Here is a 141,546-nt window from a genome sequence, read left to right on the forward strand (position 1 = left end):
CTGCCTCCGGAAGAGTCTATCTCCTTCTTCTTTCTCTCTGTCTCTATCCAGTAATAGAGAAAGAAAGATTTAAAAGATTAAAAAAAATCTTGAAAAAAGTCTAAAAGAGAGAATTTGCCTTTAAAAAAAAAAACACTTTTGGGAGTCCAGCAGTAGCGCAGCGGTTTAAGTGCATGTGGCACAAAGTGCAAGAACCATTGGAAGGATCCTGGTTCAAGCCCCCCGGCTCCCCTCCTGCAGTGGAATCGCTTCACAGGCAGTGAAGTTGGTCTGCAGGTGTCTATCTTTCTCTCCCCTTCTCTGTCTTCGCCTCCTCTTTCCATTTCTCTCTGTCCTATCCAACAACAACAACAATAATAAGTACAACAATAAAACAAGGGCAACAAAAGGGAATAAATAGCAAAAAAACAAAAACAAAAACAACTTTTATCCAGAAATGGAACTGCCATCCTCAGAACCTGCTGCAATCTCTATAACCTAAGGGGCAGTTATTCGTGTTTGTGGATTTTCCCAGCAAGAAGGACACACAAAGCCATAACTTCGGCAGTCAGCTTTCAAACGCTTTCCCAGGAGCAGCAGTCAGATTTGGCACGGGAATATCTTGTGATTCTTAGGCACCATAGCCTCTGAAAGGTCAGGGGGTATGTATTAGGGATCAGCTATAAAGATCTCAAAAAAAAAAAATCCCCTGTGAAGGGGCCAGGTGGTTGAACACCTGGTTAAGCACACATGTTATCATGTGCAAGGATCCAGGTTCAAGCCCCCACTCCCCACCTACAGGGAAAAAGCTGCAGCACTACAGGTCTCTCTCTCTTTCTCTCTGCCTCCAGGGTTAGTGATTGGGCTCAGTACCGGCATTATAAATCCACAGCTCCTGAAAGGCAATTTTTTCCATTTTATTGGATGAGACAGAGAGAAATTGAGAGAAGAGGAGGATATAGAGAGAAAGAGAGAAAAAGAGACACCTGCATACCTGCTTCACTGTTTGGGAAGCTTCCCCCTGTAGGTGGGGAACCGGGGAATCAAACCCAGATCCTTGCACTTGCTTCGTACTATGTGTGCTTAACTGGATGCACCACCACCCGGCCCCCTCTGTCTCTTTCCCTCTCTATCTCCTCCTCCCTCTCTCAATTTCTCTCTATCCTTTCAAATAAAGGGGAAAAATGGCGACCAGGCGCAGTGGATTTGTTGCGCAGATCCCACACCCCAGCAATAACTTTGGTGGCAATAAAAAAAAAAAGTCTCCTGTGAACAATACTTTCAGGTATGTGCTTTGACTCAATCTCAAACAGGTTTCCTCTCCAGGGTCAACCAGGGTCTGCCTGACTTCTTTCTGCTTCTATAAATCTTTGGAAAATGAAAACTAAACAACATGAGTCCTACCTCTCCTCTGTGTTCCCTCCAACGTGTCTTCTGAGCTTCAAACTGGCCCTTGGCCAGATCTCAGGCTCTCAATATGCCGCCACGTCATTGCTGGGTGGACTTACTAGTTTAGGTGATATTGACTGAGCTGGGTCTTGGTCTGAATTTCTCCAGAAGTAAATCCAGGCATAAAAACACTAAGTGCAAATCAGTTTTGTGCTCTTGGCAGGAGGCAATTCTAGGAAGTGGGACTTGAGAGACTGGAGAGGCAGAGAGCAGAGCAGAGTGGGTGGGCTCACAGGACTTCCTTGGGCCATGGGGTTCACTTTCTGGGACCTCCCAGGCTTCTGGAGAAAGAACTCACAGGGACCCCAGCTGAGGGGCAAAGGAACAAGGGGTTTACTTACCACTTTTTGCCCATTATGTCCTGAAGGGAATACCAGGAGCCCAGAAGCCATTGTGGAAAGTGTCTTTGGCCCTAAGTGTGTGTGTGGGTGTGGGAGGATGCTGGGGTGCAGGGACAGGAACTTAATTAGCACATGACAAGGGACTTAAGCAAACTCACAAAGAATTGTGGGTGTGTCTGAAGTTATTTGAATGAGTGTCTGCTCTCTGTTCCAGCTCTCTGTTCCCGCTGCACTTGCCTGCTCTTCTCCCTGGGGCCCTCTAATGCCCCTTCCCCGGGGACCCCAACACATGTAGCTGGGAGCTGGTAACTGGCTTATGGACTCACGGCTTCCACCATCATGACTAGCTGGTATTTTCCCCTTGGCCTATTTTGCTGTCCCTAAATAACCAAGATGTAATAAACCACCTGTTTGTTTAAACCCCAGACGAAGCCACATCAAGTGAATTAATCCACTGCTCCTGGAGGTCACTTTCTGTTGTTTTTGACGGGTTATATTGTTTTCACCAGGCTGGCTTCACGGGCGGGTAACAGATGACCAGGGACTCATGGTTGAGCTGTAGGCAGTATCTCTTTATTCATGCAGGACGCAGCACAATCTAAGCCGAGCTGAGCTAAACTAAAGGTACTCTAAAACTCACAATGCTGTCTTTATATATACTTGCCAAGTAGGGTGGAAACAGGATGTGACATAGAGAGGGTGGAGAGAAAAGTGACTGGTGAAAATCAGAGTGTGACAAGGAGGGGGTGGAGCAGGCGAGAATCCTATCACTGAACCACAAATGCCCTGGAGGGAGGGTGGTACTTGTTAACAGTGGTTATGTAAATAGAATGAAGTGGTTATGTAAATAGAATAGTGTTAAGCAGGGGGGATTTAAACCAAATGAAACAGAAGGGGTCTCACGCATACCAACAACTTTCTCCATTTTGTTGCCCTTGTTATTGTTGTTGTTGCTGCTGTTGTTGGATAGGACAGAGAGAAATGAAGAGAGGAGGGGAAGACAGAGAGGGGGAGAGAGAGACAGACACCTATAGACATGCTTCACCACCTGTGAAGTGATGCCGCCCCCTCCCCCCCGCAGGTGGGGAGCTGGAGGCTCAAACCCTTATTTCTGTCTTTGCGCTTTGTACCTTGTGTGCCTAACCCACTTTGCTACCATCAAGCCCCAAGTTTTTATTTTTTAAATTACTGTTCTGGGGAGCTTGGAGTGGGAGGGCCCAGAGCATCCACTTCCAGAGCATGGCAGGTGCTAGCATCTTGGGATTCAAAATGCACCACCCCTCAGGTCTCCAGCAGCAGTCTGGTGACAGATGGGGAAACTGAGGCTTGATGGTGTGAAAGGGTGAGCTCAAGGATACACACCTGGGAGGCAAGGAGAAGGGGCTTTGGACTCCCCAGTGCAGCCCCTCCCGCTCACACCCTCCTGCTACCTCCAGGGTCCTTCGTCTGTACTTGCCTGTATCACCCAGCTCCTGGGTTCATCGCAGGTTCCTGAACTGCCAGTCACCCCAGGGGGACGGCAGCCTCTGGGATGGGGGCAGTTCTGCTGCAGACACTTGTGGAGAGCAGGTATGCTCAGGGGCTTGCTGACCCCACAAGCTGCATTCTGAAATCAAACACGGCTGCTTGTGGGGTATGTGGTAACGTCCTTCTTTCTTCTTCTGTTTTGCTTTTCTGGAAAACAGCTGCTTCTAGTGCTTTGAATATAAGCACCCACTGGGCTTCAGTTTCGGTTAAACACAGGGTAAGACAAGTATTTTCCTTCTTGGTTGCCCTCACCTCCCATCCTCTCTAGTGTAGCAGAAACCATGATCTTACTAGCAGGAATAGTGGCATTTTTTTGTTTGTTTGTTTGTTTTAGTGATTTAATAATGATTAATAAGATTGTAAGATAACAGAGGTACAATTCCACACAGTTCCCACCACCAGAGTTCCCTGTCCCATCCCCTCCATCAGAAGCTTCCCTATTCTTTATCCCTCTGGGAGCATGGACCCAAATTCTTTATGGGGAGCAGAAGGTGGGAGTTCTGGCTTCTGTATTTGCTTCTCCACTGGACATGCGTGTTGGCAGGTGGATCTACACCCCCAGCCTGTTTCTGACTTTCCCTAATGGGGCAGGGCTCTGGGGAGGGGAGGTTCCAGGACACATTGGAGACGTCATCTGCCTAGGGAAGTCTGGTACCATGGTGTCATGGTAGCATCTGCAACTTGGTGACTGGAAGGCAGTAAGGAATAAAGTAGGGCAAATTGTTTAATAAACAGGAGCCCAGAGGCACGAATAGAGCAGATGAAACTAGGGGTCTTCATGTGGGAAGAAGCTAGGAAGTCTGTTTTAGGTCTGTTCCTAGGGGCTCGTGACTTTAGCAATTTTTGCCTGAGCTCTACAGCTAACTGCAGCAGGAGTAGTGGCTTTGACAGAGGACTTTCTGTATATGTAAGTGATACACACATAGATTAACCTGTATTTACACCATGCAAGTGCCTCTTCATCTGTTTATACTAAAGAGCTACAAACCCAGATGCAAATCTGTAAATAGTATAATGTTGAATCTCTATTACCTTGGGACATAAGTGCACCCCATTTTGCAAAGGCTGCCATTGTGGCTCAGAGGTTAAGAAGGTTGTCCTAGTTCCTGCCAGGAGTGGGTGGGGCTGAGACAGACTGTTGTCTACCCAGCACTGAAACCCTCACCTTGGACCCCAGCCTCCTGGCCTCTCTTTTTCCTGTTCCCCAGCAGCCATTTCCTCCTGAATGTGCTCTCTCTCCCTCTCTCTCCTTTTCTCTTCCTCTCTCCTCTTTCTATTTCTCTTTCCTCTTTCTATTTCTCTCTCTCCTTTTGTCTCTCTCCCTCTCTACCCTTCTCTCTCTCCTCTTTTTCTCTCCCCTTCTGACTCTCTCCATGTCTCTCTCTCTCTCTGTTTCTCTCTCTCTCTCCTCAGCTGCTCTGGCCCATTTTGCAGAGGGGCCCCAGTAGCAGTCACCTTGTGGATTCAGTGCAGGCCTAGTGGACCGGGGGCCCTTGGGGTGTGGTGACTGGAATTTGGTCCCTTGCTCTGTGTCCTTGGAATCACCACCTGCGGCTTCTACCCAGGCCCTCTCGCCACGAATAATATGTCATAGCACGACCTGTGGCAGATGTTTGGGTGTGGGTGATCATTATGTCTTTCAGCTTCTGTCTCGATTTCCGTTACTCCTGTTGGAGCACTGGTGAAGTGAAGAACCAGTCTCCTCTGGGCCCAGCCTCTCTCCGGCTGCTTCCCTCCCGCCCTTTCTTCTCCTGTAACTTGCGGACCTGACTGAGCCTGTACCCTCAACAATGATTCTCCTGGAGCAACCCCCTCCCCCGGGAGAGACTGCGTCTGGGGACTTACTGTCTTTTCTCTGTATGCTGATAACCTTCCAGGAAAACCCAAAGGGGCATCTAGTTCTGGAAAGAAAGTCTAGACACCCCACAGGACACACAGTGGAGGACGGGGGCACCCAGAGTCTGCTAGTGCTTGTGCCCTTCTGTGAGCTGGCAGCACGACATTCATGGTGAGGGAAGGAGGGACCAAGTCAGCCGGTCAGTCGAAGACTCATGGAGAAGCCGCCATGTTCAGGATGTGATTCTTGGCACTGGAATGATAGCAGGCAGAGGTTCCTGCCTCTGGGGGGCTTGGATTCCAGCACAAGGTCAGGTAAATAAAAGGGGATAAATTCTGGTGTGTGAGACCCTGGCAAGGCCAAGTGGAAGGTGGACTTTGTGCCGGGGGTGGAGTGGTGGTCCCATTTCACACAGAGTGCTGAGTGAAAGCTTCTCCAAGGAGATGGCCTGACTGCCAGTCAAGACGGGAAGTGGGGATGAGTGGGAGCCATGCTGGTCTCTGGAGGGAGAGAATTTCAGACAAAGACACTAAAGGGAGAGCATCAGGGGTCCTGGAGAACCGGGGCAGAGCAAAGGGGGTGAGAGCAGACCAGGAGAGCCAGTGTCTGGGTGGCAGGGCAGGCAGGACCTGACAGTCACTATAAGGTCTTTTAAAAAATTCCTTTTTATGTTGGCCCATGTCTCTAACCTTAGGGGTACTGTGGTGGATTGCGGTGGGGAGACTGAAGATTCAGAACTCTAGTGGTGGGAATGGTGTAGGTTTAAACTCCTGTAGACATGTAACTTTGTAAAATAAAATAAAATAAAACAATAAAATAAACAAAATAAAGATTCCTGGGAGTTGGGTGGTAGTGCAGCGGGTTAAGCACACGTGGTGCAAACACAAGGACTGGCGTAAGGATCCCGGTTCAAGCCCTCGGCTCCCCACCTGCAGGGGAGTCGCTTCACAAGCGGTGAAGCAGGTCTGCAGGTGTCTATCTTTCTCTCCCCTTCTCTTTCTTCCCCTCCTCTCTCCATTTCTCTTTGTCCTATCCAACAACAACAACAACTACTACAATAATAAAACAATAAGGGCAACAAAAGGGAATAAATAAATATATTTTTAAAAAAGATTCCTTTTTATTATCTTTATTTACTTGATAGAATCAGCCAGAAATTGAGAGGGTAGGGGAGACAGAGGAAGAGAGACACTTGCAACACAGCTTCACCACTCACAAAGCTTTCCCCCTGTGGGTGGGGGCTGGGGGATTGAACCCAGGGCCTTGAGCATTGTAACATTTTTTTTTTTCTACTAGAGCACTACTCAGCTCTGGCTTATGGTGGGGTGGGGGATTGAACCTGGGACTTTGAAGCCTCAGACATGAGAGTCTCTTCGCATTATGCTATCTACCTCTTCCAGAGCATTGTAACATTTGTGTTCAACCAGGCATGCCACCATCCAGTCCCCCAGAAGGTCTTTTTTCTTTCTTTTTTTTTTCCAAATTTTAAAATATTTATTTATTTTCCCTTTTGTTGCCCCTGTTGTTTTATTGTTGTAGTTATTGTTGTTGTTGTTGGATAGGACAGAGAGAAATGGAAAATGAAGGGGAATACAGAGAGGGGGAGAGAAAGATAGACACCTGTAGACCTGCTTCACCACCTGTGAAGCAACTCCCCTGCAGGTGGGGAGCCGGGGGCTTGAACCAGGATCCTTACACTGGTCCTTGTGCTTCATGCCACCTACGCTTAACCCGCTGAGCTACCACCTGACTCCCAAGATCTTTTTTTCGATCTCTCTATCCTTTTTATTGTTGAGTCCTCATGTGCATGATTCCAGTGATTCTGGTGAACATTTTTTTTTTTTTTACTTTTATTTATTTGTCGGCTTTCTGGCAGGGTGATCTCCAGGAGAAAGGTAACGGGCCGATTCTTTCTCACTCACGCAAGGGACGACACGAAGTAAAGACACTGGGGAGACTGCAGCATGCTCAGATCTCATTTATTAGCAGGTGATCAAGAGTTTAAATAGAAAACCAAAGAACATATTTCAAACATGTTAGGAATTACAGGTTTCTTAAAGGTCAGCTTGCCCTTATGGTAGGGGGCTGGGATGCATTGGATTGACCTTCTTGTGGTGCATCCCGTGAGTACCCATTCATTGGGGAAACTGACGATCCTTCCTAGCTGACTGAATCCACATGGATCCCAGTTACTTTCAAAGCCAGCAACAAGCAGCTCCTGACAGCTTTCAACCTGACGCTGTTGACTGGCTACGGAAGAAGGGCAAACGCTAGAAGAAGAAGAAGAAGAAGAAGAAGAAGAAGAAGAAGAAGAAGAAGAAGGAGAAGGAGAAGGAGAAGGAGAAGGAGAAGGAGAAGGAGAAGGAGAAGGAGAAGGAGAAGGAGAAGGAGAAGGAGAAGAAGAAGAAGAAGAAGTAGGGGGCTGGTATGACAGGAATTGATGTGGTACATAAAGGTCAAGACAATTACTCTCCATGATGCAAGCAACTTAATTATCCAAAGGTATTTGAGAGAAACATAGGGGTTAAGTCAGCAGGGTGAGATAGGGTAAAGATAAACAGAGCATGGTAGGTATCAAAGCTGTAAGGAAATGAAGTTTGGTGCTTCACTGACTATTGTCAGAGAGGTGTGTGATGGAGTATGCTTTCTCTAGTGATCAGAAGTGGGGTAGTTGTGTGAACTCTGGGTGACTATGTGAACTTTGAATGAACTGTAAAGCAGGCAGCCATGTGGCCTGCAGTTAATGGAGAAGGGTATTGAAGTTTCTGTGTGCTTGAGAGTCAAGAAAGGAAGAACTCAGTCTGAGAGACGGTTTCTCCCCTTTGCTCACCTTGGTTGAGAGAGACTAACAGGAGTGTATCTTCTCAGACCTCCATCCAAGGATGGGAGGGAGTTCTCCCTAAGCTCTATTGAGCCTACACATAGCCCCAACATTTATTTATATTTATTTATTTTTATTTGTGATTACAAAATTATAAGGAGTATAATTCCACACCATTCCCGACACCAGATCTCTGTGTCCCTATTTCCTCCACTGGAAACTACAGTGGTTCTCCCAAGGTCACATATGAGTGGATATATATCACATTTTTCTATGGTCCTGCCTTCCCTTCCTTTCTAGTCACACCTACACCTGTTACTAATTCTGAGTGTCCTTTTTTTTTTCTTTTCTTTTCTCTATCCAGGTCCTGATGGAGTTGGAGTCCAGAGTCCTCTGGTCATCTTTCCCCATCACTTCTTACCCTCTGGGAGTGTGGACCAGAATTCTTTATGGGGAGCAGAAGGTGGGAGGTCTGACTTCTATAATTGCTTCTCTACCATAAATCCATTTTCCTGTCATCACCTTCCAGGATGTGGATCCTGGGGGAAGCATGGGTGGGCGGGGAGAATGGGAGACAGGAGCCAGGAGCCAAGAGCCAGAAGCAAGAAGGGTTCTTCCGCCAGAACCTTTATTCTCTGCAGTCTGCCAGAGGTTGCACTGTCTGCTGATGATGTCTGCTAATCATGCCCACACTTTCAGCCTTCCTCCTTGTTTGCAGACATAAAGCACAAGGTTTTCCAAACAAAGCCTCACAGAGGCGATGTGGGCCCATAGGAAGGAAGTTGGCAAGGGGGGTGAAGTCGGCACCCCGTGGTTTCCTCCGCCCACCACCTGCAGATTTGGGGCTCCGTCCTTCCAGCGTTGTTTCTCCCTCATACAACTTTGTGTTCACAGGGTTAAAGCTGCTCATACAAGTGTTTGTCTTAACCCCAATTGCACAGCACTAAGTACTTGTCTGACTTAGCTAGCAGAGTGCACACTTTACAGTGCAGGACCTGGGTTTGAGCCCCTGGCACATGTTCACATGGGAACACTGCATAGGGAAAGCTTCAAGAAGGTGCTGCAGTATTCTTCCTTCTCTCTGTCTCTCTCTTTTTCTTCCTCCCTTTCTATCTTTTTATGCCTTCAGAATTCTCTCTGAGGCTCAGTGCCTGCACTAGGGGTCCACGGCTCCTGGCAGCCATTTTTCCCCCATTTTATTGGATAGGACAGAGAAAAATTGTGAGGAGAGGGGGAGATAGAAAAGGAGAGAGACAGAGAGAGAGAGAGAGACCTGCAGGCCTGCTTCACCACTTGTGAAGTGTCCCCTCTGCAGGGGGGAAGCTGGGGACTCAAACCCAAATCCTTGGGCGGGTCCTTTATGTGCACTTAACTGGATGTGCCACTGCCTGGCCCTTCTTTCTCTCTCTCTCTCTCTTCCTCTGTTTCTCACCTTCTGTAAAATGAAAAAAGAGAGAGAGAGTTCACTAAGAGTTGTAGAATTGTGCTGCAGAGCCCCAGTGATAACCCTGGGGGGGGGGGTCAGTATTTTTCCATGTGATGATCACGTCCTTGGAAACATTCTTCTTTAACAGCCGGTTAGTGGTCCATGGAGGGGTCACAGTCATTTCCACCTCACCCCCCACCCCTTGCAGACATCTGGGGTGTCTCTGGGATATAAGTAGCCTGACAGACTGCAGCCTGGGGGTGGGGGCGGGAGCTCCGAGCAGTCAGCGTGAGGAGTCTCTAGACCAGTTGGGCACAGGCAGGGCTGGTGTGTCCAAAGGCCAGTTGGGCCTTTTCCACTGGCCAGTGGAGAGACGGGGATGGAAGGAAGGCCAACCCCAGACCTCCCCATTGCCCAATTGGCAGCTGTCTTCCTTTCTGATGAATCAGCAGCGGCCCAGGCCCTGACACTTCCTCTTTATGTCTCTGGCTTGCGGATCCTCTCTGTCAAGTAGCTAATGAACTACAAACAGACACTCCAGAACTCCAGGAGAGCCCTCCACGGGCTCTCAGAGGCCATGTCTGTGCAGACTAGATGCTGCTGGGAGGCAGAGGACCTGTCTTGTCGGGAAATTGTGAGATTGTGGTTGAGCTTGGCAGGGCTTGACCTGAGAAGTGCATCTATCCTGTCAGTCTCTCTCTCTATCGAGAGGTTGACCAAGGAGGGACAGGAGTAACCCCAAAGGTTTGCCCTGTCTTATCAGACTCCCTGCCTCACAAAGCACCCTGCATTCCTGATACTATGGCCTGCTTCCTTATTATCTACATAATCATTGTTTTGCCAGAAAGACCTCACCCATTCCATTCCTTCGATCTATCTTCTTTCTACTTTCAACACCCTCCCTGCCTGCAAGGTATAATTATTTATCCTACCAGTTAAAACCTTTGCAACAGTTGCTAAGGAAGTTACCTTTCCCCAGCCCCCTTTTGCCTTTCTCCGCCCCTTTCCAAACCATGTCAAGCCATTTCCATTTCCAACTTGCCACTTTTGGGTCCGACTTTTAAAAGCCTGGGTTCCCTGATCAATACAGAATTGAATTGCCTCGCAGCCATGAGCTCTGTTCGTAAGTCATCTCCCTCACGTAGCTGAATGAGTAGCGCAGCCCAGGCTGGCTCCAGTGGCGTTCTTTCCAATCCAGAGAGTACGCACCTGGGAAAGAGTCACCCCCATGCTAGACTGGCACTGTCCTGCAGAGAATGGCCCTGCCACACCTCCCGGGTGGGTGCCCTGTCCTCATTCCATCACTCCTTGCTCTGCAATCCTCATGGACCAGGCCCCTCCTCCAGCATTCCCCTGCCTCTGGTTCAGCTGCCTCCAAACCGGCTCCACATCAACACCCAGCTGGACAGTATTGCCCAGACCCCCATTCTAAAGCTCGGGCTCAGCAGTCAGATGCCCCATGTGGTGGCATCGGCCAGCTCACTGTGGTACCTACCAGCTTAGGCTGGGGATGCCCCCAAAGTTCTGCTCAGAAACCCCCTCCTCATTCTGAACTTTATGCTACTGGAAAGCTTCCTCACCCCACTTCTTCACTCTGGGGGTGTGTCCTTTATACTGTCTCTTGAAAGTGATTGATATGGGTGCACCCAGTAGAGAGGACACATCACCACATTCAAGGATCCAGGTTCAAGGCCCTGGTCCCCATGTGCAGAGGGAAACTCCATGAATGGTAGAGGAGGGCTGCAGGTGTCTCTTTCTCTCTCCCTCCCCTCCCCCTCTCAATTTCTCTCTGTCCTATCAAAAGAAAGAAAAAATAAAGGAAGAAAAAAATAAATAAAAGGAGAATAATGGCCACTGGGATCAGCAGAATCATCATCAGGCACTGCATTCCAGCAATAAATCTGGTGGTAAAACACATTTAAAAATAATAAAATCTGGTGTATTGCACCAAAGTAAAAGACTCTGGGGTGGAGGGGAGGGTACATGGAACCTGATGGCAAAGGAGGACCTAGTGGGGGTTGAATTGTTTTTGTGGAAAATTGGTAAATGTTACACATGTACAAACTATTGTATTTTACTGTCAACTGTAAACCATTAATCCTTCAATAAAGAATTTTAAAATAAATATAATAAAATAAGGGACTGGATGGTGGTGCACCTGGTTGAGCGTACATGTTAGAATGTGCAAGGACCTGAGTTCAAACCCCAGGTCCCCACCTGCAGGGGGAAAGCTTCACAAGAGTGAAGCAGGGCTGCAGGGTTCTCTCTCCCTCTCTATCTTGCCTTTCCTCTCAACTTATAGATACCTCTATCCAATAAATAAGTAAAGATAATTTAAAAAATCAAAAAAATAGTAAAAAGAGGATGAAATCCAGCTATGTGACCCAATGCCTGCATTTGACAACAGAATGAGCTTCGTCCAGGGAGAGAAGGACCCTCCTAAGGTCCCAAAGCCAGCAGAACTATGTACAGAACATAGCTCCCTGTCCCCTAGCTGAGCCCTGTGTCCCGGGAGGGTCATGGCCCTACTTCAGCTCCCCGCTCTGAAGCCTGGTTGGGGGGTGAGGGTGGGGATAGGGTGAGCGCCTTCCCCCCACCTGCCTCCCCAGCTCACCCAGACCTTATGTTTCTATCAGTGGCCAACCTGAAAACTCAGCCTTCAGTCCTGTCAAGCCCTCCAGCTGTGTCAGTCTCTAGCCGGTTCTGCAAGGAGGGAGAAGAAAGGCTAGTGCCCATCACTCTGCCAGCAGAGAGAGAAAATGAATCACAGCTGCCCTTATCTCTGAGGCCTCTCTCATGCTTGCGAAGCCTGGATCTTGTCTCTGATTCTCCTCAGGGACTCCGTTGGCCCCCCTCTCCCCTCTCTCCTCTTCTGTGCTGACTTGCTGATGCTATCAGGCATGAGGCTAACACAAAGCCTAGGTCCCCCTGGGGTGAGGGGGGCAAGAAGGGACCGGGTGACCTCCTGGTGTGGGGCTATGTAGCTGATTTCCTAGTTCATGGGGAGGGAGGGAAGGTGGAGGCTGGGCTTAGGATGGAGCCTGAACTCTTAACAGAGAGAGAGAGAGAGAGAGAGAGAGAGAGAAAGAGAGATATGGAAACAGACACACACACACACACTGGGCAAAGGGGCTGCCTGTACTTTGGGGGCTGGGAACTTCTCTGAGCAGGGAGACATCTGGCAGGAAGGGGGCTGAGTGCTTACAGTGAAACCTGGGTGAGACTTTTTCCATCCAGGAAATTGGTGGCAAGGGCTGTGGGTGGTGTAGGCTGGAGACCTTGGGGTTCATCTGACTCCATAACAGCCGTTTGCTGGGACTCCTCACCCCTCCCCTCTGACCTCTAGTGCTGTGAGGCCCCTGGGGACTGGCAAGAATTGGGGCTCAGACAGAGGGCTCCTTTCATCCCTGCCCACCTCCCAGCTCCTGGTGAATTATCTGGTGTGCAGGTCACCTGGAATTTGGATGCTTGAATAATCCTGTACCCAGTCCCTCTAGAAAACTGCTCTCGGCCAGGCACCAGAGGGCCACCTGATCCAGCCCATGCTCCTGTCTCAGTGGGAGCTCATTCCCTCACCCAACACAGCTGCACCAGACACCTACCACGTCCAGACAAGATTCCTGTGGACATGAGGCAGAGAGCCACTGCCCTCAGGAGTGCTACACAGGCATGTCCAGCCGGCCTGCCTTCATTCCTTCCTTCCTTCCTTCCTTCCTTCCTTCCTTCCTTCCTTCCTTCCTTCCTCTCTTCTTCCTTCCTGCTTGCCTGCCTTCCTTCTCTCCTTCCTTCCTCCCTTCCTGCCTCCCTTCCTTCCATTCTTTCTCTTCTTACATTATTTCTCTTTCTTTTCTCTCTCCCTTCCACCCCTCACTTCCTTCTTCCTTCCCACCCTTCTCCCCTCCCTCCCTCCCTCCTTCCTCTTTCTTTCTTTCTTTCTTTCTTTCTTTCTTTCTTTCTTTCTTTCTTTCTTTCTTTCTTCCTTTCTTTCTCCCTTTCATTTGTAGGATTCACCACTCTGGGATGACCTTGTTTTACAGACAAAAGAGACACAGAGGAAAAGAAACCAAAACACCATCCTTCCTGCAGTGCAGTGGTGGCTGGGTTCAAACTCTGATGTGCACATGGCAAAGGCAGAGCACTACCCAGGTGAGTTATTTGGCTGGACTTTTATTTCCAAGACGTTACTTTATTAACAGTTTTTATTTCACTGGCATTTTATTGGGGGAGAGAGATGGAGAGAGAGAGCAGCAGGCATTACTCTACTGAGGACCACACTCAGAAGGCAAGTACTCCATCTCCCACAGCGCCTCCCTGGTTGCATCAGACAAATTCTTTTCTTTATTTTATTTTTTATTATCTTTATTTATTTATTGCATAGATATAGCCAGAAATTGAGAGGGTAGGGGGTAATAGAGTGGGAGAGAGGCAGAGAGACACCTGCAGCTCTGCTTTACCACTTACAAAGTTTTCCCCCTGCAGGTGGGGGGGAGGGGGTTTGAAACTGGGTCCTTGTGCCCTGTAACACATGTACTCAACCAGGTGCACCACTACCAGGCAACTTTAAAAAAATTTTTTTATTATTAATGATTTAATAATGATCTACTGCTCAACAATTTGTTTGGCTTCGTATGTTAACTCTCTTTTCAATCACCAGTTTCCAGATGCCACCAGGATGCTGGCCAGGCTTCCCTGGATTGAAGACCCCACCAATGTGTCCTGGAGCTCAGCTTCCCCAGAGACCCACCCTACTAGGGAAAGAGAGAGGCAGACTGGGAGTATGGATCCACCTGTCAATGCCCATGTTCAGCGGGGAAGCAATTACAGAAGCCAGACCTTCTACCTTCTGCAACCCTCAATGACCCTGGGTCCATGCACCCAGAGAGATAGAGAATGGGAAAGCTATCAGGGAAGGGGGTGGGTTATGGAGATTGGGTGGTGGGAATTGTGTGGAGTTGTACCCCTCCTACCCTATGGTTTTGTTAATTAATCCTTTCTTAAATAAAAAAAATAATAATGATCTACAAGATTGTGGGATAAGAGGGGGTGCAATTACACGCATTTCCCACCACCAGAGTTCCATGTCCCATCCCTCCATTGGAAGCTTCCCTGTTCTTTATCCCTCTGGGAGGATGGACCCAAATTCTTTATGGGGAGCAGAAGGTGGGAGTTCTGGCTTCTGTATTTGCTTCTCCGCTGGACATGGGTGTTGACAGGTGGATCCACACTCCCAGACTGTCTCTCTCTTTCCCTAATGGGGCAGGGCTCTGAGGAGGTGGGGTTTCAGGACACATTGGTGAGGTCGTCTGCCTGGGAATGTCAGGTTAGAATCATAGTAGCATCTGCAAGTTGGTGGCTGAAAGGTGGTAAGATATAAAGCAGGATAAATTGTTTAATAAATAGAACCCAAAGGTAGGAATAGAGCAGATGAAAGTAAGGGTCTTCATGTGGGAAGAAGTGAGGAAGTCTTTTTAGGTCTGTTCCATGTGGTTCATGACTTAATAATTTTTGCCTGAGCTTGATAGCTATCATGCAGGTGGGCTAACAGTATTGTCTGTGAAGATGGTGTCAGAGTTGAGAACAGGACTAGAAAGCTGCATCAGGACAGAGAGTAGCTCCCAATTAGTTCTCTGGTCCTCCCACACCCACAGGGTTTCACTGGGCTTACTATGCCCATGTGATTCCATCACTTCTAGGACTCTTATTTCCCCCTCATTTCTTCCTGATGACAAGAGGTAGGGAGAGATGTGGAGAGGACCTACACCACAGTACTCTCTCTCCATTGTTCCGTTCTCTTCATGGTGCTCCTGTGTGTGTGACAACTAGGGACTCGAACCCAAGTCCCTGAGCACAGTGAACTGAATGAACCATCTCCTGGCTACTTCTCAGCACCATGAGCAGCCTGCCCTGGGGGAAGCAGAGCTTTCTTCCTCCTGCATGCCTCCCCTCATCCTGTGATTTGCTGCAGTTCTGGGAGAGCTGGTCTTGGGCTGATGAATAGTGATGTCAACTCCGAGGTGCCGCTTCTGCCGGGGAGAAGAGAGACACCAGCCTCCAAGAGAGTCCTCATCACACCAGGGGGGGCGGGGTGTGACACGGCAGATAGGATGAACCTAGCAGTGTCCCCTGTCTCTTCCTACCTCCGGTTGTCAAAAGCAGACACGGCATTATCTGCTGGGCTACCCCTCTTAACTAGTCACCCCTCACCCTCGAGAGGGCCCGTAGCTCACTCTCGCTCTTTAGAGTTGGGAACAGAGTCTGGGAGAATGGAAGGACAGGTCTGCTGAAAAGCCTGCTGTTCAGAGTGGGGTGTGGAAATGCTTTAGGAGAAGTGCTGCCTCCAGAGAGGCTGTAGGTGGGAGGGATGGAAAGGGAACTTCTCCTGTCCTTACCTCAGGAGGCTGGAGCTCTGTGGTGAGGAGTTCTTAAATCACTGAAAACAGCTCTTCTGGTTTCTGGGTTGTGCCTTCCATCTGACAGAGCCGCTTGTCATAAGAGCAAAGACAAGGGGACTGGGTGGCAGCACACTCGGTCAAGTGATAGTACTAAGCACAAGGATCTGGGTTCGAGCCCCCACTTCCCACCTACAGGGGGGATACTTCACAAATGGTGAAGCAGGTCTGCAGATGTCTATCTTTCTCTCCCTCTCCCCTCTCAGTTTCTCTCTGTTCTATCCAATAAAATGACAAAATGGCTGCCAGGAGCAGTGGATTCACCAAGCGCCAGCAATAACCCTGGAGGCAAACAAACAAAAAACATCCCTCAAAGCAAAACAAAGAAGTACCTACCACGGCTTGAATATCCTGTGCTGCCTGTGAATCAAAATTCCTCACAGCTCCTGTTCCATTCAGTAACATCATCCTGCTTTTTCCTCTTTTATATTTTAAGTTTTGACGCCTCAAGCCTGCTCTCTCCCCCTTCCATGCTGACTAACAGAATTCCAGTATTGGATCGTGGGGCTGTAGGTCCTTATAACCATTGGTGAAAGAAGATGCTGCAAGATAAGATGTTAGAAGAAAAAAATGTTTTCTGTCTCCCTGCAGCGCTAAAGAAGCAGCTCAGGCTGACATCAAAAATCCATCCTTGCAAATGTTCCTCCTAACAAGAATTTCAGAAGACACTCTGACTCCAGAGATCACCATACTCCACGGTGAAGCTTTCACTCTTAAGGAAAACAAACAAACTTTGTCATTTGGGTTCTTCGTCTTACTCAATAATTTATTAAGTAGTTCTTCTATGACTTTGCCTTTTTTCTGAAAGGTATGGATTTAGGAGCTGCCTTGTAAAAACAGGGCCAGGGGGAGATAGCATAATGGTTATGCCAAGAGACTGTCATGCCTGAGGCTTCGAAGTCCCAGGTTCAATCCCTTGCACCACCGTCAGCCAAAGCTGAAAAGGATTCTGGTAGATAAATAAATAAAACCAGATGGGGTGGAGGGGGGCACTGCCTCTTCCCCACATGGCAGAGAAGCAAAACTTAGAACTAACTGTAGGATCTGGTATTTAAACAGAGGATCGGAGGGCCCTTGTCACAGTCAGCAGGGGTGAAGGTGCAGTCCCCCACCTGGGCAATTAGCTTCACCCTCTGAGCAAACGCTGCCAGATAGGCACCACTGTCATCTCCCCCTGAAAGGCAGGACAGCAAGACAGCATGGGGCTGGCTAAGGTGCCCAGGAGCCCCAGCCGGCAGGTGGCTGAGGCAGGAGTGTGAGCCAGGTGGCTGATGTGAAACAGATGCTGTCCTCCTCAGAGACTGTGTCATTGTGTCCTGTAGGTTGGTGGCTCTGGGGAGGATAGAGCAATGGAACCAGAGCCTTCAAGAACTGAAGCATCCAAAAAAGAGGAGAGAAAGGACTGGGCAGTGACCCCCCTGGTTGAGCACACATGTTACTGTGTGCGAGGCCCCGTGTTCAAGCCCCCAGTTTCCACCTGCAGGGGAAAAAACTTCATTAAGTGGTGAAGCAATGCTGCAGGTGTCTCCCTATTGTTTGCCCTATCTCCTCCTTCCCTCTCAAATTCTTTGTCTCTAATAAATTTTTAAAAATAAGTATTTTAGGGGAAGCAATTACAGAAGCCAGACCTTCTACCTTCTGCAACCCTCAACGACCCTGGGTCCATGCTCCCAGAGGGATAGAGAATGGGAAAGCTATCATGGGAGGGGATGGGTTATGGAGATTGGGTGGTGGGAATTGTGTGGAGTTGTACCCCTCCTACCTTATGTTTTTGTTCATTAATCCTTTCTTAAATAAAAAAAATAAGTATTTTAGAAAGGAAAGAAGAGAGAAAGGTCTCCAGGGGGAAAGGTGGTATTGCAGCATGGAGGCCAGGGATTAGCACAGGGACAGAGAGGATTGGCACTGAAGGCAGCTCACATGTCAGGACCCAGGAGGTTGTGGAGGGGACAGGAGTCCGAGACATCTCCAGGGAGGGACACAGGGGGGTCTGGGAATGGCCGAGCTGGTCTAGTGGGTGAAGGGAACAGAGTCAAAATAAGTGTCTCTGACAGGCACATCTGAGCAGCACCATTCACTACAGAGACCAGGAGGGTGTTGAACCTGGACTTGAGCAGCTGGGAGAGGCCCCCTGGCCATACCTTGCTACAGGAGCAGTCAGCTCACTAGATACACTAAGAATCTCTACTGGGGGTCGGGTGGTGGCACACCGGTTAAGTGCACATGGCACTAAGCACAAGGACCCATGTAAAGACCCGGTTCAAGCCCCTGACTCCCCATCTGCAGAGGGGAAGCTTCTTAAGCAGCTAACCAGGTCTGCAGATGTCTCTCTGTCTCCCTATCTCCCCCTCCTCTCTCAATTTTTCTCTGTCCTAACCAGTAAAATGGGAAAAAATGGCTACCGGAAGCAGTGGATTCATAGTGATCCAGTGATAACCTGGAGCAGGGGGGAAGAGTCTCCAGCAGGGGCTTTTAATATGCTGCTAACCTAATTGTACAGTGTGAGACTCCATATATGGACTGGATCAACTGTGCATTGTACCTACAGGAAAAAAAAAAGTCACATAGACAGTTCTTAAAGTGTAAGAAAAATGTCCAGGGAATCAGGCAGGAGTGCTCCTGGTTAAGCAGACAAGAAGACATACATACACACAAGGATTTGAGCTCCCAAACACCCCTGCGGGGTAAGGGGCAGCTTAACAAGTGGTGAAGCAGGTCTGCAGGTGCCTTTCTCTTTCTCCCTCTTTCCCTCCCCTTAAAAACTTGTAATCATGAGAATTAAATGAGAGGGTCTATGAGAAGTTCCACATGCCAGGAGGGGCACACAGCAAATCCTTGCTGTCCAGAAACCGTTTCATGGATGCTTTGGCTGGTGAAGATTCCTGTGTCATCAGCACTAAGATGGAGGTCTCAGCATCTTCCAAAGAGCTTCTTGGGTTCTCCGTCTTCTCTGGGTGCAGCCTGGAATGACAAGGCTTTCTTGCAGATTTGTATGTGGGGCGAGAGAGCCTTCCCTAACAAGCACAGGTGCACACAGGCGGGAGACAGATTCCAGAAGCCCAGGAGCTGTAAAGGCAGCACCCTCTAAACCAGGACCAAGATAAAAGTAGGAGTGTCCTCCCTCCCCTCCCTACTCTGAGGAACTGACAGGTCTCAGTGTCGAGCCCCTTGGGAGGGGGAGGCCACAATGCGACCATCCAGTGGTCTTGAAATGGAAGTAGCAGTGTACACAACAGGGGCTTCCTGATGAGAACCATAGAGGGAACAGGACAGAGGGGTTCTCAGTGGAGACCTGGAGAGGCTCCACTGAGGGGTGGGAGGGGTGGGGTGCCCAGAGAGCAAGGCAAATGAGGCCTTGCAGCTAGAGCTGCCAGCTCCCCTACAAGAGTTGGGGTTCACCTGGGCGAGTCCTTACTGGATCTAGGCCTCCTTCTGCTCCGTTTATCAGTGCATGTGAGCTTCAGGACTCAGTTTCTCATCTTGAAAAATGGGTACAAGGATCCATGCCTTTTTTAAACTACCTTTTTAAAAAAAATCACTTTTTTAACTGTCTACGTTCAAACAGAAATGTGTTTCATTATTCAGACATCCAGGCCAAATTGATTTATTAATGTTGACAGGAAGAAGCATAAAAATGCAAAACATAGTTGACTTAAGCTGAACATATCTGCATTACCTGCTGCTGACCAGTGTATGGACTTAATCCTTGGCACCAAAATGGAGCACTTAAGAAATACTGCTAAAATGCAAATGTCTACACACTGGTCTTTGTAGAAAACAGGGGTGTTTATACTTTTAAAATATAGGAGCCACACCTTTTGCATACTCACGGGGCTCTGAGCAGGTCCAGAGGAAATGCAAAAGGGTGCAGGAGAGCCAAGACTCCCATGTTGTTCGGGTTAGAGAGTCATGAGATGCTAAGGGTTCCCACCAGTTTATATTTGAGAAGAACAAGATGGATTGCAGAGTGGGTTTGCCTGACAGCTAGGAGTGAGTGAGTGAGTAAGTGGCCCTGACGCTAAATCAGTTGATGTCTGTTTCATCTTTATTGTTCACTGTTCCCTTCCTGGATTTGCTGGGTCCAGATCCCCATGGTTCCCCTGGTGCACCAGTAGCACGGAGCATGGACTCACTCACAGCATTTGTGCTTCTCTGAGTCTTCTCCCTGGCCTTGGAATGAGTTCTCATTGGAATGAGTTGTGCTCATGGTTTGATCATTGTGCATGTAGATGTTCTGTTGGCAGAGTAGCACTGATGCTGTGTCGAACCTCTCCATCTACTGGCATAAATCTCACCGTGTTCACTGCTGATGTGAGGTTTCTTTGATGATGGAGCTTGAGAATCACATTAAGTGTTGTGTGTGGGCCCTTCTTCCTCAAGTGGCTTTCTTTGAATTGAAAGGATTCAAGGAGAGATGGCAGGCTGGCAAGATAGCTCACCTGAAGGGTGTTGTCTTGCCATACCTGTGACCCAGGCTTGTGTCTGTTCAGTGCTGCACTAGAGGGAAATTTGCTGTTATGATGTCTTCCCTCTCTCATTCTTTCTCTCTGACTTTTTTCTGTGTGAAAAATTGGCCTGATTTACCAAAAGGACACACAAACACTAGTTTTGAAGGAACATACACACCCCTGTGTTCATAGCTGCATTATTCATAACAGCCAAAGAGTGAATGTACATCAACAGGTGATTGGCTAAAGAAGTTATGGGGTGAGGCTGGGGAGGGGTGCATTGAGTTAAGCATATCACCATGTGCAGGGATCCAGGTTTGAGTCTCTGCTCCCCACCTGCAGCAGGTGTAGGGGAATGCTTTATGAGTGGTGAAGCAGGTCGGCAGGTGTCTGTTTTTTCTCTCCCTCTCTATCTCTCCTCCCCTCTCAATTTCTCTCAGTCTAGTAAAACAAAAAAAAATAGGAAGAAAAAGAAAAGAAAAAATGGCCACAGGTGACACTGAAGTCAGCATTCATTCATTCTTCCATGGAAAAGTAAACTGTAATATCTATGCAGTGCACTTTCTTCAGTGATCTCACAAATGTGTGACACTGGTTACAAGAGAGAAGAGAGAGGCCAGGGGAGACAGCAGAATGGTTCTGCAAAGAAGCTCTCAGGCCTGAGACTCTGAAGCCTCAAGTTCAATCCTCTGCACCACCATAAGTCAAGGCTGAGCAGTGCTCTAGTAAAGAGAGGAGAAAGAAATTGGTGTGATTGACTCTTTATTTTATTTTATTTTTTTAAATATTTTTAATTTTATTTATTTAATCCCTTTTCTTGCCCTTGTTGTTTTTTATTATTGTAGTTATTATTGTTGTTGTCGTCGTTGTTGGATAGGACAGAGAGAAACGGAGAGAGGAGGGGAAGACGGAGAGGGGGAGAGAAAGATAGACACCTGCAGACCTGCTTCACCACCTGTGAAGCGACTCCCCTGCAGGTGGGGAGCCGGGGTTCGAACCGGGATCCTTATGCCGGTCCTTGTGCTTCGCGCCATGATTGACTCTTTAATTTTGGATCTAAAACACATGTTGTTGGAGGTGAGAAGTCATCATCACCACCATCTCTCTGGAGACCTTTAAACGTTTGACTGGGCCCCCTTGTCTCCCGCTCTCAGCCCCCCAGTTAATTCTCTATCAAGCAATTTAAAGAATAGGCTGTTTTAAACACAAACAAACCAGGGCATCCCAATGCCATGTGCAAGGTTCAGCCTCTCGGTGTGACTTTCAGGACCATGTGTTTCTTACTTCCCCAAACTTATTTCCCTCCCTCCCTCCCTCCCTCCCTCTACACTCTCCATTTCACACTGGTCCGTTCCATCCTTTGAGTGTAGTATCCTTGTTTTCACCTCAACACCATCGCTTTTACGAACACCTCAGCCTTTATTTTTTTAGCAGTTTCATTCTCTTCCTGCAATGTCCCTTCACAAAGATGGTTTGTTCTTCTAGTTCAAGACTCTACTAAAATAACATCACTTTAGGGGCTGTGTGGTGCACCTGGTTGAGTGCACATGCTACAATGTGTAAGGACACAGGGGGAAAGCTCTGCAAGTGGTGAAGCAGGGCTGCAGGTGTCTCTCTGTCTTTCTTCCTCTCCATCACCCCCTTCCCTCTCAATTTCTGACAGTCACTATCAAATTAATAAAGATAATTTTAAAAATGAAGATTCACTAATTAAAAATAAAATAACTTTGTTTTAGACAGATCCTCCATAACCATGCTAGCTAGAGATGTTCTAACCCAATTGCTGTACAGTTTTGCTTACTTTCCTTAAAGAATTTACAATGTCAAGCCCCCAGCTCCCCACCTGCAGGGGAGTCGCTTCACAGGCAGTGAAGCAGGTCTGCAGGTGTCTATCTTTCTCCCTCTCTCTGTCTTTCCTCCTCTCTCTACTTCGCTGTCCTGTTCAACAATGAACAACATCAACAACACCAATAATAACCACAACAGGCCTACAACAACAAAGGCAACAAAAGGAGGGGAAATGGCCTTCAGGAGCAGTGGATTCATGGTGCAGGCACTGAGCCCCAGCAATAACCCTGGAGGCAAAAAAAAAAAGAATTTACAATGAATGGAAACTATCTTAATTATGAATGTGTTTATGTCTTTCTCTCCCACGTGTAAATGTCACAAGAACAGTGCATTAATTCAATCCATCACTATATATGCCCAGTTCTTACAGCAAGGCCTGGCACACAGCAGACTTTCAATAAATATTAGTTCAATGAATGGATGAGCCCATAGCTCATGTATTTCAAAGGGAAGATTTTTAAGTAGCCTCCCCTTTCAGTCTCTCGGATAGGGAGATACTTTTGTATTGAGTTTCAGAGGGAAAGTAAGAAGAGTCCCAGGGGCTCTGTACTGACCATGGACACCACTGACAATTCCAAATGTGAGAAATCCCATTTACCTGGGCATCTCACTCCCTGGAGTCCAGGTCCCTGGAGAAACACCTACACTGGAAGATTTCCAAACCAATCTTCTCATCATACATACATTTTTAATGCTGCCAGAATCTAATTTATTACACAGAGCTGGAAGCAGCCGTGTTGTGTGTAAATAGAAAACCATGGCTTGCCCACATTCCCTCTGATATGGTTTGCCAAGCTAGTCAATTTACAGACCATTTAATACACAAACTGCTGTCCCTGGTGCTGAAACCATAGGCTCCGTCAGTCGCCCATGCTTCCTCCAGGACACCTCTGTCCGAGGTGCTGAGACAGCCTGTCAGCGGTCATCTGGCAAGTGGTCACTGTGTCCGTCATAGCTTGGTCATGCTGCACTAACAGTTGCTAAGAGCCACAAGGCGAGGCTACAATTCAATTCCCATTTAGCATCTCTTGTTCATTCTAGAGTGGCTGCTGCTATCGTTTTCCCATACTGCTCAGGGGAGAGTGGTCAGGGTATAGAGTGATGGGTCATTTTGCAGCTCTGGGGGGCATTCTTGGTCTCAGGTGTTGTGAACTACATCAATAATGGCATGAGAAATAGCACATGTGCCACGATGTAGCTCAAACTCTTCCCTCACTGTGATATCTGCCAGTCTGGCCTCAGACTGTGTGGTCTGTAGCCTGAAGAACCCATTCCTGGGCATCTCATTTGCACTACGGGAAGCTATGTCTCCATGTGCCTCAAGATGGGAAATAAAGCACAAACTGTGAATCTCCTGCTCTTAGAAGGGAACGACACATAACGGATTACACTCTGAGATTGTGTGATCACTTAAAACCACCTGTCATAAAGATCTTTAGTCCATCCTCTCAGAGGGGCAAAGAACAGGGAAGCTTCCAGTGGATGGGATGGGACACAGAACTCTGGTGGTGGAAGTTGTGTAAAATTGTACCCCTATTATCTTACAATCTTGTTAGTCATTTTTAAATCACTAATAAGAAAACTCCACTTGTTAGATAATTTGAGGGAAACATATATGAAGTACATATAGCCTTTAAGAGGTGTGTGTGTGTGTGTGTGTGTGTGTGTGTGTGTCTGTTTGAAATCATTAGTCATAGAATATACATGTGTCCAAAGTGGTTGTTTCAATTTGTGGCCATTTTTGAAAAATAATGACTTCCTCTTTCCCGATCTTGCCTTTTACGCATTGATCAACAGAGAAGAGGCTCTTGAGAAGGCTGTATTCAAAACATGGTTTAGATTTCTCTGGGACAGAGACATTGACTAGATGAGTATTCTCCACGAATCTCCTCCTAGAAGCCAAAGTGCTTTTTTCCTCAGATCTCTCTCCTCGTTGGTTATCATACCCACTGATTCCTACAGTGGTACCTGAGTGGAATGGTGTAGAATTTAAAGTCAATAAGCTCCCCTTTTCCTCCATACCCCATGCGGATGAGAAGAGACTCTGGACAAGGGGAGCAAGGAGCCTGTTACTAACCCCGGTGCCATGGTGGAGTCTGGGAGCATCACTCTCAAAGACCAATTAAAATCTTCCAGGAGACAGATCCATGTCCCAGGAGTGGGAGGAGCATTCATCTTATCTCCTCCATTTATATCTGGGAGCATTGTTTCTGCTGTTAATCTGAAATGATTAGATGATCTGGGGGCTCAGATCAGGACTGATTATAGACCATTCAACATTCTGAAGGGCACACAGGAGCACTTTACAGACTGTTCTGAACAGCAATCGATTCATTCAGAGCCTACTGTCTGCCTCATGCTCCAGACTGTTCTCTCTGACACTGGGGCCATGTGACTCACCACTACACCCTCTCCTATAAAATCAATTTCTCTCTCTGTCTTCTCCCCCTCCCTGTTCTGTTTCTAAGCCCTGGTTCTTTGTCATTTTCCTCATATTTTCCTCTGGATCCCTCCCCCACCCCTTTTCTTTCCTCCTCCCTCTTCTCTCCCCTCTTCCTCTAATTCTTCCATTTCTCTTGTCTGGCATGTTCTTTGTGGAAAAGACCTCTAGATTCAGAACAGTGACAATGACTGGTAAGGAATAAAATGAGCTTCTGATGTTTTCTTACAGTAGAATCCAGGTTTCTGACAGACCCTTCCAATACAGCAAGAGAAATATGCCATAGCTTATGTTTCATGAAGACAATCAGAACCATGAGAACAGGAACCTGTCCTCCAGCCTGATATCTGAGTTGGGGTTGGGGAAGCTTTTGACTGGTCTCAGGATTAAGGATTAAAATTTAGGGCCAGGAGGGACAGTAGAATGCACTTGTGATGTCCCTTGACTTGGCATCCTATATCTTGGAGAGGGATTGGGGCTCAGGTAGCCAAGATTGGATGGTACAATGCTTACTCTGGGACACAGGAGCCCTGGATGAGTGTCACATTGATGCTAGACATCCTGTCAGGGAGCTCCTGCAGGACTTAGAGAGTTCTGCCCATCTCAAGGTTATTTAACCTTCCCACCAGCCATCAAGTCCACCTGCAGGTTATGTAGGATGTGATTTCCAAATCCGCCACAGCTGCAGGATTCTCCTCTGGCCCGCCCCCTCCTCTGGCCTGAAGATGGTCTCTGTCAGCACTTTTCGCTCCTATGTAAATCAATAGGGCCCTTGTCTATGACCTCAAGTTCAATTATGGCTTCAATTATGGAATAAAGAGGCCATTACCACACACCTACCTCTTAGTAAAAACACCGCAAAGGGGGAGGGGCTGTTCTAGCTGCTGCTGGACCTGGGAGAAATCATCAGCCCACTAATTTGAAATCAATTTAAAGTCATTTGCTTAATGGCATGGGCATTGTGCATTATCTATAAACTGCTCTTTTAGTGGCTGTCACACCAGATTCTCACTTTATAAATTGCAGTTTGGCTTTGGAAAATATGAACTAATATAAGTGTCCATATCCTCTCTCTGCCCTCCACTCTTCTTGCTATCTATCTATCTATCTATCTATCTATATTTATTTTCTAAATTGAGGCTTGATAAACCTGTCTCCTAGCCTGAGCATGAAATCCTCAGTTTCTCAAGAGTCCTTGGTGTTGGGAACAATGAGGGCAGAGCAGGGTTTTGCTGCAAGGAGCTTTTGCAGATGTAGAACTAGCCCTAGCATCAGTGTCTGTGGGGGAGGAGGCTGGAGCAGAGCCTCGGACCTGGAAGAGCTGCCCACTGCCTGCGTCCGAGTGGGAGGTGGCCGTGCCGTCTTCCCAGTGAGTCACTGCCATTGTCTGCGCCAGGAGACAGGAGCATGTGCCCAAGAAGCAGCCTGCCAGAAGGAAAGAGCTCGGCCTTTGGGTGGCCTTTATATTCTCCATGGCAACAGCCAGGGGAACAAGGCTGTTGGCTCAAGTAGCTGGACGCTTGCAGATACCAAGTGCCATTAGGTGAGCCAGCCTGTGCACAGGGACTTTCTAAAACCAACCAGTTGGAATTAGTCACATGCTTTTGCAAAACTTCTATTCTCTGCCAAGTGCCAGGTTAAATAGGTGAATGTTGAGTGCTGGTCTAAATGTGAGTAAGAACCCCACTCTCTAAAACACCAATTTGAGAGACCATCACGTGCCATTCTAAACCCTCCCTTTGTCTTCCACTCTGAACTGACAGCTTCGCCAGCCTTGCTTCATGGAATATTTGTGATATCACTTAGTTAGATAGGGTCTATCACTGACCCCATGCGAGTGACTGAACATTTGTGAATGTAGCCACTCTGCCTCCCCATCCCTCTGCATCCATCCCCATCCCTTTCCCACCTGACCTCTCAGCTCCAACCATTAAGAGACAGAATCCCTTAAAGAACCATTTGAGGGTGCTGGGCAGTGGACACCCAGTTAATCACACACTGTATGAAGTGCAAGGACCCACACAAGGATCTGAGTTTGAGCCCCCATATCTCCCCACCTGCAGGGGAAAAAATTCATGAGTGGTGAAGCAGGTCTTCAGGTTTCTCTCTATCTCCCCATCTCTCTCAATTTCTCTCTGTCCTACCCCCCAAAATGAAAAAAAAATGGCCACCAGGAGCAGTAGATTCATAGTGCTGGCATCAAGTCCCAGTGACAACCCTGGAGGCACAAGAAGAGGAGCTATCTGAAACGGGTGGCTTACTTTCAGAGCAGAATGCAGTAGACGTCACAGCTCCCTACTTCCTGCCCTCTGCTTGGTGAGGTGGAATTGTTCTGGGGAGGACTGAGTGCTTAGAGAGCATGAAATGACTGCCTCACAGACCTGGAGAGCATCAGGCCACAGGGTAGTGCTCCCTCTCAGACCTGCAGAGAGGCCCACTTTGCCTCTTCCTAAGTCAGATGTTTGCTGACAGTCTGAGTTTCCTTGGAGGAAGGACACTCCCTGCATCCTTTTGTCTTTGTGGGCTTCTCTTTTCCTGTGTGTCTTCATGCTGTGGTCCCTCTGTCTGTGTTTAAATCACTCTTTTAAAAACAAGTCTTTCCTTGTGGTCCGGGAGGTGGTGCAGTGGATAAAACATCGGACTCTCAATCATGAGGTCCTGAGTTTGATCTCCGGCAGCACATGTACCAGAGTGATGCCTGGTTTTTCTTTCCTCCTATCTTTCTCATGAATAAATAAATAAATAATTTTTAAAATTAAATATAACCAGGCCTTTCCTCAGGCAAAAAGTACGCAAGTCATGGGCTCCTTGGAACATTCCTAAAATAGACTTCCTGGCTTCTTCCCCCACGAAGACCCTGAGTTCCCTCTGCTCTATTCTTACCTATAGGTTCCTAATTACTAAACCCTTTTTCCCATTTTACATCTTACTCTTTCAGCCACTTAGTTGCAGACGCTATCACGACACCATCCTGACTTCCCTGGGCAGACACCCTCACCCAGTGTGTCCTGGAACCTCCCCTCCCCAGAGCCCTGTCCCACTAGAGAAAGAGAGAGGCAGACTGGGGGTGTGGATCCACCTGCCAACACCTATGTTCAGCGGAGAAGCAATTACAGAAGCCAGACCTCCTACCTTCGGCACCCCATAAAGAATTTGGGTCCATTCTCACAGAGGGATAAAGAACAGGGAAGCTTCCAATGGAGGGGATGGGACAGGGAACTCTGGTGGTGGGAACTGTGTGGAATTGTACCCCTGTGATCTTAAATCTTATTAATCATTAATAAAAAATTAAAAACACAAGCCTTTTAACATAAAACTTGGGTGTGGCAATGGTGCATCTAACCAACCACACACATCACAAATTCGAAAGGACACCCCTTCAAGCCTCCTCACCACTCCTCTTCTTGTAAGCAGGAAGCTTCATGAGCAGAGAAGCAGGGCTGCAGGTGTCTATCTCCCTCTGTCTCCCCCTTCCCTCTCAATTTCTCTCTGTCCAATTAGATAGATGAATAAAATAAAATAATTTAAAAGTATCTTGGAAAGGTTTATTTACCACCATGAGAGAGAACCAGAGCACTGCTGACACCCACAGTATGGGGGTGGATCTTGGGGCCTTCACACTTAGCTCCAATGCTTTAACCACTGCACTACCTCCTGGGTAGCAATCTGATTTTTTTTTTTTATAAAGTGGAAATATTGACAAAACAGGCTACCAGCAAAACTGGATTAAAACCCATATCCACAGTTTCATTTTAGTTTAGTCACCATTCTCAAGGGACTATTTTCAAATCAGTTCACATTCTGAGGTTCTGGGCATTCTCTGTTTTAAATATTTTTTAAATTTTTTATATTTATTTATTTATTTTCCCTTTTGTTGCCCTTGTTGCTTTTTATTGTTGTAGTTATTATTGCTGTCATTGTTGTCATCATTGCTGGATAGGATAGAGAAAAATAGAGAGAGGAGGGGAAGACAGAGAGGGGAAGAGAAAGATAGACACCTGCAGACCTGCTTCACTGCCTGTGAAGTGACTCCCCTGCAGGTGGGGAGCCGGGGGCTCAAACCCAGATCCTTACGCCCGTCCTTGCGCTTTGTGCCACGTGCGCTTAACCCACTGCGTTACTGCCCAGCTCCTGGTTCTGGGCATTCTTAGAATGTCAGCACCCAGATTTCAGGAAGACATAAGTCACCCTGTTATAGGAGGCCTTGTGTAGGTAGCCCCACTCAGTCTGGGGGGAACAAGCCTGCAGAACATGCTGGGTAATGAATGTGAAAGGCCTTGCAGCCACTGCTCCCCAAAACTGACATCTAAAGTGGAACCAGCTTGCAGCTGCCTGCACACACAGGAGGGAGCCCGTTAGGATGCAAAAGACCACCCAGATGAGCTCGGTTTACTCTAATTAGCTTACAAAATCATGACCTATATAAATGCTCGTTGTGTTAAGCCGCTAGGCCCTGATGGCGTCTGTTAGTAACTAGCAGGTGCGATCTGAGGCGAGGCGTATGGAGATGGTGTGGCTTACAAAGTTGCTCACTGCAGGTGGGAGCCGGGCTGGTTTCCACACATAGTGATGGTGTGTCCCAAGGTGTAGGGTTGCCAGAGGTCAGAGTGTGATGCAGAGGACAAGATGGGGCAGGGGGTTGCCACTCACTTTCTGAGATGCCAGGAGACATCACTGTATTGCGAGAGGAGCAGGTCTCCACTTAGGGAAGTCTAGGTGGGCTACTGGGCACGAAGCAACAGGCTCCCAGGTCTGGTGGAGTGTGACGGCTTCCCGGTGCTTGGTTCTTGTGATGGTTGCTGCAGAAGCCTCAGCTGAATCCTATTAGCCAAGTAGGATAACTGTCATTTGTAGAGGAGAAAGCAGGACAGACAGCTGGGTATGCAGGAGACCACAGGACTCCAGCTCCCCAGCTTCTGGGACCAAACCCTAGACAGGCTCTTGGCTGACCCAAGTGGGAGCAGCCCCCTCTGCTATTGGTTCTCTCGGCTGATCAGTGATTGGTCAGTCCAAGATGCTCATTCCCATAGGCTCTTATCACAGTCCCTAAAACAATACTTGCTTTTCTCTTGAACAGGCTGTCTCCATTCTGTCCGAGACCATTCCCTCAGAGCCAGCAAAGTTTCTGTGCCTCTCTGCTCACCTGCCCTGCTCCGTCTCATTCCCCCTTTCCTTTGATGACCGTCATGGTTTTCAGAGTCTAAGTGACAATGTGGTTACTGTGTTAGGTCTTTTGCGAGTTCGTTTGCTTTAGTGATGTATATTCCACATGAGTGAGATAACTCAGCCTGCCTCCCTTTTTTCATTATTTTTATTAGTGATTTCATACTGACTTACAACATTGTGAGACAACAGGGATATAATTCCACACCATTCCCACCACCAGAGTTCTGGGTCCCATTGAAAGCTACAGTAGTTTCCCCAAAGTCATAGATATGGGTCGACTATTATTTCTATAACTATCTCTCCCTCTCTCTCCATATATATATATATGTGTGTGTGTGTGTGTGTGTGTGTGTGTGTGTGTGTCACACCTACACCTATTACAAATTCTGAATGTCCCACCTTTCCCCCTTTTCTCTCTCCAGGTCCTGGAGTTGGGGTTCAGAGCCCTCTGATCATCTTCCCCCTGTCATTTCTCCTTTCTGGGAGTATGGGCCAGAGATCTTTATGGGGAGCAGAAGGTGGGAGTTCTGCCTTCTGTAATTGCTTCTCCACCGGACATGGGTGTTGGCAAGTGGATCCACACCTCCAGCCTGTTTCTGTCTTTCCCTAGTGGGGCAGGGTTCTGGGTAGGTGGGGGTCCAGGACACATTTATGAGGTCATCTGCCCAGGGAAGTCAGGATAGAATCATAGTAGCATCTGCAACTTGGTGGCTGAAAAATAGGAAGATACAAAGTAAGACAAAACAATATAATAGAATAAAATAAACAGGAAACACAAAGTAGGAATAGAAGAGACTAGAGATCTTGAGTTGGAGAGAAGCTGGGAAGTCTATTTTAGGTAAATTCCAAGGGGCCCATGACTTTAGTAAGTTTTGCCTGAGCCTGACAGCTAACATGCACGTGGGCTACAAGTATTGTCTGGGAAGATGGTGTCAGAGTTGAGAATAGGCCTATAAAGCTGGATTAGGGCAAAGAGTAGGTCCCAAGCTTGAAGAAAGTATATAAATACTGTTGACTGTTAATCTCATGAATCTGACCCAAGGCCCATATCTTTATATTTAGCACAGGAGCCTGTGTGACCTCTGAGTGAGCTTGAATTCCATGGTCACAGCTAGGAACATTCTAGGCTGTACTCATTTCAGGACCCAACTTCCTTGAGATGCAGTGTAAGATGATCCAGCCTCCCTTTGGAGAATCCCACTTTTTTTTTTTTCCACACTGAGGTTTCATGCTTGAGTGATTCCTCTGTTCCTGGTGGACTCTTTTTGTTGGTCTGCTTCTAAATTCTGCTTCTAAGACCCCTTCTGTTGCATTGCTTGACTGATGCTGTGGTCTATTTACATAATCATTGTTTTCATTGGTTTAATCCCCACTGGTTCAAGCGCTTTTTCCTTCTTTCCACCCCCTATCCTATGTACTTCCTCTTCCTGACACTTCCACCTCAGGAGATATATAAGGACAGGATTGTGATTAGAGATAGATTGAACTGCATCCCCGCTCATCAATAAAGATTGAACTACATTCCCAGCTTAGCCATGAGTCCCTGGTCGTCTCTCTCCCACCCACGAAGCTAGCCCTGCATCTTTTTCTTTCAAAATATAGGATAGTGGAAGATAGAGAGGCAGAGACAGAGGGAGGAGAGACAACACCGCAGCTGTACATGATGCCTTCACCTGGCCGTGGGGGCTCAGATCTGAGTCCTGCTGCAAGGTGAAGTGTGAGCACTAACAGCTGTGCTAGGTCCTACCCCAGCCCCCTTTCTTTCTAGTCAGACATGGTCAGAGCCTTGTCAGTTACTCTGCTCCATGAACTGTCTACAGGCCAGTCTGGAAGACAGCTGACTTGAAGAAACCCAACTGTGGTGGTGCACCTGGTTGAGCACACACATCACAGTGCACAAGGGTCTGGGCTCAAACTCCTGGTCCCCACCTGCAGGGGAAGCTTCATGAGTGGTAGTCAGTGCTGTGAATGCCTGTCTCCTCCTCGACTCTCAATTTCCCTCTGTCCTCGAAAATCAAATCACAAGAAAATGACCCTAGGACTGGTGGGCCTCTTGTGCAGGCCCTGAGTCTCAGCAGGGACTCTGTTAAAAAAAAAGGGGTGGCGCTCTGATTGTGCACTATGCTATAGGCTTGGAACCCCTGAAGCCGAGCGCTAGTCTTGCCTTTGTTCTCCCCAGGAGGGTGGATATGAGAGGCTGCTGTCCCTCTGGTATTTGCTTGGTCAACTCTGACTACTGTGTTTCACTACTGTGTTTGACTACATGCTGGACACACAAGCCTACGCTAGACGACACCCAGGCTCTCCAGAGCTGTGCTCCCTGTGGGGCAGCTGGGTGGAGAGGAGACTGGCCCTGGAGTCGGTCAGCCTAGCTTTGAGCGACACCCAGGCTCTCCAGAGCTGTGCTCCCTGTGGGGCAGCTGGGTGGAGAGGAGACTGGCCCTGGAGTTGGTCAGCCTAGCTTTGAGCCTCTCCACTGGGTGGAGGTGGGTGAGTCACTTTCTCCTTTGAAAAATGGGGATATACCTTCCAATTAGAGTGGGTGGCCACCTGCTTTTGCCTGTTCTCTCCTGGCAAGGCTGATCAGTCCTGAAGGCACTGTGTGGAGGGGCAGCATGGAGTGGGCATCCTTGTCAGACGCCCTTCTCTCTGTCACAGGGCAAGTGCAAGCAGCGCTGGCAGTGGAGAACAAAGGCTTCACTGATTTGCTGACAACATGTGTCTCCCACCTGGGGTTCCTTCCAGAAGCAGAGGTGAGAGCAAGGAGGGGAGGTGGAGGAACCTGAGCGCCAAAGGCTTGGACTAAAACAAGGCAAGGGCATCACCCTCCCAGTGCAGCTGAGTCCTTCTCATTCATGGTAACATTGACGGCGGGTGGGGGTAGATTTAATTGGTTATAAAATGTTCACCATGAAACTGTGGCTACCCAGCCTTTGTGGGACGTGCTGTGCTGTAGCAGGCAGAGAGACAAGCAAAGTGCCAGGCACGGGAGATACCGGGAGCAGGCAGTCATGAACGTTGAGTCTGGGTTAGTTGTCCTGGAAACCAGTGAAGGCTTTCTAGGGGGAGTTGAATCCTGAAGGATAAAGAAGGGCCCCACTAGGAAAAGATGGTGACAGGATGGGGGTGTGGATCCACCTGCTAACACTCATGTCCAGCACAGAAGAAATTACAGAAGCCAGAACTCCCACCTTCTGCTCCCCATAGATCTTTGGTCCATGCTCCCAGAGGGATAAAGAATAGGGAAGCTTCCAATGGAGAGGAGAGGACAGGGAACTCTGGTGGTAGGAATTATATGGAATTGTACCCCTGTGACCTTTCAATCTTGCTAATCATTATTAAATCACTAATAAAATTAAGAATAAAAAAAGAGCTCAGGCAGTGTAGTAGTGAGAGGAACATTGCCTGTGGGGAGGTCAAGGGACTACACCTTGCACAAGTCAAGGACTGGAAGGAGTGATTTCAGCTAAGCCCAGAAGTGTGAAGCCAAGGCAGAGGCGGGTCTGTCGGTGAGTCCTAAAGGGCTTGAAGACAGGGTCTGAGGAACCTTCAGCCTTCCTCTGCAGGTCACAGGTAGCTCTTCAGCCAGCTGCCTCAGCAGCCCTCTCCAAACACAGTGGCTTAAAGCAGCCTCCAGCAGGCCTCTGCTGGAAGCTAGCCGGCTGTGCTTGGAAAGGTTGGGCCTGGCTCCAGGTCAAGCCCAACCTTAGTGAACTCCCTGGGGTACTCTCCATGGGAAGGCGGAAGCTCAGGCCCCTTGGACAGGCAAATGCCAAGCTCTTTCCTTCCTTTCTTCTATCCTAACCTTTCTCTCTTATTTATTTATTCATTTATTACCATTATTATTTTTACCAGAGCACTGCTCAGCTCTGGTTTATGGTGGTGCAGGGGACTGAACCTGGGACCTCAGAGCCTCAGGCATGAGAATCTCTTTGCATAACCATTATGCTATCTACCCCTGCCCGAAGCCATTTTCTCTCTTGTTGCCTTTGTTATTTTTATTATTGCAGTTATCACTGTTGTTGTTATTGCTATCACTGTTGTTGGATAGGACAGAGAAATGGAGAGAGGAGGGAAAGACAGAGAGGGGGAAAGATAGACACCTGTAGATCTGCTTTACTGCTTCTGAAGTGACATCTCCCCACTCCCCCACCTCGCCAACCTTTCTCCTTCTTCTTTACATTTTCTCTTTCCTTCCTTCTTTCTTCCATGAGGATTACCACCGGAGTAGGGCAGGCAGTGGAAGGGACCAGGTGATGGTGCACCTGGGTAAGTGCTCATATTACAGCGCTCAAGGACCCGGGTTCAAGCCCCCACCTGCAGGGGGAAAGCTTCACCAGTGTTGAAGCAGGGTTGCAGGTGTCTGTCTCCCTCTCTATCTCCCCCGCCCTTTTCAATTTCTCTTTGTCTCTATCCAATAAGAAAATTTAAGAAAAGCAATTCCCATTGGGGTGTAAGGGCTGCATTTCCCCACTGTTCCTAGCAATCACTTTTGTCACCTAGATAGGGCCTGAGAGAGGGAAAGAGAGAAACAGAATGAGAGAGATACAGAGGGGGATATGTCAAGACACAGCAGCACTGCTCCACCATCCTTGAAGCATCCCCCCCCAACTAAGGTGCTTCTAGGTGCTGACCTGTGGCCAGAACCTGGGTCCTCACGCATGGGGCGTGTGCACTCTACCAGATGAGCTGCCTGCTCATCTGTGTTTCAAGGTCTTTGCTTGCTGCATTGGCTGTGGGCCACGTGACTAGACCCAGAGGGACAAGAAAACACCCGAGCCCCAGCTGGGAGAACCAAGGCAAGGAGCTGCCAAGTGAGTCTCGCCTGTTCTCAGCACTGCCTGGCAACGCCGTGAGTTGGGGGAAATCTGCTTCTTAATAGCGTTGGCAGTGATGGCTTAGCAGGAAGCAGGACGCAGAGCTGTGCACAGTGTCAGTACTTATTCTGCTGATGGGGGCACAGGGTCCATCCAGTAGGTCACAGGACGGTTCACACCATCAGTGGAGATGTCACGTGGGTGCAGTCAGCACCTAGCCCAGCCCCAGCACCCTCTAGCACCATGCTTGCCCCTTCCAGCATCCTCTGGCAGCCCAGTGTACTTGCAGGAGCAGGAGGGGCGCCAAGCAGCCACAGCAGGGACTGGTACTGACCTTGTGTCCCCAGAGCGGGTGGCGCCCCCTGTGTCTGCCCAGAACCGGGTTGCTGCCCTATGTTTCTGCCCACCTTTGATGAGGCCCGATGGGCGCAGGGCCCCCTTTTCCATCCCCCTGTTCTCCTCCTGAGAGAAGCAGGAGTCTCCCTTTCTCTCTCTCTGTCTCCTCCTCACCTCTCAATTTCTGTCTGTCCTGTCAAATAGGAAAAAAAAAAAAAAAGGCCACCAGGAGCAGTGGATTCATAGTGCAAGCACCAAGTCCAGCAATAATCCTGGAGGCAAAAATATAAAAATAAATAAATAAAAATAGACAAAATAAAAAGACCTGTAGGAGCAGTGGGTTTATCGTGCTGGCCTCAAGGTCCAGCAGTAACCCTGGTTGTAAAAACAAAGAAGCGGGGAATTGGGTGGTAGCACAGTGGGTTAAGCGCACGAGGCACAAAGCACAAGGACCAGCCTAAGAATCCCTGGTTTGAGCCCCCGGCTCTCCACCTGAGGGGAGTTGCTTCACAAGCGGTGAAGCAGGTCTGCAGTTGTCTGTCTTTCTCTCCCCCTCTCTGTCTTTCCCTCTTTTCTCCATTTCTCTCTGTCCTATCCAACAATGATGACAGCTATGACAACAATAACAACTACACTAAGCACAAAAAGGCAACAAAATGGGAAAAATAGCCTCCAGGAGCAGTGGATTCATGGTGCAGGCACCAAGTCCCAGCAATAACCCTGGAGGCAAAAAAAAAAAAGCAGCAGCCAAGGTGTGGTGGCCAGGACAATGGGCATGTGAGGGGCAGCTCAAAGGTGGGCAAGCCAGTGATCTAGAGGCTCAGGAGAAAACCCAGTCTGGGCTCCTGCTGTAAATTCTAGCATGGGGCAGAGCCCCAGGTCTGGGAGGAGCATGTGGACGGCTTCAGCTTGGGCCCGTCTCAGAGCAGCATCTAGCATTGACCCCAAAGTACACTGCCACAGAGCTACACAATGAGATTGTCCCTATACCTGCCCGAGACCCCCAGGCACGGGGACCCGTGGGCCCCGGCTTCTGGGCTCATGCTCTGAGTCTGCTGAGCAGGCTGGCTGTGAATGCCCGCCACAAAGGTGCTCAGTCGGCTGGGGCAAGTGTGAGCACGCCAAATCCCCTGGAGGCTCAGGGAGGACAGGAGCCTCAGCTCACCCCGACAGCTGTCTCCGCAGCGGCAGGCTGATTCGAGACCCCACGTAGGAGCCTGTTCCACACACGTGGCTCAACTTTCTGTGTTGTATGTGACTCTGGGTCCTGGAGGCAGAAGTGCCGGGATCCTGAAATGACCTCATCTTCTCTCCTGGCCCCATGGGCTGCCCCTTCCTCTGTCTGCAGCTACTAGAAAGAGAATACAGTGTCCTAGGGCTGGGTGGTGGCATACCTGGCTGAGCACTCATGTCACAGTGCACAAGGACCCGGGTTCAAGCCCTGGTCCCCACCTGCAAGGGGAAAGCTTTGCAAGTGGTGAAACAGTGCTGCAGGTGTCTCTCTGTTTCTCTCTCCCTCTCTAGCTCTCCCTTCCCTCTCAATTTCTGGCTGTCTCTATCAAATAAATAAATACTTTAAGTTAATTTAAAAAAAAAGGAGACTACAGAGTCCCTCCTTTTCTGCCTTAGTGCTTCCTGTGGCCAGCTGCACTTTCGCCCAAGCAGAAGCAGCCTCCCAGGGACAGGGGCTGCCGCCCCCTCCTCACTGCAGTCTCAGCCCCAGAGCTGCTTCCCCAGGAATCTCTCTGCGAACCGAGTGGATTTTCATGCCTTGTCTTGCTCTTCCAGCCTCTGGTCTGCGGTTACACACTAGAGCTTTCTTCATCAGAGTGGGTTTCCCACCTTAACTGTGAGACCCGAGAGGTTGGGTTCCAGGTCCATTTGTGTTCCCTGTGTCCTGGAGACCCAGGCAGTGCCTGGGAAGCAGCAGGTGCTCAGCAGGGGGGCAGTGGAAGGGGCCAGGTGGTGGCGCACCTGGTTGAGCGCATATGGCACATCTGGTTACAGTGCACAAGGACATGGTTTCAGGCCCCTGGTCCCCACCTGCAGGGGGAGGAAACTTTGTGAGTGGTGAAGCAGGGCTATATGTGTCTCTCTGTATCTCCCCCTCTCCTCTCTATTTCTCTGTCTCTACCCAATAAGTAAAGGTTAATAAAAAAGAAAAAGAAAACATACATTTTAAAAAAGAGGGAGGCAGTAATGGACAGAAAACAGCATCGTCTTCTGTTCAGTGAAACCAAAACTCGCAGGAGAAGGGCCGATGAAGTGGGGTCTGAGGGGTTTGCTTTTACAAGACTCAGAGCCTGGCAAGTCTCAGGGAAGGATTCAGAGCCCTGGGTGACATTCCGTCCCCTGCCCCACTTCCCAGTGCCTCACCCAGGCAGAACTGGAGCTAAAACGGAGAAATGTTATGCATGTACAAACTATTGCATTTTACTGTTGATTGTAAAACATTAACTGTCGGAGGCACCAGGTCCTTGAGAGGCAAAGCTCCCTGGGCCTGTGAGCAAAAGGCTGACAAAGTAGGCCTTCTTTGAGCCCCAGACCTTTCTCCTAGGATGATTAGAGAAAGCTGAGAAAATGATAAAGACTTTGCAGACTCTCTGGGAAAATGATTGTCTAACTACATGAACTTTTGCCTCAACCATATCTTGCTCATGCTTTGAGAAACTGTACTTTGCTTATGCACCTGGATTATGTTTTGAGAAACCTTATGCAGAGCCAGTATAATTAAACGTCTTGCTGTGTGTTTTATAAAAGACTGTAAGAAAAATAAATCTGGGCGCTCAGTCATTGGGTTGGGGCCCTCCCGATCCCATTGTACTGTCTTCTTTCTTCTCTCAGTCCTAGCGCCCTCTCCAGGTACTACTGTTCCTGGTCAGCAGGCTCCGACCAGAATTAACCCCCCAATAAAGAAATAAAAAACAACAACCTGGAGCCAGTGTCCTGAGCAGGAGTCCCAGCTCCATCACTCCGGGGAGATGTGGCCTTGGGCCACTCACTTCATGCCGATGGGCTTTGGTTTCCTTAGCAGTGGAATAAGGTGGCACTCCCTTTCTGCGAAGTGCAGTGAGGAGACCCAGGAACACCACACTGAGCAGGACCGGGGGCACTAGAGATGCCCCCAAAGCTTCCTCTCATCTAGCCCCCCCTGACCCAGCCCCCTGAGGAAAGAGAGGTGGGGACCCAGGGAAGACTCGCAGGCAGAGCCCTCATTGTGACCTCACTGTGCCCTCTGCCCCTGAATGCCTGTACGTGCTGGCAGCCCTGGCTGTTAACCGCTGTGCCCAGCTGCTGCAGGACCCCCATTAGCGCACAGCAGATACTCACTGAGGCCATGAGCTGGGTGCCCGGAGAGGAAGGTGGAGGTCCTCTTTGGAGAGCTGGTGCCTCGGGGCCTGGCACTGCTGCTCACTGTCAGCTGAGAGGCGCCAGGTTCGTGGCCTGCCCTTGCCTGGCACTGCCCCCGCCCCCAGGGTCAGTATTTGCTGAGAAAACTAAGGTCTGCGTCTCAGATGCCACCTGCAGCCAGGTGAGGGGAGCCAAGGGCAGCAGGGCTCTGGGCTGGGAGTGTGTCTGGATCTCACCTGCAGGAGGTGAGGAGGGCCATACAGGAGTTGTATCTTGTGGTCTGGGAGGTGGACTAGTGGTTAAAGGACCGGGTTCTCAAGCATGAGGTCCTGAGTTCAATCCCTGGCAGCACATATACCAGAGTGATGTCTGGTTCTTTCTCTCTCTTCTCCTTTCTCATTAATAAATAAATAAAATCTTAAAAAAAAAAAAAGAGTTGTATCTTTTCAGGGAAGCCCTCGCCACCTGAGGCTGGTGACAGTGGCACCTCCACCCTTGATCTGCAGGCCCAGAGTCTCAATATTCTGACTCCTTTCTTCCTTCCTTTCATTTTTCTTTCTTACTTTCTTTCAACCAGAACCCTGCTCAACTATGGCTTATGGTGGTACAGGGGAGTGAACCCCACGACTTTGGAGCTTCAGGCAGGAAAGTCTCTTTGCAGAACCATTATGCTGTCTCCCTCACCCCGCATCTCAATATATATAATTTTTCTGCCTCCAGGGTTATTGCTGTTACTCAATGCCTACACTCCAAATCCACTGCTCCTGGCAGCCTTTTTTTTTCTTTTTCCATTTTATTGAATAGGACAGAGAGTAATTGAGGAGAAGAAATAGAGACAGAGACAGACACCTGCAGTCCTGCTTCACCACTCAAGAAGTATCCCCCCTGCAGGTGGGGAGCCAAGGGCTTGAACCCAGGTCCCTGCACTTAGTACTGTGTATGTGTAACCGGCATCTCCATATTCTGAGAAGAAAGAGGCCTGGGGAAGGAGTTATCTCTCAAGAGCTGGTAAACAGGAGACAGGGGCTTCTTTCTCCAAGGACCTCCTGGGGACTGTGTGAAAATGTTCCTGTCTCGCTTTAAAACTAGGTGATTGCAGGGGCTGGGCAGTAGCACAGTGGGTTAAGCGCACATGGTTGAAAGTGCAAGGACCGGCATAAGGATCCTGGTTTGAGCCCCCCCCCCCCCCGGTTCCCCACCTGCAGAGGGTTTGAAGCAGGTCTGCAGGTGTCTTATCTTTCTCTCCCCGTCTTCCCCTCCTCCATTTCTCTCTGTCCTACATAACAATGACGACATCAATAACAACAATAATAAGAAAATCAAGGGCAACAAAAGGGAAAATAAATATTTAAAAAATTTTAAAATATATATATATATATATATATTACTAGTCCTGTTTATTATTGGTATAGAAATTTCTAAACAGGGGAGTCAGGTGGCAGCGCAGCGGGTTAAGCACACATGGCACAAAGCACAAGGACCGGCGTGAGGATCCCTGTTTGAGCCCTCAGCTCCCCACCTGCAGGAGGGTCACTTCACAGGCGGTGAAGCAGGTCTGCAGGTGTCTCTCTTTCTCTTTCTCTCCCTGTCTCTGTCTTCCCCTCCTCTCTCCATTTCTCTCTGTCCTATCCAACAATGACAGCAATAACAACAATAATAACAATAAACAACAAGGGCAACAAAAGAGAAAAAGAAAATAGCCTCCAGGAGCAGTGGATTCATAATGCTGGCACCAATCCCCAGCAATAACCCTGGAAGTAATAAATAAATAAACAACTAGGTGACTGGGAAGGTCCTGGACAGACTGGGCTTGGCAATTCTTCCTGAGCACCTTCTGGGTGCCTGTCAGCTTGCAGCCCCCCCCCAACCTTCTAGTTTCCTGCCTTCCTCCCTGAGGTCATCTGTCCCCCACCAGCAGTGACCACTCAGATCTCAGAAGAGATCTGAGCCTGGAATCCCGCCCTCCCCACAAGGGGCCCTGGGTCGAATCAGTCTAGTCCCTTCCCTGTGCCTCCATGGTTACAGTCCTCCGAAGGACTTGTCGTCCAGCTTGTCCAGCACAGGCCTCCTGCTCTGTCAGCCTCCAGTGCCCTGCTAAGTGCCATGACCCTCTGCTGGGAGTCTCTGAGAACACCAGTGCTGAGGACACGTGCCGGAAACAGGTTGACTCACGGCTTGGCTGAGGCACCCCCCCTGAGCTGGGGCCTCCCCTGTGCAGATGGATGGAGCTTGCTGCATGAGCTCAACACGTGAGCGAAGTCGATGCCACAGCTCAGCCGGGAGGCCCCGTGTGACCCGTAGGTTCAAGTCCATGGTACACCACCTGCATGCTGGGGCAGAGCTCCACATTGTCTTTCTCTTTCTCAAAACAAAACAAAAACCCAAGACAGCACAGAGCAGTGATGTCCAGGTTGCTACAGACAAGACGAGCGTGGCAGGGCTGGGTGGTGGCTCACCTGGCCAAGGGCACATACAGCCATGCACAAGGACCTGGGTTTGAGCCCTTGCTCCCCACCGGCCCAAGGGACACTTAAGCAGTAAAGCAGGGCTGCAGGTGTGTCTCTCTCCCTATCTCCCTTTCTCTTTCAATTTCTCTGTCCTAATAAAAAGGAGAAAAATAGCCGCCAGGAGTAGTTGATTCATAGCATTGGCACTGAGCTTCAGTGATAACACTGGTGGCAATTTAAAAAAAATGAAGTGCAGGGACTGGTGTAAGGATCCCAGTTCGAGCCCCCAGCTCCCCACCTGCAGGGGAGTCACTACACAGGAAGTGAAGCAGGTCTGCAGCTGTCTATCTTTCTCTCCCCGTCTTCTCCTCCTCTCCATTTCCCTCTATCCTATTCAACAACGAACGACATCAACAATAACCACAACAAGGCTACAACAAAAATGGCAACAAAAGGGAGGAAAAATGGCCTCCAGGAGCAGTGGATTCATGGTGCAGGCACTGAGCCCCAGCAATAACCCTGGTGGCAATTTAAAAAATAATGGGGGGAGGGTTTGCGGGGTAGATAGCATAATGGTTCTGCAAAGAGACTCCCATGCCTGAGACACCAAAGTCCCAGGTTTAATCCCCCTACCACCATAAGCTAGAGGAGTGTTCTGGTTAAAAAAAAATGGGGGGGGGTGGCATACCTGGTTAAGCACACACAGTACAAAGCACAAGGACCCGAACAAGGGTCCGGGTGCAAGCCCCCACTCTCCACCTGCAGTAAGGACATTTCACAAGCTGTGAAGCAGGTCCACAGGTGTCTCTGTCCCTTTTCCTATCTCTCCCTCCTCTCTGTTTCTCTGTCCTGTCTAATAACATGAAAAAAATGGCCACCAGGAGCAGTGGATTCGTAGAGTCTGCACCGAGCCCCAGTGATAACCCTGGAGGCAAAGGGGGGTGGGAGGGAGAGAACAAGCATTAATCTGATGGGTATTGAACTAACTGGCAGGCTGATCCTCTCTGCCACACGCCCCCCCCCCCCCATTGGCACGCAGCCTTGGAGCCCAGGGAGGAGGATGTGCTTGGAACACAGGGTCTCTGCAGATGCCCAGGATGGAAGGGACTGTACTGTGTGCTGATCCATTACAATGGAGTTCTGGTGGAGGCGTCACAGGGACTCACAATGGGCATATGAGGACTAGGGTAGGGGGTGCTGGACTGCACGCTGGGCCTGGCAGACGCCGGGGAGGGGCAGAGGTTCTCCTGTCAACCACCATCCCACCGATACTCTGACCTGGAGTCTGGCCTCCACAGCTGAGCGAGAGTACACCCCTCACCCCGAGTATCCCCACCCCAACCCCACTAAGCGAGAATACATCCCCCACCCCACCTCCAAGATGGGGAATGTGACACAGTGGCCCCAGCAGATGAAGTGAGGGATCGAGGGTCCCAAGACGGGCTGTCTCCATGAGGACTGAGCGTAGCGTCGGCTGGGTGCTGGGCCTGTGTCTTATCCCCTCTCCTTAGTCTTGGCATCCACCAGGTGAGCTGGCCTGGAGGCAGCCCTTCCGACTTCCTACTCAGCTGTCTATGGTGTTCAAGCCCTCACACCCGGGGCCAGTGGGCCTAGGAAGTGCCTGGGATCACAACAGGCACACAGGTGCCACACCAGATGTGCCCCCATGACGTGCCAGAGGGTTCGGGACCCCCTGCCAACTCCCCCAGGTCTAACCCCAGCCCTCACTCTGGGGCTCAGCCAGACTCTAGGGATTCCGGTGTTAAGAATGTGACAGAGACAGCAGTGTTTAAAATTCTCATGTTAATGGCAGTTGTCTGCGGTTTGAGTTTATTTAACTGGAACCATATGCTCTGAGCAGGCGGCAGGGCTGCTCCTCAAAGTGGGGTGGGGGGACAGGGGTTTGGAGCTGTACGGAAGATTGTGCCGAGGCCTGCATGGGCCCAGGAGGGGCCTCTGAGACTGGGGGCTTGGGTAGGACATGCAGAAGCCCGGGCAGGACCCCTCTGTCCTTTCTGGCCAGGATGAGGACACCTGAGGAGGACCATGCCCCTACCCAGCAACAGCCATGATGGAACTGAAGGGGAGAGGGGCAGGGGCAGTCCTGCACTTGGACACGCAGTGCTCTTCCTGTAGTCCCCGTGGGAGACCTGAGGCTCTGAGTACGGCTCTGGCTCAGCTATTGGTCGGTGCCGCTGCCTTGAGGCCTCGGCTTCCACACCTGTGGCCCAGAGTCTCTGTAGCATCCCATCGAGACCTTTGAGTGGAGACCCTCCCCAGAAAGTCATGGTCTGTGGGGAGTTGGTGTGGGAGCAGGGCCTGGCTTACCTGTAAGGGGGTGGGGGACTGTGCAGTTCCTGGTGACCTGACAGAGTGGGTGGCAGCCAGCTTCACCTGTGAGTGCTGGCCAGGTTCTAGGATGGGGGAACTAGGGACCACACGGGGGCCGCAGGTCACCTACCCACCCTGGGGACATCGCTGACTGGAGTTGATCTGTGAGACAAAGTGCCTCTGGGGTCAAAACAAGCATCTGCCCCTCACCCGCCTGCCCAAAGTGTGCGAGAGAGCAGCAGGCAGGGCAGCCGGGACCCCGGCTATAGGGAGGCCCCGCTGGGCAGCGGGAGCTTGTAGCCGCTTCGGAGAAGCAGGAAGCAGGTGCCCAGCCCCAGGGCCCCGGCCAGGAGCACGGCGCCCAGGGCCTTGAAGAAGGAAGTCCTGGTCCGTGTGAAGGAGCCCGGCGCCATGATGCCCAGCAGGGCGGTGCTGACTGTGAGTGTGTAGATGATGGACACGCCTGTGTTGAGTGCCACGATCTTGCCGAACTTGGCAAAGGGTGCGATGATGCAGAAGAACAGGGGCACGGTGGCCACCACCGTGGTGAGGGCGCTGGACACAATGGCCACACCCACATGCCGCACGGCCTCCAGCGTCCGCCACTGGCGCTGAGAGTGGGTACCCTGCATGGGGGTGACAGGGAGGGATGAGAGGGGCGCCTCAACACTTGGAGGACACATGAGCCCTGCCCCGGAGACCCCAGAGACCCTGGAGCCCCTGTGTGAATGAGCCCAGAGCAGACCCTGCAGAGACCGCTGCAGCTTCCGGGGAGCTGGGGACACAAATGCTGGGGGTGGGCACAGTGAGGAGCTGTACCCTTGTTAGCTTATGCTTTAGGTCAATATTAAATCACTAATAAAATAAAAAAACAAAAATGGGCCCCAAGCACCAAGCTTACAGGGGCCCCAGCACTTGGTTGCACAGTCACAGGGGCACGCTAAGTACTGCTCTGGGGGCCGGGAGGCAGAGTGCCTGCCCAGAACATTCGCCCAAGTGGGGGCTCGGCTTGCAATTCCTTTCCCGCTTTTGATCAAAAGCTGCCAAATGCATATCTGACTTGGCTGGCGTGTTTACAAGCGTGTTCACACCAACACAACAGCAAAAGAGAAAAAAATAAAAGGAACTTCCTGAGGACCGGAGCAGTTCTCCGAAGACACAGGCATGTCCTCACTGAGCTACAAGCAGCTGCGAGAGGCTGGTGGCCTCGGCATCAGGGCCAAAAGGGGCAGCCCTGCCCCTGGGGCAGGATCAGACTCGGATTCGACTGGCAGATGGCAGGAGGGGTCCATGGCCACTTCTATGAAGACCCCTCCTGCCACTTAGGGAGGGAGGTGCAGGGCCCCAACACCCAATGCTCCACTTGGAGGAACTGGTTTTAGTGCCTGAAGCCCTGGGCATGGAAGGGCCAGCACAGGTCCCGGGACAAACTCTGGTGTCCAGCTGTCCTTGGAGTCCATGGCTACACGGGGGGGGGGGAGGGGGGATTCACTGCGAGGGAAGACAGGCATGGTGCTCACCTCGGTCTGGTGGTAGGGCAGGTTCTCTCCAGCCAGCAGGTAGCCCTCGACCAGATGGACGCAGTAATCTACAGAGGAGCCGACGAGGATGGACAGAGAGACGGCTTCCACAGCGCCCATCTCCCAGCCGCTCCAGTACATGATGGTCACCACAAGGCAGACGATACCTGTGTGTGTGTGTGTGGGGGGGGGACGGGAAGCAGCTCAGCCCCAGCCCCAGAGTTCTGGAGGGGCAGTGAGTGAATCCAGAGGACCCTGGGGGGGAGGGGGTGGGGGAGGGCCCACCACTAGGGGCAAGAGGGACAGGCCAGAGGTGAGGGAAGACACCGAGGGAGGGGACAAGCCAGCAAGGCTGACGGGGTTGAGTGCTACCCACGGGTGCATCAGGCTTGGGGGGGGGGGGGCAGGGAAGCCCAGGACGCATGGGGGCAGCCCTGCTGCAACTCTAAATGGAGAGTTTATTTGCCGAGGGTGGAGCTGGGGATCTGGGAGATCTGAGGGGCATCCCTGACCTAAGGCCAGGCCCACGTACCCAAGATGCTGAGGACCACAGGCAGCAGGAGCAGCACGTGGGTGGTGAACACAGCCACGGCCGCCACACAGATGAGCAGGGACAGGGCCAGGCCGTACAGGGCGCTCTGCACCCCTGCAAGGAGAAGAAGGCCCTTGCAGGGCTGTGAGGACACGTGCCCACCCCTCCCTTCCCCGTGGCCACCCAGACGGGCTGTCATGGCCAGCTGTGTCACCTGGCAGAGCCCGTCCTCCCTGAGCCTCCGTGTCTGCACGTGCTAAGCGGGGTAGCAGCAGCCCTCAGGCCTGGCTGGTGGCCGGGAGAGACCACAGGCCGGGCTCTAGGTGCCGGTGCCATGCCCAGAGGGGCTCCCGCTGATAGACAGCCGTCACGACGGCCGTGCTCTTGCAGGCGGACCACCTCACAGTGAGACAACAGCCAAAGGCTCTCTCAGGCTCTGGCTTCTGGGTCATCGTGCCACCCGACGTCCCCAGGTCACGTCCGCCCGGCCCTGCCGGGGCTTGGAACGTGGCCGGGCGGCTGCTCACCGATGATCTCCATGAAGATCTGTTTCCAGTGCTCACATGTCTGGAAGCCTCGGCGCAGGACCGAGCCCTCTGGGAAGGCCTGCAGCTGGTGCTGCAGGAAGGTCTCCCAGCGCAGGTAGTCTGAGTAAGTCTGGAAGGAGGACTTGCCCTTGTACGTGGTCTGTGGGGACACGCCGTGAGCATCGTCGTTACTGCTGTCGGTAGTACTTGCCGCCAGCTACTGCCGGGGCTCAGGCACGAAAGGATTTCTGCGTGACCATTATGCTGTCTCCCCAGCCCTTTTCTTTATTATTATGATAGAGACAGAGAGAAATAGAGACAGCTGAGGGGCTAGGCGGTGACGCACCTGGTTGAGCTCACACGTTACCGTGCACAAGGACCCAGCTTCAAGCCCTGGTCCCCACCTGCAGTGGGGGAAGCTTCACGAGGGGTGAAACAGGACTGCAGGTGTCTGTCTTTCTCCCTCTTTGTCACTCCCTCCCTTCTCAGTTTCTCTGTCTCATATTGTGTGCGCTACTGCTCGGCCCTCTAGTTTCTCTGTCTCAATCCAACAAACAAACAGTTATTTAAGAAAAGTAAGGAGACCCCTGGAGTACTGTTCATGAAGCTTCCCCTTTGCATGCAGGCTCTGGGGGCCTGAACCCAGGTCCTCACACATGGTAACACATGCTTTACTTGGACCACCACCCAGACCCAGTGTCATTTCTATTAAAAAAAAAGTCACAGAGGTGGGGGGAGCTGCACAGCAGCTCGGATGGACTTTACTACACCAAGCTGAGCGCTGAAAACTGGTGAAGGAACTGAGACAGACAGTCACAGTCAGCAGGACTTCACAGCTCCTGGGTAAGTGTTTTCAGAGAGACAGTGACAGAGACACACACTATGGCACTGAAGCTTCTCCCAATGCGGTGGTGGATGGGAGCAAAGCTGGGTCACACATAAACACCCTGTGCATTTTACACCTTGCACATGTGCCCAGGGCCCAGAAGTGCTGTCTGCACAGGCCAGGGCTCCTGGTGGCTGGAGGCTCTCTGGGTGGCAGGTGTGGTGGTTTGGTTGCTTATGGTCGAGTGGCACTGACTGAAAGGAATGAAGTCTGAGAACAGGTGCTTGGAACCCAGTGACTTTATCATATTGTGGGTCTGTTTTTTGCCTCCAGGGTTCTCTCTGGGGCTCAGTGCAGGGACTATGAATCCACTGCGCCTGGAGGCCAGCTACTCCTTTTTTTTTTTTTTTGTCTTTCTGTCTTTATTGGATAGAATAGGGAGAAATTGAGAGGGGAAGAGGAGATAGAGGGAGAGAGGAAGAGAGACACCTGCAGCCCTGCTTCACTGTTTCTGAAGCCTCAGAGCTGCAGGTGGGGCGTGGGGGGTCGAGCCTTGCACATGGTGGGCAGTACGTGGGCCCACTTGTCTGCTTGCTAACACAGGAGTCTTGCACGTGCAATCTCACTGCTCTGGAGACTTCATTCACATCGAGACACCACAGCACCGAGGCTCGGTGCTGTAGTGCCTCCCCTGGGGTGCTGGGGCTCAAATCTGGGCCATGCCCACAGCAAGGCAGGTGTCCTCCCTTAGTCTGCCTCTTCTATCTTGTTACCCTTATTCCCCAGTGCCAGCCTTCCCCGGACTGCACCATCCCTGCTCTGGGCCTGCCAGCGGGAGGGCAGGGACCTGTAATCCTTTCCTTTCCAGAGGAAGCCTGAAGCCAGAGCTAGGCCTGGATCCCCAGTCCCAGCGGAGGCAGCAGGAGCAAGCCTGACAAGCCATCCAGCCACGGGCCAGGGATGCAAGAGGGGGTCGTGAGGGTGGATGGCGTGTGTCTCTTTCCTTGTTGGAAGCCCAGGGAGGGTTTGGGGTGAAGGCAGAGAAGGCAAGTGTGGTGGGGCCAGGTGGTGATGCCCTGGATGGACCACATACATTAACACGTTCACAAACCCAGGTTCAAGCCCCCAGTCCCCACCCACAGGGGGAAAGCTCACAAGTGGTGAGGCAGGGCTACACGTCTCGCTCCTTCTCTTTCCCTCTCTTATCTCTGCCCCTCTCTACTGTCTCTATCAAATAAATTATATGTATATATATATATATGGAGGGGGGCTGGCCCCAGTTGTTGAGCATTCCTAAGCAGGGCTAGAACTAGGGGGCATTTGGCAACCCTCACCACCTACCCCCCGGCCCCAGGGCTGTAGCATGCAGGCACCAGGCTGGCTGCGAGGGAGGGGGGCAGCCTGTGGGGCTAGGAAGGGCAGGGCTGTGTGACTGCCTGCTCAGCACTAGGGCTCACACACTGCCCTGTGACCTAAGACAAGGAGATCCCTCTCTCCAAGCCCCGGTACCCCCCTCCAAAGAGTCATGCTCTGATCTGGGCTGGGCCATTGGGGACCAGGGGTGACCGGGGTGACCCAAGGAAGGAGTCTTCTGCGCCATGTGGCGCTCACCCACCGACTCAAAGGCCATGGAGATCCACTGCACACGGCCCTCCTTGACGCCCACCGCCCCGTGTGACAGCTGCCCGGGGAGCAGGTTGGGCTCGGGCAGCTCCTTGCACTCGGGGTGTAGCATCTGCAGGAAGGAGGAGATGCTGTAGCCTGTAGGGAGAGGGGACGGGGGCTGGGTGTTGGCCCAGGAAGACCACCAACCCTGGCCCCGCCCACCTGTGCACCCGTCCCTGCCAGCGTGGGACCCTGGTGATGTCATGGGCAGATGCGACCTCCACTTGCCATCTGGGTGGAAAATGACCACTCAGGTGACCTCTCTGAAGAGCCCTGGAATGGTGTCGTGATCCCGTCCCTACTCAGAAAAGGCCCCTCCTGCAGACACACTTGTCCACACCATGTGTCTGGACCCTTCTGGGCTGACGTACACTCACACACCAGCCTGGTGTGGACACAGTCCAGCACAGATGCATGTGTGTGCCCCAGGTGCCTGTCCTCAGCCCATGGCCTCCCCACCTCAGCTGGTCCCCTGCACCAACCTGAGGGCAGGCACTGGGCGCCGCCCGGCTTCACCAGCTCAGAGTTCCCCGCGATGGCCTTGCACAGCCTGCACAGGTGCCCGAGTTCTTTGAAGAGGTCAAAGCTGCTGTCATAGACGACGCTGCCCTTTCCCAGAGACACGAGGGGGTGTGGCCACTCAGCGAGTTGGGAACTCAGTCCTGGGCCTTAGCCCCTAGGGATGACTTCCGGCAGCTCCTGTGCTGACTAAGCTGCCCGAGGGCTCCATGAGAGTTGGCCCCGGCCTGCTCCCACCCCAAATCCCTGGGATTTGGGGGCCCCTCTAAGCTTCCTGCTTTTCTCCACTCCCTCTCAACTACCAACTGCTACTGTTTTATGACCACCCTCCCCACTCTCCCCTCCACACCTGCAGATTCGCAGGCCAGACTGAGCGGACATAGCTCCCCTGCCCCCACCTGTTCCCACCACCTCCTGGCTCAGTTTCTCCAGGCGGTGGGAGCATACACAGCCACTGTCCTTGCCCACTGCCCAGCCTGACCCAACAGCACTCTGCCAGCCTCTCGTCCTTCCACTGCCTGTGTCTGGACAGAATACCAGTATGTCGAGCAGGAGGGGACACACCGTGGAGGGACTGCCACCAAGAGGGGCGCGGGGTGCTAGGCACAGGGCGGGTATCCTGCAGGAAGAAGGGGCAGGGAGGGCTTTCGTTTTGGGATTGCCAGGGACGGAAACTAGGTCTCAGCACGGGAGATACATGCTCTCCCGGTGAACTAGATCTTCAGCCAGGACTGGTATCTTCCTTTCTCTCTCTCTCTCTTTCTTTTGCAAAGAGTGCAAGAGATCACAGCACCAACGCTTCCTCCAATGTGTTAGATGGCAGGCCTGAAGCCGGGCTGCATACGTGGCAAGGCAGCACACCGTTCAAATGAGCTGCTGCCGGCCGGCCCAGGAGTGACTGCCCTGCAGCCCTCCAAATGGCAGAGGGACACTGGTCCCAGCCCAGATTTCTGGGCAGTTCCAAAAGCTCCATCCTGCTCAGTCCTCAGGAGAGGTGGTGCCTCCAGGGGCCTGGGGACAGGGGGTCCTGTCAGGGGATCAAGTGGTGGGCCTCCAGCCACCAACGCCGCCCTGCGTACCGGGTCCCCGATGACGTGGTTGTCCACCTGCTGTGTGCGGTTGATGCCGACAATGCCAAAGACCACGAAGACCATGGCTCCCGTGTCCACCAGCGGCCGCACAGCTGGCTTCCCGCAGCCCGTGTTCATGCAGGGGTTGAAGCCGAAGGTGGCCGAGAGGCGGGTCTTGGGCACTGTGGAGGTCGCCAGAGCTGTTCAGGGGTGTGGAGGTGGGTGGGCAGCCCTCCCAGGACCCCGTGGAGCCTGCACATTACCTTTCTCACTGGGCACGTAAAAGGAGCCTTTGGTTGGTCCGTCAGGGCTGGAGCTCAGCTGGCAGCCGGGGGGGCCTACACAAATGCGCCCCTGGAAGGGAGGCTTGTGGGATTGTGCAAAGTACAACTTCCTGTGGAGGCAGGGAGGCCAGGGCTGAGGCCACTAACCAGGACTGAGGCCACTAACCAGGGCTGAGGCCACTAACTAGGGCTGAGGCCACTAACCAGGACTGAGGCCACTAACCAGGGTTGAGGCCACTAACCAGGACTGAGGCCACTAACCAGGGTTGAGGCCACTAACCAGGGCTGAGGCCATAGGACTAACAGGGCTGAGGCCACTAACTAGGGCTGAGGCCACTAACCAGGACTGAGGCCACTAACCAGGGCTGAGGCCATAGGACTAACAGGGCTGAGGCCACAAACCAGGGCAGGCCACACGCAGAGGCAGAAAGGGTGTGGGCATGGCTGAGTTTCTTCAGCACTGAGTTTGGCCTCAGTTCAGGTTGTGGGTTCCAGTCCTATAGCTGCTGGGGCCCTGCACCTGGTCAAGGCTTTCCCTTCTGTGTGTCTGTTCTGGGTCTTGCAGGAGGGGTGGAAGAGAGCAGTTTTCTTTCTCTTTGCTTTTTTTCATTATTTGACAGGACAGACAGAAACTGAGAGGGGTCAGGGTGGTAGGGAGGGAGAGAGCACTGCTTCACTGCTTAAAGTCCCCCCTTGCAGGTGGGGCGTAGGGGTTCAGGGCAGCATGTGCTGAATCAGATGTGGACTGTCCATCACTCAAGAGCAGACTTCCCTTTCTCTTATCATCACTGGGGCTTCACCAAGCCAGGCTGGCTTTTCCAGATAGAGACAGACAGACAGACAGACAGACAGACAGACACTAGGACATGGAAGTTCCTTCCAGAGTCAGTGTTCTCATGTGATGTGCCAGGAGGCTCAAACTGGGTCATGCACATGGCAAAGCAGGTGCCCCAAGAGATCAGCTTTTTTCTTTTCTCCCCTTCCTTCCTTCCTTCCTTCCTTCCTTCCTTCCTTCCTTCCTTCCTTCCTTCCTTCCTTCTTTGCCTCCAGGGTTCTCTCTGGGGCTAGGTGTCAGCACTACAAATCCACTGCTCCTGCGGCCATTTCTTCCTTTTTATTGGACAGGACAGAGAGAAATTGAGAGGAGGGGGAGATAGAGAGAGAGAGAAAGAGAGAGACACCTGCAGACCTGCTTCACCACTTGTGAAATATCCCCCCTGCAGGTGGGGATCTGGGGCATCGAACCCTAGTCCTTGCGGAGGTCCTTGTGCTTAGTACTATGTGCACCACTGCCTGGTCCCCGAGACCAGCAGTTTTCAAACTGTCACCCAGTGGGGTGCCAGGGTTCACAAAGGGGTGAACTCCACGACCCCCTCAGAGCCTCAGGAGTCTGACTATCTGAAGAAGGGGTTGCTCAAGCAGCTTTGCTCACCAACAGACTTGTAGATTAAGGTCCTTCCTAGACTCTGGGGTCACCTTTCACACAGTTATGTGCATATCCTTCTGACAGTCTGCAGCAGGAGACCGGGTCCTGGTCACACAGGCGCCACTGCTGTGCGTGAGCAGAGGACGCCAGGGAGGCTCCAGGCCGGCAGGCAGATGACCCCTCCACTGCTGCCAGTGTGTGCCAGGTGCAGGGCCCAGGGGTCCCTTCTGGCATCTCTGGGTGTCTACGCTGCACCCCTCCCTGCCCCACTCGGGCACTGCACGCCAAAAGCGTGGTCCTGTGTCACTGCCTACTGCCCCACACTGCTCCGGAGCTGGCCCTTCTTTCCTCTTAGAGCATTCCTGAGAGTCATAAAGACACTGTAGCTGACTGGTTAGCTCCTGGTCTCTGCGAGGTGGCTGCTGGAGCCACATCTGCCTTGAGGAGCTCTCTGTCCCCAGCAAAGCACAGTGCCAGCTTGAGGCAGTGCTCATCTCTGCTAAGTGGACAAGCAGGTCAGAGCAGACCTTTGACTGACTCAAGGCACCAATGAAGGCTCCCGCCAGAACACAGCTCCCTCTCGCACAGGCTGAGAGCCCCAGGCCAAGTTGTTCACTGAACTGAGGGGTGGCTACTTCAGGCCAGGCAGGAAGCCTGCTAGTAGGGAAGCAGGTGGTAATGGGAGGGGGGCCCAGGAGTGGGAGTGAAGGTGGGCATGAAAGCAGAGCATGAGGCGCCAGTACTAAGTACAAGGACCTGGGTTCGAGCCCCAGCTCCCCACCTGCAGTGGGGAAACTTCACGAGTGATCTCTCACCCTCCCTATCTGTCCATCTCCCACTCCCCTCTTTCTCAGTCTCTCCCTGTCCTGTCAAATAAAATGGGGGGAAAGGTGGGGGACACAGTGTTGGTGGTAGGTGTGGTGTGGACCCATGCACTGTAACCTTACAATCTTGAAACAAACTATTAATGAAAAGTCAAAACTTTTTTTTTGAAAAAAGGTAAAGATGGTCACAGCAGTGACAGATTTCTGGTTCCCTCAGCAAGCCCCGGCAAAAGCCCTGGAGGCAAAATAAGGAAAAAAATAACATGGGGGCGGTAAGATGGGAGGGAATGCAGCCCCGAGGATGCCCCACAGCAGGGCCAGCAGCGCTGCGGTCTCTCCCTGTCTGCATCTCTCACTCTACCCCAAAGCTGAAAGAAATTGGGGGGGGGTTCCAAAAACAACGGAGCCATCAGTGCATGAGGCACGGGGCCTCCAGGAAACCAGTTAAATGAAGTGGAAGGTGGACACGTGTCAGCAGGGACGGGGTGCAGGGGTGTAAGGGAGGGCGACCACCGGGTTGTGGCTACTGCAGATGGTTGGGGTGGGGGACAAGGCCAGGGACACCCTTCCTTCTTAGCAAGTGAGGTCTGCGCAGAGCCCTAGCTTCTTAAAAGAAAAAATGTCACAGGAGATAGTGTCACACGAGCAATTTGGCTGAATGCCACTTGGGCATACACGGCACCAGGAATTGGACCTGGAGCCGTGGGCTACACAGGAGCTGGGAAAGAATATTCTAGGTGGTGGTGGGGGGCGGGATGAAGTACAGACGCTGAGGTGGGAACTGCCTGCCAGAGTGACGGGGGCCCATCCAGGTCTGTCCCCCTCCAGCAGCCCCCATGGCCCAGGCTTACAGAGAACTCTGCCCCCAACCCTGTGTGTGTGTGTGTGTGTGTGTGTGTATACACGTGTGTGTGTGTGTGTGTGTGTGTCTGCGGGCGTGTTGGGCTAGGCTGGTGGAAGCTGGCTCATGGGCCTGAGAGGCTGTTACCGGCTGTGCTGCTGCTCCTTGGTGGCCACGTAGAAGCTGAAGTCAAGCTTCCAGCCCCGCTTGGCATCACAGGCCAAGGTCGTCAGCATCCACCTGCGGGCGGGGCTCGCCGCCTGGAGCAGCCCTACTGTAGACATACAAGCGGTCAGCTTCCTGGTGAAGTTACCAAAAGGCGCTCTATACACCTAAGCAGTGGATCGACAGAGACAAGACATGTGACTCGGGGAGGCTGCCGGGGCCTGGGCCGCGCTGCCCCACCCTGTCCCCTGTTCCCTGGACCCTGGAGTGGCAGGGGGAGAGAGAGTGATCGAGCTCTGGGTGGAGGCTCGGGAGGCCTGGGTTTGAGGTGGAGATGAGGTGGACACTCTTCCTTGTCTGACTTTCAGTCCCTCCTAGCTGAGCAGCTGCGCTGTGCCCGGGCTGGGATGCAGGGATAGGCGTGGGTTGGCATGAGGCCACCCCCAGGGGCTGCAGATTCAACGGCTTCAGACCCCATGGGCCATGAACCAAGCAGCCTGGTGGTGGAGCCTGTGGGAAACACCTGAGATGGCCCCTCAGGGGGAAATGTCCACAGAAACCCAGAGTGAACTGAGCCAACACGTGACTGTGCCCTAAAGGTGTGGCAGGTCACACACACGACTCCTGATGGGGCTTCAGAGGCCAGGCTGACCATGGCAGGGCCTTTGGGGGTGGGGGATGGGGGGCTGGGAGGGACTGCCAGCAGATGAATCCATCATCTTATCTCATGTACTGTCGGGGGAGTTGCCCAAAGACGTGCCGTCACCATGAGTTATCCTGCTGAACCGTGGTTTCCCGGGCCTCTGAGGGCATCGATGGCAGCCACTTGCTGAGCTCTTAGTACCCCGATTCCACAGCCCAGGCCCCACCCTGCGTGCTCGGGTCTCACAGAAGAGACAGAACCTCTGAGGGGGTGGAACCGCAGACTACAGGCGGCTGAGCCAGAGCTCGAACCCAGGTCTGGCTGGCCCTGGATCAGCGGGAGGGGTCTTCCTCTGCCAGCAGTGGCTGCATCGAGGTCCCTGCTCCCACTCCTACGAGGTGGCGTGGCGATGGGGCCCCACCCGGTATGGAAGCTCATTCCCCGGCGGCCCAGGCTCACCTGGAAGGAGGGCACGTCCCCATCCCCTGGGGACACGGTCTGCCAAGGCACGGGCAGGCTGGTGTTGAGTGCAAACCTGTAGACAGCTGCGTGGCCCCGGGCCTTCACCTGGGAGATGTACACGGTCCCCGGGGTGTCTGTGCAACACAGGATGGCCACCTCAGAGACCTCTGCTCTGCAGACTGGGGCTGAGCCCTGAGCGTCTGGGAGGTGGGACAGGCGGTGAGGGACACCAGGGGGCGTGGGAAAGGCCATGGCAGGACGGCAGAAGCATGCAGGTGACAGGGAGTGTGGTGTGGATGGTGAGGGTGGTGCCGGTCATGATGATAGTGGAGAGGTGACAAGGACCACAGGAAGTGCCCGCAGCAGGAGAGGTGGGCTCTCAATATTCATGTCCCACTGCCAAACCTGGCGGAGGCCTGGCCCAGCAAGCTGGGATACGTCTGCCCCACTCAGACTAGGCACAGGGTGCCACAGGCCAGAGGGGGTTGACAGACAGGAGTGCCACCACCCCTTCTTAAGAACCCAGGGGACCCTGAGTTCACCCCTGTAGCAGGGCTCCCCAAGAACACAGCCTCTGCTTCTCCCTGGAAAGTCAGCTGGACCTGGCCCCACCACCCCAGCGCACAATCACCAGGAAGCACCACCCAACTCCCCAGCCCGGCCAGCACTGACCCCGCAGGGTGGGCTCTGGCCGGCTGGTCCAGGACACTCCTGGGCTGTGTCTCCGCCTCTCCAGGGATGTGTGGATGTTGTTCTGGACGCTGTGTGGCTTCTCCTGGAAGAGACCTGTCCCCACCTCACTGTCAGCGGGGCAACTCTAGGGCTGGTCTCGGGCAAGGGGCAGTGCTGGGGTCTTTTAGCCCCAGGGACATAGGCTCTGTACCCTTCACTTTCTGGGTTGTGTGTGTGTGTGTATGTGGGGTCAGGGGTGTGAAAGAAACTAGATGAAACTGAAAAATAAAAAGCACCAAATGTTGACTTTACATAGATCTTAAGCCAAAGCCCTGGCCTGAAAAGATACTAAAAACTCCCCCTACCCATCCTCAGTAGACTTGGCCTATCTCTCTGAACCATGTGGAACCTGAGGCATGAAGGGGTGTCCAGGCCTTAGAGACCACCAGGTTCTAGGCCTCAGCAGCTGCCTCCTTGGCATGGGGCGGGGGAAGTGAGGGGAAGATGATGTGGGAGACTCAGTTAGCAGTGTGTCTGGTTCAGCACAAATGCTCAATCAATGGTCACTAAAATGACACATGGGCCAGTGAGACAGCATGCCGGGGTGGCACACCTGTTCTGCCATGTGTGTGACCCAGGGCCGGGCCGGTCTCCACCACACTGCAGGACGTCCCCACACTGGGTATCATCTCTTCTCTCCCTCTGCCTCTCTTGTCTTTCCATCTGAAAAGTTGGTCCCGAGTGATGAAGCCCCAGAGATGACAAAATAAGACAAACAGGAGGGGGCAGGCAGTGGCACACCTAGTTAAGCGCACACATTACAGTGTGCAAGGACCCAGGTTCAAGTCCCTGACCCCCACCTGCAGGGTTAGGGTTAGGGTTTGTGGGGGCCCCAGGCCTGAAGCCCTGGAGGCTGAAAGGGAACTGTCCTGTTTGTGTGTGTGTGTGGGGGGCTCCACTTCCCGTCCCCAAGCCCCTGACTGTTCCTGCCACATCTGCTTTTGTCCAATCCATTTGCGCTGTGATCCTGATGGCCATGCCCCCTCTGCAGAGCCAACAAACAGCCAATGGCTGGCAGTCTGCTCACTCAGGTGCCAAGCCTCCGGCTTAATAAAGTGAACTCCTTGCCCTCCCCTTGGCTGTCTTCATCGGAGCTGTGACAATGAAAATACCTCTGGGGGCCATTAGGATCACTAACACCACAGAGAAGAAAACAAGGTGGTGGGGTTCCTGCAGCAGTACAGAGACCTCTCAGGAAGCAGATCAGTGATGAGAGACGCCAGACTCTGACTGGGGTCCTGAGAAGTCTCCCTCCAAGATAGTGCCGGGGACCTGGGGCCTGGGGCCCGTCCCTGAGTGTGTCCTAAGGGAACAGGACTTCTGCGCACAGGCCACTGGGGAGGGGGGCTTTCTGCACCTGAGCAGGGGTGCAGCGACCGTGGCCCTCATGGAGCTGCAGTGATCACCACACACTTGGCCGTGACCAATACCAAGGGGAAGGTGGGTTAATCTGCGCGGCCCTCATTAAACGGAGGCAATTAGTGCATCTGTGGCTCTGCTCCTCGGAGCTGGAGGAGCTCGGCCCAGCTGCTTCTCACTCACTGGGTTTCCTACTTTAGGCCTGCCCTGACCCCCAGCAATCTTCACCTCCTGAAATGAGGGCCCGGACCAGGTGATCTCTACGGCAGGGGACAGCTTGCTCACGCCTCCTTGCTCAGGGACCCTTACTCAAGCCCTCCGCTTCCCACCTCCTGAGATCCTCGGGCTACTCCAGGCCACCAGCAGTGCCACGGCAGGCCGTACTGCCCCAGGCCCCACACTCATCTTCCACTCGACCTTTCAGCCCACATCCCCGGGGACTAGCCACAGCCATACTCTGCTTCCAGCGACCCAGCAACACCTGGGAGAAACCCAGATGCCTCACCAGCCCCCAGCAGCAGGGGCGGGGGCAGCCCTTCCAGGCAACTCAGCTCCTGCAACTGCTGCTCTCAACCCCAATCGGGGTCTGGCCCCTCTGTTTGTTTTATCTTCACTTGTTTATTGGGTAGAGACAGCCACAAATTGAGAGGAAGGGGAGATAAAGAGGGAGGGAGACAAGGAGACAACTGCAGCCCTGTTTCACTACTCGTGAAGCTTCTTTCCTGCAGGTGGGGACCAGGGGCTTGAATTCAGGTCCTTGCATGATGTAACATGTGCGCTCAACCAGCTGCGCCACCACCTGAACCCGTGGCTCACCTGTCACTCCCCTCTAAGAGACTCTTCTGTCCCCTCCAAGAAGTTCACTTCTATCTTTACATGCCATACATCAGACAAGAGTTTAATAACCAACATATATAAAGAGCTTGCCAAACTCAACAACAAGACAACAAATAACCCCATCCAAAAATGGAGGGAGGACATGGACAGAATATTCACCACAGAAGAGATCCAAATGGCCGAGAAACACATGAAAAAATGCTCCAAGTCTCTGATTGTCAGAGAAATACAAATAAAGACAACAATGAGATACCACTTCACTCCTGTGAGAATGTCATACATCAGAAAAGGTAATAGCAGCAAATGCTGGAGAGGGTGTGGGGTCAAAGGAACCCTCTTACACTGCTGGTGGGAATGTCAATTGGTCCAACCTCTGTGTAGAAGTCTGGAGAACTCTCAGAAGGCTAGAAATGGACCTACCCTATGATGCTGCAATTCCTCTCCTGGGGATATATCCTAAGGAACACAACACATCCATCCAAAAAGATATGTGTACACATATGTTCTTGGCAGCACAATTTGTAATAGCCCAAACCTGGAAGCAACCCAGGTGTCCAACAACAGATGAGTGGCTGAGCAAGCTGTGGTATATATACACAATGGAATACTACTCAGCTATAAAAAATGGTGACTTCACCGTTTTCAGCCAATCTTGGATGGACCTTGGAAAAATCATGTTGAGTGAATAAGTCAGAAACAGAAGGATGAATATCGGATGATCTCACTCTCAGGACGAAGTTGAAAAACAAAATCAGAAAAGAAAGCACAAGTAGAACCTGAACTGGAATTGGCGTATCCCACCAAAGTAAAAGACTCTGGGGTGGGTGGGTGGGTGGGGAGAATACAGGTCCAAGAAGGATTCAGAGGACCTAGTGGGGGTTGTCTTGTTAAATGGGAAACTGGGGAATGTTAATGCATGTACAAACTATTGTACTTACTGTTGAATGTAAAACATTAATTCCCCAATAAAAAAACAAATCAGAAAAGAAAAAAAAAACAAGTTCACTTCTTCCCTTCTGTCCTCTCCCAGTCTGGTGAACTCAATTATATTCTCTGAGTTTCAACCTAGGCACTCCACCTCCAGGCAGTCTTCCAGGATGCTGAGTTCAGCAGCTGCCCTGCTCTTCCTCCATTCTACTCAGACCCATTCCGGTGTCCCTGGCCCCAGGAAGCGCGTCCTTGCTGTCCGCTGGGGCCACCCCACACAGGCATAGCCGCTGCCCAGCAAACACCTGGTGAACTGAGCGCACTGAGGCCCCGACGTGGCTGCAGAGGCCGAGAGCGGGAGTCGGGGCCTTTCCTCTCAGGCCGGCAGTCTGGGAGAGCTGGGCGACTGGGAGTGGGCTAGGGGGTGGCAGCTGGAGACCTGGGTGCCCAGTGAGCTGAGGGGACGGCGTGGCTGGGAAGCCTCACCTGAACAGGTGATACAGGAGATGCCCTCGGCGCTCAGGTTGTACTTGAGGTCTAGCAGCACCTGGATGTTGGTGTCGGGCCGGAAGAGCAGAGGTGCCCTACTGGCGGGCCGGAGGCGGCTGGCAAACACCAGCGACAGGACGAGGGTGGTGACAAAGAGCCCTGGGAGGGAAAGACACGAAGTGGGCAGGGCGGGGGTGGGGCCAGGGCACAGTCCCAGCTGAGGCCCCAGAACCTGAGGGGACCCAGAAGTCAGTGGGCCGAGCCTGCAAGGAGCCGTCCTCCAGGGTAGGAAGTGGCTGTTACCCATGGGGGGGGCCTCACATTCCGGCACAGGAAGCAGCCCCACTTGGCATTTGTAGAGAACCACACAGCCCCCTTTACCACACAGCTTAGGGGCACTGCTGGACCCTGACTGTTCTGATCCTTAGTGGTGTGAGAAGCTGAGGCTCAGGCAGCCACCATGACAAAGCAGCCCAGTAGCCCAGTGGGGCAAACCCACTGGTGACCAGCACTCGGTCAGTGACAGCTACCACAGGGAGGAGGCTGGGGGCCATTCTTCTTCTTTTTTAACCAGAGCACTGCTCAGCTCTGGCTTGCAGTGGTGCAGGGGACATGCCATTACATTCTCTGAGTTTCAACCTAGGCACTCCCACCTCCAGGCAGTCTTCCAAGATGCTGAGTTCAGCAGCTGCCCTGCTCTTCCTCCATTCTACTCAGACACACTCCAGTGTCCCTGCCCACAGGAGGCACGTCCTTGCTGTCCGCTGGGGCCACCCCACACAGGCATAGCCGCTGCCCAGCAAACACCGGATGAACTGAGTGCACTGAGGCCCTGACGTGGCTGCAGAGGCCGAGAGCAGGAGTCTGGGTCTTTTCTCTCAGGCCAGCTCATGTGCGCAAGCTGGTGGTTTACCGATGCCAAGCTGCTCTTTGGGGGTTCGATCCCCTGCACTCAGCTATGGGGGAGGTGGGGTGGGGAGCCACTCACCCACAATCACCCAGCGGCTCTTGACGACCGACCATAGGACCCAGTGGTGCAGCAGCTCCTGCAGCTGAGCTATGAGCTGCCCCCTGCTGCCCCCGTCGGGGCCTGGCATCAGGTGCTCCGGGGGCACAGAGGCCAGGGACACATCTCCCATCTCCAGGGACACTGCCAGCACAGAGAGAGGCCCATCAGAGACCTGGTCTGGATCTGGGCCCGGGCTCAGCCTGCTCCCCAACTTCCCCAGCAAGATCCAAGCACTGGGTGGGGCCCCACCACAAGTCTGGTCTGCCCCCCACATCTCCTCAGGGGCCCTGGGTCCCACCTGGCTCCTCTTCCACATTCAGTAGAGGGATGTCATCGTCCAGGTAGGGCAGGGGGCCCTGGGGGGGGCTGTCCCCTGCCCGCTCAGGACCGGCAAACACATCCCCTGGGAAGTGCAGGGAGCTCTTGTGCCCACACTTCTGGTGGCAGCTGTTGAGAGAGTGGGGCAGGGTGGGGGGAGAGTGAATGCCCGGGTGCCGGACGGCCAGGGAAGGTGGGCCGAGGCCATCACGTGGACCTGGGTGCCACACTGCTGCCCATACCCTTCCCTGGGCCACTGGCACACCCGTCAGGGTTGAGGATTCTGTATGAGTGCCCGCAGGTGTCACTCTCCTCTGTGGTGACAAATGGTGGCAGCAGGCATTACTCAGAGAAAAGAAATGACGCCGCTTGGCCACCATGCACCCAGGGACCAAAGCTATGGAGGTGTGTCTCCCCAGGTTCTGATGCCAGGAGGGAGGAGGTGGGCAGGACAGGGCAGGGCAGGGTGCAGAGCTGGAGTCCTGGGGGAGATGAGGTGAGAGCAGCCCAGGCAGAAAGCACCCACCTGCTGCAGTCTTGTTGATCATCATTAAATCACTAACAACAAAAGTGAGATGTTCTCACTGACACACTTTACTTGTGTGTCACAGCACAGGCGCCCTGAAGCAGTCAAATGTGTGTCCACAGTGTGTGCAGCGACGGGACCTGCACCCCTTCCTACCCTGCACCGCCCCTGACAGGAGCCCAGAAGAGGAAGTGGCAGCATCCACCCCAGGCCAGAATCTGAGCTCTTTGCTGGGTTCTCGGGTCTATCCCGCTCCTCCTCCACTCATTGAGGCTGGTCGGGCTGGGGGCCATCACCACAGGCCCCACAACCATGTCTTTGTGGGGTCCACCTCAAGTCCAGGCCCTCCCCCGCCCCCAACAATTCCTCCGTCTCCCCAACCCCAGCGGCTCCCCACCCCCAGGCGAGGTTCCCTTGATTCACTCCCGGCTGTCTCCAGGGCACCCTCTCTCCCCTAGCCCCCGACTTCCAGCAGCAGCCCCTACACGTGGCCAAGGCATTTCTATGGAGCTTCTCTGCCAAGAGGGCACATAGCATGGTCTCTAGGGGCCAAGGAGCTAGAATCTGATGCTATCAGTTTTCCACCCTCACTCTACTGCCTACGACAGGGAACTAGAGAAGGGGGCTCAACTTCCACAGGCCTCAGTTTCCCCTGTAAAACAGACAAAATACAAGCAGCCAGTTACCAGAAGCTTGGGGGGCAGGGAGGGGCAGGGGGCAGCAAGGAAGGCCACTCCTTGTGTGGAAACACTGTCCCCACCTCTAGCATGCAGAGACAGGGAGATGGGGCGGCAGACGGGGGCAGCAGTGTCCAGCCTGCCGGCTCTCTGCAGCCTGGAAATCACTTGGTCTGGTTCTGCCAAGGCAGCTGCAGGCGGGGCCAGAAATTCAATAAATCCCAGGGCCTTTTCCAGAGCAACAGTAATTGCTCATATTTAAGTTGATAATTGTGTACAGCGTGAATGAAGCTATAAATATCCGCATGGCCCTTGGCAGGAGAAAGGCTCCCCACCCCAGTCTCCTCCTTCCTTTCCTCCCAGTCATAGCCGGCTTAGCACTGGATGTACAGAGGGGCTTGGCTAAGAGTTATGGGGTGGGGGGGGGTGATGGCTAGGGAGGCAACATCATGGTTCTGCAAAGTCTTTCCTGCCTGAAGCTCTGAGGTACCAGATTTAATCCCCAGCACCACCATCAGTCAAAGTTGAGCAGGGCTCTGGTCTTTCTCTGTATCTTTCCCTCTGTATTTCTCTCACTAAAATAAAATAAATAAAATATTTTAAAAAAAAGAATAATGTGAGGGGTTGGGTGGGGGCACACCTGGCTAAGTGCACGTTACAGTGTGCAAGGACCGGGGTTCGAGCCCCCAGCCCTTACCTTAGGGGAAAAGCTTTGTGAGTGGTTAAGCAGGGTTGCTGGTGTCTCTATTTCTCTCCCTCTATCACCCCTACCCCCATGATTTCTGGCTGTCTCTTTCCAATAAAAAAAGGTAATGCAAAAAAAAACCAACAACTTAAAAACATAAAGAATTATGAGGTGAGCAGGGAGACAGCATAGTGGTGATGCAAAAAGACTCTCCTGCCCGAGGCTCCATAGTTCCAGGTTCAACACCCCCACACCACCATAAGCCAGAGCTGAGCAGTGACCTTGTAGGAAAACAAAGAAACAAACACCTGGAAGTCTGGAAGACGGGGTGGGGTGGGGTGCTGAGTGCCCTCCTGGGTGTGGGGGCCCTGCCCCGTCCGCCTGGCCCACCTGCTCTGGCAGGCGCCCTCCAGAGGTGCCATGTAGAGGCTCCAGATGCCCAGGGCAGCTGGCATGGTGAACAGCACGGCAAGCCAGCAGCAGGACACGATGAGTGACATGAAGAGTCCGAAGTCGTGGACCGCTGGGATCTGGGGGGAGGGGGAGACAGGAGGGAAGCTGGTCAGGTCTGCAGGCTGGCAGGACGCTGTAGCCAGGCACTCAGGACCCCAGGCCACTCCTGGCCTGGGGCAGGGGGAGGCCATCAGAAGGCAAGACTCCTGTCTCTACTGGCACTGTGGCCGGGGCAGAGCAAGTGTCCCAACTGCCACCGGAGGTGACATAGGGCAGAGCAAGACATCACATCCTCTTAGGCCAGACCACGTGCCTGTGAGGGCCAGAGAGCGAACGCGACTTCTGATGGGAACGGGCACAGTAGGCGTCCCCAGAAGTGGGGGATCACAGAGGGACACTGACAACATCATCACAATCCTCCCTTGTCCCAGGTGGTGGCGCACCTGGTGAAGCACACACACTACAGGGAGCAAGGCCCCGGGGTTCGAGCCCCCGGTCCCCACCTGCAGGGGAGAACTTCACAGCGGTCTGTCACCCTCTCCACCTCCCCTCTCCTCAGTCTGTGTCTCTGTGCACTACGTGAATAAAGCAGGCAGGAGAAGTGAGGCTCTGGGGGTGAGGCCGAGCAGCACCTGTCTGCAGTGGGGAACGGCACACCGGGCACCTGGACCTAGTTCTGCCTGCTCTCTAGATGTGGCTTCCTCCTCCCTCTTTCTTTTCTTTCCGCCACCAGGGTTGCTGTGGATGGGACTGTGAGGCTTCACAATGCTGCCACAGCTCCCGACAGCCACTTCTCCCCTTTTCTTTGGTGGGGAGGGGGCACAAAAGAGGAGTGATCAGGAGGGGAGGCAGGGAGGGACAGAGGGACAGACAGACCTGCAACACTGTCCCACTACCTCAGAAGCTTTCCCCCACAGGTGGATCCCGGGGGCTTGAACTTAGGTCCCTGTGCATGGCGACGTGCTCCACAGGGCATGCCGCTGTCTTGCCCCTGGACAGAGGCCTCCAGGGGGTTGGGGTGGCTGCAGGGCACACGGTGGCTCGTCTCACAGACCTGGGGTGGCGGCAGAGCTCATCTGGACAGTTGCCGCCTTGCCCCGGGCAAGGCCCAGGCTGAGCACAGCACCCACCACAAGGAAGGTGGCTTTGGCCTTGTGGTCTCTCTCTCTCTTCCTCTCTGCCATCTCCATTTCTACCAAAGCAAACCAGGTGTCATCAGACCCTAGCCGTCAGGCTGTCAGCAGCAGGGACCAGCCCCAGCACAGGTGGCCCTGTGGAGCACAGAGCTGTGAGGGGAAGGCAGGAGGACACTGCCTTGAAGCTGGCGGGAGGAGCCTGGACCAGGGCCCCGTCTCCCAGGAAATCACTGCACCTATCTGAGCACCTCTCTGCAGGAGGACATTTGGGACACTGATTGTCTTTCTGTGACTAATGGGTCTTCAGGTAGAAAAATAAAGAGTCCTAGTGGGAGGGCCACTATTACTCCATATTGTCCTTAAACTCCCCTCCATATTAAAACTTAGTAGTCGCAGATGCAGTACAGCTGCACTTTACCCTTGAAAAACTAGTCTCAACGTTTCTACTTATCAGCAGTAGTTCTGTAAACGGAGGTCATGATAGCTCTGAAACGCAAAATTTGCTTAACTGACAAAAACTGCCAGGGACTGTGGTCAAATTCCCTGACAAACAGGTCTGAACTTTAAATGACCCCCCAAGTTCCTCCTCCTGATGTGGATAAACAGACTGTCTGTGTCTCTTCGGGGCTATTGGGAAGTGCATGTAGCCCAGGCTTAAGCTTGCTTCAATAAAGGCTCTTTGTTTCTTACATCATCCCAGTTTCTTGGTGCTTCCATAAATTTGCAAACCTAACACTAGAAACAGCCCAGGATCCCTCAGGGCAGAGGCCAGACTCCTACTCACGAGTGACCATGAGAATGCTGCCCGGTTAAGTCCCCGCCGGCTTGCTCATCTTCATTTACGTCATGGAGGAGAGCGGTGGGAGCCTCTGGGGCCTGGCTGCCTGAGATGGCTCAGTGGGCAGAGCCCAGGCTGGCATGTGTGAGTGTGGGCACCATCCATACTTGAGAAGAGATGGGAGTCATCTCTCACTTTTGAAACAGTAACAACAATCTTGGACTACGTATTGAAACGAAGAAAAAGGAGCAGGAGGAGGGGGAAGAGGACCTGGGGTGTCAGGTGGACAAGTCCCGAGCTTTGTCCACTAAGCCTCTGCCTACCATTCACTGCCAAGGCCTCGTTTCACTTAGAATCCCAGGGGGCTGGGGGGGGGAGGCTCGGCGATGGAGCCCGGACCCTGCAGGCTCACGGGGTTGATCCTTGACACTGCATGCCAGCCCCACAGCACAAGACAGACAGACAGAGTCAAACAGTATGTCACTGAGGTGGGGCATGCCCTAGTCTTTCCCACAGGAGCAATAATAGGAAGAGCTAGCGGGCCAATGGGACAGCTCACTGGGACAGTGCGCTGCTTTGCCAGGTCTGTGACGCAGGTCCACACCAGGTCCCACCACACTGGATGGCACTTCTGTCTCTCACTTTGCTGCCCCTCTGTCACTGTCTCAGTATCTGGAAAAGTCGTCCTGGAGTGGGGGAAGCCTTGGCGATGAGCAGAGGAGGGGGAGGGAGGAGGAGGGAGGAGGAGAGGGAGGAGGAGGGGGAGAGGGAGGAACACAAGAGAGAGGAGTCACAGGCCCTTGACTAGACGCTAGGGACTCAGTGACCACAGGGCAGGGGCAGGTGGGGACCGGAGGCCAGGGGCCGGCTGTCGAGGACGAGGCTCCCACCTGCGAGAAGACGTTGGCCGCGTAGGCGGCCGCCGTCGTCAGGGAGGTGAAGAAGGTGGCCTTGCCGGCCGTCTGGATGGTGTGGATCATGCGGAGCTGGGGGTCCTCCAGGTGGGCGGCCTGGCGGTATGTGTTGACGAACACAAAGACGTCGTCCACGCCTGCGGCAGAGTCCAGGTGGGCGGGCAGGCGGTCGGGCGGCTGGGGGTCAGCACTCTGCGGCTGCAGACCCGCCCCAGCCTCCTGGGAGTTCAGGTCCCCTGTGGCCCAGTCTGACTGGCTCCTCAGCCCAGGACCCAGCCCCGCCTCCTCCACTCCCAGACCCACCTGGCCCTCCTCAGACCTTGGCCATTTCCTGCCACCTTCCTCCTCCTGTCTGCTCTGCCCTCCATGCTGCAGCCCTCTGGGGGCCCACCCACCACGACTTCCTGCCCCCCCCATATGGGGGGTGCTAAGAGGGGATCTAGGGAAACTAGATTTTCCCACCCAGGAGAAGATCCTTTGGGGGTGAGGTCCCAAGTGGGAAGCTCGCTGCCATGGCAACAGGGGTCACTCACCGATGCCCACAATAACGAAGGCGGCCACCCCATTGAGGATGCCCAGGTACTGCACCCCGAAGACGACATGGTACAGGAAGAGGGCCACCAGGCAGCTGAGGCCGATGCTGGCAATCCCAAAGAATGACAGGAACACTGGGCAGCATGAGAGCACAGGCAGAGAGGGAGGGGGAGAGGGAGGGGAGAGAGGGGGAGGGGGAGGGAGAGGGAGGGAAAGGAAGGGGAGGGGGGAAGAGAGAGAGAGAGAGAGAGAGGGAAAGGCAGAGGGTGAGGAAGAGGGAGAAGGGGAGAGAGGGACAGAGAGAGGGGAAGAGGGGGAGAAAAAGAGAGAGGGAGAGAAAGAAAGGAGAGGGGAGAGAGAGGGAGAGGGAGAGAGTCAAAGAGGAAGAGGGAGAGAGGGAAGGAGAGGGGGAGAGAGAGGGAGAGAAAGAAAGAGTGAGAGAGGGAGAGAGACAAAGAGGGGGAGAGGGAGGGAGAGGGGCAGAGAAGGAGGGAGAGGGAGAGAGAGAGGGAGAGAAAGAGAGGGAGAGAGGAGAGAGATAAAAAGAGGAAGAGGGAGGGGAGAGAGATAGAGAGGGAGAGAGAGGGAGAGAGTGAAAGAGAGGGAGAGAGAAGGAGAGAGAAGGAGATAGAGGGGGAAGAGAGATAAAGGAAAGAGGGGGGAGGGAGAAAGAGGGAGAGATTGAAAGAGAAGGAGAGAGAGAAGGAGAGAGAAGGAGATAGGGGGAGAGAGAGGAAAGGGGAGAGGGAGGGAGAGACGGAGAGAAAGAGAGAGGGAGGGGGGAGAGAAAGACAGAGAGGGGGAGAGAGGAGAAAAAGGGAGAGAGAGTGTGTGTGACTGTAGGGGCACCTGGTGGGACAGACTCCCTTTAATAGCTCTAGCCAGCTCCTCCCCAGACACTGACAGATGGACAGACAGAGACACACAAACACAGATACACACAGAGAGATGCACACAGAGAGATACACAGAGACAGACACCCACACACACACACCCCAGGAGTGTTTCTCCACCCCACCCGTCTGTCTGTCTCTCTCAGGCTCAGTTCCCCAGCCCAGTCCAGGCTGGAGGTTCATACAACACAGCAGGTGGGGTCCTCACCCCTGCAGCATCTCCCTGGGTACCTGCCTGCAGGGGACTGTGATCACAGGGACACCAGCCACTGTCACCTGGTGGACAGAGGCTCCTTGGAGGGAGAGGAGCGTCTGGGAAGTTCAGCACTGGACCCCTGGCAGCTTGAGCACCTGGCAGGTGCTCTGTGCTGGCAACACTGTGGCGTGGTGCCTGCAGGTCTGCCCCCCTTTGCAAGGAGCTTTCCTGTCTCACTTGCTTCTTCCTCACTAACTTCAGCAAGAACAAAAACCTGTGTGGCGCTAAAAGGATCCCGGGAGCCCCAGAATATTTGGTGATGGAAAAATGAGCTGGGGGAACAGGGGGCAGCGGGCCTGGGGCTGCAGGGGAGACAGGAAGCAGCTGGGCTGGGGCTGCAGGGGGGCCAGGGGGCAGCTGACCTGGGGCTGCAGGGGGGCCAGGGGGGCAGCTGGGCTGGGGCTGCAGGGGAGACAGGAAGCAGCTGGGCTGGGGCTGCAGGGGGGCCAGGGGGCAGCTGGGCTGGGGCTGCAGGGGGGCCAGGGGGCAGCTGGGCTGGGGCTGCAGGGGAGACAGGAAGCAGCTGGGCTGGGGCTGCAGGGGGGCCGGGGGCAGCAGGCCTGGGGCTGCAGGGGAGACAGGAAGCAGCTGGGCTGGGGCTGTAGGGGAGCCAGGGGGCAGCTGGCCTGGGGCTGCAGGGGGGCCAGGGGGCAGCTGAGCTGGGGCTGCGGGGGGGGGGGGGGGGGCAGAGGCCAGCTGGGCTGCGGCTGCCAGGGGGCCAGGAGGCAGCTGGCCTGGGGCTGCCGGGGAGGCCAGGGGGCAGCTGGGCTGGGGCTGCCGGGGGGGGGGGGGGGTGTGGGTTGGTGGGGGGGATAGGGGGCAGCTGGCCTGGGGCTCTGAGCGGTTTACAAGGCAATCCCTGAGGAAGACCCAGTATTCTGAACTCTCACAAAGACAGAGGGTCCAAAGGCAGAAGGCCAAGCTGTACGGGGTCTGGGAGGTGGGGTTTTCTCCCGCCTCTGGACTCAGTCTGTCACCAGGGGTGCTAGGATGAGCTCTGAGCACCCCCGCTACACTCCTACTGCCTGGACAGATGGACTGGGCTTATTTCTGGACCCTGAAGGCAGGCTTTGGATGGCACAGTGCCCTGAGAGGATGAAGGGGCTGTCAGGGACACCCTACCTGAGCGGGAGGGGAGAACACCTGAGTGGGAGGGGAGGACACCTGAGAGGGAGGGGAGGACACCTGAGCGGGAGGGGAGGACACCTGAGCGGGAGGGGAGGACACCTGAGTGCGAGGGGAGGATACCTGAGCGCGAGGGGAGGACACCTGAATGCGAGGGGAGGACACCTGAGCGGGAGGGGAGGACACCTGAGCGGGAGGGGAGGACACCTGAGCGGGAGGGGAGGACACCTGAGCGGGAGGGGAGGACACCTGAGCGGGAGGGGAGGACACCTGAGCGGGAGGGTAGGACACCTGAGCGGGAGGGGAGGACACCTGAGCAGGAGGGGAGGACACCTGAAAGGGAGGGGAGGACACCTGAGTGGGAGGGGAGGGCATCTTAGCTGAGGGCGAGCGGCTACCTGAGCAGGAGGTGAGGATGTAGACCAGGGCGGCTATGCAGCTACTGCTGACGAAGGCCAGGAGCATGTCGTTGTTGAAGGTGCTACGCACCTCGTAGTCGAACAGGTCGGTCCCCCCGTACAACACCTGGACTTTGCTGGAGGGACAGATCGACAGAGGGAGGGGGCAGAGGGAACAGAAGGGGTCGGAGAGCAGTGTGAATATTTGACCACAGACTAGGAAGTCATCTTCTAACTTTTTTTATTATCTTCATGTGTTGGATTAAGACAGCTGGAAATCAAGAGATGAGAGAGAGCCAGAGAGGGAGAGCCAGAGAGACAGCTGCAGCCCTCATGTAGCTTCCCCCCTGCAGGTGGTAACAGGGGGGCTTGAACCTGGGTCCTTTTCCACAGAACCTGTGAGCTCGATCAGACGTGCTACTGCCCAGCCTATGGACTGACTGATGAGAGAGGAAGAGGAAGTAGAGGAAGCAGCAGACCCTCGCTCTGGCACGTGCACGGTGCTCTTACCTGCCTTGGCACCTCCTTGGCCAGGGGACAGCAAGGGGACAGGAAGGGGGATAGGAGAGGACAGGGGGGGCAGAAGAGGACAGGAGGGGGACAGGACAGGAGGGGGACAGGAGGGGGGACAGCAGGGGAGAGGGTGGGGGGACAATAGGGGGACAGGAAGGTGACATCAGGGGAACAGGAAGGGGGGATGGAGGGAGGACAGCAGGGAGACAGGAAGGGGGACAGGAGGAAACAGGAGGGGGACAGGAGGGAGGATAGGAGGGAGGACTGCAGGGGAACAGGAGGGGACAGGGGGACAGAATGGGGGGTGGCAGGAAACAGCTGGGGGGATAGGAAGGGGACAGCAGGGGAAAGGAGGGGGACAGGATGGGGACAGCAGGGGGATTGCAGGGGGACAGGAAGGGGACATCAAGGGGACAGGAGGGGGACAGGATGGGGACAGGAGGGAGACAGCAGGGGGAAAGGAGGGGGACAGGAGGGGGACAGGATGGGGACAGGAGGGGGACAGCAGGGGGACAGCAGGGGGATGGCAGGGGGACAGGAAGGGGACAGCAGGGGGAAAGGAGGGGGACAGGATGGGGACAGCAGGGGATGGCAGGGGGACAGGAAGGGGACAGCAGGGGGAAAGGAGGGGGGCAGGGTGGGGACAGCAGGGGATGGCATGGGGACAAGAAGGAGACAGCAGGGGGAAAGGAGGGGGACAGGAGGGGGACAGGATGGGGACAGCATGGGGATGGCAGGGGGACAGGAAGGGGACAGCAGGGGGAAAGGAGGGGGACAGCAGGGGGAAAGGAGGGGGACAGGATGAGGACAGCAGGGTGACAGGAGAGGGACAGCAAGGGGACAGCAGGGTGACAGGAAAAGGACAGCAGGGTGACAGAAGGAGACAGGAGGGGGACAAGAGGGGGGATGGCAGGAGGACAGCAGGGGAGACATCAGGGGTACAGGAGGGAAACAAGAGGGGGGATAGCAGGGAGGACAGGTGGGAGGACAGGAGGTGGACAGAAGGGGGACAGCAGGGGGACAGGTAGGGGTCAGTAGGGGGGACAGAAGGTGGACAGGTGGGGGTCAGCAGGGGGGGACTGGAAGGGGGACAGAAGGTGGACAGGTGGGGGTCAGCAGGGGGGATTGGAGGGGGGACAGAAGGTGGACAGGTGGGGGTCAGCAGGGGGGACTGGAAGGGGGACAGAAGGTGGACAGGTGGGGGTCAGCAGGGGGGATTGGAGGGGGGACAGAAGGTGGACAGGTGGAGGTCAGCAGGGGGGACTGGAGGGGGACAGGTGGGGGTCAGCAGGGGGGACTGGAAGGGGGACAGAAGGGGGACAGGTGGGGGTCAGCAGGGGGGACTGGAGGGGGGACAGAAGGGGGACAGGTGGGGGTCAGCAGGGGGGACTGGAGGGGGACAGGAGGGGGACAGGTGGGGGTCAGCAGGGGGGACTGGAAGGGGGACAGAAGGGGGACAGGTGGGGGTCAGCAGGGGGGACTGGAGGGGGACAGGAGGGGGACAGGTGGGGGTCAGCAGGGGGGACTGGAGGGGGACAGGAGGGGGACAGGTGGGGGTCAGCAGGGGGGACTGGAAGGGGGACAGAAGGGGACAGGTGGGGGTCAGCAGGGGGGACAGGAGGGGACAGCAGTGATTCAGTGGCAACAACACCAGAGGTCAAGAAGCAACATCCGTTATCTGCTGGGGGAAAAGACAATCTAGAAGGCTATAGCTGAGGCAAGTTTTTTTTTTTTAAATCACAATATTTATCTAAGATAAAATCAACACAGACTTTTGCAAATATATGAAAGGTGCAAGTACTTATCTCCAGTGCACCGGCCCCATGAGAGGCGCTGACGGAAATGCTTCGGGCAGAGGGAAGTGAACTCATGGAATGACCTCGAGAAAGAAGACTGGGTTGCTAACGACGTGGATCAAAATACAAAGTTTTCCCTGGCAAACGACCTGACCAGTGTGTCCTGGAGCCTCCCCTTTCCAGGGCCTGGCCCCACTAGGGAAAGACAGAAACAGGTTTGGGGTGTGGATCCACCTGCCAATACCCATGTCCAGCAGAGAAGCAATTATAGAAGCCAGAACTCCCACCTTCCGCTCCCCATTAAGAATTTGGGTCCATGCTCCCAGGGGAAAGAAGTGATAGGGAAGATGGTCAGAGGGCTCTGAATTCTCACATCATCAGGACCCAGAGAGAGAAGAGAAAAAAAAAAAAAGAAGAAGAAGGACGTTCAGAATTAGTAATAGGTGTACATGTGACTAAGAAAGGAAGAGAAGGCGGGACCACAGGAAAAAAGTGGTGAAGCAGTGCTGCAGGTGTCTCTCTGTCTCTCTCCTCCTCTCTCCCTCTCTGTCTCCTTCTTTCTCAATTCCTGGCTGGCTCTATCGAAGAAATAAATAAAGATAATAGAAAAAAAGTAAAAAAAAGAACAGCTTGTAGGCACCACTACTGCCAAGTACTAAGTCAGCTAAGGTTCAGGAATCATCTACCTGATAACAGTCAGAGCTACAGCTCACAAGTGGAAGAGCCAGGAGAATAAACTGCCTTCTGTAGGGGCTTTTATCCTAGGAAATAACAGCAAAGACTGCATATATGCCAAAGGATGGAGATCTCGAGTAGAAATCAGACAAGATAGCAGAGCTGCTGCCAGAGAGAAGCACGTGGAAGCCTTGCCATCAGCATTTTTCTGGATCCTGAGATTGCACAGGGCATGCAGCTAAAAACCTAAGCAGAAAATCTCTGAAAGAGCAGAGTGAAATTTTTATAACAGTTTTGAGAGACGGAGATCACTCTTTGGAAACCACCAAGAAAACGAGGCTCTGCAGAACACAATGGACTTTTGAGCCGGAGAGTGCACAGGGAAAGGAGACGGGCGGAGGCGTTTCAGGGCTGCAAGCAGGTCTTGAGTCACTGTGATTCTCGACTGACCGGCTGAAGCCGGCAGCCACAACTCTCTCTGCCTGCTGTGGGAAGGACAAAGGTCCTCTGCAGGTCCACCACTTGGACCTCCGTGGTTTTTATCCCCCTCCCACCCCCATGCCTGAGCCTTGTGCATGGGTGATGCCATCAGTCCTGAGACCAAGTTTCTATTCTGTAATTTTAGGTAAGAGAGAGAGGGAGAGGGAGTGAGGGAGGAAGAGACCCCTGGCACTGCTCCACCGTCTATGGACATCCCTGAGGCAGGTGCCATCATGTTCCAGGGTACATCAGGGGTCTGGACCCAAGCTGCGGTGCTTGGTACGCTGTGTGCCCCACAGGGCATGGCTCACGGCCTCTAGACTGCTACGATCTTTGTCCACATTGCTCATCACTCAGTAAGAGTCACCAAGCACAGGTGAGCTGATAGGACTTTAAGATAAGTGTGATTAGCACAGTGAAGAACAGAGCGGGTAAATACGGACGAAATAAGTAGAGCTATGAAGAATGCTACTAGGCATTTAGAACACAAACCAAAAAATTCAAATGAAAATTCTTAACAGAAAACATAACATTAAAATCTCTGTGAGTGTTAAGAGGCAGATTAGATACAACTGAAGACAGAATCAGTGAAGCAAAGTATCTGAAATGAAATGGGGAAACAGCAGAGAAAAGAGCACTGCACTCACACGGCTGGTGGAAAGCCCCGGCACTCAGGCAATTAGGATCCTAAGAGAACAGGAGACAGGATGAGGGGAGCCAGTATCTGAAGAGATGCCTAAGTCTCTTTGATTTACAGTATTTGAAGTTGGATATCTTTTTAAAGAAAATTATTATTATTATTTTTAATATTTATTTATTTATTCCCTTTTGTTGCCCTAGTTGTTTTATTGTTGTAGTTATTATTGTTGTCGTCGTTGTTGGCTAGGACAGAGAGAAACGGAGAGAGGAGGGGAAGACAGAGAGAGGGAGAGAAAGATAGACACCTACAGACCTGCTTCACCGCCTGTGAAGCGATGCCCCTGTAGGTGGGGAGCCAGGGGCTTGAACCCGGATCCTTAGCCGGTCCTTGCGCTTTGCGCCACGTGCACTTAACCCACTGCGCTACCGCCTGACTCCCAAGAAAATTATTTTAATGAGAGAGATAGCAGAAAGAAAGATACAGAGAAGAGCCCAGAGCCCTGTTCAGCTCTGGCTGATGGTGGTGCTGGGTATTGAACCTGGGACCTTTGAGCCTCATGCATGAAAGTCTTTTTACAGAAACATTATGCTGTCTCCCCATCCTGAATTTGGATATCTGATCTGAGATATTTTGAGTGTTTCAAGATGTCTGAACAGCTGCAGACATCACTAAAACTAATGAGAATCATCAATCCACAGATTCAAGACCTCTGAATCTCAAGCAGAGAAAAACCATACTGACATATATCACAATGAAAGTGGTACAACCAGAGACAAGAAGAAATCTTAAAAGCAGTCAGAGAAAAAAAAAACAACACCATTTTTCAAAAGGGCAACAAAAATCTTTACACTGATTTTTCACAGAAGTGACAGGAACTCAGAATGCAATGGACTCACAGAATTGACATACTTAAAACTGTCAACATATAATTTTGTACTAGAAGCACACTTCAGAATTGAAAGTAAAACAAAGATGTCTTCTAGGCAAACAAAGAATTTATCAGCAGTGAGAGACCTGGGAGGTAGCACAGCAGGTCAAGTGTTGGGCCCCAAAGCTTGGGGTGCCGAGTTCAATCCTCTCACCCTACATGTGCCAGAGTGATGCTGCAGTTCTCTGCCTCTTTCTCACTGCCTACTAACTAGATGTTTTCTTTTTTTTTTTTTTAATTTTTTTAATATTTATTTTATTTATTTATTCCCTTTTGTTGCCCTTGTTGTTTTATTGTTGTAGTTATTATTGTTGTTGTCGTTGTTGGATAGGACAGAGAGAAATGGAGAGAGGAGGGGAAGACAGAGAGGAGGAGAGAAAGATAGACACCTGCAGACCTGCTTCACCGCCTGTGAAGCGACTCCCCTGCAGGTGGGGAGCCGGGGCTCGAACCGGGATCCTTATGCCGGTCCTTGTGCTTTGCGCCACCTGCGCTTAGCCCGCTGCACTACAGCCCAACTCCCCCAACTACAGCCCGACTCCCCTAACTAGATGTTTTCAAAGGCCACAGTGAACCATGACTTTGAAAAAAAAAATACAACCTTTATTAAAAAGTAGAATTTACCATCAGGGAAAATGCACTAAAATTTCTAAAGACTGAGCAAGTTGTGATTATATATACATACATATATATATATATATATATATATATATATATAATATATATATATATATATATATATATATATATATTACTCAGCTATAAAAAATGGTGACTTCGCCGTTTTCAGCCGATCTTGGATGGGCCTTGAAAAATTCATGTTAAGTGAAGTAAGTTAGAAACAGTAGGATGTCTGTCTGTCACAGTAACACTCCAGGCGCTGCAATCATCTTGACATGGCGATACAGTTGCCAGGGGACAAGGTAGTATTTCTTGGGGAGTGAGTTGGTGCTCGGGCATGTGCTGGCTGGTCTGGCCTCACAGTCAAGTCATAAGGCCCAACTAAAAGCCAGCTTCCAGGGGTCATCATGGCTACCTACTTCCTTGGGGCTTGCTGAGTGGTGCTGTAGCAAGGCATATTGGCATATTGGTGGCCTGAGTGCGTGAGCATGTTTACTAGGGTGCCTGGGAATGCCGTGCCCTGTGGGCTATGTGCCACACAGTCACTAGAGGGGGTACACATGATATGCTTGACCTGGGTGGTGCTTCTTGCTCTTACGGGGTCTAAAAAAAATAATAAAAAAAAGAAAGAAAAAGAAACAGTAGGATGAATATGGGTTGATCTCTCTCAGGCAGAAGTTGAAAAACAAGATCAGAAGAGAAAACGCAAGTAGGGAGTTGGGCGGTGGTGCAGTGGGTTAAGCGCATGTGGCGCAAAGCACAAGGACCGGCCTAAGGATCCTGGTTCACACCCCTGGCTCCCCACCTGCAGGGGAGCTGCTTCACAGGTGTCTGTCTTTCTCTCCCCCTCTCTGTCTTCCCCTCCTCTCTCCATTTCTCTGTCCTATCCAACAACAACGACATCAATAACCACAACAAGGGCAGCAAAAGGGAAAATAAATAAATATTTTAAAAGAATTTTTTAAAAGTTTCCTTTAAAAAAAAGAAAAGAAAAGAAAAGAAAACACAAGTAGAACCTGAACTGGAATTGGCATATTGCACCAAAGTAAAAGACTCTGGGGTGGGTGGAGAGAATACAGGTCCAAGAAGGACGACAGAGGACCTAGTGGGGGTTGTATCGTTATATGGAAAACTGGGAAATGTTATGCATGTACAAACTATTGTATTTACTCTCTAATATAAAACATTAATTCCCCAATAAAGAAATTAAAAATAAATAAATAAATAAATAAATAAAATTTCTAAAGAGAGATCTTCAGATGTGAAGAAAAAGATCTCAGAAGAAAACATGAAATCATAGAGAAGTAACGAACAGCAGCAGAAAATGCACATGAAGATACAAAAATGGATATCAACTCGGTGAAATAATCTAACACCTTAAGGGGGTTAAAGTGCTTATAGAGGGGCCAGGCAGTGGCGTGTCAGGCTGAGCACATGTTACAGAGCGCAAGGACCTGGGTTCAAGCCCCCAGTCCAGTCCCCACCTGAAGGGGGAATGTTTCACGAGTGAAGCAGGGCTGTAGGTGTCTCTCTGTCTCTCTCTCTCCATATCTCCCCCTTCCTCTTGATTTCTGGCTGTCTCTATCCAATAAATAAAGATACTTTTAGAAAGATGTTTATATAATTAAAATGCATGTAACAAAATTGCAAAAGGCTGAAGAGGTGTGAACACAATGACCGTGTGGAGACTGAAGGGCTCACGGAAGTGGTGAGAGCAAGTGTCTGTGCCACTGTGCGACAGAGCCAGATGCATGCTGCCACCTCTGGGCGACCGGCAATACAATCATGATGACAAGTCTTACTAATCACAGTCCAGCCTGGAGGGACCCTGGCTGTCACCAATCTCCCAAGGCTCTAATGGGTGACACGGGGTGGGGGTAGGCTGTCCGCACCCCCAGGGCAGGGTAACTCGGCAGACACACATTACACAGCGGTGATCCTTGGTCTCGAGTTTCTGAAGAACCTCCCGTGGTCATCCCATTCCACATTTCCTGCCAGGCTATGTGCCTTTCCTGAGGACCTCCTTTCACTCACCTGGCAGTCCGTCTGTCCATCCACCCACTACTCAGACGAGTTCCTACTGAAGGGCCCCAGCACTACCCTAGGGGCCAGAGCTACAGGTGCTGGACAGGACCAATCCCAGCCCCCAAGAAACACATCCTATGGAGGCGTAATGAAACCAGACCTTCCTCAGACTTCGACATGCCAACACGTCACCTGGAAACCCCTTAGGTGTGGGGAAGGAAACCCCTTAGGTGTGGGGAAGGTCTTCAGATCTCCACCTCTAACAAGCCCCGGGTGACGCTGATGCCACCGACTCAAGAGCTGCACTGAGTGACATGGGATCAAGGGCTGAAACACAGAGCAGCACGTGCTGTGAGGAGGTGAAGCGGCTCGCCGAGACTCCCACAGCCAACTGGGCACCTGGCACCTGACCCACAGCACGTCTAGGCCAGAGCTGTGCACGTCTGGGTGTGTGTCCGCAGCCCCGTCCTTCTCCCTGAGAAAGCCGGAGAGGAGGCGGCGGTAGGGACACACCTGGCTGAGTGCTCATGTCACCCACACAAGGACCTGCGTTCAAGCCCCGGCCCTAACCTGTGGTGCAGATGTTTCTCTGTCTCTCCTCTCAGTCTCTCTGTTCTGTCAAAATAAAGTAAAATAAAGAGGTTGGGCTCAGGCAAAAATTACTAAGGTCCTGGACCCCTTGGAGCACACCTAAAGCAGACGTCCTTGCTTCTTCCCACACAAAGACCCCGAGTTCCGTCTGCTCTATTCTTCCCTTTTTGTTCCTGATTATTAAATAATTTGTCCTGCTTTATGTTTTACTGCCTCTCAGCTACCAAGTTCCAGGTGCTACCATGACACCATCCTGACTACCCTGGGCAGACGACCTCACCCATGTGTCCTGGAACCTCCCTTCCCCAGAGCCCTGTCCCACTAGGGAAAAAGGCTGGGGGGTGTGGATCCACCTGCCAACACCCATGTCCAGTGGAGAAGCAGTGACAGAAGCCAGAACTCTCACCCTCTGCTCCCCATAAAGAACTTGGGTCCAGGCTCCCAGAGGGATAAAGAACAGGGAAGCTTCCAATGGAGGAGATGGGACACGGGACTCTGGTGGTGGGGACTGTGTGGAAGTATACCCCTGTGATCTTACAATCCTGTTAATCATTATTAAATCACTAATTAAAAAAAAAAAGAAAGAAAAAAGGAAGAAGTGGAAGGGGGTCTGGAATTTATGACAAAGGAAGTTCCCTGGAAAGCAAGTCCAGACGCTAACACTGTCCTTCTGGTATACACACAGGACAGACACCCCGAAGGTGGCTGCGCCTTCTACCTGGTGGACTGTTTGGCCAGCATGGCCACGTAGGTGACGACGAAGCTCTGAAACTTGGCCCGCTGCTCCTCCCAGCGGTCGTCCACCGAGTAGTAGTTGGGCAGGGGGGCTCCAAACAGGATCTCACTGCGCAGGAGAGAGCTCTTGAGGTTCTCCGCGGACAGGCCTTCGTCCACATACCAGTAGAACTCAGGGTGAGTCATGGCCAGCTCTAGGGAGCCTGAAAGGGCAGAGGAGGGGCTCAGGGAGCTTGGCGAGTCACAGAGGTCGGAGCTGCTGCACCCTCAGCTGCTGCCCGTCTGCCCAGGGCCCTTCTCTGGCAGCTCAGAGAACTCACAGCGCCCAGGAGTGGCAGACCGCCAGACCCGGGACCTCAGGCTGTGTCTCCCTCACATTTTCATGCCAAACCCGTCCCCTGAGCACCTCAAGCTGACCGGCCTTCTCTGGCTCCCTCCTGTCGGCCGCTCAGGTGGCTAGCACCACACCCAGCCCGACCGAGTCCTGTGCGACTGCTAAGTCTGGCCTCAGCGTAGCCCCAAGGTTGCCACCCAGATCTCCTTTCTGGCTCCTCTGGATCCCTTCTCCACCCAACCTGGCCATGCCCAGCACATGGCGCAGCTGAACTGCAACATAACCAAGCCCTGCCCATCGGCGTGAGCCTGTGGTCCAGTTTCCAGCTCCAGGGGAGCCGGAACCAAGCTGCTGCTCTCTTCTCACCAGCTTCTGTTTTCTTAATTTGTGATTACGATCTCACAGGATCACAAGAGCACAGGGGATGGCCCCACAGCACCGCTGCTGTCCAAGCTCATCTCCGCCTGCCCAACCAGTCACCAGAGTTCTCCCAAAGTCTTAGGTGCGGTCTGCCTACTCCTGGGGCTTTGTTTTGATTTCTCCTAGTGCTCTGGTTCAGGTGCCTGGATTCCACAGGGCTGGAAACACCCTCCAGTCGGTCGTCTCTCTCCCCTCTGCATGCTTCTCTAAGCACCATCACCCCTGGTTCCCGCCCGGTTTGTCCCAAAGGATGTGAGATCGTGTTTCTGGCTGCAGCGTCCCATGGAGTTTCTAACCCACAGGAACCAAGCTTCTCAGCAGTCAGACTCTCAGACGGTGAAAACTGTGGTTGTCCCCGGGACCTCTGTGGTGCAGTGTGGAGTCAAACCCTGAAACCTTATCTTGAAAAACACCATGAAATCACTACAAGGGAGGAGGAGGGGAGGTCCGGGAGGAGGAGGAGCAGATGGATGAGGAGGAAGGAGAGGAGGGGGAGGGAGGATGAGGGGAGAGAAGGAGAAGGGGAGGACAAGGAGGAGGAGGAGCAGATGGATGAGGAGGGAGAAGAGGGGGAGGGAGGAGGAGGGGAGAGGAGGAGAAGGGGAGTAGAAGGGGAGGACAAGGAGGAGGAGGAGCAGATGGATGAGGAGGAAGGAGAGGAGGGAGAGGGAAGAGGAGGGGAGAGGAGGAGGAGGACGGGGAGGAGGAGCAGATGGATGAGGAGGAAGGAGAGGAGGGGGAGGGAGGAGGAGGGGAGAGGAGAAGAGGAGGACGGGGAGGAGGAGCAGATGGATAAGGAGGAAGGAGAGGAGGGGGAGGGAAGAAGAGGGGAGAGGAGGAGGAGAAGAGGAGAAGGGGAGGATGGGAAAGAGGAGGAGCATATGGATGAGGAAGGTGAGGAGGGGGAGGGGAGGGAAGAGAGAGGAGGAGAATATGGATGAGGAGGAAGGCAGGAGGGGAGGGAGAAGGGGAGGTGCAGCAGCAGGAGGGGTCCCTCCCTCTGAGTCCCTGCCAGCCTCAGAGTCCCCCCCACAGTACCCCAGGATGCCCACCCCGGATGCCCCAAGGTCACCCCAAGTCCCCAGGATGCCCACCCCGGATGCCCCAGGTCGGGGCCCACACCGGGTGTCCCCAGGGAGCCCACCCCGATGCCCCAGGCCACCCCACGTTCCAGGGCGCCCACCCCGGATGTCCACCAGGTCGGGGCCACCCGACGTCCCAGGGCGCCCACCCTGGATGTCCCCTGGTCGAGGCCCACCCCGGATGTCCACCAGGTCCGGGCCACCCGACGTCCCAGGGCGCCCACCCTGGATGTCCCCTGGTCGAGGCCCACCCCAGATGTCCCCAGGTCGGGGCGGATGTCCCCAGGGCACCCACCCTGGATGCCCCAGGTCGGGGCCCACCCCAGATGTCCGCCAGGTTGGGGCCCACCCCCGATGTCCCCAGGGTGCCCACCCCGGATGTCTGCCAGGTCGGGGCCCATGCCGTCATAGTAGATCTTGCCACCACGCTCGGTGGGGAAGAAGTAGGTGAGGAGTGAGCTGGGCGGCGAGCAGTAGGAGTAGGAGCCGAGTGGTAGGTCCTTGAGCACCTCGTGCGGCTTCCAGCAGAACTCGCGGAAGCCCGGGTGGTCCATGACTTTGCGCTCCACCTCGTGGATGGTGAGCAGCCGCTCGCTTGTGAAAATGTTGCGCTCCGCGTCACCACGTGCCAGGAAGATGAGCTCGATGCGCCAGTGCGCATGTGTCTGCGTGTTGGCGCTCACAGAAGACCGGGCGTAGTCCCAGCGCGAGGCACCCCGGCGGGCTCGGCTCTGATTGGCCACGGCCGCCGCGGGGGGAGGGGCGCTGGTGGCCGGGCGCCGCCCACCCTCGTCCGCTTCGCCCCGATTGGCCGGCGGGCGTTTCAGGGGCGGGGCTCGGCGGCGAAGACGTCCGCTGTGAGTGGCGGTGGGCCAGTGGGCAGGCCCTGGGGCCTCGGGGGCGGCGTGCTGCTCCCTGGCGGCTGGTCGCGAGCGGTTGCCGGGGCGCAGCTGCTGCAGCTGCTCTGAGAGGAGGCGCTGCAGGACCTCGGAGGTGAAGTCCGCTAGGTCTCGCCGGTTGCGCCCCCAGGAGCCAAACTGAGACTTGAGCGCCAGCGCCAGGGCGTCAAAGCGCTGCGAGGCCTCGTGGTTGCGGATCTCAAAGGCATTGTAGGAGATGTCGATATCCAGCGGCGGGCAGTGGAGGAACATGAAGGCGGACAGGGCTAGGGGGATGCTGCAGCCCAGGAAGAGCACCAGCCCCGCGCAGCACGGGTTGGTGAACACCCAGCCCAGGGTGCTCCAGAAGCCGGAGGCCGGGAGCCGCCAGACGCCCCGCCGCCCTGCCCCAGCCTGGCCTCCCGGCCTCAGGGTGCTCCCGGGAGCCTCGCCCGTGGCATCGTCCTCCTCCTGCTGCTCCTCCTCTAGCCAAACATCCTGCAGCAACGGGTCGTCCTCCGCGTCCATGGCCTGCGGGAGAGGGAGGAGGTCAGCAGGCGAGAGGGCGAGAGAGAGACTGACAGAGATGGAGGGGATGTGGCTGCCCGGCCGGGCCTCAGGACCACCCCCTGCTCATTCTCTCCGAGCAAGTGTTGCAAGGCTGCATTAAGCTCATGTCTACAGAAGAAAAGGCCGGCTGTTTGTTCACCACCTGGTCCAGGTTGAGGCCATGGAGGAAGAAGAGCGTAGAAGGCCAGCTACAGGATGGCTTCACTCATGTGCAGAGCATGGACAATCGCGTGTATGAATGCGAACAGAACAAAATGTCAACCTATCTTCAAGACAGTGGGAGAACTGGAGTGGTTTTCTGGGGGTGGGAATGGGGACACAGACTTCTGGTGACGGGAGTGGTGAAAATGATAATGATGATGAAGACAGAGACCTGCAGCCCTGCTTCAGCACCCGTGAAGCTTTCCCCTTGCAGGTGGGGGCCAGGGACTTGAACCCCGGTCCTTGCACATTGCAACATGGGAGCTTAGCCAGATGTGCCACCACTCGGCCCCTCTCTCTGTTTTTCTCTCTCTCCTGGCTTTCTCTCTCTCTCTTTCTCTGTCTTTTACTCTCTATGATAAAAGGATTAAAAGAGAGAGAATCAGCTCACTTGCAAAGGGAAGAGTGCCCCCCCCCCACCTCCCATGCAAAGAGTATCCAAGACAAGAATTTTGGCTGCATGGAGATTTCTGATATGTGTGGCATTCTTGATTTTTTAGCTCAAATCCCCTGTGAGGGGAACTCCAGTGCAACCATTTTTGTTTAATGAGCACTTATAAAGCCCTTTGCAAAGTATCCATATGGGGGTGGGGGAAGGAGGATCCAATATTTGAAGTCAGAGGGACCTGGCTTTGACCCTGGCAGTGTGAGCTCTGGCAAGACGGTGAACCTCTCTGGATCCCAGAGTCTTCATCTGCAAAAGAGATGGCTATTGTGCAGAGGGCCAAGGGTGGATGCTCACTGCAGTATGTGTGGTGAGTTAGTCATTTGTCACATAAACAGATTGCACTGCTCCCCTCTGGGGACTGTGATGTCCTCAGCCATGGCTCATGGGACTGTGCCTGGGTTAGACGCCTGTCAGAGCGCTCCACAGCGTCCCCACCCCACCCCAGGATTCCGCAGCTGCAGCTACTGTTCGTCAGGCTCAGGCCACTTAATATGCAGCTCCAGCAATGTCAAACCTTTGGGCATGGGCAGGGGCCAGGCATCTGTCTTCCCAAGACGTGGGCTCAAGCGGCAGGAGGGCACAGTGGGTGGGGGCAGAACTGGGCAGACTGAGGACTCCCGGTCGGGGAGCCTGGAAGTAGGAGACCTTCCGGCATCCCCGGGCATGGCCTGTTCCCCCCTTCCCTCCCCCCCCCCCCCCCCCCGTCCCTCCTGCCCTCCATTTGGATGGAGAGACTCATTATCCCGTTAGACACCAGGCAGTGAGAGGAGGAAGCTAATTATGCCGGAGTTGGCTAATTAATGCTGCCTTTCTTATTAACATTCTCAAGAGTGCTCCATTTCAATTAGACGGTCTGTCCAGGAAGAGAAGGGGCTGCCATGAGCCCAGAGAGAGTGAGGAAGAGAGGGCACAAGGAGATAGGACGTGGGGGAGGCCAGAGACAGGTGAGTGGGGTTGGAAGGAGGGGAGAAATAACGGAGAAACAGAGAAATAGTGAGTGAAGCAGGGAGTCCGGGGGTGGGAGTGCAAAGACCAGAAGATTTGAGAGGGGCTGGGAAAGGCCCTGAGCTGCTCCTGTGGTAGACAGAGGATTCCTAGTGATGAGGAAATGGATCTTCCCATTTGCAAAACAATGGGATCTTCCCATTCCCAAAACAAAGCAAGCCTGCAGGGGGGCCTCACTGCTCTGAGACCCAGCGCTTCTAAGCAAAAACTCCTGCCAGAGGGCCAGAGCTGCCTCAGATTCACCCCACCTTCAAGGGGACAAGGCACGTCTGTGCGGAGGTAGGTGTCTGTGAAGACCTCCATTCCCTCCCTGGCCTAGGAAGGAGCAAAATGATGGGAAGACCATGAAAAGCGGTCATGAGACGCCTTTGCACTCTCTCCAGGGACCGAGTCCGCCCACCTCGCCCCTGCCACAGCCTGCCTTGCCCAGAGAGCAGTTCACAAGGAGCTGATGCTGCAAAGAGCAGCTGCCAGGATCCCCATCACCTCAGCATCCCTGGGCCCTTTGGGACTTGTCCCTGGCTCAGACTAAGAACCCCAGATAGCCATGCCTCTCCCCTCCTCAGGTGTCCAAATAGAAAGCCTCCTTCAAGATCTCGTCAAAGGGAACCTCTACCAAGAAGCCTGCCCAGACCTGGACCCCGCTCTCCTCACCACTGCTGCTTACTCAATTTCCCACTCTGTCTGGGCATCAAAGATACTTAGAGGCCGTGCAGCAGAGTGCTAGGAGCTGTGGCTTTGGAGGCAGACAGCTGGCTATCATCACCCTCATGTGACTCGGGGCAGGCAGTGCAGCCCTTCTGAGCCCTTAACTCTCCCATCTGCAAAATGGGGTCACCAGAGGGGATGCTGTGTAGATGGTGTGCAGCACAGGCTGAGCACCATGCCCGGTTGGGGAAGTGCTTGAGAACGACAGTTTCTGCTCTTTGACTCTGCTTCTCCCTAGACAGTGAGCTCCCAGGAGATCCATGTGGTGGGTCATATTTTGCAGAGACGGACACAAAACATTGCTCAGTGCAGGCCTTTCTCACAATAGGATGCTGCGGCATCTCCTGTCAAGGAACCATGGCTGGCTTCAGCTTTTCAGCCTTGTCTTTGGGAAAAGGCTTGGCATCTAGGGCTGGTCGTATCCCTCTCATATTCTCGTGCAATAAAGGTCACTGCTGAGAGAGACAGAGAGAGGGAAAGGAGGGAAAAGAAAAAGGAAAGGGAAAGAAGGAAAACGAAAGGGAGAAAGAGGAAAGAAGGAAGAGAGGAAGGAAGGATAGAAAGAACAGAAGAAAGAGAAAGGAAGGAAAGAAGGAAGAAAGGGGGAACACAAGGAAAGAGGAAGGGAGGGAGGGAGAAAGGAAGGAAGGGAAGAAGAGAGAGACCCACCCCAAAGAAAAGGAGAGAAAGAAAAGGCCTGTCTTGGAAGCCTGGCTACGAGCCCAGCCTCAGGCTGTGAGGAAGCAGGAGCAAAGCCCCCATGTAGCAGCTCTTGCTAACAGCTGGCCATGGCAGCACCAGCTATCAAACCTGTAAGAAGACACCCTGACGGATTCTACCCCCTCCCCTGTCACTCACTGATTCCAGACAAGTCTGCCTGGTTGTGGACTCAAAGGGTAGAGCCAAGCCACTCTCTCCTGTGCCCTGTCCTGACCTGCAGAAGCCTTGAGTGTGACATGCACCGCACACCACTAGGCTTTAGAACAGTTGTCGATGTGGGGCTTGGTGGTGGCGCACCTGGTTGAGCACATATGTTACAGAGCACGAGGACCCAAGTTCAAGACCCTGATCCTCACCTACAAAGGGAAAGCTTTGCAATTGGTGAGGCAGGGCTGCAGGTATCTCTCCGTTTCTCTCCCTATCTCCCCCTTCCCTCTCGACTTCTGACTGTATCCAATAAATAAAGATAATTTTTTAAAAAAGGATAGTTAGTTATGTGGCAGAAATGACTGAAATGACTGCAGTGGCGCTGTACCCTGGGAGTGACCCCAGTCCCTGAAGACAGCATTTAGTGTTCTGCTTCACCATGAATGTTCCAGAGCTTCAGGAGCAGAAACCTAGCAGAGAAGCCAGTTCCCTGATGGGCTTCTGGTGCTTATAATATTCCCAGAGGGACCAGTGCTTAGTAGAGACTTGAAGCAAAGGCAGGAAAAGGAGTTGCTGCAGAGTAAGGGTCGATTATTGGACTTTGTTCTGGACAAAGAAGAGTCAAGACACCAGACGTGTGGTGGCAGAATCTGGACCCTAGGGAGGGTGTGAAGAGTAGGAAGCAGGTGTTGGGAAGTGGGCCTGCTGAGTCCTTGTGAGGTCCCACCAGAGTCCGAGCCCGAGCCTGAGCCCAGAGCCCAGGAACGGACAGCTGCCAGAACCTTGCCCACCTGGCCTCAGCCCACAGCACTCTAAGGCTGACTTGGTCTCCTTTCTGAGGGGCCTTGGCATGTGCCATCCCCTCTGGGGACTGTGTTTCCCTCGCCTGGCCATGGATGGTAAAGGTCCCAGTCCCTTCAGCTGTAACATTCCAGGATCTGACAAGCCCCAAGGGTTCCCACTTCTTCCCAGTCTACAGGTCAAGAAGTGGAGGGGGGGTGGTGAGAGCCCAAACAGGGAGTTGCCATTGGCTGGGGTCTGACACCAGCAGGCGCTGTCACAGGCTGAGAAGTGGATGGATAGATGGATGGATGGATGGATGGCAAATCTCAATCTCTCTCAAATGATGGCGATGGATTTATTTACTGCCACCGGGGTTATTGCTGGGGCTCAGTGGTGGTATCATGAATCTGCAGCTCCTGGTGGCCATTCCTCCCCACCCCCCTTTCCTCTATTTTTGAATTAATTTTTTTTCCCCAGAGTACTGCTCAGCTTTGGTTTATGGTGATGTGGGGGATTTAACCTGAGACCTTGGAGCCTCAGGCATGAGAGTCTCTTTGCATAACCTTTATGCTGGCTACCCCTTCCCTAATTAACTCAATTTTTTACTAGATAAGACAGAAATTGAGAGGGGAGGAGGAGACAGGGAGAGAGAATGAAGGTCACCTGCAGGCCTGCTTCACCACCTCTGAAGCTTCTCCCCGCTGCAGGTGGGGACCAGGGGCTTGAACCAGGGTCCTTGTGCACACAGTAACATGTTTACTCAACCAGGTGTGCCCCTGCCCAGGCCCTGGATTTACTTTCTACAAAGTTCCTGTATTAAAGCTCTGTATTAAAGAGCCAAGAGTGGCTTCTTTGGGACTTGACACTGGTTCAGACAAAGAACCCCAGATAGGCCTGTGGTCCCTGGGGACTGGCCATGGCATTATGGTCACTCATTAATGTGGACCCACGGTGAGCTCTGCTCAGTGACCACAGCCCGTGCTCGCCTTCTGTCTCCCTGCCTTTCTGCCTCTGTCTCTTACACACACACACTAGACTCTAGGCCTCCCAGGCACCCTTGAACCAAGGTGCAAGCACATCCTTGGAACAAGGATCCCACCCCTCCCCCCCCTCAGGAAAAGCAAGCAGACCTGAACAGAAGCCCTGGGGAGCCTCAGAAGGAAGCACCTGGCTCGGTTTCTAGGGCCACATGTGGGGCAAGCCGATGCCTCACTTGCCTCATAATTCCAGTTTTATAACAAAAGAAATCCACAGATGTGAGAATTCTTATTTTTTTAAGAATGAGACAAATAAAGTGAAAAGAGACCACAAGACCCAAACCTGGGTTACAGACATGGCGTATCAGCATGCTACCCAAGTGAGCTACTTGGATAGAGAGTCAGAAATTGAGAGGGAAGGAGGGAAGGGGGATGATAGAGTTGGAGAGAGACAGAGAAACACCTGCAGCCCTGCTTCATCAAAGCTTTCCACCTGCAGGGGCTTGAACCCGGGTCCTTGACCATTGTAACATGTACGCTCAGCCAGGTGTGTCACCGCCCGGCTGCATTTTTTTTTTTTAAAAAAAACCCATGAGGAGTGGTCATCTCTTTCTGGGGGATTACAGGTGAGTTTTTCCCCTTGTCTATTTCCAATTTTCCTGCAAGGATTAGAATGAGAAATAAACGTTATTTAAAAATAGAATGTGTGTGGACGTGTGTGTGGAATGCTCCTCATAGCCTTTGGCCCTTTGAGGAGCTTCTGTGACAAGCCTGGGAGGAGCGTTCCTTCCTCCACAGAGACAAATGGAGGAGAGTTGGCCCCAGTTGCAGCAGGACAGAGCCTGGTGAGAGAGGAAGCTGGGCTTGGGGAGATAGGGAGTTGGCGAGCAGCCAGCGGGGAGTGAGTGTGGCATTTTCTGTTCCCGTGAGAGGCAGGAAGTAGGCAATGACACACTGGCCCCAAAAGGTGTAGCAGAGAGCACCTGAACTCACTTCACAGGTGGGGATCTCACCTCCTTCCATCCAGGAGAAAGGGCTTACCCAAGGTCACAGTTCTTTTTTTCTGTTCCTTAATTTTTTAAAATTAAATTAGATTTTTTAATTGCTTTTAAATTTTTAAATCAAGGTTATCACTGGAGCTCAGTGTCTGCACTATGAACCCACATTCACAGTGGTCTTTTGTTTTCTTTCTTTTTTCCTTTTATTTGATAAGACAGAGAGAAATTGAGAGGGAAGAGGGAGATAGAGTGTGAGAAAGAGATACCTACAGCACTTAATTCACCGCTTATGAAGCTTCTCCCATGTAGAAGGGAAGCAGGGGCTGGAGCCCCTGGACATGGTAACATGTGCATGCTACCAGATGAGTCACTGTCCAGCACCACAGCCGCCCCACAAGCTTGCATCGCAGGGGCAGACCCAGGAAAACTGTTCTAACAGAGAGTTCAGGCCAGTTCATCGCCAGGTTCTTCGACAGCCCTGGGCCTGGAGAAGACAGTAAGGCCAACCCCAAGGGCCAGCATAGGGGCACAGACCCCAGGAGCCAGCACAGGGACACAGACCCCAGAGCCAGCACAGGGACACAGACCCCAGGGGACAGAACAGGGACACAGACCCCAAGGTGCCAGCACAGGACACAGACCCCAGGGGACAGAACAGGGACACAGACCCCAGGGGCCAGCACAGGGACACAGACCCCAGAGCCAGTACAGGGCCACAGACCCCAGGGGCCAGCACAGGGACACAGACCCCAGGGGCCAGCACAGGGACACAGACCCCAGGGGCCAGCACAGGGACACAGACCCCAGAGCCAGCACAGGGACACAGACCCCAGGGACAAGAACAGGGACACAGACCCCAGGGGCCAGCACAGGGACACAGACTCCAGGGCCAGCACAGGGACACAGACCCCAGGGGCAAGAACAGGGACACAGACCCCAGGGACCAGCACAGGGACACAGACCCCAGAGCCAGCACAGGGACACAGACCCCAGAGACAAGAACAGGGACACAGACCCCAGGGGCCAGCACAGGGACACAGACCCCAGAGCCAGCACAGGGACACAGACACCAGGGGCCAGCACAGGGACACAGACCCCAGAGGCCAGCACAGGGACACAGACCCCAGAGCCAGCACAGGGACACAGACCCCAGGGGCCAGCACAGGGACACAGACCCCAGAGCCAGCACAGGGACACAGACCCCAGGGGCCAGCACAGGGACACAGACCCCAAGGTGCCAGCACAGGACACAGACCCCAGGGGACAGAACAGGGACACAGACCCCAGGGGCCAGCACAGGGACACAGACCCCAGGGGCCAGCACAGGGACACAGACCCCAAGGTGCCAGCACAGGACACAGACCCCAGGGGCCAGCACAGGGACAAAGACCCCAAGGTGCCAGCACAGGACACAGACCCCAGGGGACAGAACAGGGACACAGACCCCAGGGGCCAGCACAGGGACACAGACCCCAGGGGCCAGCACAGGGACAGAGACCCCAAGGTGCCAGCACAGGACACAGACCCCAGGGGACAGAACAGGGACAAAGACCCCATGGGCCAGCACAGGGACACAGACCCCAGAGCCAGCACAGGGACATAGACTCCAGGGCCAGCACAGGGACACAGACCCCAGGGCCAGCACAGGGACACAGACCCCAGGGGCCAGCACAGGGACATAAACTCCAGGGCCAGCACAGGGGCACAGTCCCCAGGGGCCAAGACAGGGGTATTCTTTTTCAGACCTAAGGAGAGGAGCATTCTTCAGTTACAAGGCCATATGAACAGAACTGAGCTCTTCAGACATTCCCAGCACCACCAGGGCCACCCCAGGGCAAGGGCCTCACGCCAGAGCCACCTGCAGCCCCGCCGACAACTTCCTTGCTCCTTTCCAGAAAAGGGTATCAGAAGCCTGCCCTCGACATTCTCCACCCCAGTCAGACTATTAAAATGTAATCAGAAAATCACATCAGACATGCAGTTCTGACTTGATACGTATATGTAGGTATCATTTCGAGGCAATTAAGTGCTAATCAGTTTTTTTTTTTTTTTTTTTTCATGTCTCAGCGTGTTTGGCTTCCTTGGTTTAGCCCCAGTCCTAGGAATCATCTTGGGGTCTTGGGTTCTCCGACCCCTTGGGCTATGAGATTCGGGAGAAGCTTAGAGGGAGAGTCTGGGCCAGCAGACCAGCTCCGTCCGCCTCCCCCTCCCTCCCTCCCTCCCTCCATTAAGAGATGCTGAAATGGACACTTAAGTCCTGCTCCACTTCCTGGGTCTGGGTCTGCACCTTTGTGAACCCAGATCACCTCAGGTGGAGAAGTGAGGTCAAGAGAGGGGCACTCAGTCTCTCCTGACATCAGCATCTTCAGCCCTCCTAGTCCACATGCTGAGTCCCTGGCGCCTGCAGGTGCCCTGGCTGTGTGCCTGCTGCACTTCTGCGAGTCCTGGGTCCCCAATCTCAAGCCACAAGGCAGCTGAAGCACTGTTGACAAGCCAGTAAAATTGGGGTGAAACCATGCAGAGGCTCTGAAGTTGAAAGTCAAGTCGTTCAGTGCAGAAGCTTCAACATCTAGTAGGGTTTGTACTCTGTGCGTGTGTGGTGGGGCTGCTGGTAGAGTTCTGCAGGCCACTGTGCACAAGGACCCGGGTTCAAGCCCCTGGTCCCCACCTGCAGGGGAGAAGCTCTACGAGTGGTGAAGCAGGGCTTGCAGGTGTCTCTCTGTCTCTGTGTCTTGCTCACCCTCTATCAAAAACAGGAAAAAAAAATTGGAACAGTGGAGCCACACAGGCATTGAGCCCCAGCAATGACTCTGGTGACAAAAAAGAGGTAAGAAAGTGAGGGGGCAGTTGGTGGTGCACCTGGCTGATTGCACATGTTACAATGTGCAAGGACCCAGGTTCAAGCCCCCAGCCCCCACCTGCAGAGGGAAAGCTTTGCGAGTGGTGAAGCAGGGCTGCAGGTGTCTCTCTGTCTCTCTCCCTCTCTACTCTCCATTTCTAACTATCTCTATCCAAAAAATAAAGATAATTTAAATTTTTTTAAAAGAATAAAGACTCTGAGTGGGAAGGAAAGCTTGTCTGCTGGTTGCTTGAACTGGGACACTGGCTTTGTCCAGTCTTGAGGACCAGACTGGAACACCTGTGCTTCTTGGACTTGGGGTTGCTGATGCCAGATAGGAAGTCCAGAAAAAAAAATTAAGATGTTTATTTATTTACTATTGGATAGAGACAAAGGAATTGTAAAGGAAGGGGAGATAGAGAGAAAGACAGAATGACACCTTTAGCCCTGCTTTACCACTCATTAAGCTTTCCCCTTTTGCACGTGGGGAACACTGGCTTGAACCCGAGTCCTTACTCACTGTAATGTGAGTGATTAATCACATGCACCACCACCTGCCCCTACAGCTTTCTTTCTCCACCCCATCACTTCTGTTTCTCTGGAGAACCCTGACTAATACAAGAGAAGACAAAGCAGCCCAGAAGGAAAGTCGGGGTGCGGGGGGGTGGGTGGTGGTGGCATGCTAGCAGCTGGACCCCACAGCCTTCTAAGAGCCCTTTCCTGAGAAGCCAAGTCCTCCCCGGAATCTCAGACAATGACAGCAGAGGCCATCAGCTCAGGCCTGAGCGCTCCCCAGCGAGAAACCTCCCGGCCTTCTACAGGGTTCTCCTTGTGCCAGTGCCAAAGATGCCTGGTGGTCTGGCTGCAACTGAGGTAGCTGCCTGCACCTACACCCCTCAGACCAGCTGCCTGCCCCTCCCCAAGAAAAACGCCACCCTTGCCGGCTGGATCTGCTTGGAGAAGGCAGGAGATGAAGAGGGAGGTATAGGACTGGTTCCTGCACCCACAGAGAACCCAGGCCCTGGGTACAAGGTGGCCAGGGAGGAGGGGAATAGGGGCAGGATCTGGGGTGTGGTATGGTGAGGTCCCTGCTGGGGCCTTCCAAGTCCCTCCTTTCTCAGCAAGGGGCAGGGGCAGGGCTGGGGAGCACGTGAAGAACGTGAAGAACGGCTGGCCTGCCCGGGTTGACAGCTGGTGAGGCAACTGTGGGCACTGGCTCAATATATATCAGGCAAACAAGCTTTGTTCCGGTCATATGTCACCTGGGAACACCCCAATCAGTGCCAGGGAGCCAACATTAATGATCACAGCCATTCATGCCGGTCCCCCAATTTGTTCATTCTTTGGTGGGCTCAGTGGGACGGAGCTGGTCCTTCTCAACCCTCGGAGGACAAGCAGGCACAGAGGGAAATGGGCACAAGTGGGAGCGAGCCCAGCTGGACCTGGCTCACGCCTTGGGTCTGTGCAGGTGGGTGCCTGGAGCAAGTCTGGTCCTCCATTCCAGACGGGCTGTGATGTCCGCTGGCTGAGTCCGGCAGCCAGGATGATCATCACGACCATACCTGAACGGAAGAGCTGGAAGCTGGCGCCTGCCCAGGGTGGGTCTACACGTCAGCCGACCTGGCTCTCTGCTCATTCCCATCCAGAGCCCAGGACCTGAATATGGAGCAGGCAGCCACCAGCATTGGTTAAGATGCAAAGCCCTGTGCCGGGCAGAGGAGGCGCCAGCTAGGACCTGTGTGGACCACCTGCCCCCAGAGGGCTCTGCAGGGCTCTTCTTTGAAAGACCTGTCACCCTGGGCACAAGTCCAATCCTTAACAACCTCTGCCCACAAATGAGGTAGCCACTGACCTCCTCTCCCCCTACAGGCTCACCTGGGCTTTCTGCAGACTTGTCCCCACCCCTCCCCGCTGGGGAAGGTCTCAGGCTGCTGGATGGCTCTCCTGGGCTCAGTCAGCTTCACGCCTCTTCCTCCAGTGGTAAGGAGGGAGCAGAGGATGGTATCTGAGCCAGGAACAGGACTCTATCCAGAGAAGAGGACAAAGAGTGTGCAGGGATGTGCCACCCCCACCCCCTTCCTGGGGGTGGGAGCATGGGACAGGCAGCAAAAGGAAAGTGGGAAAATAGCTCAGCAGGAAAGACACAAGACTTGTGTGCCTGAGGCTCCCAACTCAGTGCTGGACACTGCATGCACTGCATGGTTCTCTGGCTTCTTTATTGGGAGGAGAAGAAGAGGAGAAGGAAGAGGAGGAGAGAGAGGAGGAGAAGGAGGAAGGAGAAGAACAAGAAGAGGAGGAGAGCCAGGCAGTGGTGCACTCAGTTAAGTACACATAATACTAAGCTCAAGGACTTGTGCAAGGACCCAGGTTCGAGCTCTGGCTCCCCACCTGCAGCAGGGATGCTTCTAAGGAGTGAAGCAGGTCTGCAGGTGTCTGTCTTTCTCTCCCCCTTTCTGTCTTCCCCTCCCCTCTCAATTTCTCTCAGTGCTATCAAATAAAATGGAAAAAAAATGGCTCCTAGGAGCGGTGGATTCATAGTGCTGGTACCAACTCCAGTGAAAACCCTGGAAGCAAAAGAAATAAGAATAAGAGGGAATTGGGTGGTAGCACAGTGGGTTAAGTGCACGTGGTGCAAAGCGCAAGGATCGGTATAAGGATCCCAGTTCGAGCCCTCGGCTCTCCACCTACAGGGGAGTCGCTTCACAGGCGGTGAAGCAGGTTTGCAGGTGTCTATCTTTCTCTCCCCCTCTCTGTCTTCTGCTCCTCTCTCTATTTCTCTCTGTCCTATCCAATAACAACGACATCAATATCAACAACAATAATAACTATAGCAATAAAAAACAAGGGCAACAAAAGGGAATAAATAAATAAGTAAATATTTTTAAAAATTAAAAGAATAAGAATAAGAACAGGAGGAGGGAATAAGAGGAGGAAGGAGAGGAGGAATAGGAGGAGGAAGAAGTAGGAGGAGAAAGAAGAGAAAGGAGAAAGCAATGGCTGATGAGTAAGAAGAACTGAGGGGCAAGGACTCACTACTGAGGGTCAAGGCTACTGACAGGGTCTATGTAAGTAGCTGGGGCAAGGAGGTCCCCATCTACTGAGCACAGCCGGGTGCTGGGCACCCTGTTCTTTTCCTGGTCATCTCTAACACAGCCTGGGTCCTCCAAAGCAGCTACAGACTGGGACCCACAGCACCCACAGCCCGTTAGCCACTGCACGCTACTGCCAAAACCAATTCCACCCGGTTGGCCCCCTGCCCCCCACCTTCCCTCCTGCACAGCTCTGGTCTCATGGTCCAGACCCATCAGCCCCGGCTCCTGGCTCCTGGCATCCACCAAGCAGCCTCATCATCTCTACAGAAAAGGCAATAAAAGCTTAATAAAACCAGGAACACTCACAGAACCTGTGAAATGCAGTCAGGCCCCTAGACACCCCTTATCTGGAGGTTCCTGCATACCCTCACTGCCTTGGTTCAGCTGTCCAGCCCGCCCTCTGCCCACTCCCCAACCCCGTCCCACATCCACGTCCTGGTCACTATGCGGAGTTCTGGGTGGGCTGGGAGGTTGTAATCAAGCCCAGTCCCACTGGACCCAGCAGCCAGACAGCACCCTGCCCCTCCAGACCGCTTGGTTAATAAAACATAAAAAGAGCCCAGGAAATACGACCACAGCCATAAAAGCCAAATTGGATTCCTTCCTGGCTGATGAGCTGCAGGCCTGCTCACTGCTCTGAGACCCGATTAAGGAATATGCAAAACAGTCCCTTGCAACTAGGTACCAGCCTGCTCAAGTCCAGGGCCCTCGAGGGAGGGCCTGAAAGCAGAGATGGAGACGGTCCCCAGAATCTGCCCTGCCACCAGCCTGCTGTGGGACTCTCAGCATGTCACTCACTGCATCTGGTGGGTGGGTTCAGATGGCTACTAATCCCTCTACCTGCCAGCTGCTGGCAGGGCAACAGGACCCAGAATCAGGAAGAGGGCCATTATCACCCCGATTTGGAATCTACCAGAGGATGACATGGTGTGGATCTTGCTAAAGAATTGTGGGAATAACTGATAGTGTGTAGGGGGGTAGCAGTATCCTGGGGGGGGGTGGCACCTCCCCACTCTCAGCTTTAGGGAAATGCACCCAAGACCCTCACTCCTCACACCCAGCACCCCCACATCTGTAGGTCCAGGTACATTGTGGGGTTCTCTCTCCTTGACCAGCAAAGAGTGAGAGTGAGCCTGTGAACAGATGTGGCCCCAGGAAGAAGGTGAGAAACCCTGGGCCAAATGTCCCCTTCCCTGAGAACTCAGGGCTCTCTGGGTCTGCAGGAGGGCAGAGAAGGCCAGCGTCAGATGAGAGAAACCCAGGGAGGTACCCCGTGGCCCCAGGCCAGAGCCACGGTTCTTGTGCCCTTGATCCAGACTCTTCCTGGGGGGATGGAGTGACATTGCATCTCTGTAGGAAACTTACAGCTTGTAGATCATTTTCATACAAGTTCCTTAGTCCCTGGAATTCCTTTCAATTTGCAAACAAGAAAGTGGAGGCACAAAGCAGGAAAGGGATTTATTTGAACTTGATGTCTTGATAAGCTCGGTACTTGTTTTGCTATATTGGATTTTCTTAGAGTCTTACTTGTTTGAGAACCCTGTGTCTGGAGTCAGTTCTCCCTATTCCTGGTGTCCTTGGTGTGCACGTGCACACACACACAGACACAAGCGTGCAGGCAGTGTCTGCCTCCCAGGGGATTCTGGTCATGGTTGGAGCACAGCTCTGCTGCGTGGCCGACTTCAGGGAAGGGAGGAGAGAAGAGGCACCACCCCAAGAAATACCCCTCATGAAGGGGGGGTGGCTTCTCCTGTACCACCCTCCCCAATTCTGCTTTCTTCTTCTCCTTGAAATCCTCTTAATATCCTTGGGAGGCCCAGGCCCCCAGAAATAAGGAACATCTGTGCCTTGACCCCAGAGACCAAGAGTTACCCTGTGAAGACACTTGGGCATGAGAATCCCAGGCTCAATGTTGCCATGCTATCTTAAATCTATTGAGAGCCCCCATCCCTCCACCCCCAACACACACACACACACACACACACACACACACACACACACACACACACACACACAATTCTTCCAGAACAAGGAGGCTTTGTCTCTTATTTGCTTATGAACTCAGACAAACCTTTCCTACTTCCTGGGCCTCAGTTTGCCCTTCTGACAAATGGGAGGGCTGGACTCAGTAGACCCTCAGATAGCTACCTGTTCTGGCATCCTGGGTCCCCAAAAGGTCAGATCACAGGTGTGTAGCAAAAGGAGAGATGAAGGGGCCAGTTGGTGGTGCACCTGGTTGGGTGCACATGTTACAATGCACAAGGACCTGGGTTCAAGCCCCCATCCCCACCTGCAGGGGGAAAGCTTCACAAATGGTGAAGCAGGGCTGTAGGTGTCTCTCTATCCTTCTCTATCTTTATCACACCTTGCTTCTTGATTTCCGGCTGTCTCTGTCCAATAAATAAATAAAAATAATTAAAAAGAGGGAGTCGGGCAGTAGAGCAGCAGTTAAGTGCACGTGGCGCAAAGTGCAAGGACCGGTGAAAGGCTCCCGGTTCAAGCCCCCGGCTCCCCACCTGCAGGGGAGTCGCTTCACAGGTGGTGAAGCAGGTCTGCAGGTGTCAAAAAAAAAAACACAAACAAAAAAATTAAAAAGGGTGGGAGATGGTGCAACTGAGCCATCTGGGAGGGTGATGAGGTGGGATAGTTCTCAGGAAGCAGGGCTGCAGGGTTCCAACCCCAGCTGTGGTCAGGAGCTGAGGCACCCAGCAGGCAAGGCTGGGAGGGTGGACTACTTCATGCTGCCTCTGAACCTCGTTGTGTCCTGAGGGATGGGAAGAAGGCCCTTTTCTGTGTCAGTTCATGAGGCCAGACCTGGCCAAATCAAGGTCCTGACTTTCCATGTCCCATTCAGTCAGCCATTCATTCATTCACTCATTCATTCATTCATTCATTCATTCATTCATTCATTCATTCATTCATTCATTCATTCATTCATTTATCAGCACACTTCATTCACTTGCTGGTGCTTACTCTGTAGACAAGACTTTCTGTGAGATCAGCACAGTCTTGACTTGATTCCTTCCCTCCCAGAGGCTCTGTGAACTTCCCCACCCACATCTATTCTCATGCTCATTAAAGCTCACAGAGCCCTCTTGGTTGACATGTTCATCACTAATTCCCGGCTGCTGCTCTGGGATCAGCAGCTCAGAGTCCTCGATAGACGGGGTCAGGAGGCTGGGTGGCCTTGTAGGGAACAGCAGTGACTTCAGCCTGCCTGCTCTCTGCCAGCTCCCCAGATTTCCCTCCAAGAAAGGAAGGATGACTTTTTTTTTTTCTTTTTGCCTCTGGTTGCTGACATTTTTCCAATGCCTGATTTTTCTCCAGCTCAGGCCTGGACTGGAGGAAGAGACCTAACCCAAAACCCTTCTCTGCACAGTCAGGAGAGGCTGCTCTGAGAGCAGTAAGCACTTTCCAGATGGGACTTCCCACATCCAGACATGACCAGAGGGTGCAGGTCCCAGCTGTGTCTGCACAGGACATAGAGGGGGAGACAGCTGAGTGGCAGCCAGCACTGACTGCCAGCCTGCCAGATGCTGCCCACATCTGGACATCAGCAAAGTGACCTGTGCATGGGAGTCAAGGAGTGGGCTGTCAGCCCTGTGTCCACAGCCCAGTCCCAAATTATCTGGCTCACTGAAGGACGCAGATCACAGAGGCAGCCTTAAAAGCCAAGACTGGCCTGCGGGCCTCAGCCATCCTGTGAGGCCCGAGGACAACGTGCCTGGACCTGGGTCCTGGCTCCCTGGCTTTTGAGCAAAGAGCATCCTCTCCTTGGCCTCACACGTTTCACCCTGTCATGGGTGATAATGGCAGCTTCCTCACAGGGAAGGCACGAGGCAGCTCGAAGGCCCATGTCTGGCAGGTGGGTAACATGTAAAATACTCTGGCCATCACTAGAATCAATGTCCTTATATGGAGTGACCACCCTGCAGAACCCTTGCAACCAGAAATGCCCAGGATGGCACCAAAGCAGCAGAGGAAAATGCCTTCATGCTCCCAAACAGTCCAGGAACACAACCAGCCCAACACCAAGTCCCATGGACGCTGCCTTCCCCAGGGACAAGGTGATGGCCACACTCCTGCAGGACAGGCTGGCTTCCAGCTGGCAGTCCCATCCACTCTATTAACAAGGTTTGGCAAAGGCCACATTTTCCAGGTGCCAGTGTGTATGCTAGATGCCTCCAGCAGATGGCTTGGCAGGGATGAGCTTTCCCCACTGTACCCCCCTCCTCTTAAGACAGCAAGCTAGGTGGGGGGCAGGAGGGTGTGGCACCTCAGTGGTCCCAGGATACTATTCACCTGGGCCATTCCTCTGAGCTTCTGTGGGCATGACACTTACCCTTTGGCTTATGTGTGTGTGTGGGGGGGGTTGGCCTGGGTGAAGTCTCGCTGATCACTCATTCCTTTAGGCAGAAGGTGCCAGCAGTAAGGGGGGCAGACACAACTGAATTTCACCAACAGAGGCCATGGCTTCTCCACTTCTGTCTGCCTCTTGCCTGCTACACCCTGGGACTGCCCAGACAGGTACCATGGGCTAAGAGATTAAGGAGAAGGGTCTTCCCAGAAGACCAGAGCAAGCCTCTGGACATTATCTCCCAGGATACAGCTCACTTCCTGGTTCCCAGGAGTGTCATAAGAAACTGGGATGGGGAGTCAGGCGGTAGTGCAATGGGTTAAGTGCCGGTGGTGCAAAGTGCAAGGACCAGCGAAAGGATCCTGGTTTGAGCCCCCGGCTCCCCACCTGTAGGGGGTTCACTTCGTAGGCGGTGAAGCAGGTCTGCAGGTGTCTATCTTTCTCTCTCCCTCTGTCTTCCCCTCCTCTCTCCATTTCTCTCTGTCCTGTCCAACAATGACGACATCAACAACAATAATAACTACAACAATAAAAGCAAGGGCAACAAAAAGGAAATAAATAAATATTAAAAATCTAAAAAAAATTTAAAAAAAGAAACTCTAAAAAAATTTTTTTTTTTTAATAAAGAAACTGGGATGGAGGGGGTCGGGCGGTAGCGCAGCGGGTTAAGTGCACGTGGTGCAAAGTGCAAGGACCCCAGTAAGGATCCTAGTTCGAGCCCCCGGCTCTCCACCTGCAGGGGAGTCACTTCACAGGCAGTGAAGCAGGTCTGCAGGTGTCTGTCTTTCTCTCCCCCTCTTTGTCTTCCCCTCCTCTCTCCATTTCTCTCTGTCCTATCCAACAACGAACGACATCAGCAACAACAATAATAACCACAACAAGGCTACAAGAAGGGCAAAAAAAGGGGGAAAAATGGCCTCCAGGAGCAGTGGAATCATGGTTCAGGCACCAAGCCCCAGCAATAACCCTGGAGGCAAAAAAAAAAAAAAAAAAAGAAAGAAAGAAAGAAACTGGGATGGCACCTGCTGTCACCTAAGCTCAGTCCTTCCCATCGGCCCCCATCACTAGTGGTGAGATTCGTGGCAGACAGCAAGACCCTCACCTTCTCCAAATCACGTTCTCCCTGGAAGAGGCCAAAGGGAAAGAGAGTTGCCCAGATCAAGGACCCACCTGGAGGTCCTGCAGGCCCAGGGAAGCTCTCCCATGAGCTGAGGAGAAGCAGACCCACACCCTACACTTCAGGCAGGACTGGCCAGGCCCCTGCATTGGGCATCATTCTCCCAGGTCTTGGCAGACGTGGCTCCAAGCTGGAAGATGCAACACAGACAGCCTGCAGGAAGACTTCTCCTCCCTCTGGGCTGAGGTTCCAAGCCTGCACCTTCCTCATCCTCCAGAGTGGGAGCTCTGAGGGCTCCACCTGGCCCTTCACTAGCTAGAGGGCCTTGGCCAGAGAAGTCAACCTCTCCAGTCTCACCCTCTTCCATAATGATGTGGAATAAGGAAGCCTGCCCCCAGGGTGTTGTGTGGACTGCATCAGCTACTGCGTGCAAAGCCTGCAGCACAGCCCCTAGGGTAGGACAAGTTCTGCTCTGTCTCTGTGGCTGTTGGGGTGGCATCTGGGGCAGGCTAGTAGGGCTGGGCTTGCTGTCAGAGGGCACAGGCAGGGAGGACCAGGGCACTGGGAGCCAGCTGTGGTTCACTGCTCCACATGGAAGAGAAGCGACTAGATTACAGCCTGTACCGGTTCAATCCCTCTCACCCTGGCTGGGTAGGGGGTTTACACATGCTGCAGGGAGCCAGGCTACCACACAGCATGAGCCCCAGCTGGAGACTCTGAGAGTTATTACTTATTTTATGCTTTTGTCACTACCAGGATTTCAGCATTCAGGGTTGGTATTTTCAGGGAGAAAGAGAGATGAAGAGACAGGATGGTGTGTGTGTGTGTGTGTGTGTGTGTGTGTGTGTGTGTATTTGGGGGACCAGGGTCCTGAGTCTAGGTCATGCCTACAGCAAAGCAGGCTTGCTATCCCAGTGAGCTGCGCGCTCTAGCCCTGGGATTACTGCTACCTGAGCTCTGCCACCAACGTGCTGCAGCCCACTCACCCTCTGAAATAACTCTCCATCTGCAGCAGCCTCTCTCAGCCTCATCTCATGGGGTCATTTGTCACAGTCCAGACCTCTCCTGCCTGGCTCCACACCCCCAGGCATGCAAATGTGGGCTCTCAAGGGCGGGGAAAGAGCTTCAGCGCCTAGCCCAGCCCCTAAGCCATGGGTGCCTGTCTTGGGCCACTGAGGGTTGTTGGGCAAAGCTCAAGTCGGATCACATCTCCCGCCTGACCTCAGGGGCAGAGGAACTGACATTCATTTGAAAATCATTGTATGAACAGGTTGCTTGGCATGACCACAAACAGCACAGAGTCTTGGGCAAAATGGGAGTGTTCTCTTCCTCCAGGTCAAACTCATCGTCACTTGGCCACTTCTAGCTTTACAGCCCTGGGCCGGCTCCTTGGCTTCTCTGAGCCTCAGTCTGCCCTCACACTGAGAGGGGACGGCTGTCTCTATACCAAGGGATGGCTGCAAGATTCATGAGACAGGACTAGTCAGTGAGTGCTTAGTACCTGGTGCATAGGAGGTACTTAACCAATGGCAGTTGTTCTTGTTGGCCTGCCCCTCCCACTGTAAGGCAGGAGACCCGGGCCCTCCACCCCATCTGGTGCCCATCTCCAAAGAGCTTGGAAGAAGAGACATTTCATTAACCACTGCCTGCCCACCAGAGCACCTTACAGTGGGTGAGGACCGGGTTGTGGCTGGCAGGTCTCCCCAAGGCCAGCGGGCAGCGAGCTTTCAGGGAGGCTCTGCCACCTTCTGGTAACAGCCCTGGCCCTGGTAGCATTGGTGCCTCGGGCCTTTGAGGACCAGCTGGAGCATGAGCCACACTTCCTGGCCGTGAAATGTGACTTGGAGAAAACACGCCCATCTGTGAGTTAGTGCAATGTTCTATTTCAGGCCAATGCTGCTCTCTGTTTATTTTTCCTGGGCCGTGGCATTTGGAGCCCAGCTTGGATGGGTGTTTTGACAGACTTTGATGCCACTCCCAACTCCTCTGGCAGGAGAGATGCTCAGCTGGGGGAGGATGGGCAGGAGGAGGAGGATTTCAGTGACAAGCTCTTTTTCTTAGTCTGGACAGATGGACAGCCAGACACTCCAACCTTACTACCCCAGTCCTCAACATCCCCACCTGCAGGGTACCTGACCTCACTACCCCAGTCCTCAACATACCCTCCAGGGTATAGAGAAAGAGAGTCTGAGGATCACGTGGGGAAAGGATTCAAAGACAGGCAGCGGAACCAAAGAAGCCGATCACTGAGTTCCCAGTTGTGGCAATGCAGACATCATTAGACCACTGTGCCACCACCATCAACCACCCCCACCCCCACCACTGTTTCTGTTATGTGGCCAGCATGGACAGCACCTCCTCTCTCAGCACCCACCCCAAGCATCTGTGAAGGTGCTCTTTGCCGTGCTCAGCTCTCAGGGCTGTGAGAAGTGGTTGCTTAGCCAAAAGGTAGTGATGACTGTGCTCTCCTGGCCCCAAATTCTGGCCAGCTGTCCATGGGCAGAGCCCACTACCGGGATGTTGGGGATGGGGGGTACGGCTAGTCAAGCCTCTGGCAGCCTGGCAGGTCCCCTTAAAGTGCCCTTCTTAAGCTCATTTAGTCAGTCTAGGGTCTGCCTGAAGGGAGGAAGGGTCTCCACTCAGACAGCTCCCTCTGACTTTGAAGGACCAGGTGAGCAGAAGGGAAGGTGAGGAAAGAAGGCAGCATGTCTCGGGGCCAGGCAGTGGTGCACCTAGCTAAGCACTCACATTACAGTACAAGAGGACCCAGGTTCAAGTCCCCAACCCCCACCTGCAGGGGGAAAGTTTCAAGAGTGGGGAAGCAGGGCTGCAGGTGTCTCTCTGTCTCTATCTCCCCCTCCCCTCTCAATTTCTTTCTGTTTTTATCCAATAACAAATAAATGAATAAGAAAGAAGGTGGCATGTCTCAACTCTCAGAGAACCTCAACCCTCCTGCCAAGGCCCTGGGGGTTTAGGAATTCAGATCAAGCTCCTACCCCTCTCCATCCCCTCAGACGTCTCCTAGACAAAGCAGCGGTTGGCACAGTGCACGTTCTGACAGGAGAATCACAGCCTGACACTCAGCTGTGCAGCCTGGACAGCTCACTTGTCCTCTCTGGTGCTATGAAGGAACACCTCGGAGAGGCTCTTGGTGAAGGGCTGAGTGAGCTGCCACAGAGAAAGGAACTGCAAAGGCCTGAGGTGACCGCAGCCAGCCCTGCCCATGGACAGATGGGAAAATTGGGGCTCAGAGAAGCGCAGTGACTTGTCATGGGGACAAGACCCAGGTCTCATCTCTTCAGCTCCGGTTTCTAGGTTCCTTGATAGTAGCAGCAGGGCAGGTGTCAAACTACAGCCCAGGCACAGATCTGAGAGCCATCATGAGGCCAAGTAGTTGTGGGGGGTGTGTGTGTGTGTCGTGCAGTGGCACCAGATGGGGTCGGGTGGATTGGGAATCCTGACCCTTCGAGAGACTGTGGAGACTCTGGAGCCTCTGGTCCTGGGACTTGTCCCAGGGAGGGGGCAGAAGCTGCTGAGGCTTTGGGGGTAGGGGGTCAGACTTACAAAAGGAAAAAGGTAGGGTGACAGTAGGGTGGGGCTAACTCCCTTTGGGTCAACCGCAAAGCCTGGGGACAGATCAACTGACCATCTGGGCCAGAGCCAGTCGGAAGGAAAGTTGGGGGAAGAGTGAAGGCAGCTGAGAAGGAGAAAAGAGACAAAAAAGGAGGAGTGAGTGTGTGTGTATGTGTGTGTGAGTGTGAGTATGTGTGTGTGCATGTGAGTGTGTGTGTTTGAATGTGAGTATATGTGCATGTATGTCTGTGTGTGCTTGTGAGTGTGCATGTGTGTGTGCACGCATGTGAGTATGTGTGCATGTGAGTGTGTACATATAAATGTGTGCATGTGTGTGTGTGAGTGTGTTAAAGGACTGATGTCTCTGTGAAGCACTGGGTATCCATCCTGAGAGCTCCCTGAGTCTGGGACCGAGTCTCTTGTACTGAGACAGCAGGACCTGGCCGGGAGGGATGTGGTGCTTGCGGCAGAGCCCACGTGTGTCAGCAGGCAGGTGGATCTTCAGTGGGTGAGCTGCGTGGGCTGTGGGCGCACCTGCTAGCCCATGGGTCTGTGTGGGGGCTGTTGGCCTGTCTGCAGACCTGCTAAGTGTGGTGGTTTGTTGCAGGCTGGGACACCAAGCCCCCCCCCCCCCCCCCCCGCCAGGTGCTGTCCATGGTGCTGGTGGCCCCAACCCAACCTCAGGAGGGTGGCGCCAGCAAGCGCCTTCCCAGCTCCAGCCCCAGCTGCAGGCCTCCGGGGGACTTGGGAAACTTCCCCCAGCGGTGGGCTTGGCTCTCGGGGCTCCCAGCTGCCCCAGCCAACGGCGGACCCCGGAGCTGCAGAATGGCGGAAGACTCAGCGGGTGTCCGGCCAGGGTGACAGCACCGAGCTTCAATCGCCCACCCACCGCCCAAAGGGCCTCCCGGGACATGGTCATTCTGGCCGTTGCTGGACATCAAACTGGCCAAATGCGGACCTTGCTGCCCTGGCCGCTGGAGGAGTTGATGCAGGAGCCTGGCCAGCAGTAGGGGAGAGGGGAGCAGCTTCTGACCACTGGGCATTCCGGGGGTGGGGGGCTGGGTCGCCCCCGGGGCTGGCTAGAGAAGGAACGGGAGAACTTGACACACACATCCCGCAGGTCCCCACCTCGGAGCAGCGCCACCCCCGCCCTCAGCCCCATCCCGAGGGACGGTGCCCAGCGGCGGCCGCACTCACCTCGGTGACCAGGCTGAGCCGGGGGGAAGGTGCGCCTCCGAACCGGGGCGGCTGGTGCCGGGTCCCCCAGGTGCGGCCGGAGCAGGAGTCGGGTCCCCGGGACTCAGGTGCCGGATTCCCCCGCGCGCGGCCGGAGCAGGTGCAGGTCCCCAGCGCACTGGCGGGAGCTCCGGATGCCGCCGCCTTTTATCCGCCACCCGCCTTTGTTTGGGTCCGGGCTGCTACCACGGGGTGCGGGGGTGTCCGCGAGCCGCCACTCCCCGCAGCTGCCGGGGTCCGCCCGCGCCGCGCCTCCGGGTCTGGCAGCCGGGCCCCCAGGGCCCCCGCGCCCCTTACCGCGCCCGCCCCGCGCCGCCGCCCCGCAGCCCGCACCCCAGGCGCAGCCCTGCCCGCCGCTCCCCCTGTGGGAGCCAAGCGGTGGTTCCGCCGGGCTCAGGCTCGCAGTGCGGGCGGGAGAGAGCCCGGCAGCGACCTCTGGGGGTCGGTCTCCCGCTCTGCAAAGGGCCCTGGCTGGGTCTGAGCTGCACCCTGTCTCCTCTGTCCCTCAGCCTTGGCAGACCACAAGCTCCTGGACACCACACGGCATCCCCGGGTCTCCACCGCAGGGAGCTGCCAAGCCCTGGCTCCTGGCACCGTCCCCTTTACTCCCCATTCACCTCCCTGGCACCAGAGCCCAGAGCCACGCCAATCCCTGTGGCCGGGCATCCCTCCAGCTGCACCTCTGGCAGGGGTGGGGCTGGAGGGCAGACAAGGAGAAGGCACTAGGGGGCCGGTGCCAGCCTGGCCTGTGTGTCCACATCAAGTCTCAGAGGACACCGGCATTGGTGTCACCCAGGGAGAGCCAACCCTGAGGTTTCACAAGGGCCAACTCCACCGCAGGGTGAGGGTGGCGGGGGACTATTGCCTGAAGCCAGGAAGAAGGAGGCTACTGCTACTCTGGTGTCTTGGATGAGCCAGGCGTCTGTCATACACCCCCCCCTTTAAGTTTTTTAAATCTATTTATTTATTTATTTATTGGATAGAGACAGCCGGAAATCAAGAGGGAAGGGGGAGGGAGATAGAAAGAAAAAGAGACATGTGCAGCTCTGTTTCACCATTTGTGAAGCTTTTCCCCTGCAGGCGGAGACTGGGGGCTTGAACCCAGGTCTTTGTGTATTGTAACATGTGTGCTACCACCCGGGCCCTTGTCATACATTCTCATAGAGTGTGCCAGGGAAGACAAGGTAGGCAGAGAGATGGATGAAACAGCACCTGCCTTCAAGAAGCCCCCAGCCTCGGATAGAGTGAGGGCAGGGGAAGACCACGACTTTAAAATGAAGCACTATGTCGCTGCCTTGCCTGGGTGCTCAAATCACCACTACCTCCCCGGTTCTCTCTCTCTTTTTTATTATTGGATAAAGACACAGAGAGAAATTAAAGGGAGGCTATCACCCCATCTCCTCTCATTCTCACAGGGATGCTGTGTGGTGTCCAGGAGGCTGTGCCCTGCCAAGGCTGAGGGATAGAGGGGACAGGGTGCAGCTCAGACCCGGCCAGGGCCCTTTGCAGAGGGGGAGACTGACCCCAGAGATCGCTGCCAGGCTCTCTCCTGCCCACATCATGTGCCTGAGCTCAGTGGAACCACTGCTCGGCTCCCACAGAGGGAAAGAGAGAGAGATAGAGATAGATAGATAGAGAGAGAGAGAGAGAGAGAGCTGCAGCCCTGCTTCACCAATCGTGAAGTTTTCCCTCTGCAGGTGGGGACCAGGGGCTTGAACCTGGGTCTCTGCACATTGTAATGTGTGTGTTTAACCAGGGGTGCCACCACCTGCCCCCCACCCAGTTGTTTTAAGAAGAGGGAGGCAGGGCTGGGGGCACCGCTAGCCTCAGGGGCAGCTCTTGCCTTTCCTCACCTGCCTCTCCTTAGCGTCTCTCTGGGCGTCTCCTTGAGTTGCATGTGGTGCTCCTCACCTGCTCTTCCATGTCTCTGGTGAGCATTTCCTGGGAGCTGAATGTGCCGCCTGGTTGCCGACAGACACGCTGGTATTTATAACCCTCGATGTGGAGAAGTCAATGGCCCGAGCCACTGTCCCTGCCCCAAGCACTCACTCCCTGTGAGCTCAGGGCACCATGGGAGCCATCACAAAGCTAATTGAGGCTGATAGGGAACGCCCGGTCTGTCCACCCTCAGACATCAAGGCTGGGGCAGCTTCTCCTGTGAAGGAGGCTCCCTTCCTTCATAGATGAACAAGGGAGGCTGAAGGAGAAATGAACATATCACCATGCACTTGGGTTCATGGACCTGGGTTCAGGTCTCTGTCAGGTGTGAGAGGGACATTTCATGAGCAGTGAAGCAGGGCTGCAGGTGTCTATCTTTTTCTCTCCCCCCTCTATTTCTCTCTTCCCTTTCAATTTCTCTCTGTCTCTATAGAAATGCTTAGGAAAATATATACGCACATATATATACATATATATTCAGGAGGAGGAGAGGGAGAGGACAGAGAGATCACAGACTTGACCAAAAGTCAGCTTTCAGACCATGAGCCAAGCTCTACACGGCAGAGAGAGGAACAGACCTCGTAGCCACCCTAGAGCCTTCAGTCCTTCAGGCCTGGCACTAGAGGGGAGGTAGAGACTGTGGAGCCCTGGGAGTGGGTGGGAGGATGGAGGACCAGAAAAGACCCTCTTCACACAAAGCAACAGGAGACACACAGTGTGCCCATGCCCAGCGGAGAGCAGAGGGCTCTGGCTTGCTCTTAGAAGACGGTTAGAAGACAGCTTCTGGGTGCCTCCTCTGAGTTCTGAGGCTCCTGAGCTGTTCCTCTCAGCCTGACAAGCCCGAAGGAGCTGAGTGGTTGTGTCCTGTGAGCTGCAGCACCCTCTGTCCCCGCCTGGGGACATAACCACACTCCCTGAGGAAGAATCTGAGGTGGGTTTGGGTCCCTGCTTTCTGCTGCCTCACGGACACTTTGAACACATGCTCGCTCCCCTAGCCCTCCCTGGACATCCAGACAGTCTCAGCAGCAGGTGGGTGGGCTCCTCCATGGGGGAGGAGGGTCTTCTGGGGAGGACTGGGGATATAGGAGGCAGAGGCTCCACAGAGTGATAAAAGAGTGGGAGTCTGGTACCCAGGACCACTGCAAGGATGCAATTTCCCTGGGCTGTCAGTGGAGGTGGGGGTTTAAAAATGCAAATGGAGCTGGGCCTTTGAAATATGTCTGCCATAAAGGGGAGCGGGCTGGCAGGCAGCAGGAGCGGGTGAGATGTGGGGCGGCAGGAGCATCCCCTCCCAGGCCTCCTTATCCTCTCCCTCCTCTCCCCACCCCTACCTGTGGGGGACCTGGTGGGAGGGGCGGGAGTGCCTGGCTCACAGACTCCTCCCCTGAAAACTCCTTTACCTCCAGGGGTTAAAAGCCACCACCTGGAAGGCTGCAGAGCCTTGGAGTCCTCCTCTCCCACCCCACAATAAGGGGAAGTTCTTCCTGGGTCTGATTTAAGTGGCTCTTGGTGCCAATAAGCTGCTTCCCCTGTACTCTGTCCTCAGGACTAATTGAAAGCCCTTCTCTGGGAAGGGCGTTATGCTATAAAGGGATGCTTTGTTCCCAGCCGCCATCCTGCACTGCTACTTTCTCTGCTACAGTCTCCCTGGGCCCGGCCCCTCACCCCACTCTTGAGAAAGTCCTGTGTCACTTCTCCCCTTCCCCTGACCTCAGAAAGTCCCTTGCCCTTGCTGACCTTGTCACTTGTCTATGAAGTGGGGATGGTGAAAGTGTGGTAAGTGGTCAGAGAGTGACATTGAAGGAGAACTCTCAGGGAAAAAAAGGGGGGGTGGGGACTTGCTACAGTTAATAGCAAATAACAAGCCCTAAATAAATATTGCTGTTTCTGCTTCTTCTTCTTATTATTATTATCATTGCTACTATCACTCATGCTGTCAGATAAGACATGACCTAATGCTGACTCCTCACTCCTTCCTGCTCTGAATACAAGTCAGTGTCCAGCAGGTGGGTGAACAGCCCAAGGAAAGCGTACATGGAGAGGGTGTGCTGTGGACCTTTATGATTTTGGTTGATTAAGACAAGCTCTCTGTTGCCCCAGCATCAGGGAATAGAGTTCTTGTATTACAAATAACCCCTCTACCATGTGCTAACACATGAGCTTTCGTGCCCTTTATCCTAATCTCCACTCTCACCTTTCCAGAAGCCACTGAGTGAAGTGAGTGAACCAAGGCCTGCCAGAAAGAGCTATGTAGAAGTGGGAAATTGGGTTTGGTTTTTTTTTTTTTATTAGATGTTTTATTCATTCTTTCTTTCATTTATTTATTTATTTATTTATTTACCAGAGCATTGCTCTGGCTTATGGCAGTGTAGGGGATTGAACCTGGGACCTGGGAGCCTCAGGCATGAGTCTGTTGGCATAACCATTGCTCTGTCTCCCCAGGCCATTATAAGTCTTTTCTTAACTGTGTGACCTTGGGTGAATTCATTTCTTGGAGGCTGGGTTTCCTCACCCCAAAAACAGCAGCTACAGTGATGTCTATCTGTAACATGCCTGCAGTTATCTTTCCAGCTGAAAAGAAGCACAGCTATCGCTAACGACCTAATAATCAGCCACATGTAGAATCGCACGTGGGGAGAGTTATATGTAGAGAGACGTGTGACAGAAGTGTCGGTCCCGTTTCCATGACTTTCAAGGCTGATTGCGCTTCATGGGAGAGAGAGGACTCAAAGAGCTCAGCAACAATGCCAGAATTGAATTCGTGGCAAGTGAGTATTCAACTCAAGGTCGTGCAGCCAGAGAAAGCGAGAGTCTGGGTTGGATCCTGTTGCAGTCTGAACTTCTCCCAAGATGCTATCTCTCCTCTGCCTAGTTGCCTCCTTCCTCTCTGAAGCTGTTCAGAAGGTGCAAAGGTGAGTGCTCACTGAAGGGGAGGACAGAGGGACCAGGGATTCAAGAGGAGAGAGGGAGGCCTGGGGAAGGGCCACAGTGCTGGGTTAAGGCAGGGGTGTCATGGAGAGCACGTTGGGGTGGTGGTGGACAGATGCCCTCCCCCCCTCCCCCGCCGCCTCCTTCAGAATCCTGAGGCGGGAGCCTGGTACTCATTCCCCAGCCTTGTTGCCTCCTCCAGGGAAGCAGCAGCCAGGGCCAGAGTGAGCTCCCCCCAGGTCACTAGCTACCTGGTGAGGAGGGGATCTGGTGACAAGTCCATGGGCATTCACTCACCTCTGGTCCCCTCCTCCACACCTGTCTTGGCCTCTGCTCAAATCCCCACATCTGGAGGAGACCTACTATTGCTGAGTCTTCAGTGAGGGCTGAGCAGAGGCCAGGCACCAACAGGGATGAGCTGGGTGGTGTGGCATTCACCAACGACTGCTTCTCAGGACAGGACAGAGAAGAGGCCTCCTGGTCATAAAGTTTAGCTGTTCTTCCACGAGAATATTGCTAGGACCGGCTTGATTAGGTCAGGGGGCTGAGCGGTGGCTCATCGGGTTAAGCATACATAGTACAAAATGCAAGGACCCATGCAATTTTCTGGGTTCGAGCCCCTAGTTCCCCACCTGCAGGGGGGAAGCTTCACATGCAGTGAAACAGGTCTGCAGGTGTCTATCTTTCTCTGTCTCCCTCTCTTCTCTCAATTTCTCTGTCCTACCCAACAAAATAGAAAAAAAAAAAAAAAAGGCCTCCAGGAGCAGTGGATTCATAGTACAGGCACAGGGCCCCAGCGATAACCCTAGAAGCAAAAAATAGAGAGATCAGAAATATCACACCCACCCCCATTTTGCTTTTAATACCAGACAAATCCCCTATTAAACTTGTAGCTTCTAGAAAACTTTGTGTCTCAGACCTCATTTGCTGACATGTAAACGGGATGGGGGGGGGGAGGCAGAAGTGGTGGTGCACCTGGTTGAGTGCACGTTACAATGTGCAAGGACCCAGGTTTGAGCCCCTGACCCCCACCTGCATGGGGAAAGCTTCACAAGTGGTGAAGCAGTGTTGCAAGTGTCTCTGTCTCTCTCCTTCTCCCAATCTATCTCCCCCTCTCCACTTGACTTTTGGCTGTCTCTATCCAGTAAATAAAGATAATATAAAATTTAAAAATAAATAGAAATAAACTGGAGGGACAGTAGCCACATCTCCCCACAGAAGTAGATTCTTTGCAGGAGCACAGAGCAGCACAGCAAGTTGGCACAGAATGAGCCAGATATGAAAAGTAGCTTCAGGTTTGTTTTTTTTTTGTCTTCTATGTAGAGTCTAGAATAAGAGTCACACCCTATCTGCAGGTGCCCTTTCCATAGACAGGGGAGCAGAAGTACAGGGATGTGGGGAGTGAGGGAGGTAAGGAGTCAGGAGCCCTGCAAGCAGACCCCAAGGGCTATTCTAGCTTGTACTGTGGTCTTGGTGCTCCTCTTGCTCTAGCTCCTGGTTCCTGCCCAACAAGTGAAGGTGTGACGCTCGATGAACCTTAGAGCACCTCTAATCATGGTCTTCCAGGGAATACAGGCATAAGGGACGTATTTAGAATTGGTAGGAAGCCATGGGAAATAGTCTCCAAGGTCCGAGGGAGTGGGTGGCAACAGTGATGGAACTGTCAAAGGACCTGAACCCAGGTCCATAAGGACTTAAGCCTGAAGTCTCAGATATGTTAATTCTGCATTCACACAGATGGGGGCATGGAAACACCACCTGCTTTCAAACTCCTAGAAGCATGTGGGTAGACGCTCCCAGCCCAGTTCTTGCCAGCAGGGTGTTTCATCCCCAGGGACAGCAGTGGATGGCAGCTTGTGAACATCTAGGGAGGGTGAGGAGAGAGCAAGGCAATGAGAGGCATGGACTCTGGCACTTCTTTGTTCCACCCCAGATGAAAAGGACCATGTACAAATCAGATCTTCCCACCAGATGGCCGAGCAGCTGAAGGGAAGAGAGAACGTGGTGGGGGAGGGGTGTGGATCTTGAAAAGCACAGTCTGTGAAGACAGTTCCCCCACTGTCCCAGCACCAGGGAACAGAGTAATTACATTTATAAGTTATTCCCTCTTCAATCTGCTAACACATTAGCTTTGGAGATCCTGGCCTGATTTCACCTTCTCCAGGAAGCCATGGTAAGAAGCAGATCGACTGAGGTGTGCTGGAAACAGTTCCAGATTTTGGAAACAGAGTTTGATTATTGTTATTGTTATTGTTATTGCTATTATTATTACTATCATCATCATTTTGCTCCCAGGGTTATCGTTGGGGCTTGGTACGAGCACTATGAATCCACTGCTTCTGGAGGACATTTTTTCCATTTTACTGAATAAGATAGAGAACAATTGAGAGAGGAGGGAGAGATAGAGAGGGGGAGAGAAAGACAGACACCTGTAGATCTGCTTCACATTTTTTCCATTTTACTGAATAAGATAGAGAACAATTGAGAGAGGAGGGAGAGATAGAGAGGGGGAGAGAAAGACAGACACCTGTAGATCTGCTTTGCCGCTTGCGAAGCGACTCCCCTGCAGGTGGGGAGCAGAGGTTTGAACCCGAATCCTTGCATGGATCCTTTTGCTTAGTACTGTGTGTGCTTAACTCAGTGTGCCACTGCCCAGCTCCCAATTATGTTTTTATAATGCCTAGATTCTTCTAAGTTGGATTCTAAAAGGTGGAGTGAACAGTGCTGAAGCTGAAAAATAATTCACTTAGGCCTCGCGAGCATCTCTGAATGTCTGCTGGGGCTGGCCTAGTTTTAGAGGGTAGGGTCATCTCTGACGCTATGGGGCCTGGCGCCTTCCCGGGATCACCCGGGGGGTCCTGGTGCACCTGCTTGTGAGCCAGCACTTCCGTGACTCAACACAGAATCCCAGCCCCATCTGGCCTCAGCTTCCTGGCATGTGATGGGCAGTGCCTCTCTCTGTCCCCACCAGTCTGGCTGGTCCCACTGGTGCCAGGAACCAGATTTAACCCTGACCACCAGGCTCCATCTGGACGTCTGCAGTGGCAGCAGGAAAGAGCTGTTCTGGCTTCTTCCCAGGCAGGACTCTGGCTCTGCTGGTTCACCCCCGGCCAGCTCCTATTCCGGCACATCCAGCATGGGCAGAACAGGAACAGTCTGTGCCAGAGGGGCCTCTAGCCTTGAGTGAAAGGCTGGTGGACAAGTCATCCAGGCCCAGGGAGTTAAAAAAAAAAAAAAAAAAAAAAACACCTGCTAGGCAAGAGTGAACACCAAGTGTGCGTGGAGGACTGTGGTGCGTGGCTGCATTTGAACTCCGTAGCTGCTGTTGGAGGTGAGTCACCTTATTAGTCACGTTTCCAGGTGAGGGAGGGAGGAATAAAGCTTGGGGTTGATTTCATGTCACAGGACAGGTAAATATATACTCTACCCCAGGCAGTTCTGTTCTATGGCCTGAGTTTTTTAACTTATCACTATGTCCCATTTTACAGATCGAAGGAGTTGGCTGAGGTGTCAGGAAGGGAGAGGAGCTGAGTCAGGCTTTCCTGGTGCTGAGGACAGCACAGCTGTCTGCTGTTCACCAGGAATCAGGTCCCTCTTGGGTCCCCACTCTCAGGGCTCCCTGCTGGGCCACATCTGAAGAGGCCCCCAGACATAACTAATCGCATGCTGACCCCTAGGGAGACCATGCACCCAGGGAAACATTCCTAGGCAGGGCTGTTACTGAGTGTGACCACTGCTTAGTGAGATGAGATTCCCCAGAGGTGCTAGAAGGATCACCAGGCAAAAACAGGACAGTTTCCAGCCCCACACCTCTCAGAAGGCCTGGCACACTCACACCATCCAGAACAAGATGCAGAGGCTATGGACTCTGGAACTGGGGTCAACTGACATGAAAATCAGGTTGCCCCCCACCAAAAAAAAAAAAAAACTCTCACAAGTGGGGAGATCAATCCCCAGGGCAGGAGGTCAGAGGTATGGCTGTCTCTCTGTCACCAGAAAGCACCGTCCTTCTGACCAGCTGCCCAAGGCCTCTGTGTCCTTCCCAATACCTCGGAGGCTTCGTTTGTGCAGCTGGGCACGTCCAGAGACAGCTGTTCTTGCTGGCATCCAGAGTCACATCTGGCAGATGTGGCAGGGGGTGTGGGAGGAATGCATGAGTTTTCAGGCCCCTGTGGGACAGGCTGTGCCTGGGAGCTGGCTGGGTGTCCTGAGACCTCTCCCACTCCTTTATTCACTCCTCTTTCTCCTCCTCCTCTCTCTTCCACTTCTTGTCCCAATTCTCCCCTCTCTTCCTCCTCCCTCCCTCTCCAGCTCCCCAGCTCTTCCTCTCCAGCTTCCTTCTCCTTCTTGTGTTCTTTTCTTCCTCGGCTCAGCCACACCCAGCCTTCCCTCCTTTGCACTCAGCCCTCCCCCGATGATAAGCAAAGTAAACATTTAATAAACACTTACTGTGAGACCAGCCCCTTGCGCCAGCCGTTTCACACACACCAGCCTCTTTCATCTTCATGACAGCCCTCAGAGACTGAGCATCTCCTGTTTGCTAATGAAGGAAGTCTGGCTCAGAGAGGTCAGGGCTGGTCAGACCTTCAGCAGTGGCCGCTGAGCCCACATCCATCTGTCCTTTTGCTCTGCTGGGGAGCTGACGGTGGGTGGGTTTTTTCCCTTTAAAACTCTAAGTTAGGGGGCTGGGCAGTGGCACACCTGGTTAAGCGCACAAGCTATTAATTGCAAGGACCCATACAAGAATTCAGGTTGGAGCCCACACTTCCCACCTGTAGGGGTGTCACTTCACAAGCAATGAAGCAAGCAGGTCCACAGATCTCTCTTTCTCTCTCCCTCTCAATCTCCCCCTCCTCTCTCAATTTCTCTCTGTCTTATCCAATAAAATGGGAAAAAAATGTCCTCCAGAAGCAGTGGATTCACAGTGCTGGACCTGAGCCCCAGCGATAACTCTGGAGAAAGAAACCAAACAAAACAAAACCCCTTAAGTTAATTTTGTCCATGTTTCCTGACTTGTGATATTCTCTGGGCCTCTGGGCCTTGGAACTCTTCCTTTCTCTCATGCGTGGGTAGCCGAGGGCCAGGCAAGGTTCTGTGCTAATCTGGGGGATGGAGCCAGGCCATTGCAGGCCCAAGCACAGAGGACTCCTCCCACCTGGAGACATGTGGCCTTTGTCATCTTGTTGTGCTCATCTGGAAGGAGCTTGCTTTGAGGTGGCTAGAGGTGAAGTCTGGAGCCAGTATAGCTTCAGTGGCTTCCTGTCTCTGGGCTAAGCAGCTCTCTGGCCCTCAGTTTGCTCACCTGTGAAATGGAATCCATGCTTGTCTCCAGGGGTGGCTATGAGGAGACCAAGCAGGCCCCGTCTGGTGCTCTGCTGTCCTCAGCCATGTCACCTTGGGGCAAGGAGATTAAGAGACATCTGCTCCCTCCAGGCCCCCGGAGGTCTCCCTGGGCCTCCTGCCCCCGGAACCATTTCTTTCCTCTCCTGTGCATCTTGGTGGGATTAGAATACAAGGTCAGGGGGGTCAGGAGGTAGTACAGCTGGTTAAGCACTCGTGGCACAAAACACAAGATCCAGCATAAGGATCCCAGTTCGAGCCCCCAGCTCCCCACCTGTAGGGGAGTGGCTTCACAGGCGGTGAAGCAGGTCTGCAGGTGTCTTTCTCTCCCCCTCTCTGTTTTCCCCTCCTCTCCCCATTTCTCTCTGTCCTATCTAACAACAATGACATCAATAACAACAACAATAGTAACTACAACAACAATAAAAAATGGCAAGGGCATAAAAGGGGAAAAATATATATACATAATTTAAAAAATACAAGGTCAGAGACAACATTTTTTGCTTGTAAATCAACGTGAATTATTCTTGCCTCCTATCACACCTAGGGATCCAGAGAAAAGTCAGCTGACCTGGGTTCACATACTAGTGGGGCTGGGCAGTGGTGCACCCAGTTAAATGCAGAAGTACAAGAGTTCTCGCAACTTCCCATCCCCACCTGCAGGGGGGATACTTCACAAGGTCTGCAGGTGTCTCTCTTTATCTCTCCCCCTCTCTCCCCCTCCTCTCTCAATTTCTCTGTCCTATCCGGTAAAATGGCATCTAGGAGCAGTGGATTCATGGTGCCAGCACCAAACCCCAGTGATAACCCTGAAGGCAGAAAAGAAAAATATCAATCGCATACTAGCTCTGTATCTTTGGGCAGGTCACCTGACTTTTCTGTGTTCTAGCCACTGTGGTAGCATGGAGGAGAATCCATGTCCTGAGGACACACAGAGGAGGTAGAAATGGGAGGGAGGTGGAAGTGGCAGAGGAGGTATTGAGATCAGTGCTTAGAGAGATGAAGGCTTGGGGCCAGGTGGGGCTGCACCTGGTTGGGCACATACGTTACAGTGCACCAGGACCCAGGTTCAAGCCCCCAGTCTCCACCTGCAGGGGAAAAGCCTTGTGAGTGGTGAAGCAGGGCTGCAGGTGTCTCTCTGGCTGTCTTCCTCTCTATCTCCCCCTTCCTTCTCTATTTCTGGCTCTTGATCTAATAAAATAGATAAAGGTAACTAAAGGGAGAGAGAGATGAAGGCTTAGTAAGTGTTAATTCTCAGGTTGAATCTCTGTCACATTTCATAGACATTATATTCCCTGTGTCACAGAAGTGATAACCCAGAGAGGCCAAGTCACTAATCCAAGGTCACATAGCCAGCAAATGAGAGGTGCGAGATCTGAACCCAGGTCCAGGGGCTCCCTGTCGTGGTTGCACATCTATGAAGTGAAGGGTGGGGCATCAGACAGTCCCCTCCAGTGCCGTGACCCAGGGGAGCTCACCCTTCCCCACTCCCCTGTTTCAGCGTTGCTGCTGCATTTCCCCCTTCCCAATCCCCTAAGGACTTCCTTCTCAGGGCTCCTGGGACCAGGGGACCCACAGAGGGCCTGGACCCAGACCTCACTCCTCTCTTCCAGGAGAGGCTGTGGGAGCCTGAGAAGCTGTGATTTTCCCTGCCCCTGCCGGGAGGGTCTTCAGCTCTCTCCCTCCTATCCTCACTCAGTCGCCAGGCTCCTCCTCAGCCCTTAGCCTTCACTCACATGATGCCTGCCAGCCTGACTGGCTCTTCCTCAAGCTGCAAGGCTTCTCATCCTGGCTCCTCTTTTCCACAAGGCAGCCACCCCAGGCATGCCCCCTCTCATCCCCCTCTTGTCTTCGCTCACTCCTCTGCACTCCTAGAACAACTTCACACATCTATTTCTGCATCGACCACAGCCTAACTTGTTTGCCATCTGAGTCAGTTGTGTGAGGGTACGTGCAGACTCCCTAGGGGGCCACCTCCCAGGCCAGGGTGGGGGGAGCAGAGCTGGGGGGGGGCAGAGAAGTGGCATGCTCTGTAGTCTTGAGTTTCAGTGCCTAGTTATGGATGTCAGAAGCCAGATATGTCTCTTGTCACTTTAGAGATGGGACGGTCTGAGGGTCACTGGGAGAATGGTGTGCTCACGAACCTCTGGCTACCATGGGAGGGAGGGCCAGGAGGGGTTGAAGTTGGGTCCCAGCTCTGAATCCCATGAGGTGCTGGGCTGGGCAGGTTCCCCCTCTCTATACCATGCAGACCCTTCTGTCCTCCTCCTGCTTTTATCAGTCAGCTGTTGCTTCAGCTCTGATGCCCAACAAGCTGCCTCAAGACTGCAGTGGCATCTGCAGCTGCAAAGTGGCTTACTTGGGTAGTGTACTGCTTTGCTCTGTGAGAAACAGAGGTTTGAGCTCAGCCCCCACTGCACTGATGGGAGCTGGTTCTATGGTCTCTCTCTCTCCTCTCTCTCTCTCTCTCTCTCTCTCTCCCCCTTCTCTCCCTCTCTCTGTCTCTTCTCTATCAACAAATACACAGTGGAGTTCAACATTAACATTTATCTTTTGCCCATTGCTTAGAAAGAGACAAGAGCTCTGCTTTGCATGATGGGAGTACTGTGGCCACAAAGGAACCAGAAAGCAGCAGCGCTGTCTAGAGAGAGGGGCACAGGGTGAGGACTCGCTGACACAGAGTCCATCTGACAGGCAGAGAAAGCTGCCCCAGTCCTCTGAACCAGGCACCAGGCCCGGCATTCCAGCCTCCGCCTTGGCCTTGGCATCAGCACCCACTCTACATGGCCGGCCTTTCCCAGCAGGTATTCTTGGAAAGGCTCACATCACACCTCCTTCTGGCTTCCACACCTGTGAGACAGTCTCCAGAGGGGCCAATGGCTGGCTTCCAGGCCACTGTCCTCGGTCAGGGCTGTGACTGCCACTGCCTCTGTCCCTCTCCAGGCCAAGCCACTCCTGTCTGGCTATAGCATCTGGATCCAGCTTCAGTTTGAATTTGGTCACTTTTCTTCAAAAGACAAATGGCTCTCTTTTTGTTTATTATTGGAGAGAGACAAGAGAGAAATTGGGGTGAGAGATAGAAAAGGAAAGAGACAGAGAGAGACTTACAGCCCAGCTTCAACACTTGTGAAGCTTTCCCCCTGCAAGTGGGGAGCAGGGGCTTGAACCGGGGTCCTTGTGCACTGTAATGTGAGTGCTCTACCAGGTGTGCCACTGCCTGGCCTTTGCCCTGAGTGAGCCTTTGGTTTCTCTCTCTCCCTGCATGTATCTTTCTTTCTGTATCCCTCTGGTTAAAATTAATCAAACATTAAAATAAAACTAAATATTTTTAAAAAGAAATATCAATTTTTCCCACCTGCAGGGGAGTCGCTTCACAGGTGGTGAAGCAGGTCTGCAGGTATCTGTCTTTCTTTGCCCCTCTCTGTCTTCCCCTCCTCTCTCTCTCTTTCTCTCTGTCCTATCGAACAACAATGACATTGATAGCAACAATAATAGCTACAACAATAAAACAATGGCAACAAAAGGGAGTAAATAAAATAAATATTTAAAAAATTATTTAAAAAATACATCAATTTCAGGAGCCAGGTGGTGGTGCACCTGACTGAACACATACATTACTATGTGCAAGGGCCTGGGTTCAAGTCCTCAGCCCTCACTTGCAGGGTGGAAGCTTCATGATAGGTAAAGCAGTGCAGCAGGTGTTCACCCATCTACCTACCTATCTTCCCCTTCCCACTCAGTTTCTTTCTGTCTTTATCCACCCAAAAATGAATAAATAAGCATACAATAAAATATTTAAAGAAAGTAAGTCGGGGGCCAGATGGTAGTGCAGCCGGCTAAGTGAACATAGTACTAAGCTCAAGAATCCCAGCTTGAGCCCCAGCTCTCCAGCTGCAGGGGAGTCGCTCCACAAGCGGTGAAGTAGGTCTGCAGATGTCTGTCTTTCTCCCTCTCCATCTTCCTCTCCCCTCTCAATTTCTTTCTGATGGCTCTCACCAAGCCCTAGAGATAACCCTAGAGGAATAAAAAGAAGAGAGAGAGAAAGAAATGGGGAAAGAGGGAAGTAGGGAGGGAGAAAGGAAGGAAAGAAGGAAGGAAGGAGGGAAGGAGAGAGGGAAAGAAGGAAGGAAGGAAGGAAGGAAGGAAGGAAGGAAGGAAGGAAGGAAGGAAGAAAGGAAGGAAGTCCAGTTTCTGAATCAGAAGCCATGGTGTTGGGGCCCAGACTATCATCTCAGGCTTCACAAGGTGAATCTGATGCAGGGCCTAGTTGAGGCCCCATTGGTGTTAAGTGCCATTAAGGGCTGTGCCCCCAGGGCTTTGTTCTGGCTCCTACGCTATTTAATATTTACATCAATGACCTCCCAGAAACTTCTTCAAGGAAGTTCATCTACACCAATGACATCTGCTGTGCAACTCAGGCATCCAAGTTCAACATCCTCGAGGAAACACTCACGAAAGACATGTCTCTGATATCTGATTACTGTAAAAAATGGTGACTAATCCCTAGCACTGCAAAAATGGTATCATCTGTTTTCCATCTACACCATGCCTCAGCCTCGCGTGAGCTTAATGTGCAGCTTGGCGATACGAGAATCCGGCATGAAGCCCAGCCAGTCTATCTTGGCGTTACTCTGGATCGCACTCTGTCATTTCACAAACATCTCATAAAAACTGCAGCAAAGGTGGGCGCGAGGAATAACATCATTGCAAGACTGGCCAGCTCCTCATGGGGCGCGAGCGCTTCCACACTACGATCATCATCTCTGGCATTATGCTATTCCACTGCAGAATACTGTGCCCCAGGATGGTTCCGTAGCCCCCATGTCCACTTGGTTGATTCCAAATTATATTCCTCCATGAGGATAATTTCTGGAACCATCCGTTCCACCCCGGTTCCATGGCTGCCAGTTCTTAGCAACATCGCCCCGCCAGATATTCGTCGGGATGCGGCATCATCTAAGTTCATTTCCCACATCTACGCTCGACCGGACCTGCCAATATATGTGGATATCTTCGCCCACCCTGTTCAACGCTTGACGTCTCGTCACCCAATCTGGTCCCCTACGCCTACACTGAACTTCTCTGTTCCAGTCTCTTGGAAACAGAGTTGGCAGTCAGCTGAGGTAAAGAACAAACACCTCATCACAGACCCCTGCAAGCGTCAACCCGGCTTTGACCTAGCACGTTATGATTGGGCCCTCCTCAATCGCTATCGAACAGGCCATGGCCGGTGCGCCGCTATGTTCCATCGCTGGGGAGCCAGAGACCCGAACTGCCCCTGCGGCTACAGACAGACTATGACCCACATAGTCAATGACTGCCACCTCTCCAGATTCAAAGGTGGTCTCCAAACTTTACATCAGGCTCAACCTGATGCTGTTGACTGGCTACGGAAGAAGGGCAAACGCTAGAAGAAGAAGAAAGGGCTGTGCCAACACCCGGGGGGAGGGGGGAAGGCGGGGAGGGGCATCCCCCCTGTGCCAGGTGGGCCCTGTCTCCTCAGAAACACAGCACAGGCCCCTGTGCTGGGGGAGGCAGCACAGGTTTGTGCAAGAGACTATCTGGCCTGAGTCCTGGACCAGAGGAGCAGGTTCTTGAGTTTCTCACAGGCACTGGCTCCCCCCTCCCTGGGAGTAATCCCCCCTCTCTGGGCTTTAGTTTGAATGAATAACTGCTTCCCATCCTAGTGTCCCCTGGGAAGACACTGCTGATCCATCAGTGATCTACTTCCCAGATTAACCTGAGAGCTTTTGTTCTGGAGACAGGCCCCCCCCAGGAGGTCAGATAGGCACTGAAATTAACCCCTACTGTCCCAGAGGCTCTGAGGTCTCTGACAGCCCCTCCATCCTCAGTCTGCTCCTGCTTCTGGTTCCTGATGCACTGACTCCTCTGCTCCTCTGGGCAGGCCCACAGCTTCAGAGCCCCTGAGGGCCAGTGAGATAGTTCAGCTGAGTAGTGCTCTGCTTTGCCGTGTGCACAGTCTGGGTCTGAGCCCCACTCCACTGCTCATGGTGCTTTCCTCCTGTGATCAGGGGCCAGGAGCTTGAACCCAGGTCTTCACACATGGCATAGTGCGTGTCTGACTGGGGTGCCACCTCCAGCCCCTCTGTTGGTCTTTTAAAATAATTTATTTATTTATTTATTTTGGATAGAGACAAAGAAATTGAGAGGGAGGAGGGGATTAAGAGGGAGAGAGACAGAGAGACACTTGCAGCCCTGCCGCACCACTCTTGAAGCTGCCTCCCGCAGATGGGGAGCAGGGAGATTGAACCTGGGTCCTTGCACACTGTAAGTTGTGTGTTCAACCAGTTGTGCTATCACTTGGCCCCTCTGCTGTGCTTAGTTTTTGTTTGTTTTTCACCAGAGCACAGCTCAGCTCTGGTTTATAGTGGTGCAGGGGGTTGAACTTGGGACTTTGGGGCCTCAGATATGAAAGTCTCTTGTATAACCATTATGCTATCTACTCCCAGCCCCAACTCTGCTGGTCTTTTTAACAACAGTAAACTCAAGTTTTAGCCCAGATGTGCCTGTGCCTATCTAAGCCCCTACTCCACCTCCCCAACTCCCCACTGGGACCCTCCTGCCTTTAGGTGCAGAGCTCACCAAGACTCAGGACTCTCTATTTTTTTAAACTATATTTTATTTTAATGAAAGGGATACAGAAAGAGGAAGAGAGAGAGAAAGAGAGAGAGAGAGAGAGTCCAGAGCCCTGCTCAGCCCTGGCTCATTTGGTGCTGGGATTGCACCTGGGGCCTTGGAGCCTCAGGCCGAGAGTCTCTTGCACAACCCTTATGCTGCCTCCCCAGCGCAGGACGCTGTTTCCAGTGATGCATGTGCTGTGTTTCTAAGGAGACAGGGTCCACCTGGTGCAGCGGGACTCCCTGCCCCCCAGGTGTTGGCACAGCCCTGACGGCTCCCTCCCACCTCACAGAGTAACTGCTGAACCAGGAGGATTCCTGGATGATGGAGTCACGATTCTAAATGACTCTTTATCTGCACTGTGCTTTGTTTCTGGGGAAAAAAATAGTTAGGATTTAAGTAAACAAGTGAAAAGCAAAGGAAATGAGAGAGCATCACCTCACAGAGGATGGTACTGCGCACAGCACGTGAGTAGGAGGAGGCAGAAGTGGGTGTCTGCTGGGCTTCTGGGACTGCTCCCACTGTCACCCCACCCATCCTCAATGGTGTTCACACAAGGAAGTTCAAGCCCAGAACACCCACAGCCCACAGGTCACCAGGCTGGCACTGGAGCCCCAGTGGCTGTGACCTCAAAGTCAGGCCTTTCTTCTCCCCGAGGTGCATAGAAGCCTGTTCCAGCTGCCTCTCCTTTGATTATTATTACTATTAATATCTTTATTTATTTCTTGGATATAGAGAGTTAGGAATTGAGAGGGAAGGGGGGAGATAGAGAGGGAGAGAGACAGACACCTGCAACCCTGCTTCACCACTCGTGAAGTTTCCCCCCCTGCAGGTGGGGACCAGGTAGCTTGAACCTGGGTCCTTGCACACTGTAACATGTGAGCTCAACCGAGTGTGCCACCACCTGGCCCCCCAGCTGTCTCTGAGCGTCACCACATGATGACTCTAGTGTGAGGAGAAGGACACAGAGGCACACAGGTTAGGGCTCCACCTGCAGGTGTGGACTCTCTCTCCTGGGGCAGGACTCTGTCACAGGTGAGTGGGGACTTGAGAGGAATCAAGGCCCCCAGAGGCAAGAACACCCGCCTGAGGCCAGGCAGCAGTGCACCCAGTTGAGTGCACAGGCTACCATATACAAGGGCCCAAATTCAAGCCCCTACCCCCCCCCCAAAGCAGGGCTGCAGGTGTCTCTCTCCCACTCTGTCTCCCCCTTCCCTCTCAATTTCTCTTTATACCCATTCAATAAATAAGAAAGTGCCAGGCAGTGATACACCTGACTGAACACACACATTGCTATGTGCAAGAACTGGTCCCCTCCCCCTATTTCCTTCCTGCTCTGGGAGGATGGACCCAAATTCTTTATGGGGAGCAGAAGGTGGGAGTTCTGGCTTCTGTAATTGCTTCTCTGCTGGACATGGGTGTTGGCAGGTGGATTCACACCCCCAGCCTGTGTCTGTCTTTCCCTAGTGGGGCAGGGCTCTGGGGAGGAGAGGTTCCAGGACACATGGGTGAGGTTGTCTGCCCAGGGAAGGCAGGTTGGCATCATGGTACCATCTGCAACTTGGTGGCTGAAAGGCAGTAAGAAATAAAGCAGAACAAACTGTTTCATAAACAAGAACCTAAAGGTAGAGACAGAGCAGGTGGAGTTAGGGGTCTTTGGGTGGAAAGAGTCAGGATGTCTGTTTTAGGCTGTGGTTTTGTTTGTTTGCTTTGCCATCAGGGCTATCGTCTGGGCTCAATTAATTGCATGATTCCATGCTCCCAGCTCAGTTTTTTTTCCCCTTCATCTACATAGAGGCTAAGAGAGACAGAGATGGAGAAGGAGACACACTGATGGTGATGTTCCACCATTCAGGAAGGTTCCCCTACATGTACATGATGGCCCAGGGCTCAAACCCAGGTCGTTATGCATGGTGACGTGCACTCCAGACTCAGCAACCTGCTGGGCCCCCATCTCTGGGTTTCTAATGGAGGGAGGGCTCTTCAGAAAGTGCCTGGCTTCCTCTCAGAACCCTTACGGTGTGGCGGTGCCCTGAAGCTCCTCCCAGAGATCCACCTGGTGCCCTGCCACCACCTCTGCCTTTGTCTCTGATGCCTGTTACTGCCCATCTCACAGCTGGCAGGGACCTCAGGCTCTGAGCTGTGCAGATGGCCTTGGCCAGGGTGACAGGGCCCTGCTGGCTTGCACGAATCTGTTTATCACCCACGAGAACAAAGAGAAGAAGGGCACAAAGGGCTGGCACAGGGCGAGGGGCAGGCGGGAGTGAGGCCCAGCTCAGAGCACTACCCGCAGAAAGCCCATTAATTCCCTGGGCTTTGCTCTGGACCGAGCAGCCCAGTGCCCTGCTGGAGGGTTATCTGTGTGCCAGCTCCTTGGGTGCTTCAGAGACTTGCCAGGCCTGGAGTGGGGGGGGGGGGCGCGGGAGGTGCTCAGAGCAGCTTCTGGCCCATCCGTTACCAAAAGCAGAAGCCCAGCTTTCAGGGCTTTCTGCACTGTCCATGGGTGAAATGGCATCACATTCTGTCTTTCTGCCTGGCAATAAGGCACCATGGGCAGCGCCTCGGCAAGAGGGGCCAGGAATGGGGTCTCCGCAGCCAGACTGGCCTGGCCAGAGGAGCCAGGGAACACAGAGTGATGGAGGCCGAGGTGGGTACGTGGCAGGAGCTGAATCAGAGTACTCAACCTGGTTCTGCCGCCCTGGAGCAACTGCCCTTCTTCATTTCCTTTCATTCTGGTGACAGCTGGACACACGGGGGCCGGCCGGCTGAGGGCATCAGGAATGTAGCTTCTGTTTGGGGAGCAGGAAGCTCAGAATCAGAGGCTGGCAAAAGTGACCTTCCTGTAGAGGTCTAGCCCGGACCTCTTCCCTGGCTCTGGTGACAGTGCTCTCTGACCTGCCTGGCTGTAGATACACCCTCCAGTTCCTTTCCTTCCTTCCTCCCTTCCTCCCTCCCTCTCTCCCTCCCTCCCTTCTCCCTTCCTTCCTTCCTTCTTTCCTTCTTCCCTTCCTTCTTTTTTCCCTCTCTCCCTCCCTCCCTCCCTTCTTTTCTTTCTTTCTTCTTTCCTTCCTTCCTCCCTCCCTCCCTTCCTTCCTTCCTTCCTTCCTTCCTTCCTTCCTTCCTTCCTTCCTTCTTTTCTTGCCTCCAGGGTTACCACTGGGAATCAGTGCCTACACTATGAACCCATTGCTCCTACAGCCATTTTTTTCCCTATTGTTGTTGTTGCTGCTGTTGTTGGATACAACAGAGAAAAATGGACAGAGGAGGGGAAGACAGAGAGGGGGAGAGAAAGATAGACACCTGCAGATCTGTTTCACCGCCTGTGAGGCAACTCCCCTGCAGGTGGGGAGCCAGAGGGATTGAACCGGGATTTTTGTACTTCATGATTTGTGTGCTTAACCCAGTGCACCATGACCTGCCCCCCACCTCCAGCTTCTGCCTCTTTCTTCACCTGGCCTTCTTCTCCCTGTGTGTCTAAGTCTGTCCCAATGTCCCTCTTTCTTCTTCTTTAATTTTCATTATTGCCACCGGGATTATTGCTAATGTTCAATGCCTCATGACGACCCACCATCCCTGGCATCCACTTGTTGCATTCCCCCATCCTTCTTTCTTTTAATTGATTAAACAGAGAGAAATTAGAGGAAAGTGAGGGGAAAAAAGAGGAAGAGAGAGGGGCCAAGTGGTGGTGCACCTGGTTAAGCGCACATTACAGTGTGCAAGGACCGGGTTCAAATCCCTGGTTTCTGCCATCAAGGGAAAGATATGCAAGTGATGAAGCAGTGCTGCCTGTGTTTCCCTGTCTCATTCTGTCTCTATCTCTCCCTTCCTTCTTGATTTCTGGCTGTCACTATCCAATAAGTAAATAAAGAGATAAAAATAAAAAAAATTAAAAAGAAGAAAAGAGAAAGAGAGATACCAGCAGCCCTATTCACTGCTGGTGAAGCTTCTCCCCTACAGGTGAGGACCTGAACCAGGGTCCTTGTGCCTGAGAACATGTGCGCCCAACCAGGGTGCCAGTGGCCAGCCCCTTCCCTCTTCTGATGAGGACGACAATCCCTGGATCCTGGACCCAATCCAGCTCACTCTAAGAAATTAGCACTTCAGTTGAACTTGTTCGTCATGGCAAAGACTTGATTTCCCAGTTAGGCTCCATTCACAGGTTCCAGGAGTATAAACCTCGACACGTCTTTGGGGTGGACACAGGTGGCCCCACAGCTGACAGTTCACATTCACTGACAGTTTACTTGATGCCAGGTCTTTGCTGATAGCAATGGAGCTCTCTGATCATCTGATCAGAGCTTCACAACAGAAACTTGCTTCCTGGGGGTGGTGTGTTTAATGAGGTCAGTGCTGTCATGTGCCTCCTTTATTAAAAAAAACACAACAACAACAATAAACAAGGGCGGTATGCTGGCACAACTTGGTGAGTGCATGTGCTATAATGTGCAAGGACCAGGGTTCAAGGCCCCATCCCCACCAAGGGGGAGAGAGACAATAGTGCTGAAACATCCTTCAGTGAGTTGGGAGCTAGGATCAAACCTGGGCTGAACACATGCAAAGCAATACACTACCCAAGTGAGCTATTGAGAGAGAGGAGAAAAAGAGGGGGAGGAGAGAAGGAGAGGAAGAGGGAGGGGAGGGAGAAGGAGAGGGAGAGGAGAGAAGGAGAGGGAACTGGAGAGAGAGAGAAGCAGAGAAAGAGGGAGAGAGAGGAGAAAAGGAGGGGGAGAGGGAGAGGGAGGGGAGGGAGAAGAGAGGAGAGGGAAAGGGAAAGAGTGAGAAGGAGAGAAAGAAGGGAGGGAGAGGGAGAGAGGAGAAAAGCAGGGGGAGAGGGAGGGGAGGGAGAGAAAGAGGGAAGAGAAAGGGAGAGGAGTGCACTGCTCAGTTCTGGTATATGCTGGTGCTGGAGATTGAACTTGGGGCCTCTTGGGTTTCAGGCATGGGAGTTGCCACTTTAAGGACAGATTTCTCCCAGGTCCCCCAGTGGTTCCAAGCCCCAGATACCCACCCCCATCTTCCTGATATGAAGCTGGGACGCCCTATAGTGACTTCTTGGAATGGGAAGAGTATATTGAATCTGGATCTGGCTTGGGGACCTGCCACATTTAGCTGCAAGTCTCTGAACCTCTGTTCTGCTTGTTATACTTTTACTGACTCTTTAAATAAAGTTTTATTTATTTATTATTGGATAGACACAGAGGAAAATTGAGAGGGGGGAGTAGAGAGGGCTCCTTCTGGTCCCTAGGCTTCACCACCCCCTTCCCCTGAGCAGCACTCAGGGCCAGAGGCCCTGCAGGACAGCACTGGACTTGCTGCTCTGACTCCCAGGCCCAGCACCCAAACCATTTCTCGGGGAGTCAGTGGATGAAGCAAGTTGATGGAGGAATGAAGGAGAAAGGTGATAGCTGAGGCGTGGACAACCCCCTCCCTTGCCCATGCTACCCTTATCCCCAGCACCACCATGCACAGCCCTGCTTTTGCTCTTCAGGAAACAGTCGGGGGAGAGTGGAATCCACGGACACTGAGCTTGTCACCCCTGCAGAGGCTCTGCTGGCCCAGAGCGCCAGCTCCACTGGGCACCGCAGCTGCAGGACCCCTGCCACCTGCCCTCACATTTCCTTGAGACCTCAGCAAAGTGGACACCTAACAGCTGGGGGGGGGGGGGGGCACATACCTGGCAGTCTGGGGAGGTGTGTGTGGTCTTGCCAGGAAACAGGTAGCAGTACTCAGTCGCCTTGCTCCAGACTCACCATCCTCGCCCACTGGGCCAGCTCCCCATCTTGCAGAGTCACTGGTATTTAAAGAAATTAAGGTCAGATCTGGCTGCTAAATATTTATCTAAGTTGAATAGAAAGTGGCGCCAGGAAAGGCCTTCAATTTTATGAGCAAATAAATCGAACAAGGAAGAGTGGGCTGGAGAGGGGAGGCAAGATAGGATGCTCAATTATTCAGAGCAGAAAGTGTCTCCCAAAGTCTGGGGAGCAGCCCACATCCCACCCCCCCACCCCCTCTCAGGTGCCTGGCTCCTAGACTGTATAGGCCAGATGGGGGGGGGGCAGATTTCTTGAAGGGTCTGATTTTTCTCACCTGGATTCACAGCAGAGGTGTCTAGGCTGTTTCTACCAGGATGACAGCCTCTCGCTCCCAGGAGTTGGGGTGGGGAGGCAGCAGAGAAGAGGAGATTGTGGCCTCTGGACTCATCTGGGCTCAGTCTGATGGCAGCATCGCTGCCTGTGCTGTGCCCCTCAGCATGCCCAGCGTCCCTGGGCCTCGGTTTCCTTCTCTGCAGGGGGAGCAAGTCATCTAGCTCAAGGGGGGAGGGGTAGTGCATGGAGTGTGGCCGTTCTCAGGAGCAGCTTGTCCCGGTGCGTGGTCCATGGGAACGTGCCTGTGCGCCACAGAACAGTTCCAGTCATCCACAAGCCTGTCCCACAAGCTGCTCAGAAGAGGCAGGGCTGCAGCTGGAATCCAGGGAGCTGGCCAGCTGCCCTGGATAAAGGGTGACTCGTCTGTTTATCCACAGGGACTCAGGGTCACCATCAGGGCCCTTGGGGGGTGGAAGCAGAAAGAATCAGTGTCCAAGTGGCAAAACAGAGAGAAACCTGACCTTTCTGTGTTTTTTTCTTTTTTTTTTTTTTTTTAAGTATTTTGTTTATTTTACTTTTGAGAGAGATACAGAGAGAGAAAGACACAGAGAGAAACCCCAGAGCACTGCACAGCTCTGGCTTATTGTGGTACAGGGGATTAAACCTGGGACTTTGGAGCCTCAGGCATGAGAGTCTCTTTGCATAACCATTATGCTATCTACTCCCACCCCATTCTGTGTTTTTATTATTAGTGATTTAATAATGTTTAGTAAGATTGTAAGACCACAGAGGTACAATTGCACACAGTTCCCACTGCCAGAGTTCCCTGTCCCATCCCCTCCATTGGAAGCTTTCTTATTCTTTATCCCTCTGGGAGCATGGACCAAAATTCTTTATGGGGATCAGAAGGTGGGAGATCTGGCTTCTGTATTTGCTTCTCCACTGGACATGGGTGTTGGCAGGTGGATCCACACCCCCAGCCTGTCTCTGTCTTTCCCTAGTGGGGCAGGGGAGGTTCCAGGACACATTGGTGAGAAGACCTGACCATTCTTTGCTGGTTTCGGACCTGGAGGGAGAGGACAAGCCAAGGGATGAGGGGAGGCTCTCGAAGCTAGTCAAGGCGCTGTGGAGAGAAGCAGCTCCACGGATCAGCCCAGAGAGTCTGGGTCTGATCTTCACAAGTGCAGGTGGAGGAAGACACATGTGTGTGGTCTTAAGCCACTGAGCCTGGGAGACTTGTTACAGTAGTGAGAGAACTGAATACGGAGCCCAGTAAACACCATCAAAAGATACGGTGATTGGAGTAGTGCAAAGACCCCTCACCTGAGCACCGAGAGTCCTAGATTCTAGTCCAGTCTTGCCCGCTGACTGTCCTTATACTTATTCATAAATGAAAGGGTTTGGAATTACAAATGATCTTCAGGGGATGATCTTTGGGTGTGGATGGTAGCACACTTGGTTGAGCACACATGTTACAATGTGCAAGGACCTGGGTTCGAGTCCCCAGCCCCTACCTGCAGGGGCAAAGCTTTGAGAATGATGAGGCAGTGTTGCAGGTCTCTCTCTCTCTCTCTCTCTCTCTCTCTTTCTCTCTCCTCTCTATTATTCCCTTCCCTCTCAATTTCTGGCTATCTCTATCCAATAAATAAAAATAATTTTTTAAAAGTGTAATGACCTTCAGAGTCCCTACCTCCCAACTCAAACCAGTTTCCTGTTCTAACTGTCCCCTGAAAGCTTCCTGGGCCCCCACCCCCCTTGCCCGCCTTCCCACCTGCAATCTGCTCCCTGCTCCCCCGGGAAGGGTCCAGGCTGGGACTGGCAGAGCCGGCAGCCTCCGGAGGAGATAGTTAATAATGGCAGGAGGGGAGAAGCAGAGTATGCTGACATCCCTATGACAGATTGGCGAGAACGACACATTTAATATCCTGCTGTCTTCTTTGCTCAGCCCAGGGGCCAGAACTGATGAACTAAACCACAGCTCCGTGCCCTCAATGTTCTAGGTAAGGTCACCTGGTCCTCCTGCCATCCCTGTCCGGCTGAGCGGCACCCACAATCCCCTGGGCTCACGCAGCCCCCCCCCCCCCCCCCCCCCGTCGTGGGTTGATGACAGCGGGTGGCCTGCTGCAGGGCACGGGAGCATCCTGCTCTGATCACATGTCACAGGGATGCGATTGGACCCAGGCTCAAGTAGGGAGGAATAGGAAATGGGGAAGGAGACAGAGATGAAGAGACACATCTAACTGGAGGGTGGGTAGGGAGCCAGTACTGGGCTGGGCTGGCGGGGAATCCACTGCAGCCCAGGCTGGACTAAGCACAGGGGTCCTAGGCTGAGGCCAGGACCCAGGACACCCAGAAAGGGAACAAGACTTTTCCCAAGGGAGTTTGTGTCCGATCTGGAGCTGAGCCTCCACTCCCATCTCCTGTCCGCCTCCCCGTGAACCACGCGGACTTGCTTGGTTCTTCTTTTTTATTTTTATTTTCTATTTCATGTGACAGGACAGAGAGAAATTGAGAGGGAAGTGGAGATAAAGAGGTAGAGAAATGTAGATACCTGCAAACCTGCTTCACTGCTCATGAAGCATTCTCCCTGCAGGTGGGGGGTGGTGGTTTGAACCCGGATCCTTGCACATGATAATATGTGAGCTTAGTTGAGTGCACCTCCACCCAGCCCTCTTTCAGTTCCTTTTTCAATTATTCCCCTGATCATTCACAGGAGACAGGCTTACCTGAACAGGTTCCTGATCCCGGATGATCAAGGTGTTAGCAATGACAGGAGAATTCACCCCCATCCAGTCAGAGTGCCTGGATGCCCTGGGGGAAGTCTGGGGTCAGCTCCCCTCCCAGGGGAGAAGAAGAGTGGCTATCAAGTCAGAGTGGATGTGTGTTTGTGTGAGGGTTGGGGGGGTCCTCTTCCTACCTCCCACCTACAGCCTCTACTGTGAGTCTGCACACCAGTAACAGGCATTATGGGTCCCCGGGGCACTTCTGCCAGACTTGGAAGGATCATGCAAGTACCCTCCTGTGCACAGTCCTTTTGGTCCACAGGATGGCTTTGGAAACGCTCTGACTCTTGTTCTCAAGTTGGAAAACCACGTGTCAGGGATGAGGGGGTGAGGCTCAGTCCCACCTCTGGCTCTCTTCTCGCCAGCCTACCCCTTCACCCCCAAGATGCTCAGCCTTCTCCAGGCCTCCCCTTCCTGGCAGGGCAGAGCAGCTGAGTTATGCTTCCTCTAGGGTTCATCCAAGGGTGCTTATCTTCAGCCTTGCTTTCCCCAAGATAAAAAAAGAAATTCACAGCCTGCTGCAGTCGGGGCCAGCAGGAGGCAGGAGGCATCACAGGCTCCCAGGAGGCCTGGGACAAGGGTGGAGTGGAGGGAGGTTTGGGGGGATACCAGGGCGTGGTGGGGTCTGGAAGGGAGGGTGTTCTGGACCATGGTGCAAGGGCCAGTCACTCCGTCCCTGATAAAGCATCCCAGCAGAGCACACAGCCCCAGAAGTCCACTGGCAATACAACAAGGTCAGCAGATCTCTCATCAGATGCCCCCTGTGTGCTGTCTGAATGTACACCCCCACCACCACTTCTCTCTCCCTTTTAAGGATATATTTACACTGATAAAGGAAATCTCCAATTGACAATTTTATTTATTTTTACCAGAGCCCTGCTCAGCTCTGGCTTATGGTGGTGCTAGGAATAGAACCTGGGACTTTAGAGCCTCAGGCATGAGAGTCTCTTTGCAGAACCAAGATGCTATCTACCCCCACCCTGAATGTACATTTTCCTTACACCAAACTCTCCCTCAGACCCAATCATAGTCCCATTTTAGGGACAGGGAAATCCATCTGGCAGGGTTAGGTGACTGACTGGCCACACAGGGACCAGTTGGGTGATGGAACAGAGCCAGTGCCAGACTCACCTGGCCCACCAAGTTCAACATATGTTCAGCACATGCTCAGACCTGCCATGGGCACAAGGCTCAGACCTACCAGACAGCAGCTCCAGGGTCCACTTCTCAAGACCAACATGTTACATCCCTATGGGAGAGTTTCTTTCTTTAAAAAAAAAAAAATTATTGTATTAGCGATTTAATATTGATTTACTAAATTACAAGATCACAGGGGTACAACCCTGCACTGTTCCCACCCCCAGAGTTCTGTGTCCCCACTCCCTCCATTAGAAGCTACAGCAGTTCTCCCAAGGTCACAGATATGAACTATTATTTCTACAACTGTCTATATCTTTTTTTCCCCATTGTTTCATCTTCTCTTCCTTTCCAAGTCACACCTACACCTATTACTACATCCAAATGTCCCTCCCTTTTTCCTCCTCTCTCACTGGGTCCTGATGGAGTTGGAGTTCAGAGCCTTCTGGTCATCATGGGGGGAGGGCGGACAGAATCAAAAGTAAGTGGGGCCAGGCTGTGGTGTACTTGGCTGAGCACACGTTACCGTGCGCAAGGATCCAGGTTCAAGCCCCAGTCACCACCTGCAGGGAAGAAGCTTCATATTCAGTGTCTTTATCATCTATCTGTCTATCTATCTATCTATCTATCTATCTATCTATCTATCTATCTATCTATCTATTGCTATCTCTATCTTCTTCTCCCTTCTCAATTTCTCTGTCCTATCAATAGAAGAAAAAAAACATTAAAAAAGGAAAAGATTCAGAAACAAGTTTCCTAACTACTGGGTGATCAGGAGGATGCCATAGACCCAGGCCCTGGTCTGAGGGCTCTCAGGTGGCCTGAGTGGCCAACGGACGACGGGGGCCTCCATAGCTTCAGCCCATGAGCCACAGCCCCAGGGACCAGCCCAGCACACTCCCTTGGTCCAGGCCCCTTAGCCTGACAGGATTCATTTCCGACAATAATTAGGTCTCACAAGAATAAAACTTAAACAAGTCCGAAGCCTTCGGGGATGGGATTAGCACGCTAACTCTGTTTGTGGTTTAAATATTAATGTCAGAGTGTAATTACTACCCCTTCTGTTGAAGCCAGCGGTTTGGAAACAGTCTCTGCCGAGCAGATGGGACCATCCATCCTATCAGGCCCTGTGCATGGGGCGAGCATGGCCTTCTGGAGGGCTCCAGAGCATTTGTAACACAGGGCATTGAGAACTAAGCTTGCATCTCTCTTTCTCCCCCTCTCTGTCTTCCCCTCCTCTCTCCATTTCTCTCTGTCCTATCCAGTAACAATGACATCAACAACAACAATAATAACTACAACAATAAAACAACAAGGGCAACAAAAGGGAATAAATAAATATTTGGAAAATTTTAAAAAAAAAGAACTAAGCTTGCAGACTGATAGCTTATCATTCTGGCCTGAGGATCCACTTCCTTTCTCTTTTTATGTGTTTGCTTATTCCAGTTGTCTCTGGGGCTCCACTGCTCTAAGCCAACTTTTCCAGGGAGACAACCAGGGGCAGAGATAGAGACGGAGACACCACAGCACTGAAGATGCCCTCAGCTGGGGTGGGGTATTTAGAACCCGGGTTGTGCCCCTGGCAAAACAAGCTCACTATCCAAGTGGGCTCTTTCTGTCCTCAGATGTTGGCCTGCAACATATTTGAAATGAAAAGAAAAAGCGAGCTGTCAGATTTGACTTGATCACTGAAGAGACCTGATCGTGTTGGATCCCAACCCCACCCCATCACAGGGAGCTACACTGGGTGGCCGGGACACATGTCACATCTGGGTGACTGTAGCCCCCACCACTTCCTGTTGCCCACACCCAGCTGACTTGGCAGGTATTTGAGCCTGCAGCCCTTATATCAGACACTGGAGGGGCCAGACCATGGCACAGCAGGACAGAGAGCTCAGACCATGCACAGGGGCCTGCTCCCCACTGCAGGGGGTCAGCCTCATGGACAGAGAGCACAGACCATGCACAAAGGCCTGCTCATAGCGGCAGGAGGGAAGCTTCATGGACAGAGAGTGTTGTTGTGGCGGTCTGGTGTCGGGCTGCACCGTGGAGAAGAGAGTGGACGTCCAGAGCAAAGGGGTACACAAATCTTTATTATAGGATGGGGGAGGGGTTGGTTCAGACCACGTGGGGCCAGCTGGCAATGGCCGTCCCCACTACCTGACCACGGGGTGGGGGGAGAGCAGGGGGCGAGATCTGAGAGAGGGGGAGCTGAGAGCCCAGAGAGGGGGGGTGAGGGGGCTTTTTATTGGGTGACAACCAGGGGTGACGTGTGGGGCCAGGATTGGTTGAAGGTGGCACTGCTAGGATTTCGCGGGGCGTAGTAAAACCTGGGGGCGGAGACTGCATCAGAATAACTCCTCAGCAACAAGAGAGCACAGACCATGCACAGGGGCCTGCTCCCCACTGCAGGGGGTCAGCCTCATGGACAGAGAGCACAGACCATGCACAGGGCCTGGTCTCCCACTGCAGGGGGAAGCTTCATGGACAGAGAGCACAGACCATGCACAGGGGCCTGCTCCCCAATGCAGGGGGGAAGCTTCATGGACAGAGAGCACAGACCATGCACAAGGACCTGTTCCCCACAGCAGGGGAGAAGCTTCATGAGCGGTGAAGCAGGGCTGCAGGTGTCTCTCTCCTTCTTTCTTTAACCCCCTTCCCTCTCAATTTCTGCCTCTATCCAAAACAGTAACAACAACAATAAGAACTTGGGAAGCTGGGCTAGAGAGAAAGCTCACCTGGAAGGGCATCTGCATGGCCACACACACCACCCAGGTTTGAGCCCAGGCGCCACATAGGAAGTAGTACTTTGGCAACAGAGGAAGCTCTGTTGGTGTGGTATCTGTCCTCTCTGTTTCTATTTAAATGGGGAGCAGGTGTAGCTCAGAGTGATGAAACAGCACATGGAGCCCCATATTCCACTAACAACAAACAGATAAATAAAATAATTTGAAGAGGGTCAGAATTGCAGAGCTAAGAGCCAAGAGCCAGGCGCCCAGAGGAGGACCCACTGACAGAGCAGAGGAACGCCTGGATGAGACGTGGTTCCAGCACTCCGTGTCCCATTCACATACAGACCTCCCCCCCCCCCCGTGGGCAAAATCCAACCCTTGACGCAGCTGGCACCACAAACTCACCTGTCCCCAGAGCCAGGCCTCACGGCCACGTGTGCCACCCAGAGTTGTGGGAGCATGCATCCTGGGTGCTGGGTCAGCTGGTCATTTTGGGGGTTCACATTTTCCAGCCAGCAGTGAGAGTCAGGACCTGTGTGTAGCCCCCGGTGGGGCTGCTGCTGCCCCCCCCCCCCACACACACACAGTTCCTATGTCCTCCAGAACACCCGCCCACCTGGCTAGACTCATCTGACCCTCTCTGCACCTCCTGCCTCTTTCAGCGGGGGTGGGGGAGGGTGCTGTTCTACAAGGGGAGCCTGGCATCCAGCCAGCTGGACCGGAATACACAGGAGGGTGGAGGAAAGACAGCGAGACTGGCAGCTTCTCTTCCCAGCTGTCCAGTGCTCAAGGCAAGTGACTTAGTGACTTCACCTTTCAAAGGGGTCAACTAATTGGCAGATGACAGAAGTGACAGCACTTCACAGGAGTGTGTGGAGGAATATATCGAGCCCGGCCCAGCACTCTGCAGGTACAGGGACTCAGTGATCACTGGGCAGGAGCAGCTGAAATGAATCTGAAAATTAAAAAAAAAAAAAAAGGTTTGTGACTATGGTCTGTGAGCTCAGACTGATGGGAACTCAGAGGTCACACAGGCTCCTGTGCTAAATAGGAACAGACATGGGCCTGGGTCAGATGGTGGGGTACACAGTTAATGGTATTTATACACTTTCCTCATGTTTGGTAGCTACTCTCTGCCCTGATCCAGCTTTCTAGGCCTATTCTCAACTCTGACACCATCTTCCCAGATAATATATATATATTTTTTGCCTTCAGGGTTATTGCCGGGGCTCAGTGCCTGCACCACGAATCCACTGCTCTTGGAGGCCATTTTTTTCCTTTTGCTGCCCTGGTTGTTTTTTGGTTTTTTTTTTTACCATTGTTGCGCGGTTATTATTATCATTGTCATTGATGTTGTTGTTGGATAGGACAGAGAGAAATGGAGAGAGGAGGGGAAGACAGAGAGGGGGAGAGAAAGATAGACACTTGCAGACCTGCTTCACCACCTGTGAAGCAACTTCCCTACAGGTGGGGAGCTGGGGGTTAAAACTGGGATTCTTACGCTGGTCCTTGTGCTTTTCACCACATGCACTTAACCCACTGCGCTAACAACCGACTCCCCCCACCCCAGATAATATTTTTATTCCATATATATATTAGCTATCAGGCTCAGGCAAAAATTACTAAAGTCATGGGCCCCTTGGAACAGACTTAAAATAGACTTTCTCGCTTCTTCCCACACAAAGACCTCTAGTTCCATCTGCTCTATTCTTACCTCTGGGTTCCTGTTGATTAAACAACTTGTCCTGCTTTATATCTTAACTCCTTTCAGCCACCAAGCTCCAGGTGCTACTATGACGCCATCCTGACTTCCTTGGGCAGACAACCTCACCAATGTGTCCTGGAACCCCACCTCCCCAGAGCCCTGCCCGACTAGGGAAAGACAGAGACAGGCTGGGGGTGTGGATCCACCTGCCAACACCCATGTCCAGTGGAGAAACAATGACAGAAGCCAGAACTCCCACCTTCTATTCTCCATAAAGAATTTTGGTCCATGCTCCCAGAGGGATAAAGAACATGGAAGCTTCCAATGGAGGGGATGGGACACGGAACTCTGGTGGTAAGAACTGTGTGCAATTGTACCCCTGTTATATCACAATTTTGTTAATTACTATTAAATCACTAATAAGAATGTTTTAAAGGTGTTGCAAGATCCCAAGTGCTGAGGGAGGAGCTGGGCTTCGGGAGTGGGGGTGGCAGGCTATGGTGAGGAGGGACTCTAGGGATGAAGCAGAACAGAGGGGCCCTGGAGGCAGGGCCTTGGTCCAGGTCCACATTGGCCCCAAGGATTTAAGCCCATCAAGACAGCTGTTTCAGCTGACCCGTGCAAGTGAGGGTCTCCTGCTTGGTTTTCCATCACCTGACAGTGGCCTCACAGCAGGAGAGCGGGGCAGGGTGCAGAGTGACAGGATCCAAGTGGCTGTCCCCCTGTCATCTGCAAATGTATCAGCCTGTCTCTCTCTTTCCCTTCACTGCCCCACACCACTGTCTTCCTGTTGTGATGTCGCTCGCTCTCTATCTGTCCCACTCCCTGGCACAACGATTATTGCCGGGGCTCCATGCCAACACTATCTTCCAAGCCCGGCAGGTGCTCTTTTTAATAGGTGAGAAGCAGAGAGGGAGAGAAGAGAGGCTGAGAGGAGAGGAGAGGCAGCACAGCACTGTTTCACTGCTCACGGAGTCCTCAGGTACAAGTACTCCCATAGGATGATCAGGGACTCGAACCTGGGCATTCATGCATAGTGACATGTGTGCTTTGGGGGGCTGGGCGGTGGTGCACCTGGTTAAGTGCACACACTACAGTGCACTAGGACCCAGGTTTAAGCCTCTGGTCCCCACCTGCAGGGGGAAAGCTTCATTAGAAGTAAAGCAGAGCTGCAGGCATCTCTCTGTCTCTCTTTCTCCCTCTCTATCGCCTACTCTCATCTCAATTTCTGTCTATTCAATAATAAATACATAAAATTAGAAAAAAAAAGAAAGAAGGAAGGAAAGGAGGGAAAGGGAGGAAGAAAGGAAGAAAGGACAGACGGAAGGAAGAAAGAAAGAGAAAGAAAGAAAGAAAGAAAGAAAGAAAGAAAGGAAAAAATGGCTGCCAGGAGCTGTGGGTCGTCATGCAGGCACCAAGCCCCAGCAATAACCCTGGTGGCAGTCAATCAATCAATCAATCAATAAAAAGTGTGGGCTCTGTGGGGTAATCCTTCTCCTGCTAACTACTCCTTCCTCTCCCTCTCTCTGTTTCTCCACTTTGCCTCATTCCCCCAGTGTCTTTCTGCCTCCCACTATGTTTTTATCTCTGTGTCTCTGTCTCTGTCTTGGATTCTGGGGGCCTGCTTGTAGCTGTCACGTGGTGTGCCCCCCCCCATACCCTAGTCCTTCTTCTGTTCCCTGCAGAGCATCTGATGTGGCCACCAGCATGTCTTCACAGCAGGTCTTGTTGAAGTGTCTGCTCAGCAGAGACCCTGCAGCCCCCCTTGACAATTGCAAGCCACAAGAGGTTGCTTGGGGCCTGGCCTGGTATCCACACCAACCATGCCACCTACGCCGCCCGGCCCCATCCACCCACCCAGGGGCTATAGCTCTCACACGACTGCAGGGCTGAGTCCTTGGTGGCCACATTTCTAGGGTGTCTGGGGTGGACCTGGGCTGGCCTGTCTCCAAAGCAGATCTACTCCTACACCCGTAAGGCTGTGGACGGGGTCAGGCAGTGCCCAGGGCAGGGGGTAGCTCTAAGAGACCAGGACTGGGCGGGCGGAGCTCCTGACATTTGAGGCCACTCGCTGTGGGCCATGGCACTTAAAGGTCAGCTGTTCGGCCTTGTAAGCTGAGACAGGGATGAAGGCCCCAGAGCAAGTGTGGACTCCAAGTCACCCCAGGAGGGATAGGGGCTCCTGGAGACATCCAGGACCTAAGCTCCTCCCTGCCCAGGTGGAGCAGGAGGAGGAGAGCCAGTTAGGGATGGATAAGTGGCTGGGGCACATGCTTGGCTATGCCATGGTGCCCAGCAGCTGTTTGCTGTGTAGATGCATGGAGGACCAGGGCTGTGCAGGAAAGAGTAGCAGGCCTTCAGAAAGGAAGGGGGACGGGAAGCCCGGGGGCTGGCTGGGGAATACCAAAGAGGCAGAAGAGAAGAAAGGAGGAGTGCAGGGAGGGGGGCAAGGATCCTGTAATTCATTTCACTTCATCTCTGTTCATTTTGGACAAATAGAGCAGAAACTGCAGACCAAGGAAGGAGGAAACAGGGCATGAAATTGCACTGTGCCTTGTAATAGGTCTGCCAGCCGGCGGCTAGGGGGCTAATAACCCACTGGGTCAGTCCTGACCCGCCCAGCCACTGAGGGGGCCACCCTCCCCAGCTGTGTGAGGGTGGCTGCCCCTGCCAGACTCCCGCCCACCGGGGAAGCAGCTCTCCAGTCCACCCATGTCCCTCCCCCTGAGCCAGGTATCTGGCAGGGAGCTTTGAGGAAGGTGCATCCAAGAGCCAAGGAAGAGACCGCCTGTCAACATCAGAGGAAAATCCCTACGAGTTAAGGGATTCAGGGCATTAATACAACCTGGATTTAGATGATCAAAAGCAATTCTCAAGGAAGCTGCATGGAGGCTGACAGAAGCTTCTGGAAGGATGTGGGCTGCAGGAAGCCCTCCTTTACCTCTGTAGGAGATTAGTGGGAAGGAAGTTGGAGGGGGGTTGGTGCTCGGTTGGGGGCTCCACGGAGCAATAAAATCAACAGACTGGAGTAGGCATGCTCCCTGCTGCCCTTTCCCAGCTCACGGGGGCTGAGACCAGAGCAGAAGGGAGTAAGCTCCATTCTTTTCTTCTTCTTCTTCTTCTTCTTCTTCTTCTTCCTCCTCCTCCTCCTCCTCCTCTTCTCCTTCTCCTTCTCCTTCTCCTTCTCCTTCTCCTTCTCCTTCTCCTTCTCCTTCTCCTTCTTCTTCTTCTTCTTCTTCTTCTTCTTCTTCTTCTTCTTCTTCTTCTTCTTCTTCTCCTTCTTCTCCTTCTTCTTCTCCTTCTTCTCCTTCTCCTCCTTCTCCTCCTTCTCCTTCTCCTCCTTCTCCTCCTCCTCCTCCTTCTTCTCCTCCTTCTCCTTCAACTTCTCCTTCTCCTCCTCTTCCTTCTTTTTATTTAGTGATTTAATAATGATTGACAAGATTGTAATATAACAGGGGTACAATAGCACACAGTTCCCACCACCAGAGTTCTGTGTCCCATCCCCTCCATTGGAAGCTTCCCTATTCTTTATCCCTCTGGGAGTATGGACCAAAGATATTTATGGGGTGCAGAAGTTGGGAGTTCTGGCTTCTGTAATTGCTTCCCCACTGGACATGGGCATTGGCAGGTGGATCCACACCCCCAACCTATCTATCTTTCCCTAGTCAGGGTAGGGCTCTCTCTCATTCTCTCTCTACCTCCATCTCTTTCTGAGTTCCCTGTATCTCTATCCAATAAACAAAATATTTTTAAAATAGAAAAGTGGCTAGTGGTATCAATTTGGCTGCTGAGTGGGCTGAGCAGAGCTCGGCTGTTGGCTGGCTGGAGGCTAGCACAGCCTCCCTGGCTCAACAGCACAGTATGTCCATTTGCTAGCCTCCAAATCTTGGCTTTGCCATTCTTTCATCCAAGAACTCCCTCCCTCCTTCCACCCCTCCCCTTCTCTCCCTCCTTCCTCTTTCTCAGCCTGACCTTTGTACCATCTTCTCTGCCACCCCAGAAAAATCAAGTCCGTGTCTACAGATAGCCAACAGTGCTCCTGCAGCTACTTACTCTCCCATCTGGACCCCACTGCTAGCTGGCAGGCCCCTTGTCATGCCCATCTCAGTGTGAGGAGCTTCTCCAGCACCAGTGCAACAAGGCTGTGGCGACTATATGGCCATGGCTTCCTGCCCAGTGATGCCCAGTCAGCTGCCCCCAGGCCCTTCAGACATAAATCCCCAAGACACACAGGTACCAGCACTATGGAGCCACCCCCAGCCTGTGTCTCACTGCAGAGGCCTCTTCTTTGACACAAGGCCTCGACCTAGGGAAAGTCAGCCTCTGATGGTGTGAGGACTCCCAGGCCACTCCAGGTGCAGACACACCTGAAGCTTCTAGCAGCCTCTGAGGTCAGTGTGCGAGGTGGGACCTGTGACAGGGGGGATCTGGGCCAGAAATTCCAGCAGCCTTCTGCAGGGTCAAAGGTCACCCCTGTGGACCCTCACTCTTTGCTGGTGACCTTCAAGTGTAATCCCCTCCTCCAGCTGTAGGCCCTCCTGCTTTGTAGAGACAGTGGAGGGGGGCACTGGCAGGAGAGCAGGCCTTCCCCCCATTCTTGGCAAATAGTCCCCCTGCTAATTGGTGTTTGCATGGCAAATCCCAGTAAAACCGGGCCCATGCATGTTCTAGGGTGATGACATTTGATGTTGTCAACTTATCACACGGCTCAGTTTCCCCTTCCCAGCCTCCCAATTGCACTGCCACCCAAAACAACCTCTTTGAGACTCTGAGGGAGCCCTGAGGGAGGGAGCCACATGGGGTGGGGTCCCCAGCAGAGAGGGCTGAGAGACATAGGCTCTTCTCTGTGAGAAGCTCCTCCCCTGCCCTCCCTCTCCATCCTCCCATCTGCTCCAGGCACCTCCCTGCCTCTTTCTATTCCTCCTTCTATCCTCCTCTGTAGGACTATGTGAAAGCTTGGTAGAGCTTAGGGGAGCTCTCCCATCCTTGGATGAGGTCTGGAAAGACACCCCACTTGTTGGCCTCTCCCATATAGGGATGAGCTAAGAGGGAAAAGTCTTTCATGACTCAGTTTCCCATTGTTAGTCTCTCAAGCCCACAGAAAGCCTACAAGCCTCTCACACTTAGTTCCCCTGCTAGCAGGCCAAATGGCTGCCTGCTTGAGGGTTCACTCAAAGTCCACTAGAGTCATTCAAAGTTCACACATTCACTATAAGTTCACCTTTCAATCATAGAGGAGAACACACTCTATCATACACCCCTGCCAGCGACTTGGCAGTGTGACCCCCACAACTATTTCCTTGCTTGCTTTTGATATCTATGATTTCCATCAAACTTTGTCTCCCTCTGTTTCATCTCAATCTACTTGTTTAGTTTTTCTTAATACCTTTGGATAATTAACATGCCCACATCATGGAGACTAACTGTTCTGACCTTTTGGTATCACATCAATTCTTGTCATTCCTACCCCTCCCCACTATAGGGGCAAGCTGACCTTTAAGAAACCTGTAATTTCTGACATATGTGAAAAATGTTGTTTGTTCTGTTTGCTATAAAACCTTGTGTTTTACCCTAAATAAACAGAGGTCCATACTAGGATCCCTACTGGGGCTCTCTTACTTTTGCATGTGGTCATTAGAACCAGTAGCTTACCTTCTGGTTGGAGCCACTCCACGTGAGCACAGGCACTTCTCTTTCTGCTTCCCCTCCCCCCACTTTCTCCCCTCCCGCCTCTCCTCCTCTTCCTCCTTCCTCTCCCCACCTCCCTCCTTCCCAGTGCAGGGAGCTCTCTCTTCCCTAAGTCCATTTGATCTCAGTGCAAAGCAATACAAAGGAGTCTCCACCGCACGGACAGGGAAGAAAGTTTTGCAACAAGAAAAGAGAGCCAGGGGAGACAGTATCACGGTTCTGCAAAGGACTTTGATGCCTGAAGCTCTGAGATCCCAGTTTCAATCTCCTGCACCATCATCAGCCAGAGCTGAGCAGGGCTCTGGTGAAAAAAGAAATAAACAAAATAAAGCAATTGAAAATAGGTAAATGGAGTCATGAGGCAAGCTGGTAGGCTGTCAGGTAGGCTGTCCAGGAGCAAGAGAGGACCTTCTCTCCAAGACTGCACTCAGTCCCATCACACAGGTGGTCCTTTTAAAGGAACAAAAACCAAGAGCTAATCTCTAGCTCCCTGGCTTCACCTGGTTTCTCCCTGCCCCTCCAGGCAGAGTGAAGCCAGGTGCAACGCCAAGGCTGCAGGCCTTCAGCTGGGGTGCCTCACCTCCCTCCCATGTTCTCTGCTGCAGCCACACTGACCACCTCTCGCTGCCCTCCAGCTACTGACAACTGCCTTTCCTGGCCATCTGCTTGGCCCACTTTGCTGCCTCTCTCCTTTTCCAGAGTGACTGCCCTGTCTTCCTCTCCATTTCATCCTGCAGCATGCTTCTCTATCGTGCACAGAACACACACACAGACACACACACAGGCTCACACACAGACACACACATAGGCTCACACACACACTCATACATACTCACACACACATTCACACTCACACACACACTCATTCACACACACACTCACTCACACACATACACACACACTCACACACACATAAACACTCACATACACACACATACACACACACACACACTCATTCACACACACACACTCACTCACACACTGACACACACATACACACACTCACACACATTCACTCTCACACACACACTCACATACACTCATTCACACACACACACTCACACACATACACACACACTCACACACACACTCACATACACACACCCACACACACACTCACACACACTCACACACTCACACACATTCACTCTCACACACACACTCATTCACACACACACACACTCACACACACACACTCACTCACACACATACACACTCACACACACACATACACACTCACATACACACACTCACACACACACTCACACACACACTCACAGACACACACACTCACTCACACACACTCACACACACACTCACACACACTCACACACACACTTGGGATTCTTGTAACCCTGCCCTCCTGCCCTTGCCCTTTGAACACAGCACAGGATAAATTCACTGAGTGGTGCAGCACCTTGCTCCCTCTCTAGACCAGGACAGGCAACCTGTCAGGTGCCTGGTGCATGTGTATTGTCTGGGCAAAGGACTGTTCACAACCACCTCAGGAGGGAAGCGTCACCACTAGACTCACTTTGCAGACAAGGAAACTAAAGCAGAAGGGGACTCCCCCGCGGGGCTGCCCAGGCCTCAGGAGGCAGTCACATTACCTGAACTGCGTTGCTCACAGGTCACCCTGCCTGGACTTAGGGCTGGAATGACAGAGGCTGCCCTGCCAGGTTGAAGGGCAGAGGCTGGTAGCGGCTGGACCCAAGGTT

At 53.0% G+C, this 141,546-nt stretch overlaps 1 protein-coding gene across 5 annotated transcripts; it reads right to left on the reverse strand.

The window, feature by feature from the left end:
• Positions 1-42,468: 42,468 nt before the first annotated feature.
• On the reverse strand, positions 42,469-102,850 carry DISP3 (dispatched RND transporter family member 3). Of its 5 annotated transcripts, none has more exons than XM_060170905.1 (22): positions 102,814-102,829; positions 81,479-81,546; positions 79,577-80,612; positions 77,351-77,570; positions 68,364-68,500; positions 65,691-65,825; positions 65,134-65,294; positions 62,267-62,406; positions 59,969-60,117; positions 59,650-59,811; positions 58,659-58,820; positions 54,990-55,103; positions 54,315-54,451; positions 53,195-53,379; positions 49,936-50,066; positions 49,682-49,854; positions 48,566-48,692; positions 48,034-48,179; positions 45,593-45,752; positions 45,066-45,179; positions 44,534-44,601; positions 42,469-43,639 (listed from the first exon to the last, which is right to left on the reverse strand). In XM_060170905.1, the coding sequence occupies exons 3-22, from the start codon at positions 80,607-80,609 to the stop codon at positions 43,277-43,279; spliced, it is 4,017 nt and encodes a 1,338-aa protein (XP_060026888.1). In that variant the 5' UTR covers positions 80,610-80,612; positions 81,479-81,546; positions 102,814-102,829; the 3' UTR covers positions 42,469-43,276. The 5 variants fall into 5 exon arrangements, with proteins under 5 accessions (XP_060026888.1, XP_060026887.1, XP_007533605.1 ...); XM_060170904.1 differs by having other exon boundaries at positions 44,534-44,700; XM_007533543.3 differs by lacking the exon at positions 81,479-81,546 and having other exon boundaries at positions 44,534-44,700; positions 102,814-102,850.
• Positions 102,851-141,546: the final 38,696 nt, after the last annotated feature.

Source organism: Erinaceus europaeus, chromosome 13 (genome assembly GCF_950295315.1).
Source record: "Erinaceus europaeus chromosome 13, mEriEur2.1, whole genome shotgun sequence".
Taxonomy (NCBI): domain Eukaryota; kingdom Metazoa; phylum Chordata; class Mammalia; order Eulipotyphla; family Erinaceidae; genus Erinaceus; species Erinaceus europaeus.

Excerpts from the sequence above, each read along its gene's own strand:
- DISP3 (XM_007533543.3), bottom strand. The coding sequence starts at position 80,609 with ATGGACGCGGAGGACGACCCGTTGCTGCAGGATGTTTGGCTAGAGGAG. Across the intron at positions 68,501-77,350 it reads CTGGCCAAACAGTCCACCAG|CAAAGTCCAGGTGTTGTACG; the intron begins GTAGAAGGCGCA and ends CTGTCCCTCCAG. Across the intron at positions 54,452-54,989 it reads GCCAGAGCCCACCCTGCGGG|ACACCCCGGGGACCGTGTAC; the intron begins GTCAGTGCTGGC and ends TGTGTTGCACAG.